General features: G+C 40.8%; 1 protein-coding gene across 1 annotated transcript; it reads right to left on the bottom strand.

Annotated features, from left to right (window-relative positions):
• Positions 1–58,388: 58,388 nt before the first annotated feature.
• On the bottom strand, positions 58,389–115,039 carry LOC150081090 (uncharacterized). Its single transcript, XM_090380913.1, has 2 exons — positions 114,542–115,039; positions 58,389–58,933 (listed from the first exon to the last, which is right to left on the bottom strand). The coding sequence occupies exons 1-2, from the start codon at positions 114,990–114,992 to the stop codon at positions 58,389–58,391; spliced, it is 996 nt and encodes a 331-aa protein (XP_090237039.1). The 5' UTR covers positions 114,993–115,039.
• Between the last annotated feature and the right edge of the window lie 29,140 nt (positions 115,040–144,179).

Below are 144,179 nucleotides of genomic sequence, written 5' to 3'. Positions count from 1 at the left end.
CTCCATTACTACTACTAACACAGAGCAGCAGCACTCCACCAGGCTATAAGGAAGATAGACAAGCGGTATACCCCACTCAACCTAAGCGAGGAGTCCCCTCCCACCCAGACGGCACAAACGAATCTAGAAAAATGCGCAAAGAAGGCACTACAATGACCTTCATCAAGATCATATAGATAAAATTGTTTCCAATACGTGGCTCACGAGCATGATGCTCTTCCCCGAAACTGAAGGATTCATGCGCACAATCCAAGACCAGGTAATCAACACCAGAAATTATAGAAAATACATCGCCAAGGAGCTCGGAGTGTCAGATGACACATGTTGACGATTCCACCTGGCCTCAGAAACGAACCAACACATCACCCCGGGATGCAAGGTGATCACCCAGACTGAGTATACTCATAGACACGACCAGGTAGCCAAGATAATACATCAGAAGCTAGCGAGGAAATACCAGTTGATCAAAGAAAGTGTTCCGTACTACAAGTACGAACCCCAGGCAGTACTAGAGACTCCAACCCACAAGCTGTCCTGGGACCGCGCCATAATAACGGATAAAACAATCTCGCACAACAGACCAGACATAACCCTTGTGGAGAAGAGGAAATGACTACCTATCTAATTGACATAGCAGTGGGAACCTTTAGAAACCATGAAGAAAAAATCAGGAAGTACACAAACCCAAGACAGGAGATCAAAGAAATGTGGCATATGCCACAAGTAATAACCATCCCAATCATCATGTCAACTACCGGCATAGTGCCAAAGACCCTACTACATAACAGCCTAGCGGCAATAGGCCTCCCAGAGAATACCTACAACGGACTACAGAAAGTTTCAATCTTGAACACCAGTAGGACAGACAGTCAGAGAGTTCCTCGATCAACAGTAACACCAGACATAACAACCACACTGTGTACTTTGTAGCAATACCTGTCACGAGGTGGAACCCCCCATCAGGGAAAAATAATACAAGAGAAATAATAATAACCAGAAGTCGGTCATCAAGAGACTGACTATAACCTGTAAAGAAGGAAGGAGGAGATTGACTCACCTCATTGAAGAAGAGAAGGTCGATTAAGAACCTGCACGATTACTTCTAGGAAAATACAGCGCCAATCTTCCAAGCCATAAGAAATATAGGTAAACTGCACACAATAATCAACCTCAAAAAGGAGACCACGCTAACACAGACAGAATAAACAAAAATAGAAAGATGGGTGAAGAAGACACTCCATAGCAAACCCAGAGTGACATATTGCCATCCGAGAGTGAATGACTTCCATCAAGCGTACAGAAGTAAGATGGCTTCCAAAGCTTCACTCACGAACGGAAGGTTCTTCTCCGAGACCGAAGGATTTGTGTTCGCAATTCAAACCAGGTAACCAACCCTAGGAACTACAGGAAATACATTGCTAAAAACCTCCGAATAATAGATGACACATATCGACGATACCACAGGGCCCCAGAAAAAGTTAAGCATCTCACCGTAGGGTCCAGGATGATCACCCAGACGGATTACACTCACAGACACGACCAGGTCACCATGATAATACATCAGAAGCCAGCGAAAAAATACCAGCTAATCAAAGAAAGTTTACCGTATTACAAGTACGAGTCCCAGGCCGTACTAGGACCTCTACTCTCAGACTATACTGGGATCGTGCCATAATGATGTACATGACGATCTCGCACAACAGATCAGACATAACTCTCATAGGCAAGAAGGAAATGGTTACAACCTAATCGACATAGCAGTGCTCAACACCAGCAACAACCTCCAGAAAACATATGAGGAAAATATCAGGAAGTACTCAGATCTAAGACAGGAAGTCAAAGATATGTGGCATATGGAAGAAGTAATGACCATTCCGATCATCGTGTCAACCTCCAGCATGGTGCCAAAGAGTGTCCATAAGAACACAGCAACAATAGGCCTCTCAGAGAACACTTACATGGAACTCCAGAAATCCACGATCCTGAACACCTGTAGGACAGTTCCTCGACCAGCAATAATAGTAATCGGGCACAACCAACGACCCCGTGCACTTGGTAACCGTACCCGTCACTAGGCGGAAAAAATCCCATATAAAGGAAAAAAAGTTAAATAATAATAATGATGTGTATAATAATCCTGTTTTCCACATGACTGAATCGACTTCTTAGCCGATCTGATCATGTGGGAGAAAGACAGGTGATTTTTCCAATTTTCAGAAAGGTTTTATTGTTGGAGTTTGTTTGGCAGAGCTACAATTGAGAAAACAAAAGAAATCCCTAGTGTGTCCAAAGCAATTATCTCAAAAGTAAAAAAAAGTAAAGCGAATTGTGTCCCAGAATAGAAGATGGTCTAGTGTGCAGCAGCAGATGACTGAAAAATTCAATTCAGGCACAGAAAGCCCCATTTCGAAGAGAACTATGTTGCGTGAGTTGAAGAGTTTGCTAGTCGTTGATTATATGAAAGCCACTTATTTCTGTAAAAATTCCGAAAGATCCGACTGGAGGGTGTTGCCAACGCGAAGACTGGACTGTGAAATAGCGAAAAAAGATTATATGTTCTTAAAAGTATCGACTTGTACTCTTTTGTACCAATGGTAGAGTGAAACGGTGGCATGCATCTAGACTGTCTCGTGTCCACCACTCGATGGGCTGGAAGTAGTATCATGGTATGGGGTATATTCTGTTTGTACGGACTGGGTACGTTCCGTTAGGTCGTGCTAACTTCATTGGACGGAGATTCTACGAACTGTGCTACTCACAGGACAAAACACGCGATGTGGATAATAAAAGAGCCGTAGTAATTCCTACTTAAAGGCATTGAGAAGAAACGAAAAGAATCTGTAAAAAAGTATGGGATTGAAGCGACCTTTAAGCTGTTTAATAAGATGGGACGGGGTGGCTCGTTCAAAGATCCGAGGCGAGACCAGATGAAACTTTCAAACACGCAACAAACACGTGTTCAGAGGAAACAATAAAGAATCAGAATGGGCAGAACTTGCGTTGGAATGTATAATTCCGCTGATAGGAGTGGGTGAGAGACTTTGAAAAAATAAATTAAAGCTTTTATATTAAGAAATTTAGCCAGCTGGTTTTAAACTGAAACAAGGGAGAAGTATAAGCGTACAGTGGAACAGGCTTTTCATTAGTAAAATTAAGGACTAATGGAGAATTGAAGGGGGAGGATGTTAGGATATGAGAACGCTGGATGGGAGACGCATCGTACTCTATGAGGTGAGCAGTTAGAGAAAGGCCAAATGTTAATTTTTGTTCCGACTCATTACGCATGTGAAGAGGAACCCTGTATAGGGTTTGTAACGTAATGCTTGTTTATTAAAATTATGTATGGTGGTGTACAAAGGGTGAAATTAGTTTAATTCTGGACAGTCATGAATTTTTCGAAGGTTCCCGGTTACCAGTAATCTTCTACGAAGTGCCTTCTAACAGAGATGCGTTTGCGATCATCTTAAGATGATGAAATTGTTCGAAGTTTAGAACCCCGTAAAGTAAAAATTAAATAAAATTTCTGTTTATACTCCGGAAGGACCACATCACGTGAGAGTGTATACGAGATGATCACTCAAGCGCGTGCACGTCTGTTACCCTTCTCCGTGACTAACCGATGTCTGAGGCAAATTTTTCTCGTATTAGCGACGTGTGCAAAGCTCTAAGTAATCTGATCAAGGAAAGTAAATTTCCAGCTACCATCAAAAAGTATTTTACAAGACCTGCGCATATGCCAGATCAAGCGTTGATAGCAGTGATCTCGTAACGTGCAGGAATATTTCAAAATGGGAGTTTGCTTTGTTTCACCCCCCCACGTCTTCATAACAAACTTTTATGGCTCTGTTCCGTTTTGATTATAAGCTTTATTTGTGGATCCCAGAATAAAACGATATTGTATTTCATTTAGAAATATTTTGAAAATTATTTTTCCGGGTGGAAACTCTAATATGTGCCCAAACGAGTGAAAAGTAGTGAAACGAATGTACTGTCATGTAGGACAGACCCTCCTTTATTTGGCACCTCGACGTGGGCACCTGTACGTGGTGAGGGAATCTCCCAATGGTGCTGCTAGCTTTCCAGATTAGCATCACTGAGATCCAACGCCCATACCTTGGTTCCAGGGTTACATAATCGAAATCCGGTTTGTGCAGCAGTGTGCCGCGACCAGTGGAAACTCGGAGAGGAGGATCCTGGCGGGTGAGGGGCACAGTCCTAATACATCACTTTGGCCCCTGCTTCAACAAGACGATCTCGGACCGGGCCGACAGGGATCAATCGGTCGGTGGTTCTTAGTGCTAAGGTCAGATGCATTCCAATAAATTTCCCTTCTTTTGATTCTAGGACGGGATCAAGGCTTTTTGAAAATGTGGGTATGATGCTCCTAAGTGAACTTGGTGTTCCATTCATGTATGCAATACCTGCTAGTTCCCGAGTGGACGTACCCTCGTAGGCTACCTGATGGGTGAGGACATCTGAAACTTTTATTTTACTGTTATGATTAATTTAAATCTTTCTACTTCTTCTGGGGGCCCCAAAAAAGGCCCTTATCTAATCGATCCCCTCGACGTGCGCATCTGTACGTGGTGAGGGGATCTCCCAGTGATGCTGGTGGACCTGCAGGTTAGCATCACTGAGGTCCACCGCCCACAGTCTAGGTTCCATGCTAACATCATAGGAATCCGGCGTGTTTGCCGTGCCCTACGACCTCGGAAACGTAGATAGGGGGATCCTGGTGGTTGAGGGGGGCCTAGCTTCGACACACCACTTTGGCCTCCGCTTCGACAAGACGGGTGGTCCTGGATAGCTCGACCAGGATCATTTGGTTAGTGAGTTTGCCTGCAAGGGTCAATCGCGTCAATGCCTTGCCGCTACCCTCATAGTACAAGGATCAGGATTCAGGCTGGCAGCGATACGGGTATGGTGTCTGGGTAGCCCTGGCATCCCTCTCCCGAGCGCATTTATTGCTTGCTGAGTAGTGGGTGTCCCATTTGGGTGGCGAACCCGGACACTGAATTATAACAAAATCTACATAAATCCTGCTAAGTAATTTCTTTTGGGGCCAGTTATCATATTATCTGAGTCAAACGTGAACGTTGACTCAGATAATATTATTTCTGCTAAAAGACATTAAACAGAAGTTATATCGGGTTCAACACCTCGTTACCAGGTAATTCGCTCTACTAGTGAGAAACCCTTAGTAAAAATGCCACCCTTCTTTATCCAGAAAGGTTTGGAAGGGTTGACAGACTCCAATTTTAACTGTTGTTTTTTTAATGAATATCCATTATAACCGTAGTTGCTGATGCCCTAATAAACTCAAATCAAACCAAACCTCCTTTTAGGAATCTACACTGAGGACTTTAATTTTTTTTTTCTTTTTATTCCGTGATGTTATAAAGGAAACTGCCGAGTATTAGGGTCCCAACTATGAGCCTCAAAGAACCCTTAAGAGAAATGAAACTGAGAGATGTAGATCGACTACTGCTTTTCGATGATTCTTGGATCTAGGGACTCCAAACTTCTTAAATCAACTGTCGAAATTTTCTTTTAGTATTAATTTCGGTAATTTATAAATCAACAGAGACTTTCCTGTAGTTAATAATTAGCGCCTGTAATTATATTGATGTCTTGCGCACTGGTGTTTTTGGCAGCGATAACGTTTGTTGGTACGTTTGTAAGGATGATCCTTAAAACCTGGAGATTTTGTGCAAACTCATGGGCGGGTGGAAGTAGTTTTTCACCGGAATTAAACGTGAGAAGGACACCATGTGTATTACTACTAAGTAGGTTTAGCAAAGACAGTTTACAACGTGAAGTATTTAATTAATTTATTGGAAGTAAAGGGCAATTATTGCAATAGATCCAAACAGTTCCACCTGCGCCCTTGTGAAATGATGGAAGGTTAAAGCGTAGAACCAGTTCCGTACATTTCCCACTTCTCGTTAATAAACAAGAAGCTCCAACGTCCTGAAAATGCTGATCTCCAGGAAATTCTCCAGTGCAAAGATAACTTAGCTAATTTCAATTCTTGAACATTTAGTCCTGTTTTATATCTCGCAGAAAGTTTGATTCTGTTCCTGTGCTTATCTTGGATGACACTCATCTCTTTGAGAGATTATCCTGACATTGAATCTCTTTTGGCATAAGCACATTACGAATATTGCTCTCTCACCATTTAGAAAATGGCGTTTTCTCTTTCGCTCGCGGCGTTACTTTTTTTGTGAACAGCTCTACCCACTCTGTACAAATCCCAAATCCTCCCTAGCATTGAATATTGTTCCCACATCTGGGGCTTCTAGACTCCATTCAAAACAGGGAAGTTAGGTTAATTAATGAAATCTCTTAAAAAGTCTCTCCACTCTTTTTCTTATAGAGCTTCGGTTTCTCCTGCATGTATTTTCTGTAGATATTTCCACGGGCACTGTTCTTATGAATTGGCTCTGTAATTCTACCCCCTCCTTCACAACTAGTCCGAATACGTGCAGCAACCAGCCAACATCCATTTAATGTCCAACTTCAAACTTCAAACTCACAGAACTGACTTTTCTTCTTCCTCATTTATTTTTCCCCTTCTACTTCACGCATTTCTTGAAAATTACAATCTGCAGAAATTCAAGTTTAATATCAACAAGTATCTTCATTCTTCTCAACCTTAAACTCATACCTTTCACGTAAATAACAAGGAAAAGATTTCGTTGTTTTATTCTGGAAGCAGACTTTTAATTTAAATTTGTACTTTCTCCAGGACGTATGGATTCATCATACTTATCTTGGAAAGATCGAGGTTGGAGTTCTATGATGAATTTGTGAACTTTTTAAGTTCGGGTGGATTAGCCAGATGGTGAAGGCATTTTCACAGTAAAACAGACAAAAGGGCCTTGGAACACAGCACTAATTTAAACAGTCCGAGCCATGGCAGACGATTTCATAATCGTGCTGAAATTTATGGAGTAACAGCGAGAAACAGGTTTGATGAAGGTATTTTCAGGGATTAAGAAATCTAAAATTGACAGAAATAAAATGTTTACAATTTTGTTTAGAAACTTGAAATGCAGCTCCTGTGAAGAATTGATTGCAACAGTACAGTGAATTTGTATTGTGTGTATTTGTTGGCTGGTGTAATAAAGATGTTTACTGTAATAGTCATTATAATATCTCTACCATTAATATCCGGACACCCTTCCGTTCATAGTTGTTTACGTCCTTACCAAGGGCCACGTATCAGACACGTACTCTTTTTGCCATTAAAGTTAACTCCATTACCGAACAACTTCCTCCAACTGTAAACAGTGCACTCTGTGTTAAGGATTTCAGCATTTTCCCCAGTCATGCAACGTGAGAGTTATAGAGAGAGAGAAAGAGACAACTACAAGAAGCCGTTGATCGTCTTTACTCCTGGGAAATTGCCAAAGGTTTCAGATTCTTCTCATCGGAGAAGTCTGTTTGCGTCCATTTTTGCCGCAAGCATAATCTTCACCCCGAACCTGAATTATGGCTTGGACAAACACCATTCCAGTAGTAGCAGAGAAGAAATTCTTGGGATTCATATTTGACAAAAAAGCTGACATTCTTCCATCATATCCACCAGCTATGCACCAAATGCATGAGAGGGCTGAACTGTCTCCGTGCTCTATTTCTTCTACCTGTTGGGGTGCAGACTGGTGCACGTTACTTCGTTTGTATTGTGCACTTTTGCCGTCAAAATTAGATTATGGGTGTCAAGTGTATGGTTTCGCATGGAATATCGTCTTTCAGTGGCTTGATCCCATCCACCACGAGTCTATCCGCATTGCTACTGGTGCGTTCAGAACATCTGCTGTCCAAAGTCTGGATGTCGAAGCAAATGAACCATCCTTGTCGCTTCGTCGAAAACAGTTGTCTCTACTGTATGCTTTTAAGCTGAACATCCTGACAAACCACCCAAAGTGGACATCCATTTTTGCGCCATATGAGAAGATCTTTATAACACGCGCCAGACTTCCAACTCGCCCATTCTGTATACGTGCCCAAGAGCTGAACCTCACAGTAGACAAGGTTTCGCTATCATCAAAGCAGCGCCTTCCACTCTGGCATGCTCAGATACCAGAATGCGACTTCTTCCTTAAGAAGTGGATGAACTCTGATATCCCGTCTATCTTCAGCTCTATTTAGAACACCGAGCCGACCATTTTGACTTCTTGCTAGTCTACCTCTACGGCTTGAGATCAGAATCGTGTGTGGGATTTGCATCTGTCTTTTCTGACTATGGTATATCTGAGCAGATTTCCCCTGAATGCAGCATATACACTGCAGAGCTGCAAGTTAAAGAGTTAGTTTTGGATCACACAAGAACCTGACGACATAATCAGTTTATTATATATACTGATTCTCTGAGCGCAGTACAGGCTCTGTCAATGAATGAGATACACCACTCATCCATCCCTATCCCGGGTTCAGCAGATGATATGCTCTCTCCGTGAAGGCGGATTCACGACAGAAGTGGATTCAATATCCACTTCTGCCGGATTCCCAGTCACGTCGGCATTATCGGAAAGGATTAGCCGAGTGGTTAGGCGCTCGCGTGCATAAGTCCACGTGCCTTGAGTGACCGGGGTTCAAGCCAGTGACTGCTAAATACGGTGCTGTTTCTTGTATTATGTCTATCTTGTAAACTCCTCTGACAGTTTGGTCGTCCCGGAGTATAAACAGAAAAATTTATTTATTTATTTGGCCGAGAATGGAGCCAAATCAGCAGTCTCGACGAATAATTTTGGGCTGTCAGTCCCCTCTACAGACTATTGGCAAATAATCCGTAATAAGATTTATTCGCAGTGGCAAAATACTCGTGGTATGGACAGGACACAAACAAACTATCAGATTAAGCCTGTAACCAAATCATGGCAGCCTACTCTGCGCAGGGGTCATGGGCAGGAAATTGTTCTTGCTCGGCTCCTCATAGAACATAATCATCTGACACATTCTTTTCTGCTGAGGGCCGATGACTCTCCTGTGTGCGTGCAATTGTGACACTGTTTTATCCATTAATCATATTTTAACCGAATGTACCAATTTTAGAAATGCACGTTTTAACGCTTTTAACCATCTGACAGCCTTATACACAGTCAGATTTTAGATAAATGACAGATAAATGATAAATTATATCTAAAATCAGATATATGACAGCAGAATTCTATAAATAATTGTACTCTCGGACTGCAGTCCACGTTGTCGCAGCACGTAAGGCCTTCAGTTAGACGGTTGGGATACACATGTCAGCACCAGTACACTGCTCAGGACGCTGCGTGATGTAGGTTACCACAGTGGTGCAGCCGTCCAAAAGCCAATAATCACTTCGAAAACCGGCTAGCATGGTGTATGAACTGCCGTTCTTTGACTGCAGACCAATGGAAAGCTGTGCTTTGGACTAAAGAATCGGTACATTGTCTACCAGTCTGACGGTTGTGCCTGGGTTTGCCGGAGAAAGCTACATGCTGGACGTATAGTCTGGACAATGAAATTTTGCCCATGTAGTGTGATGGTCTGGTGCTGTTTTTCGTGGTTTGGTTTGGGACTATTGGTGGACTTGGACAAAACCACGAATGCTGTTGTCTCTTCGGACGTCTTGGGCGATAATGCGTTACCCACATTGCATTGTGGCAGCGCATCGAGGAATACACGAGTATAGAAAACTTGGACTGGCGTGCCCAGGGCCGTGAGCTGGATTAAAGGTAGGGCATAGTGTGCATAGTATTAGGGTCAGACGCCCCTTGTGGTTTCCCACATCTGCGCCATATGTACACTGTGAAGAAATACAGAACTACTGTAAATGCCAGAAAAATGTTCTGTGTTGAATACGTAGTTTTGCGTCTGGTTCTGTTGGGTGTCCTGGCATTTGGCCGCAGGGTCCTTGATGGAACCCCACGTTGCCGCACACACCGCTAAGAGGTAGCCAGGCTGCCCATTATTCTCTGGCTAGTCTCTGCAGGGTCGCCTAAGCTTCCTGACAGAGACCAATATAAAAAAAAAAAAAAAAAAGAAGAGAGTTAGATCGGGTTGGCTTTAGAGTCAAGAAAAGGGGGGGACAGGTAGAAATATTGGGGGATGAAGAAGAAGGCATCCCCCAGGTACAATGGAATACATCCATCAGGCGAAAGTAAGGGATGGAAGTGGGACAAAAGTTGCCGTGCAAGAGAACACAAGCGTGATCGCCATTTGGCAGAATCTTCTTGCTCTTCTCATTCAGGTCCGGTCGTGATGTCAATTTCAGTGGTGATGTCATCCAGTGATCTGTGTCTGAGTCAGTAGGGATATAGATAGGAATGCAGCTGTGGTTGTCCTATACTGGATCTTCTCAGATTTGGTGGTGGTGTAGTCTCATTTGCTGGTCTGCATTGATTCCCAAAATATAGGTGGTTGTCTTCTCTTGGTTTTTACGATGATTGTAATAGTGACTATATCCATGGTAGGGTCTTCCGTCGTGCGAATAAGTCTTGTGCGTAGCGCGTAAAGGCGACATAATCTTCTTCTCTTTCGAGGATGTGCTTTTAGGAAGGTAATGTATCCTGGTCAGGAGGAGGCATCTCAAATCTTCATATATTTCGCACTCGTACATCAGGTGGTCGCAACTTTCGAGGGATCCACACAGGCATTGTGGGTTTTCGGTGATCCTGAGTGCAGCGAGCTTTCCTCTGATAGATCTATGGCCAGTTAGCAAAAAAGTGACGTATAGGCCAGGGGAAGAACCACGTGGGAGATTTTGGGTATAGTGTTGCTATTGTAGGAATGAATTTTCTGGTGACTTCTCCTTTTGTAGACTGTGTCCACCTAGACTGCCAGACCTGCTGCAAGTATGCAGTGATGCGCTTCTTCTCAGCCTTGATGTTATTTGAGAGGTCGGTGGTAAAATCCAGACAGGAGATGGCTTTACCTTTGGAAAGCATGTTAAGCAGACCACATTTGATGATTTCTAGATCCAGAGGTAGCACGCCGGCCAACACTTGCAAGGCATGTGTGCTGACTGTGCAGCAGGCCCGGGTGATGGTGAGCAGGATGACACGCTGAATCGAGTCAAGCTTCCTCTTGTTAACTGCTGTGGTGGCCTTTGAAAACTAGATACCAGATGCATAAGTGATTATGGGAGTGAACATAGCCTTATAGAAGAGGGTGAGCGCGCGTCGCTTCAATCCCCAGTCCCGACGTGCGATTCTTGCCACTAGCGCAGTATATTTTCGAATCTTGGTATGTAGATATTTCAGGTGTGGTGTGAAAGATATAGGTTCCTATCCAAGATCACTCCAAGGTATCTCATCTCAGTTGTTAACCGGATAGTTCTCCCTTGGATTTTGATTTGCGGTGGCCTCGCTACGTTCAGAGAGCCTTTAAACAGGATGGAGTTTGTCTTTACTGGTGAGATTTCCAGGTGGTTGTGCCAGGCCCAGTCCTGTACAGTTCCGAGTGCTCTATTTGCTGCGGCTTCCAGTTGGGATCTAGTATCAGCGGCAAGGGTAAGGACTAAGTCGTCTATGCTTGAGATTGGACATTCTGCAGTTCTATGTTCAGGAACTCATCAAGTACGATGTTCCATAGTAGGGGACCCAAGACAGAGCCCTGGGGATATCCTCTGTAGATTTGGCGCGTAGCTTTGCTATATGGTGTCCAGACGGTTATGCTCCGCTGTGATAGATAATTTTTTATGCATTGGTACAGGTTGCTAGGGAGATTTACTGTACGCAGTCTGCCAAGGACGCTTGGCCACTAGAGTGCGTCAAACGCCCCGGCAAAGTTCACTGAGATGGCTAAGAAATATTTTCTGTCCGTACTCTTTGCGCCTTCAATCATGTTCTCCAGTGCATCAACAATGGAACGACCCTTTCTGAATCCATATTGATTTGGGGACAGTAAGTTGGCATTGTTGTAATATGTTTCTATCTTCTTTGTCTTAGAAGATGCTCAAACAACTTGCTTATTACTGACAATTGAGCGATGGGTCTATAGGAATCTGGTTGGTCATGGGGTTTGCTGGAATTTTTCAAAATTAGCCTGATGTTTGCCATTTTCCAGTCTGTTGGGAGCCATCCACGCTGGAGACAATGGTTAAATAGATTAAGGAGAAGCTCTGGATTGTACTCCGCCACCTTTTTTACAATTTCCGGTTCTAGCAAGTCTAGTGCCCGGTGATTTTCTGTCTCTCAGTTTTGATGCTGCGATATTGAGTTCTTCGGCTGTGAATGGAGGCTCCTGCTGTTGCGTGGTGTAACTTTTGTTGTCTTCACACAGTTGTATTTGCTGTGGCGTGGATGGAGCAGCTGGCTGTTTGAATATTACATCAAGTATATTATTTATCGATGCGTGCCAACTCATGGTTATAGTTCCAAGAGGGGTCTTTGTGGATGGAATTACTTGAACTCTGGGGAGCTTGTTGGTAGTTACCTTGAAGACTATCCCCCAGGGATCCGAGTTGCCAATAGTAAAAACAAGGTCTTCCCACGATTTTCGTTTGCGATTCCTAATTAATGCGACTTCCCTGTACTGCTGCCTGAGGGCTTCTACCTCAGCCTCTGGCCAATGTCTGCGAGCGCGCTGGAAAGTTTTTCGTCTGTGATTTACTTCGCGTCTTAGGTAGGGCAGTGTATGTTCGAACATGCTTTCGTTTTACTAAGTTGCTGTTTGTATTCGATTGTAAGATACGCATTGCAGCTTTGACAAAGTCCCCCGCATGTTCATTTATTCTTGGTGTGTTGCGACTTTCGATAATTGAGTTGGGCAAATACCAAATCACCTTTTAGTTTTTTGTGAGATTTTTGTTCATAAAGTTTTTATTGGCACATCTACTTGTTCTCATATCGAGCACTAATGAAAGGAAATCCGTGTTCAAATATTTCTGGAATTCTCGTAATAAACGGGCCCTTAACGAACGGGCGTCTGGAACATTTCGACGAAGATTGAAGACCCTTCGAGACAGACAGACCTCACGTGAGGGAGTAAAAGTAGACGTTAAAAGGAGTGGACACCCCCCCCTGCGCCTTCCGCATTTCTAATGATATTCCACTCGGGACTTAATGACCTCAAGCGATGGCCTGCGCACTTTTTTTAAACAATCTGAGCTGAATCACTTCTCTTGTAATGACCGCGCATATTTGCATATCATTTACATCAGACAGGGTAGATGGCGCCACCGTAGTCCCAAGAACATTGTTAAAAATGACGAATCATTGACGACAAAGTAGCGTGTCGGATCGGGCAAACGGCGAATCTGCGTTACGACGAACGGACTTGTATGTCACGCCAACTCGCGTTAGGCCTAGCTAAGTACAAGGAAGGGTCGGTCGCAAGGAGGAGGGTGGAGGGGGCGGAATAAGCCGCACCGCTTCCGTTCAAGTGGTGCCGTAACAAATTAATTCCTTTTGATGTCGCCTTATCAGTAGTCCGTCGCCAGCGGAGGCGAAAGAGACATAAAAGACGGGAGGAAACGCGCTAGTCGTGCGCACCAACGACCTATCCTTCCGTGGCGACCGCATCACTTGTGTCTGTCGGATTATCTTCGGTTCGTGCGAGACACGCAGTCCGGGGCTGCTCCCGAACTCATCCATATTAACGGGATCCCGGGGAGGGGAGGCTTATCGAGTTATCAGCGGTTATGAATAAAAAGGATCGCCGTCGATGGATGCGCGGCGAAGATATGATGTATCAGTATCGTGGGAAGGATGCAGCTTGGCAGCGGAAGAGCCGTTGTAATTCCGAGCCTGCCCTGATTACTGCTGCAAATGAAAAACGTGATTGGGAAAATTGAAACCCACGACAAGTGTTTCGCTCAGATGAGAATTGTTTCAGCGAGTGCGTCGAGTCTTGTACGTTCTCACTTCTTCGTTTGCCCCAGATTAACTGGATCTGCCCTCTTTTCCACCGAGGAACTTTTTAAGTTCGATCTCCTCCCCTCCTTTTCTCATGTCACTTTGAATTATTCTCAGTTGCCCCAGCGGTACTTGGCAAAACACCAACGAAAGCGCGATGAACTGCACCTGAAATCCAAGCTGAGTTCAGTGGGAACAGAGAAACTTCCGTGTCTATATCCACTCTAAAATTCTGTCTTAAACAAGCGCGACTGCATGGTCATATAGTCCGAAAACCCTTTTTAAAAGGAGAAAATCGAAAGAAGCGGTTGGCTGTAAGAGCCATCAACATTGAACAACTGAGCAGTGGGAAAACGTACTGTGGACGGATGAATATAAATTTGAAGTTTTTGAATCCAAGCACAGAGTTTGTGTAACACGATGAACGGAATCAAAAAATGGTACCATAGCTTGTTTAGTACCTAAGATCACCCCTGCTGTGGTTCCATCATGAGCTCGTGGTTGCTTCTGTTTTTCGGGGGTGAATGAAATCGTTAGAATTGAAGGAATTTTAAGAAAAGAAGACTATAAAAACATTCTTACATATAATGCAGTATCCTCTGGACTCCGACTTCTTGGAAGAAAAATAAATTTTTGATTAGAACAGGACAATAACCCGAAGCACAGCTTCGGGTTATTGTCTTGTTATAGCTGTTAAGGAACATTTTAGCAATTAAACATCCTTGAGGCTGTCACAGACATTCTTTCAGTTATGTCAAGCTGAGCTTGCTACCTGGGAGTCTAAAACGCTGATGGAACTGATATTCAGGTGAACACAAGTCAAGTGGACCTAATTTCGGCAAAGTCCGGTCGGCCTGTGACAGGCAGATCCCCTGCTCGTACCTTCACGATGGTGGGTCTATTAGTAACCCTGGGTGTAACCCCCATCTGTAAGTTCTGAAATACGGCACCTAGTATACTGGCGATGACTACCCAGGTGCGAATCAACGTAATCAGGGATCTAGGTGCCCACATCACACCTCGATCCGCTCTTCTTTGTTACCAGGCGATACTAGGTGGTAGGTGACTCTCATGAACCGGTCAGTACTACCACTTTGCTTATTGGAGACTTGAAGTAGTATAACTCATGTTTAGTCTCCATAGCAAGATCCGGCAACCCCCCCCCCCATCTCATCTATAGCCTTTTGAGGTTATGATGGACATCCTGGCGAGATTCAATCTTCCTTACATTTCAAGGGAACAGCTCTAAAACGGTGATTGCAGGTTGGCCGCTAGACAGTCCCTCGGACCAAACCTATTGGTAACTCTCTAGGAGGCTTCTGGATCAGCTAACGTATAATCTTGCTGCCTCTACTCTCACAGACAGCCACTAGAGGGAGTCAGAGTAGTGTGCATTGCAGGGGGCATTGTCGAGGCCAAGTTATGTCAAGAAGCTGAGTACATTCTTGCCATTGTGTACACCATATCCAAAAATTACATAACTTCATATAGCTGTCCTCCCCCACCATTTTTTAACTTCTGAATACTAATAGAACAACCTTATACGCGAAAAGAACTAAATCTCCCAAATGCGTCCTCGTTCATTTCACAAACATAGGTGGTCTCAGTTCCAATCTCAGTGATGGCCATTTCCACTTACAGTCTGCCAAACCCCATGTACTCTTTCTGACAGAGTCCCAATTATCAGTTAATTGGGCCACTGCCCATTTAACTGATAATTGGAACTTAGTAACTTGGAATCTCCTCTTTTCGATCTTCTTTGGATAAAAATCTCTCTCCACCACATTCTGTCAAAATTCATTCTCACAACTCCATTAATCACTTGGAACTCTTTGACATCCTCTCTTTGAAATTTGACATTCTCCAGTCCAACTTTCCTTACAGTGAAGTGAAATAATTTTCCTTGGTGATTTTAATGCTCACAACTGCAGCTGACCTCCGATTTTTAGTCACACGGATCCAGTTAATAGAGATGCTGAGGCTTTTGAAATTACTAATGACTTTGCACAGATTTGTAGGTTGCACGATCCTAAGAATGGAGTCAACACGCTTCACCTTTTTCTCACAAACAACCAATGTAAGTACACAGGCGAGGTGGGTGGTCCTCTAGGTATTTCAGATCACATCATGGTGATGGCCTCTTCTGCAATGGAGCCCTTCTCTCGTGGCCATTCTCAACCTTGTATTGTTTGTAATTTCAAGAATGCAAAACGTGATGATCTTTTGGTGTCAACTTTTGCACACCTTAAAATCTCGTCCTTTATCTAAACCTTGATTTTCCAATAAATATGCTAAGATGTTAAAGATAAAAATTTTGCTTATCGCAATTGGTTTGTATCTAAATCTCTATGTTCATTTTCTGCATACATACACAAAAGCTCGCAACAACTGTAAAGCAGTTATTAATGAGTCCAAAACTAGATTTCAAATAGATTAAAGATAGAAAACTTGCTTCTTGTCCAAATGGTCCTCGAGCATTTTGGGCTCTTGCCAAAGCTATTGGACATTTTTCCGATCTTTTGTCAAAACCAGATGGTTCTCTTGCCACTTCAGCCAATGATAAAGCTGACCTGCTAGCATCCTACCGTTCTTCTAACTCATGTATTGATGATCTTGGTAAACTGTCACCTACCATTCTCCTTGCACTCCATTCAATGCCTCCTATAGTCTTCCGTAAAAAAAAAAGATGTCAAAAGGATTTTGAACAATCTTGATGCTAAGAAAGCTTCAGGTCCTGATGGTATTTCTCCACTTTTGTCAAAATCTGTTCTCCTCAGCTTACTCTTCATCCGCGTTGCCTTTTTTTTAATTTTCTTATTTCAAAGGTGTTTTTCTGTCTGCTTGGAAATTTGCCCATATCCATCCAATTGCTTAAAAGGGTGACAAATCCCCCCACCCAATTATCGTCCCATTGTACTTACTTCTAATGTGTAATTGTACTGTCCTTTCTAAAGCAATGGAGAAATAAATTAACCGCCCCTCTGAAACTTTCCATCTGATCGATGATCGCCAGTATTTATTTCCGTCAGTGTTGATACACTGTGATTTTCTGGCTTGTATTACCCATCTACGGACAAATTCAGTGGATAAGTTTAGTGAAACTCAAGCAGTTGTTCTTGACATTTCAAAGGCTATGGATCTTGTTTGGCATCAAGATATTCTAAATAAGCTTCCATCTTATGGTTTGCCAATTGTTTCTTTTTGTAATCGGATATCCAATTTTATCTCTGACCTCTCACTGAAAGTAGTAATAGATGGTTTTCCGTCTTCTAACTTCTTCACTAATGCTGGTGTTCCCTGAGGTTCGATTCTTTCTCCCACTCTTTTCCCGTTGTATATTAATGACTTTCCTCTATTGATCAGAAATGCTATCCTCCTTCCAGTTTGAGAAACCCTGCCATCCACTAACAGCTTCAACTTCTCGAATATCTACTACCAATTCCAAGTGGGGAAAAGATAACTTAGTTGATTTCAATCCTTCTAAAACCGAGTCCTGTCATATCTCCCCAAAAGGATTCTGCTACTTCTACTCTTATCTTCGATGACACTGATTTCTAGGCAAGATATATCTTTATATCTTGTAGATATAGAGATGTATCTTGGTATATATCTCCAATAGAGATACAATATATCTCTCTTGGGGATTACTCTGACTTCTAATCTCTCTTGGCACAAGCACATTAGAAATATTGCTTCTTCTGCATCTAAAAAACTTGGTTTTCTCTTTCGCTCTCGGCGTTACTTTTCTTCCAAACAGCTGCTCACTCTGTACAAATCGCAAATCCGCCCTGCCATGGAATATTGTTCCCACATCTGGAGTGGTGCCCCCAAAACCTTTCTCAGGCGTCTTGATTCCATTCAGAAGAGGGCAGTTAGGTTAATTAATGATTCATCTCTAACAAAGTCTCTCCACTCGCTGTCTCATAGACGTACTGTTTCTGCTGCATGCCTCTTCTACAGATATTTCCATGGGCACTGTTCTTCTGAATTGGCTTCTATAATTCCCGCTCTCTCTCTTTCCAAACAGTCCGAACACGTGCCGGAACCAGCCAACATCCATTTACTGGCTAACTTAAAACTCACAGAACCGACTTTTCATCTTCCTTGTTTATTCATTCAACTTTCATTTTCTGGGACAACCTTCCTTCATACGTATTTCCCGAAAATTACAATCTACAGTAATTCAAGTCTAATGGCAACAATTGTCTTCTTTCATCTTCTCACTCTTCAACCCATGCACGGTACTGGGTACTACTGGTTCTAATACCTGTTGTGCTTGGGTTTCTAATAAACAACAACAACAACAACAACAGGAGTGGGTATTGCAATTTATGGTGTGGACACCACGTGAAGTCTGTCCATTTTTGCAAGGTTATGGTAAACCGTATAAATCGCTTGGAATAATGTTAGTGAAGCCACTGTTAAAAAATATATCGCCAGAACATAAGGCAGTGATGAAATCTCGTGGAGATATTTTGACGAAAAATCAGTATAGTTGTTAATATTAATCATTTCAATGTGTTTTGCTGTAAATTTTTTGCTTATTAAAAAAATCTTAAAATACTTTGTAGCGTGTTGGTTTTTAATATTTAAACCTCGCATTATCATTTTTAATTTCAAAAATATTAACGAATAAAATGTCATTTGCTGGAATTCCAAACTTTTAGGCTGGAGAGAAAGTGAAAAGTTTTATTTTATTAATTTCGAAATCAGAGATCCAGGAAGAACGGACGCCTACTGTTATTATTTCCATAAGCCTTCGAAAGTTTTGTTTAACGTTATTAATACGGGTCCTCTTGCTCTTTAGATTCTGATTAATATCTCTCTCTCTTCCCCCTACTTCCGCTCCCCACTCGTTATTTTATTTTTAATTGGTTTTTATTGTACTTACTATTTTTCTTTTTGAATAGTTTGTTAAATATTTTATTCTCCATGAGTAAACACAAAATGGATGCGAGAACATTTTACTGCTCGTAAGCTGTGTTTAACACAGTCTTCCCTACACTCCATGCATGCCATCTTGACCTGACAGTGTGTTCCCGGCACGCGGAAAGACGAACGTGGCCACTTTATTAGATTACACCCATCTAATGGTGAGTAGGTCCCCGTTATTCCCTCAGAACAGCGTGAGAGCGAGCTGTTGAAATCGTGCCACAGCGATGCACGTCTATGTTGATTCAATTGCTTCCCACAGTTGGTAGAAATTGGATGGATGCGGATTTCTACTCCGAAGAGCTCCTTCCATCTAATTCCACTCTACAATTGGATTGAGTTTTGGTGTTAGGGAGGACACCACGGTGGAATGAATTCACTCTTATGTTCCTGAAATCAGTTCTGCATAATTTTGGCCTTATGTCTCGGCGCATTATTCTGTTGGAAGAATGAATTCGAACCATCTCCAAATAGCCTGTAGCATCCAAATGTTGCTCCACTGGCTCCTAGATGCGTACATCTTCACATACCCTTTACATCGCGTGGTATGAACACCTGATGCTTTTACTGAAGGAATGCTCCATTTCACAAAATGGTAAGTGAACCCAATGAACTGGCCCCTGAATGTACATGCTTATAAAATATACTACTTTCTACAAATCGCCCAGGCATTACTGATCGGTATAATAACGGGAAGTCTAGTTGTGTGCGGTTAGTTTTATTCTGGTGGATCAAGATCGTACATTTGGCATGAGTGAGGGTCTTCTTCGATGAACGGCGTCCTTCACTTATACCATATTATGATTCATCTGTTCTCCAGAGCTGAAAAGTAAACAAAGCACTATTTGTGGTGCATATAAAGGAAGAGAAACCAAACTTGTTGCTAGTTTGGTTTTTGTTTCTTATCTTGGACTTACTCTCTTAAAAAGTAGGAGGTTGTTAAAGAAACTATTCATCATAAGCAATGTCAATAATGGTTGATCTTCCCTCTGTTCTTGGAGATTGCAGAAGAAAGACTGATGATGATATCTGTATGTTGATTGCGATTTTAAGTTGATTGTAGCGAGATGGTGATAATGAGTAGCCGTTTGCGATGATTCCAGTTGACCATTTTGGAGTCTCCTGACTAGTAATGTTTCCATTTGTTTGATTAAAAGTTCCCCTTGCGCTTTGAAAGGCCGAAGTCCCGGACAGAAATAGAGAGCATTTCGAAGTGTTGATTAAGCTGATTGGAGGGGAAATTTCCGTAAGATAAATCAGCAATTGCTGATGCGGTTTTTGAAAAACTACATTCGCTCCACGCTAGTTTTCCCGTCTCTGAATTATGACCACTGCTCCAGCGTTTTATCGCTTATTTCGTCATCTCCGACTAACTGCTCCAGTCTCATTGTGAGCGAAGTCGCGTTTTTTTTCTCTCCGAAAGAAGAAAAAAATTAACGCATTTATCGATGGGAAGCAGATGAAAAAACGCTTGGATGCATTTGAGTATAAACGCGAGACGATGAAAAGCCTGCCAATGGGAAGGGGAAGACAAGGGTGGGGGATATTTAATGGGGTCGCATTACTGTGCAGGGAACGCTTGATTGGCACCTAAACCATGTTAATGGCCCTGTGCATTTACTGGGAATCAATGGTGAAAGTTGGCGTTCAGTTTTTCATAATGATTTTTAAGATTACTTGCAAACCCATTTATAAAGAGCTTAAAGAACACCGGAAAGATAAAAGAATCTGCCAAAAGACAAGATTAGGAGGAGGCTCTTGAAATGGTTCGATACTACCAAGATAACACCCACAAGGGGAAGCGACTAAAGTGGGAGGAGATCGAAGTATCGGAGGGTATCTCTATTTTCCGATGTTTAACGAGCCTTCGAAACAATAGACGACATTGGTTGTCAGCAGCATAAAACATTAGAGGGAGCGGGGTGACATTTTATCGCCCGATGCCCTCCTCCTAGTCCTCCGTACTGTTAAGGGTCTCTTTGAAGCAAACGCTGAGACAATGTTAGGATCGCAGCTGTACATCGCGAATTTATGCGGCTATTTCCCCGAAGAAGGCTGAAGAGTAAAGCAAAGATGGCTACGCATCGTGACTTTTTGAAACTGGTGGAGTTGATCAAGTTATCCAGCAGCAGGTTTAGCTAAAGAACTATTGCGGTTTAGAAAGTATTGTATACGAAACTGTAATTATGATTCAAAATAACTTCTTTTGGTTCTTCCAAGATCTGGAGGTAACCATTGGAGTTGATCAAAGGCGCCAATGTCTGGAGTTCATTAAAAACTCTGCAAATACCGAAGACTCTGGAGTTTTTTTCTGGTGAGGCTCCAGTGGGGAACCAAGAAATTAATGGGGGGGTTTTTCGCGGTGACACCGCATTCGCCACTCAGAAAATTTTCTTAAAATATCGGACGACTGTTAGAAGTGAAAAACGAGCGGTCTGACACTCTTGAAGGGGGGGGGGGTTCGGAGGGTGGGGGGATAAGGACATCCCGAAGAGGACGGATATACTCATCGTCAAGTCGCGTGCCTTCTCTTCTGATGGCATAATGCTGTGTCAGAAGTAATGTGGCTTCTCCAACCACAGCGTCATCTCGACAGTTCGCGTTTGTTCTCATTACTTACTCTTTCTCCGCGTGCCCTGCAGTCATCTGGAAAGCAATCTCGAGAGCTTGTCAGGAGCGTTTCCCAAGTAACGAGACACTTGGGACTTGTTGTGCGGAGAAGCGAACAAGCCCGGGGCAAGTACCGGCTGGATAACACAAGTGATTGCGGCTAAGTGGTGGTTGCCTTACTTGTTAGGAAAATTTCAGTTCCCCAGAGGGCTCTGATGCTCGATTGCGTGAAATTACTATTTTCTTTGCCAAATGTGACTATAAAAGGTTTTATGGCTTCTGTGAAGACGGACTCCTCAACCTCCTGATGAGTATTGGGTTTTAACGATCCGACTTTGTTTGTGACTTAAAAAATATAAATTAAAACGCTTTCTTTTCCCCCAATTAAGCTCCAAATAACCAAAATCTGTCGATTAGTTTAGGGTGAAGAACCTCGCAGCTAAAGGTAGCCCGGATGGCAATAAAAACGACAGATGGCCCGGCAGACGACACCTAACAATTGTGCACGCAGTCACTTGCACGGGCTAAATTCAACGGCACGCTTCCGCGCGTGTCATACGCAAACAACAATGACTTCGAAGCGCCTGGTGCTCCCTCTGGCTTAGTCCGACGCTACTCACGCGAGACGCTGCATTTACTTGAATAAACAATAATGGGGAGATTTAAGTTGAAAAGTCGCGCTTTAAGTGGGCATCTGTTCGGATGTGTTTGGGCACCGCAAGAAATAGGGTTACACCAGCGATGATGATGATGCATTTACTTGATAAGCGTATTAAAAGAGGTTTTAATTAGTGCAGCGAAGAAACACTCAACGTGTAATCTTATGTATGCAGTTCGGCTCAAAGTGGAATGGAGCTCTCACACGAATCGGTCCCCCGTACGGTGGTGATGATTCAAATGCGATTTGAATAGAATAAAAGTACGTCACAATACAGTAAGTGACCTGCCTTCATTGTAAAGTCAGTTCACTGTAAATTGCTTACCCATGTTTTCACTTTTGATTCATCTCTGTTAAAAATATCCCCTTTACCCCAGAAGCTTAGTGATGGAGACCAAAAGACTTATAATACACTCAGTGGCCAAAAAATTTGAAACCTTTATTCAGTTATAGTCCGTACGTATTGTGTATCTTGTCAAGCGGAACCCGGGGTATACCCCCCCTCCCGAATTCTGCAGTACAAACTCTGTAAAGGCCAGCGATATTGTAAAGTTTGTATGTAGTCACGTTGGTGTTGATTTATGTTGGTCTGTTGTTCCTCCGGCCGTTTAGCCATGGGTCCCCTAGTAGGACCCCTAAGTTGCCCGTCTACACCTCGGAGATGTAGGCCGGGAGGAGGGTGTGGATATAAATTCTGGCTGAGGCGAACCCAGGGCGTTACCTGAGCTTGCCAAGGAGGGCCCCTTGAAAAAAAATAATACAATTCTGGAAATTTTTATTGGAAAAGGACCGCAGAGTTGATAGTTAAGTATTGGGGAAGAGGGGTAAAGACAAGGGAGGTGGACGATTAGAAGGCTTTCCATCTGGAAGCAAGGAATGAAAGGTATAGAGGGGCACACCTGTGGAGGGAGCCCACCCTCCGAGGGGGAAAAGTCAATATTTATACGCATTTATCTTACTCAGTACAGTACCCCTAATAGGACAGTACCCACTCATATGCATATGGATCGACACTTTCATACTCAAACACGCTTTCACATTTTTGATATACTGAATCTCCTTTTGCGGCAACAGACACTCATCATGAATCTATGATTACAACAGACACTCATCATGAATCTATGATTACAAATAAATATACAACACGCAGAAGAAACCATAATATAATATAGTAGCACACTTAATATAAACTCCTGTTGGTTAGGAAACGCATTCTGACAGGCCATTCTCATTCGGGTTTGTAATTGATGATTGTCACAGCCGGGGTAGTAGTCTAAGTAGGGCTGTCACAGTCAGTTGGTCACAACATGGTTTCTTCGTATAGTCTCAAAAAAACTTTCTGAGCAAACTGAAAGAAGGGCATGTAGTGTGTCTCGTCAGAGATGATTATTTGCTCATCTCCCCGGTTTATAGGACCAATCTTAGTCATAAGTGTATATCTGTGGGGATGGTAATTGGTGCAGTCGTAAATGACATGGGCCCAGCCTTCATTGGCTCCTCATGTACATTTAGGATCTTGGGTCAGTTCCAGTTGGCATAACTTTACAATCAGGGAACCGTGCCCTGTAAGCAGGAATGTGGCATACGGTCCTAGGGCAAACCAAGGGGGTGGTTTAGGGGAGACTAGGGTTAATGGAGGCAGGAACCTCCTAATGACCTCCCATTTGGGTGTTTGTCCGCCTGTCTTGCCAGTGTTGGTAGAGGCAGGTTAATATCCCTTTCCTCACCCATCTCAGATTAGCTCTTAAAGATTAATTGTGATCCCTAAGATTTCATTTGGGATCTGTCTCTGAAGTCTATAATTAAGTCCTTTTAGGATTACTTCCAATTCAAGTGGAAGTGCACCAGCCAGGATCTGACAATACACTGACAATAATAATGGGCGTGCTGCATGGTCAGGTTTACTGACCATGCAGCACGCCCATTATTATTGTCAGTGTAAAAGTGCTGAGCGCCTAGCCGCACTAGGGGTTCCCCTCATCTCTGCGTTTATGTCACTGTTTGTGTGTCACAGACTCTGCGAAGGCTAGAAGTTTTTAAAAAGCGTAATATGTGTGTTTGCGTGGTGTGTTGTTCCTCTGGTCGTTTAGCCGTTGGGCCCCTAGTGGGACTGCCCGTTGTCCACCCAGCGCTACACGAAGGCAGGCCAGGCAGTAGAGAGGGATCGGCGTACACTGGCACGGCCTGGCACCTAGTTTCCTAAGATTTCAGTGCCATTAAATTAAAAAAAAAAAAAAAATGTAAGGTAGGAGTGGTTCGGGAATTGAGATTGAAGAATTGGGGGGGAAGGTAGAAGAATGGAGACGATTATTCTCCCCCCCCCTTCTTCAATCTCAATTCCTGAACCACTCAGTGCTGACATTAATGGAAAGGGATGTGTCATAGAGGAATATGCTATCTGGTAATGAGCCCCTCGTGGGTAGTACAGTGGTAGAATCGCGTCTTCCCTGCACCTGGTAGAAAAGACCTGAGTTGAGTACCGTCGATGATGTGAGGAATTTTTATGGGCCTTTTTCACAACGTGGTGAGTTAGTCTGTCTCAGGCGAGGGTAACATGGTTTTTTCTCCCGGAAAACTCGAGTTTTCATTCTAGCAAACAGAAAATCGAACACAGAAATTTACAGACATTTTTTACGGAGCAATATGGTCTTTGTTGCTGATGCTTCTAAAATCTTACTACTACTACTGGAGACGATCTTTCCCTTCTAAATGTGGAACTAACACCTTCTTCCACATGCCTACCCGTAAGTTTTCTGCCATTGATCTACCGATCTGCTCGCCGCAGTTTTTCCAAACATCACATTAGCTTATCAGTTATCACCTGAGTTCGGTATATTTTCCACCGAACTAATAGCAATTCAGGTTGCACTGAATCATATCGAGTCCTCTGATATTAACAACAGTATAATTTTCACAGATTCTTTAAGTGCACTTCAAGCACTAAAAAACACCATGAACATCACCCACCCAGTCGTGAAAAGAATAGTCAGCTCTTTACATAGCTTATCAGAACTTGGAAAAAACATACATTTCTGCTGGGTCCCAGGACATATGGGAATTCCTGGAAACGAACTAGCGGACAATGCTGCCAAATCAGCTCACCTACCGCCCGAGAACAAGTGAAAAGTGCCTCATCAAGACTATCGACCAATAATCCAGGAAAAATGCATGTGCCAATGGCAGTTATTATGGGAAAATCAACCTAATAATAAACTTCGAAGTATTAAGCCAAACCTTGAGCGATGGCCTTCCAGCTTTAATTCAATCCGACACCAGGAGGTAATATTGGCTCGACTGCGAATAGGGCACACAAATATCACTCATGGTTATCTTTTAAGAGGAGAAATACCCCCTCAATGTCATCACTGTAATACACTGCTCTCAGAGAAACACATTCTGATTGAATGCACAAAATATACAAGAGAACGCCAGATTCTTTGCACTTCAGCCACAACAAAAGATCCTACAATTACCTCACTTTTAAACAATGAAACAAATGTCTCAAGCATATATAACTTTCTGAAGATGATTAAAGTATATCACCTCCTTTAGTTAAGGAAAAAAAAAAAAAATTATTTTCTGGTTTCTTTTTCCATTTTCTGTAATTGAGAAGAAATAGCATGCATAATTATCATATGTATGGCGCACTATGGTCATAGTTGCCGATGCGCCCAATAAATCCCGAAACAAACAAAACAAAACAAACAACCGATCTGCTCCCATTTTCTTCTCCCTTCACTTACCTGGGAGGTGGAGAAGAACTCGAATGGAATTGATCACTTCCCTGTGATAACCACCTTATTTAGTGAGATCTTTTAGGCTATCACAGTGGAAGATTGATCAGGCTGACTGGAGTGCCTTTCGAAATCTGGAAGACTTTGACATCACTGAAGTCAGTCAGAAATATATCAATAATTCAGTGACGCACATCGCAGAAAATATTGTTCATGTAGCTGTAATTGCAGTTCAACAAACTTCCATCCAATTTCATACTTTTCCCAAACCATGATAGAATGCATAGCAGGTGATCCATGGATTTCATTAACATCTATGGACCAACTGCTCTTTCTGTATAATAGAATTTTTCTTGAAGAGCAGTTTTCGGATGCCTGGTGGTGTTCGGCGTCTGGAAATTGCTGATTCTTGCTTTTGCTATGCTAAGAAAGGATCCTAAAATTCCTACCGACTGTTAACCTATTGCTCTGACTAGCTATTTGTGCAAACTCCTGGAGAGAATGGTTACTGCTGGTATAATATGGTAGTTAGAATCCAATGACCTTCTCTCCAGCATGCAGCCCGGTTTCTAAAAAAACAGGCTAACCCAGAAATATTTAATTAGAGTGGGAGTATCGATCCGGGATGTTTTCCTAAAATGAGAAAATCTGATGTCTCTGTTCTTTGATGTGGAGAAAACGTATGATACAACTTGGAGATCTGGCATTTTAAGAGACATATTGTCTCGGTCTTAGAGGGCACTTCCCCGTTTTTATTAAAATCTTCCAATCGATATATTTCCGAGTTCGTTTAGGATCCACAATCTCTCGCTCCTTTCTCCAAGATGAGGGTTGGTTTAAATTTTTTATGGTGCATTGGCATCTTAGAATCAAGAGGATGGAGTACTTCACAGACGAGGCTAAAATGTTACGCTTTTTGCCATCAAAGTGAATCCTATCCTTTAACAGTAAATAGTGCCCTCTATTTGGATGATTTTAGCAAATTTTTTCTGAGTCATGCAATAACTATATGAGGGTTATTGAAAGATTATGCAACATGCCATTGATCGGCTTAACTCCTGGGTATTGGCAAATGGATTCAGGTTCTTTCCGCAAAGACTGTTCTTGCAGTAAGCGTAATCTTCATCCTGAACTTGAATTGAGGCTTGGACAAATTGCTGTTCCAGCAGTGATAGACACAAAATTCTTGGGATTCGTATTTGATAAAAAGTTTACCTTTCTCGATCACATCCATTAAGTCCGTATAAAGTGCATGAAAGGTTTGAACATTTTTCGTGCTCTCTCTCTCTCCCCCCTCTATATCTTGGGGTGCGCACCGATGCACTTTATTAGGCATTTACAGTGCACTTGTGTGATGTGATCTAGATTACGGGTCTCAGGTATACGCATCAGAGAGACTGTGTACTTCGATGGATGAATGGGCATCATTCATCATTAGGCAATCCGCCTTGCTGCTGAAGAATTTTGACGTAAGCAGTTGTTTCTAAAGTATGCTTTAAAACTGCAATCCCTGATAGACCATCCTAAATGGACATGCGTTTTTGAGCCATGATAGCAAAACTATTACAACGCCCGTTCAGACCGGGTCCAAGCGCTACTCCAAAATTTACATATTGAGGTGGACAAGGTTGCTCAAACACCAAAACAAAGCTCTCCACCCTGGCATGCTCGTGTTCCAGTATGCATGCGACCTTTCCTTTAAGAAATGGGTAAAGTCAGATACTCTATCATCTGTCTACCTTCATTTCTGTTCAGCATTCCGAGCAGAACATTCGGACTTTTTGCCAGTTTGCACAGACGGCTCGAAGTGAGAATCATGTGTAGCATTTGCTGCTGTCTTTCCAGACACCACTATATCCGAGCAAATTCTCCCCGAGTTCAACATATTCACTGCAGAGCTGCGTACTATAGAGTTAGTCTTGGATCACATCAGCACTTGCCACTACCAATGGTTCATTTTATATTTCGGTTCTTTGTGTGCATTACGAGCTTTAATAGCTTTAGGATTTAATTTTCATCCAGTTCTGGCTCGGGTTCAGCAGATGATATATTCTTACGATGAACGCGTATTTGAAGTGCGCGTCTTCTGGATCCGTAGCCACATTGAGATTAGGGGAAATGATTTGTCTGATACTGCAACCAAATCAGCAATACCCACGAATAATCATGCTCTGTCTGTTCATACAGACTACAGGCAAATAATACACAAATAAGCTTTGACATGGAGAAAGCGTATGACACAACTTGGATATTTCACATCTTGAAAGATTTGCATAGCCTTGGTCTTACAGGGCATCTCCCCATTTTCATTAAAATCTTTTTAGCCAATCGATCTTTCCAAGTTCGTGTGGGATACCCACTCTCTCGTCCCTTCTGCCAAGAGGAGGGAGTACCACAAGGATCAGTATTAAGTGTCACGCTTTTCGCCATCAAAGTAAATTCCATCACAGAACAACTTCCTCCAACTGTAAACAGTGCCCTCTATGTTGATGACTTTAGCATATTTTGTCAGTCATGCAACAAGAGGGTTATTGAAAGACAACTGCAAAAAGCCATTGATCGCCTGGGCACTGTCTAATCTACCGTTATCGCTTCGACGTAAGCAGTTGTCTCTAAAGTACGCTTTAAAACTGAAATCCCTGCCAGCCCATCCTACGTGGCCATTCGTTTTTGAGCCAAGATGGGAAAATTTGTACAACACCCGTAAGACTGCCAATCGTCCTTTTGGTATTCGTCTCCAAGAGCTACTCAAAGAACTTAAGATCAAGGTAGACAAGGTTGCCCAAATACCAAAGCAACCCCTTCCACCCTGGCATGCTCATGTTAGAAATTGGGGAAAGTTGGACACTCCATCATCTGTCTACCTGCAGCTTTATTCAACACACCGCGAGCTGAACATTCTGACTTCGTGCCAGTTTACATAGACGGTTCGAAGGCAGAATCATATGTGGGATCTGCTGCTGTCTTTACAGACACTACATCGCAGCAGATTCTCCCCGAATGCAGCATTTTTACTGCAGAGCTGCACGCTATAGAGTTGGCCTTGAATCACATTAGTGAATGCCAATACCAACGGTTCATTTTTATTTCCGACTCTCTCTCAGTGTGTTACAGGGTTTAATAACTGCGAGGTATAATCCTCATCCAGTTCTGTCTTACATTCAGCAGAAGATTCACTTTCTCCATGAACGTGAATATGACATCCGCTTCTGCTGGATTCCCAGCCACATTGGGATTAGGGGAAATGATTTGGCTGACGCCGCAGCCAAATCAGCAATTCCCAATAATAATCGCTGCCTGTTAGTCCCCTACACAGACTACAGGCAAATAGTAGATCAAAAGATACATTCCCAATGGCAGGATTCGTGGAATAGACAGACTGCGAATAAATTATATCGTATAAAGCCTGTAATTGAACCGTGGTAGTCTAGTCTGCGCAGGAATCGTAAGGAGGAAGTTGTTCTTGCCCGGACCCGCATAGGACACAGTCATTTAACTCATTCGTTTTTGCTGAGGGCTGATGACCCTCCTGTGTGTGAGTCCTGTGGCACAATTTTATTCATCAGGCACATTTTAGTTGACTGTCCAGATTTTAGTAATATCTGTTTTACCGCTTTTAATCATCTGACTGAGTCGTATATACTCAGTCAGATTTTATCCGACAATGACAATGTGTCTGCTGTGTTTAAATTTTTACATCATGTTAATTTCTATAAATGTATATATATAACTTCCTGAAATATATATATATATATATATATATATATATATATAATGCTTACTAGGTGGCTTCGCTCCCTGCTCGCTTTGATCGCCAACCTCCGCACGCTTTTCTACATAAAATGTAAAGGTACATCAAATGATGCTGGGCATAGTCATGTTTTAGACAGTGAAGCACGAGGTTGGTGAACGTTATGGAGGCAGCTGTCTTGCTATGCGACGAATGTTGGCATGTTTCCCACGTACATGCTCTACATTGTCAACAGCAAGTGTCTGATTGTGGCCAGTAACTCATTTGTGTTCCTTCCATTTAACATTTTTTGTATATTAATGTAAGCTGATGGTGGGACCCGTTGTCCCGATATAGCAGAGGTATGGTTGTAAATTGTTTAGTATTTTGTAAATATTGTAGTTTTATGTTATTAGTTGTATAATAATAACAACATAATATTAACATTACAGCGCACTGATCGAAATCTAATCAGGAAATTACCTAAGTAATTATTTACCTGCGGATTTATAGTGACTTAATTTACCCGCGCTCTTTCTTCTTCCATTGGCTCGAATAAGTGACGTAATTGCCCCGTTCTCTTCTCCCATTGGCCCGAATAAATATCACTAGGAGAGAAAGCTTTTTTAATGTATAGATAGATGCTGCTATTTGTATGATTTGGGACGAGGTAATCTTTTTTCAAAGGTTACCAAAACTTATTTATTTATCTATTTTTAAACTGATATAATTATCTCCTGGCGCATAATAGCCTTAGATACTAATGGGCCAATAAATCTTGATCATTTCAAATCAACACAAATAAGATTCTCCCCCCCCCCCCCCCCAGTGTCAGGATTCGTAGAATAGGCAGACTAATAAACATTACAAATGAATTATATCAGATGAAGCCTGCAATTGAACCATATCAGTCTAGTCTGCGCAAGAATTATAGGGAGGAAGTTGTTCTTGATCGATTCCGCATTGGACACATTCGTCTTACACACTCTTTCCTGCTGAGGGCAGATGACCCTCCTATGTGTGAGTCGTGTGACAGTTTTTTAACTGTAAAACTTTTTAAATTAATTGTGATAATTTTACCGGTGCGCGAAATGTAGCCTTTGTGGGTAGAACAGATGGTTTAATGTCCTTCCTCCCATTCGTTATCTGCCATTCGCTTCGAGCCTTACATGAATTACGAACTGCTCTTCTGGATGACTTGAGATCAGAGGTAACGACTCGAGATTTGATTCCTCAGACCGTCTCATTCATACTTCTCCAATGGAGACTCTGTCTCATGGCTATTCCCCACCTCGTGTTGTTTGATTTCAAGAATGCAAAATGTGATGATCTGCGGGATTTCTTTTCTTCTTTTCCTTGGTCGGATTACTGTTTCAAAACTTCTGATGTCAGCGTTTGCTCTGATCTTGTCAGTGAAATTATTCTTGTAGGAATGGAATTCTTTATTCTACATTCCACCCTAAAATCTCGTAAATTATCTAAACCATGGTTTTCCAATAAATGTGCTAAGGCTGTTCAAGAGAAGAACGTTGCATATCGTAATTGGTTTGTTTCCAATTCTTTAGTTTCATATTCTGCTCATACCAGAGTTCGCAACAATTGTAAAGCCGTTATTAATCAGTCCAAACTTGATTTTTTATTAATCAGTCCAAACAGGCTACGAGTCGAAAACTTGCTTCTTGCCGCCAGGAAAAGATCCAAAATTTCCGAGTAATTACCGTCCAATTGCTCTGACAAACTGCTTGTGCAAGATCCTGGAAAGGATGGTGAATGCCTGTCTCATGTGGTATTTAGAAGCGAATGACCTCCTTTCCAAAGTTCAATGTGGTTTCCGAAGGAACAAGTCAACACTTGACCATCCTATAAGACTGGAAACATCTATCCGAGATGCTTTCCTTAAACGCAAACACCTGGTGTCAAATTTCTTTGATATCGAAAAAGCGTATGACACGGCTTGGAGATTTGGAATCTTAAAGGATATTTATGATCTGGGTCTGAGGGGCCATCTAGCCCTCTTCATTAAAAAATTGTTATTGAACCGATCATTCCAAGTTCGTGTCGGCTCTGTTTTCTCTCAATCTTTTTGTCAAGAGGAAGGAGTCCCCCAAGGGTCAGTGTTAAGTGTTACGCTTTTCGCTATCAAAGTTAATTCTATTACGGAACAACTTCCTCCAACTGTAAACAGCACCCTCTTTGTTGATGATTTTACCATCTTCTGTCAGTCATGCAACATGAGGGTTATTGAACGACAATTGCAGCATGCCATTGACCATGTCAAAACTTGGGCAATGGCTAATGGTTTCAGGCTGTCACCTCAGAAGACCATCTGCGTATACTTTTGTCGCAAACGGAACATTCATCCTGAACCAGAACTCCAACTCGGACAACACATCATTCCAGTAGTACCTGAGACAAAATTCTTGGGTCTCACATTCGATAAGAAGTTGACATTTTTACCACATATCCGTGAACTGTGAACAAAGTGCACGAGGGGATTGAATCTCCTTCGTGCCATCTCCTCAAATAAATGGGGGGGCAGACCGATGCACTTTACTCCGTCTTTATCGTGCGCTTGTTCGTTCAAAATTAGACTATGGGTCCCAAGCGTACGCATCGGCTAGAAATAGCGTACTACGGTGGCTAGACCCACTCCACCACCAAGCCATCCGTATTGCTACTGGAGCATTTAGAACATCCCCTGTCCAGAGTTTATACGTCGAAGCAGGTGAACCACCATTATTGCTCCGACGAAAGCAGTTGTCGCTAAAATATACCTTTAAATTAAAATCCCTGCCAGACAGCCCAAAGTGGACTTGCGTTTTTGAGCCACGATGGGAAACGCTTTATAAAACCCGCCAGACTGCTCACCGATCCTTTGGCATCCGTGTCCAAGAGCTGCTCAGAGAGCTCAGTATCACGGTAGACAATGTTGCCCAGTCACCAAGGCATCTACTTCCACCCTGGCATGCTCGCTTACCATCATGTGACTTCTCCATTAAAAGTTGGGGTAAGGTTATAACTCCATCCTCTGTCTACCAACAACTCTATGCTGCCCACCGATCCGATTACTCTGATTTTTTTGCTGTGTTTACCGATGGCTCGAAGTCAGAGTTGTCTGTAGGATCTCCTGCTGTCTTTCCAGATAGTACTATATCTGGGAAGATTCCCCAAGAATGCAGCATATATACAGCTGAGTTTTATGTTACAGAGTTAGCCTTGGACCACATTAAAACCCGTAAGCACCAAAGATGTAGGTGTACACTGACTCTTCAAGTACACTGCAGATTTTATCGGGGTAGAGGTATAATCCTCATCCGTTTGTGATCCGGATTCAGCAGACATTACATTCCTTGTTTCAGTGTTTATTCGACATCCGTTTCTGCTGGATCCCAAGCCACATTGGGATCGGGAGGGGGGGGGAATGAACTGGCAGATGCTGCGGCCAGATCACTAGAAGACCACAACACTTATTGCCTGTTAGTCTCCTATACAGACTACAGGCAGCTAATACAAGCTAAATTACTGTCCCAATGGCAACAATCTTGGCATGAGCAAATCACAAACAAGCTGTATCAGATAAAGCCTGTAATCCAACACTGGCAGTCTAGTCTGCGCAGGAACCGCAAAGAGGAAGTTGTTCTAGTTCGTCTCCGCATAGGACACAGTCATCTTACACATGCATTTCTGCTGCGGGCAGATGACTGTCCTATGTGTGAGAACTGTGACACCTATTTAAGTATACATCATATTTTAACCGAGTGTCCACGTTTTAGACACAAACATGATTTATATTTTACCGTTTTTAGTCATCCGGCTGAGCCTTATACACTCAGTCAGGTTTTATCCGACAATGACAATGTGTCTGCTGTTTTTAGCTTTTTAAAATCAATAAACGTATTTGCTCGTATATAAAATCTACATTTTATTGTGATTTTTTATTGATTTATCTTTTATACATTTGTTATTATATATTTTGACATGGTGACGTAACTAATTAGGTCACTGAAAGTTAAAAAAATTTTATATATGACCTGGTCTTGGCGCATTATAGCCTTAGTTGCTAATGCGCCAATAAAATCTAAACCAACCAACCAACTAACTTGTTTTTTGCCCTAATGGTAGCCGACAATTCTGGTCTCCTTCCAAAGCTATTGGCCCCAACTTTTGCCCATCTCTGCTCCCACCTCTGTCAAAACCACATGATTCTATTGTCACTTTAGCCAAAGATAAAGCTGACCTGCTAGCATCCCATTTTTCTTCCAACTCATGTATTAATGATCTTAGTAAAACACCTCCTACCATTCCCAGCACACCCCATTCAATGCATCCTGCCCCTTCCGGTCAAAAGAATATCAGAAGGATTTTGACGAATCTTAATGCTAAGAAAGCTCCAGTCCTGATTTATTTCTCCACTTGTTCTCAAAATCTGCGCTACAGAACTTACTCCTATTCTTTGCCGCCTTTTTTACTTTCTTACTTCAAAGGTGATTTTTCTTCTGCTTGGGAACTTGCTCATATCCAGCTAGTTCCTAAAAAGGGTGACAAATCCCTTCCATCCCTTTACAATTACTGTCGTCCCTTTACAATTACTTCTACTCTTTCTAAAGTAATGGAGAAATCAATTAACCGCCAACTCTTAAACCCCCTAGGAACCTTCCGTCTGATCAACGATCGCCAGTATGGATTCCGTCAATGTCGGTCCACTGGTGATATTCTGGCTTTTGTTACCCATTTATGGATAACTACAATGGAAAAGTTTGGTGAAACACAAGCAGTTGCTATTAACATCTCAAAGGCTTTCGATCGTGTTTATCATAAAGGTCTTCTAAACAAGCTTCGATCTTATGATTTGCCAAGTGTTTTTTGTAATTGGTTATCCAGTTTTCTCTCTGACTGCTCACTGAGGGTGATGGTAGATGAATCTCTATCTTCTAACTTCTCCACTAATTCACAAATACATATACAGGGTGTTTCAGTTAAACGTTTCAGAACTTCTAAGAGGGGTAGGGTACATCCTGACAACTCGAAATCATATAGCAATGTGGGGTCGGAAATGCTTTCCTGAAGCGCTGTTGTACACAGAAGCACCATAAAGAAAAGAGACCGTAAGTGAGAAATCGTTTTAATAATACATGAAAAGAAGCAAAAGGTACATGGATTAAAGTAAGTGCTCGAAGTTTCTTCCACGGGCTACACGCCTCACATCTCCAACGCATGGACATCCGGACATTCTGGAATACTCCAGGCGAATTTCGAATTTCTTCGGCAGCTACTGCGATTCTTGCAACCAGCTCCTCAGCATTGTCAACAGGGATGTCATAAACTAGCGATTTCATATGACCCCAGAAATAAAAATCAAGACATGATAGGTCGGGTGACCGAGCAGGCCAACGCACGGGACCACCACGTCCGATCCACTGTTGACCAAATGTGACATCCAGGTAGTTACGAACATCTCCGCTATAATGGGCAGGGGCTCCATCGTGTTGGAACCACATTGTCTGTTGCGTCGATGCAGAAATCTGTTCATCTCTCAAAAGTTGTGGCAATACTTGCTGCAGAAAGATCAAGTAGATAGGTCCGGTTAGACGACACGGTAACAGGTAAGGTCCGATGAGGTGATCTCCCATAATACCGGCCCATACATTGACCGAAAATCGAATCTGTGCTGCACGACGTCGTATTGCATGCGGGTTCTCGACCGCCCAGATATGGTCGTTATGCGTGTTGAAAATTCCTTCCCTTGTGAAGGATGCCTCATCGGAAAACAACACTTCAGCAGGAAAAAGGGGATTTGTAGCACATTTTCCAAGGTACCACTGTGCGAAAGCAATACGAGGTGCATAATCCTCCGGTTGCTGTGTCTGGACACGCTGCACGTGAAACGGATGCATGTCTTGTTCTCGGAGAATCCTCCAGACGCTGCAATGGGAAACCCCGACTGCGTTTGCTAGACTTCGTGTACTCGTTCTTGGATTCCCCTGTACATGCTGCAGCACATTCTGTTCGACGGCTGGAGTCCGTGCTGTTCTTACCCTGTCCCTGTCAGCTCTTTCAAATGAACCTCTCTCAGCTAACCTCTGGTGCAGTCTTGCAAAGAAATTATGACTGGGAATACGCCTCGTCGGATATCGTTCGGCGTACAAACGCTGTGCGGCTGGCCCACTACAATTTGTAACCCCGTACGCCAAATGCATATCGGCTAACTCTGCGTTCGTGTAATCATCCATCCTACTAACTTGGCGTTCTTGTTCAAGAAATTCGAAATTCGCCTGGAGTATTCCAGAATGTTCGGATGTCCATGCGTCGGAGATGTGAGGCGTGCATTGTAGCCCGTGGAAGAAACTTCGAACACTTACTTTAATCCATGTACCTTTTGCTTCTTTTCATGTATTATTAAAACGATTTCTCACTTACGGTCTCTTTTCTTTATGGTGCTTCTGTGTACAACAGCGCTTCAGGAAAGCATTTCCGACCCCACATTGCTATATGATTTCGAGTTGTCAGGATGTACCCTACCCCTCTTAGAAGTTCTGAAACGTTTAACTGAAACACCCTGTATAGTTATAGTTATTACCCAGTTTATTAACAAAACAAATTATAATAAAAATATAATAAGATAAAACCAGTAGCTTTCGGGACGCGTATCCCTTTGTCAACTGACAAGTTAATACAAATTTTTGAATACAATACAACGAGCAAAGTGGCACGTTAATCATGCGTCATTGTTGTTGCACGGACGTGTGCTGCTTCTACGTCACTGATCATCCAGCAATAAAACGGTAGTTTCCAGGATGGGATGTAGACGCATGCCTTTCTGGCGATTTAATGTCTTAGAATTGTTTATTATGTTGAGTGACTCTAGCCATAGGCGGTGGCGAATGTTGGTGTCCAGAAGGTTCAGTTCTTTACCACTTGTATATTAATGACCTCCTTCCATTGACCACAAATCCTATCCATAGGTTTGCTGATGATAGCACATTGCATTCCACTTTCTAGTTTGAGAAATCTCGCCATACTCAATCAGCTTCAACTTCTCGAATATCATTTATCAATTCCTTAAATGCCGATTTCCAAGTAATTCTCCAGTGGGGCGAATACAATTTAGTTGATTTCAATCATTCTAAAACTCAGAATTTGTCTTAAATCTCGCAAAAAGAATTCTTCCGCTCCGATTTCTAGGCAAGATGATATATCTATTTTGGGGATTACCCTGACTTCTAATGTCTCTTGGGACAAGCACATTACAAATATTGCTTCTTCTGCATCTAAAAAACTTGGTTTTCTCTTTCGCTGTCGGCGTTACTTTTCTTCTAAACAGCTGCTCACTCTGTATAAATCGCAAATCCGCCCTACCATGGAATATTGTTCCCACATCTGGGGTGGTGCCCCCAAAACCTCTCACAGATTTCTAGATTCCATTCAGAACAGGTAGTTAGGTTAATTAATAACTCATCTCTAACAGAGTCTCTTTAATTTCTATTTTAAAGACGTTCTGCTGCATGCGTTTTCTGAAGATACTTCTTCTGGCATTGTTCTTCTAAATGCTTCTACAATTTCCTCCTGCCTCTCTTTTCCAAAGCGGTCCGAACACGTGCCATCACCAGCCACCATCCATTTACTGTCCAACTTCTAACTCAGAGAACCAACATTTCATATTCCCCATTTATTCATTCAACTGCCATTTTCTGGAACAACTTCCTTCATACGTATTTCCTGAAAATTACAGTCTGTAGAGTTTCAAATCTAATGTCAACAAATATCTTCTTTCGTCTTCTCAACCTCCTACCCATGCACGGTACTAAGTACTATAGGTTCTGATACCTCTCGTGTTTGGGGTGTTCATAAAAAAAAAAATAATGTAATTCAGGTTTGAGAAACCCGGGAACCAATTAAAAAGGAAAATATCCTCAATCTGATCAAACCTTTTCACTAATAGCTGGACTCTTTCCTCTCGTTTATAAGGAACTGGGAACTTACTGTACAGCTCAGAAGTTTGTCATGAGGTTCAAAGATTTTTCTGCTTACCTTGCAGCAATTATATTTCCTCCTTGGAAGTTGTGGATCGCGTGTATGCATTATGTCTGCCCAGATAACAGCCAGAGAGATCCTTTTTCTTGGAATTCGTGACAGTGTACTGGTTTAGCCCTTGTTACTCACTATGAGAGGCCTAGGATCGTATCATGTACCTGGAGAAGGGAAGAATTCGAAAAGGGCTCTTCAGTCGGCTGTAATTAGCCAGAGCGGGTTGGGTTTTTCAGCACCCACAACCTGCAAATAGGCTTGTTAATACACACTTATAGAGACTTCAGACATTAGAACGACATGGCCTAAGAAGTCAGCAACAAGTTACTGGACGGGTGTTTTCTTCAGAATATGGATATATTATGGATAAAGTGATGGTTAAGTGGGAGAAGACATAGTGGTAATCAATGGACACTGCTCTTCGTGGACTAATGTTATTAGGGGAGGCCCCCAGGGTTCAGTGTTGGGTCCATTGTTGTTTTCTGTATTTATTAATGATATCGATGGAGATATAGTCAGGCTTCACGTTTGCAGACGATACAAAGATTGAAAAGGTTGTTAATGATACTAATGACAGTACACTACTGCAATAGGATCTAGAAAAGTTTAGCAGATGGGCTGAGAGGTGGCAACTGAAGTTTAACAAATGTAAAGTACTGCATATGGATAGCAGTAACCCCAGAGTGCCGTATCAACTGTGTGGTACTACACTGACAGTGGTTGAGAATGAAAAGGACCTGGGGGTAATTGTGTAGTCAGATATGAAGTTTTCTGAGCGGTGCAGGAGTAGCTCATGGTGTCTTGTCAATGACATACAGGAATTCTTCTAGCAGAGATAAGGTGATTATCCCCTTGTATAAGGCAATGGTCAGGACACACCTTGAGTACTGTATTCAGGTCTGGGGGCTTCATTTTAGGAAGGATGTAGAGCTGTTGGAACGATTATAGAGAAGGGCAACGAGATTAGTGAATGGAACAAAGGGTTGCTCTTACGAAGAAAGGTTTAAGTTTTGCAAATTACATTGTCTGGATACTAGGCACCTGCGAGGTGTATAAGGCCTTGAATGGTGTGAGGAAGCTCAATGCTGATGGGATTCGTCCTCTTGTCCAGACTAATCGCTTGAGGGGGGGCCATAGATTCAAACTGAGTGAAGACAGTTGTAGAATAGATGTGCGGAAGTTTGCCTTCAGCCAGTGGGTGGTTGATTGCTGGAACAAACTTCCGTCTGTCGTTGTAGAAGTGGACAGTTTAAATAAATTCAAGGCAGAACTAAACAAACATTTGGAACAAACTCGTGTAAGGGAAGGTGAAATGGGCGGGTTTATTATTTTTTTTTTTTTTTTGTGGCTTATGCTGTCTTAGCTTGCTTTCTTGCATCATGTGCCTCTACTAATGCTGTTGCTAATGCTAATTTTCCAAATGGAATGACTATTGTTAACCTTCAGAAATTAATCTCACTGAACATTTAAGTCGTAATTCAACCCAAAAACCTTACACAAGTTCCGATCTGCTGTTCTGGCAGATCAAGACTGTTATTAGGTAGGTGAATATAATTAGCGGCATATGATGTAAGACAGCAAGCTTGCATCATATGCAAGCATCAGCCAAAAAAAAAACACCATCACAAAAGTTTTTTTTTAGTTCTTCCTTGAATTTTAGGCTATCAACTTCCACACCGACATGGGATTTTGTTCCAGTAATCAACCACTCGTTGGCTAAAGGCAAAATTTCCACACATCTATTTTGCAACCGTGTTTACTCAGTTTGAATTTATGCCCACTCAAGTGTTTAATCTGAGCAAGAGGAAAAATTCCATCAGCATTGATCTTGCTCAATTCATTCAAAGCCTTAAACAACTCAATCAGGTCACGTCACAGTCTTTAGAGACCACGAGCCTAGTCTCCAGACTCTGCAATTCAGTTCCCCTTCACCATTCTCTGTACTCTTTCCAGCAGCTCCACATCCTTTCTAAACTGAGGCCTCTAGATTTGTATGCAGTACTCAAAGGATGGCTTAACCATTTTCTTATAAAAAGCGATAACCACCTCTTTAACCTTTCTAGCAAAATTCCTGTATATTACTGAAAAAACCGGCCCCGAGTGCCAAGCGAAGTGATCTAGCGATTTTCCAAATCGATTTGAAAGCGTCCTTTCTATAAACGAGTAGTTTAAGAGATTTCTACTCTTTTCTTTCAAAGTTATTTATTTTTGGCTCGTTCTAAATAAAGAGGGAAGCTTTTTACCAAGAAAGGAAATACACCTTTCTTTTGTATTTATATAACTAACTTCTCTAACACGGTAACTACTAACTTCTTGTCGCTTGGTCACTGTTGGCACCGCTCCTGCCTCCACGTGGCGGGGCTGGTAACCTGAGTATAAATTGAATACTCAGGGCGAAAAGGAGCAAACATGGATCCCTTGATATCACCGACTGTAGAGACTACATGCTCACGTGAACATGAGTCATCTCAAGCAAGAAGAATCAAAAAAGATGATTCTTTTTTGATTCTTTGATCTGCCTGCTTTCCTAATTTTACATTCCTTGTCTACAAAACCTATAAGCAGCTTATTTCCATTTTTGGTGGAGAAAAGCATAGAGGCTGTAGCAGGCACTTCAAAAATAGTCAAACGACTTCGCTCAGGAGATCTCATAGAAACGTCTACTCTTACTCATTCTAGGCAGCTCCTGAAGCAAACGACCTTTGGAGGCCTTCCCATTTCTGTAACCCCAGATAGAACATTAAACACCTCAAAAGGAGTCATTTCAGAATGGGACCTCCTTAATGTTACCGAGGATGAAATTGCTGAAGAACTTAGTGCACAACGTGTCATCTGTGCTAAAATAATTATGACTAAACAAGATGGTATCCTCACATCCACAAGAAATGTAATCCTTACCTTTAACACTCCAAATCTTCCTGCATCAGTTAATGTTCTCTACCTTTCCTGTAAGATCCGACCATACATTCCGAATCCACTTAGATGCTTTAAATGCCAGAACTATGGTCATTCTCAAACAGCATGTCAAGGAAAGGCCATTTGCCCCTCATATGGCTCTCCGGACCACTCCCAAACTGAATGCACAGCAGCAACACTAAAGTGTCACTAAAGTGTCCCACTAAAGTGCGAGGATGCTCACACTGCATGTTCAAGAACTTGCAGTGTGAATCGTGGAAGATGGTTAAGAAAATGTTGAAGTACAAGGTAGAGAAAAATGTCTCATACCAAGAAGCAAGAAAACAGATATTAAAGGCGATACTTTCCAAATCATACTCTAATGCAGTTAAAAACACTGAAGAGGTTTCACCACAGACTTATATTACAATTCCTCCTAAATTATCTCTTCTCCAATGGGCCAGATCCATCCTGATGGATGGTGAGACACTGACAGCAACAAAGACAATAAGTACATCAAATTCTACTAATACGAAGCCATCCAAACCACAACAAGACAATGCCCTCAAGTCAGGAACGATAACAAAGGAGAAAGATGCCCTCCTTACTCAGAATAAACCTACTGATTGAACTATGGAAATTGATGAGAAGTCAGATAATGAAGATGCAGTTCTCCAGCTACATGCTGATGACGAGATGGATATCACTCGTCCAAAACGTGAAAAACATAAACAGGATCGAGGGAAAACAAAACGATCTGACCAATACACCTAACCTAAACCCAATTAATGCAGAAAATCATTCAATGGAATTGTAGAGGCCTAAGAAGCAATTTTGATGAATTAAAATATTTAATACACCAGCACGATCCTGCAAGCATTTGTCTACAGGAAACGTACTTATCATAAAGTTATACTACCCACTTCTCAAGATATACACTATACAGATGTGACAGATGTTCTGAATCTCCAGCAAGAGGAGGAGTAGCAATTTTAGTTCGTAGAAACATACCATACAAATCTATTGAGCTTTGCATCACTCTAGAAGCAGTAGCCGTTCGCATTCTTCTTGGCATTACATTCACTATTGTCTCTATTTATATTCCACCAAACGTTTCATGTTCCACTGCAGAACTTGATGATTTACTAAACCAACTGCCCCAACCTGTATGCCTTTTAGGCGATCTAAATGCTCATCGTCCTTTGTGGGGTTCCGCGAACATGGATCGGAGAGGGCAGGTGATTGAAACTGTACTCGATAATCATCACTTAACCCTGATGAATACTGGTATACACACATATATCCACCTGCCCCCAGGATCAAGCTCCACCCTTGGCCTGTCCATATGCTCCTCATCCATTTAACTAACCTTCACAACGGTGATCACTTTCCCATAATTTGCAAAATACAGACAAATACAAACTATGCCTCCAACAAACGAATTACGTGGACTTTTTCCACCGAGCAAACTGGGAATAGTTTTCTAGTACCATCCAATTTGATAGCCATTTGATACTTACTACATCTATTAATAATGACGCTAAGCATATAGCAGAAGAACTACTTGGAGCTGCTGCCACTGCATTACCGAAATCAAATATTACCAAACAAAGATATAATGGATGGTGGACAAGAGATTGCTTTCTTGCCAAAAGAAAACAAAATAAAGCTTTGAATATTTTTCGCCGAAATGCTACAATAGAAAACCTTATAAATTATAAACGTCTTAAAGCTGAAGCAAGCTGAATTCGTAGGAAAGCAAAACAGGATGCATTTATTCGATTCGCTTCTACCATCTGCAGAAACACTGGCCCTAGAAAAATCTGGAGAAAGATCCGTATCCTCAGCGGAAAGTTCCAACAAACTTCGGCCGCAATTCTCTCTTGGAAAGGAATGGATATTTCTTCTGCAACTGATGTTGCAGAGGCACTAGCAGAAACATTCGCTGCCATTTCATCCTCTCAGTCTTACGAAGCCTCATTTAGACGCACAAAAATGACTGTAGAAAAATATAAAATTAACTTTAATACAAACCAGTCACATTCCTATAACCTTCCGTTCACTATTACTGAACTCAATGAAGCTCTCCAGAGTTCTCGAAATAGTTCTGCTGGGCCAGATGGCATTTATCCCATAATGCTTCGCCACCTCAACTCAAAATATACGCTATTAAAATTTTACAACAGAATCTTTGAAGAAAATGTTTACCCTGATACATGGCATCAGTCAATAGTGGGTAGCCATAGCAAAACCAGGGAAAGATTCTTCCTCACCCAACAGTTATCGTCCTATATCATTGACCAGCTGTTTAGCAAAGATACTAGAAAAGATGGTTCACAGGAGGCTTGTCTGGATTATTGAAGATCAAGATGCTATAACACACCAGCAATTTGGTTTCCGACGTAACAGGTCTACAACTGATGTCCACGTCAAAGCTCGCATTCGAAACGCTTTTGTCAAACAACAGAACATGGTAATGATAACTTTTGATATTACCAAAGTATTTTAAACAACCTGGAGATATGGAATCCTCCAAGACTTATACAACCTTGGATTGAGAGGTAACCCGCCTAGAGTCATTCAGAATTTTCTTCACCTTACGACCTTTCAAGTAAGATACCAGAATGAGCTGTTCAAAATTCACACGCAAGAAGGAGTACCTCAGGGATCGATTTTAAATGCCGCACCTTTTGCATTACGTACCAGTAGTATTACTCGAGACATCCCAGCTACGGTGGAAACTTATATGTATGCAGACGATCTTGCTATCTCCTGTAAATCACCGAGCATGGCTACCATTGAAAGACAACTACAGTTAGCAATAACCAAAATTGAAACTTGGACAAAATGTAATGGCTATCAATTAACCAAAGAGAAAACAGCAGCAGTACACTTCTGTTAATTGCGATCGCTTCATCCGGAACCTGTATTAAAACTGAAAGGCAGAGAAATACCGATGACCGACTCCATAAGACTATTGGGTTAGACTTTAGATTTCCTTAATTTCCAAACTTAATAACCTACCTGCGAACTACATGCCTTCATAAATTAAACATCATTCCTGCAGTATCCTCAACTTCTTGGGGTTCTGACAGGCAGTCAATGCTGAATTTATATCGTGCTCTAATCCTGTCACGATTAGATTATGGAGCTATAGTATATGCATCAGCTAAAAACAGCATCTTACGGTCTCTGAACACCATTCAACACAGTGCCCTGCGATCTGCACTAGGTGCCTACAGAACCTCGCCAGTTCAGAGCTTGTACCTAGAAGCACATGACCCTCCACTTTATCTTAGAAGACAACGCCTACGCTGCCAATACGCTGCCAAAATAAGAAGGCTTCCAACTCACCCCTGTTGAGTATACCGCAATGATCGGGCGCCTCCCTAGCCAGGTGGGAAGGAGCAGCAGTGCGTAGCACACGCTTCTTGATTAGACCGGGGTTCGAGCCCGTCACCACCAAATACGGAGGATGCGGAAAGGTCAGGGAATGACCACCGTATATCATGGAGCAATATGGCCTTAGTTGCTAATGCTCCTGAAAACCAAATAACAACCTCAATGATCCTCTTTGGCCAACACTATGAATCCAAGCCTAATGAACGTAGGCCTGCTGGAATACGTCTTCAAGAAGTAATACAGAAGTGGAATATCAACCTCAATAAAATTGTGGAAAGTAAAAATATGCCTTTGCCTCCATGGGATAAACATGATATAGACATTGACCTATACTTCGCTCAGTGGTCAAAAAATTCCATTCCACTACTTAATATCCGACAGTTACATACTAATTATACTTCGGAACACACTGGGAAACTCATAGTCTATTCGGATGGGTCTAAGTCCCAATCACATGTAGGTGCAGCAGCTGTATTCTCTTCGCGTGTAATCTCAAAATCCCTTCCAATTGAGTGCAGGATACTTTCTGCATAACTATATGCTATCCAGCTTGCATTACATGAAATATATCCACAGTCATCACTGTCTGTCCTAATATATTCGAATTCACTCAGTGCTATCTCAGCCATACAGGGTAAACGACATTCTCGTCATCCTCTCCTACAAGAAATTGGCTTTCTAATCAACTTCTGTCAAAAGAAACACTCTGAAATAACTCTTTGGTGGATCCCAGGACACTCTGGAATAGAAGGCAATGAAAAAGCAGACATTGCGGCTAACGCAGCATCAGAACTGCCAAACAGAACAATGATAGTCCCACACACTGATTTTAGTCCAATTATTATTAGTGAAAATGAATGGGTTCAGAGATGGAAAAATGAAGTCAACAATAAACTACAGGAAATAAAACCTAATCCACAAATATGGAACTCCATCATCAGAGAGAGTCGCAGAGAAGAAGTAATGCTTGCTAGACTGCGAATTGGCCATACTCATCTTACGCATTTTCATCTATTAGCAAATAAAAATCTCCCACTCTGTGTTCAATGTCAAGTTCAGCTTTCAGTAAAACACATTCTTTTGGTATGCCCTCTGTTCAGAAATTCCAGATTCCTTTGTTTTCAGAGTTCATGCAATAACCAGAATCCACTTACCCTTCAACAGATCTTAGACAATTCTGCGAATCTAGATGAATTGTTTAATTTTATTCGGCAAATCAGATTTGATAAACAAATTTAAAAAATGTTTCATTTACATTAAAAACTTGGAAAGACACAACTTGGCCATTGATACCCTTGTGTCTTAAAACCCTTAAACAACAACAACTGACAAAACCTCATGAGCTGTTCTGGCATACTGTCTGCATTGCTAAGAGAACTTCATATCTGACCGCACTATCACCTCAGTTCATTTCATTCTCCACTACCCTGTGTATAGAATTACATAGGTGGTACATTACTCTGGTATCACTGATATCCATATGCAGTACTTTGCATTTTTCAATGTTAAACTTCATTTGTTACCTCAGCCCACTGCCTAACTTTTCTAGATCCTGTTGCAGTAACATACTGTCATTACTGACATTAACAACCCTGCCAACCTTTGTGTCATCTGCGAACTTGGACGTCAATTCTGATATGCCTTCATCAATATCATTAATAAATTCAGAAAACAACAATAGGCCCAGCACCGAACCCTGGAGGACTCCACTAATAACATTAGTCCACGAAGAGCAGAGCAGTGTCTATGGATTACCACCTTCTGTCTTCCCTCACTCAACCGTCCCTTTCTTTATCCATAGCAGCAACTTGCCATTAGTGCCACATTGCTCCAATTTGTACAGCAGTCTTTTATGTGCAACACTATCAATAGCTTTCCTGAAATCCAAGTATATGATATCAAAATTATTTTTTGCATCCAGTTGCTTTGTGATCACATCATGGTATCAAATGAAATTGGTCAGACAAGACTTCCCTTTAACAAACCCATGCTGTATCTGAACTATAACTGCGGTCTTGTCTAGATGATCCTTTAACCAGTGACTCCATTATTTTACCCGGAACAGAAGTTGAACTAACAGCTCTGTAATTATTCTTGTCGCCCTTTGATCTCCTTTTGTGAATTGCGGGTACATTTTCACATTTCAAATTCGTGGGGACCTCCTCCGAGTCCAAGGAAGCTTTCCTAATGATGGCTGACGGTTTGCTTACTTCCTTTGCTGCCTCCTTTAATATAACGGGATAGTTTCCATCCACCCCAGGTGCCACTCTTATGTTTAACTTCAATAATTTCTTCTCCACTTTGCTCTCAGTTATTAAAAAATCATTTGGCTCCCTGGCAGAGTATCATAAACTTCTGCATTTCCCTCCCTGAATAACTCCTCATGCGTGAATGTAGATGAAAAATATTCATTTAGTCTGTCAGCTACCTGAGCAGGATCAGCAACAGTCGACCCATCGACGTCAAGTGGACCAATATGGTTCATCTCCTTCCTTCTAGAGTTTACGTTCATAATTAAAGAAGTCTTTACTGTTTTTCTTTATATTCTTTGCCAAAGATTTCTCGTAATCTGCCTTCGCCTGCTAACCTCCTTTGTGACTTGATTACAGACTAGCTTATATCTACTATAGTCTTCTTTGTCATCTGATAATTTATATGCATCCGACCCATTTTTCTTCTCTGCCACGAGCCTCATTAGTTCATCTGACCTCCATTTAGGTCCAAGTCTTGAACAGCATTTCTTAGTTGGTATGAAGCGTCTAGTAGCTTCCAAGATTAATTCCTTGAATGCTTCCCATTTAGAATTTGCTGTTGGTAACATCATCAGTTGGCCCCACTGTATAGAATTTAAAAACTGTCCGAGACCACTGTACTCACCTTTACGTAAGCTAAAATCCTTCCCTTTACCCTTGATGGTAGTATATCTTTAATTAAATCCGAAATTAGCACACTGTGATCACTGCCACCTAGTGGTTCCTTTATTTGAAATTCTTAATGTATGAATAATCACTTGTCGATTTTATTGGAGAATAGACTTCCAATTTTTAAAATATAAATAGCGGAGAATGAGCGATCTCACGGTCCTATATTTGAGGGTCGTGTGCTTCTTGGGTGTTTTTGAAGGCAGATGACCAGGATGAGACAATACTTTGGAACATGCAGCATCTCAACCTTCGGAAACTAGGTGGCAGGTTCTGCCAGAGTACTTATAAAATTTACTGGGTACCTGACCTGTCCCCCGCCCGTGGCAAAGTGTGGTAACGGCGGGTCGGAGAGAAGATAAATTAAAATTTTCTGTGGATATCAGACGACATCTGGACAAAAAAAATTATATTATTCAAGGATTCATTTATTAAAGAAGTTGGATTTACGTGCATTCATTAATTTGAAAAATTACCACGCAAACACAGATAAACTCTTGCTAAATGGAACCTACCTTTTGTTTTGATGGTGGTGCATATGGCATTGTATTTCTTCTTGCAGGCGAATCCTAGCACTGTTTGAATCCAATTATACTGGCCTTTGTGCTTTGCTACTTTGATGCGATATTATGGTTTGCAGGTTCGGAAAGATTTCATTGACAATGTCCGTTTGTGAAACTCACCCTGAGGCTCTTAATTTGAAATTCAGTTTTAGTCCGGTGTCTGCAGGTCATTTATTTTCGATGCATTAGTGTGCTCGCTGAATGAATGTTCCACGGGGAGGCTTTGCAGAACGGTAGAAGAAGATTCCGTGATGTAATCACCAGAATCTCTTTTCTAATTAAGCGGTCTTCATTTCTTAATGGACGGATTGTTCAACAACAAGTAGCATCAGATAGTTACGCATAATGACACAGCTTGAGTTTACGTTTATAATCAGCAAAATCTCTTAAGCAAAAAAAAAAAAGATCTTTTCGTAATATAAGTCGCTGGCAATATCTTTATTCTGTTTTATGTTGCCATTTGATTATTTTAACAACGCACAAGAAGCGATATTCCTCAGGACATTAAGGGGAACTGTTGAAATGATTAAAATTACGCAGTGCATCGTACCATCTATTTGTCCATCCGATTGACTGAGGAGTCTACCACACTTACTCCATTCTGAAGCAGTTTGCGTCATTGGCAAGCAGGCGGAAGTGTTTCATTTCTTTGGCATCGAGGTTCTTCCAACGGGAGAATTTCTTACAATCTGCATGTCTTGACTTCGAAAGAAACTTTTTTATTTGTAAGCGTGTAAACACGCTTACAAATAAAAGCTAGTGTTAGGTCAGATAAAAGTGTCTGACTGGTGTCCGTTTCTTGTTTATTTTGTTCGAATTGACGTCAACGAGTTTCCCCGCCTCGTGCGACTCGCCTTTCCCCGTGATCCTATACGTAAATTTGTGCCGTTAAGCCTCTTTCCCCGCGAATTGATTTCATAGACTGCAGGCCGAAATGAGGCTGCAAAAAGAGTAGAGATTGCTGGTGGATGTAAGGGACGAGGGGGGGAGGGGAATTTGGGGTATTGAGGTTGAACAGGACGGGAAGTAAACAGCGGCGACACGAAGCTCCTCGTGAAGACTCTAATCTCGTCCACTTGTCAGTTTGCGCCCGCGTTCATCGATGCAATTTCGCTAAGCAGCCTTTCTCGTTGGGGAAGGGGGGGCCGTAACCGAATTAGCCGCCCTGGCGACGCGCTAAGGCGACGGGAGAAGCAGCGGTCTCAGGCTCGACTGAACACGACAAATAGCGGTGATCCACTCTGGCTGGCTTGGTGGTAGACTCCGCAGATACCCGGCAGTCAATCAGCTTTCCGTGAGGTGGTAGCTCAGCTCCAACAAGAGGTTTAACCTTAGTAGCAAGAGGGTAGTTCGAGGGGGTTTAGTGGGAAGGATGGGGCAGGGGGGGAGATTGAATGACTGGACATTTGGACATTGATGGATATGTGGTGTTCTAAGAGGGGGAAACGAAGATATCTCATCTTTGGAAAAGCATTTTAAATCTGAAGACGTGTATTTAAAATAATTTGTAGCCTTTTCAGCTTAAATTGGCGCTAGAAACGATGTACTTATTAGCGATACGGAAATTATATCGTTGACATTGGTTAGAGGAAGATTGTCAGACACGTGATGAGAACGATGATGTAATCTACAGTCCAGCTCTAGCAGTAGGTAAACATTAGTTTATTCTCCCCAGTTCACTTTAGAGAAGCCTCCCAAATAAGCGATTATATAAGTAGGGGTCCGAAAAAAGACCACTGTTACAGCTACGCATAAAAATACCCCGGATAATATCCGGTAAAAGGCATAAAACTAATTAATCTTTGTTTATTTGCCCTACCAAACATAAATATAGTGTTCTTTTGATATGGGATAAATTCCCTTCTTGGCAGTAAATGGATTGTAAGAACTAGACCCTCGATGCCGTGATGTGGTCTCTCTCTCAGAAGCCGTGATGTGGTGAGACTAATTTAAAATTTGACTATACTCTAATGATGCCAGGCACCGAGTTCATAGGAGGAGAGGAGCTATGAGGCATTTCATCAAGATTGGGTGGAAGTTGTCGCATAAACTCGTCGTGAGTCATTGATGCTTTTGAGAAGTTTTTAGTATCATGAAGTGCGTCCCATGCTTGAAATGCGAACCAGGATGAACCAAGCTAACTATACAAACATTCTGGGTGATCAGATTATGCCTTTTACAGAACATTTGATGGACATTCACGATTGGCCCCGAGTGACAAGCGATTTTCTCCCTGCGAAAATGTGAGACCTTTTCTTTTGTTTGTTTACATCAAGTGGTTCTGTACTTGTAAGGTCTAAAGAAAGAACCTAGAAAGGAAATCCACTCTTCTTTTTTTAATCTTTATATTTATTACTAACCAGCTCTACTAACTTCAGCAACCGCTTGGTCACTGGCGGCACCACTCCTGCCTCTATGTGGCGGGGCCAGTAACGTGAGGGAAACCAATCCTCAGGGCTAAAAGGAGCAGAAATGGAAACCAAAATTTCCAAGAGCTCTCAACAAATTGAAAACCTTGAAAAGGATCATGATTTCTCTTTCTCGAAGAGAATGAAAAAATACACTGGCAAACAGAACCACCAGCATTCCTTATAATACATTCTCTGTGAACACAACCTGTGGGCAAGCTCTCACTCTTCATCATTCAGAGATGCCTCTTGAATGCCACAGATTCAACAAAATTATGAAACGTCTCCAATCTGGAGATTTACTGATAGAGACCAGTCATTCACGAAGCTTAGAACTATTATTACGGCTCACATTCTTGAGTGGAATTCCAGTTCAAATTACATCACATACCACACTCAATTCTTCCACAGTGATCACTAAATGGGATTTGATGAACGTACCTGAAGATGAAATAGTTCAGGAACTTAAAGATCAAAAAGTCACTCAAGCAGAAAGAATCATAATCCGAAAAGACGGCAGTTTAGTCCCTTCAAGGAGTATAACTTTATCTTTCAGTTCTCCAAACCTGCCAGCTTCAGTCAGTGCAGGTTATTTAAATTTCCGCATTAGGTCATATAGCCCGAATTCCTAAAATATTTTAAATGCCAGAAATTTGTCCATTTCCAGACAGTGTGCTGTGGAGATGAACCACGTGCAAACTGTGTGTGTGTAAAACTCATACACAAACAGAATGCAAGGCCAAAATCTGCAGTGTCATAATTGCCAGGGCAACCATCCGGCATGCAACAAAGATTGCGAACTCGGGAAGTTGGAGAAAATAATTCCAAAATATAAAGTTCAAAATTAAGTTTCCTACCAAGAAGCAAGAAAACAGATAAAATTAAGTATGCCAAAATGCACTTATGCTTCTGCTACTTATAGTTATCAATCAGTAGCATGTCGGACAGAAGTGTCCATCCCTCCAGACACATCGATCTCAGACTGGGCTCGATCAGTCCTCTTAGTCCAGCATCTATCTCCATCAAACGTAGTGGAATAAACCAATAATACACCATTGACAGTTCCGTCCCAAGTCCTTCCCCATTGTCAACCAGTGGAGAATTTACAAATATCAGATCCTGTTGAGGTGATGCAATCTTACTTATTATGGATACAGATGATACAACCAACCAAGAAGATCTGCTTGAAATACATGCAGATGATGATATGGAAGAAAAAATGACTCAGGACTTCCTACTTTTTCAAGAAAAGAAAATTCAATACTCGACTGATATAAACAACCCATTCACAAAAAGCAGAAAGACTCACAATCATTCGATTCCTCACAACTATAAACCAATTTCTCTAACCAGCTGCTTGAGTAAGACGTAGGAAAAAATGGTTCATCATCGACTCCCCTGGTACCTTGAATCACGAAAAATAATCAGTAATAATCAGTTTGGCCTTCGAAGAATATCTCATTCCTGGACCTTATGGCAAAAGCTGAATCAAACAAGGAGTGCATTCATTAGAATTCAACATCTCGTCGTGACCTGCCTCGATATTGAGAGCGCTTTCGATACCACATGGCGCTACGCCATTCCATTCATATAATAGGCCATTTTATTCAAAGTTTCCTTCGCCATAGGTCCTTTCAAGTTAGATACCGGCAAGTTTTAATTGAAACACACATAAAAGGAGGAGTCCCACAAGGCTCCGTTCTCAGCGCCACTCTGTTTGCAATACGAATAAACAGCATTCCAAATACTGTAATTCGTATCTCTATGCAGATGATCTTACCATATCCTGCAATTTCCAGAATATGAACTGTATCGAGAGGCATTGACAAATATCCATAAATAACATTGAATTATGGATGGAACAAAATGGATACAAAATGTCAAGCCACAAATCTACAACCAAAATGCATCCTGAACCCGAGTTACACCTGGCCGATTATCCTCTACCAATTGTGAACATTATTCGTCTCCTAGCGTTAATTTTTGATAAAAAGTTAAACTTCCAGGAGCACATCAAATATCTAAGAACCACTTGCACAAGAAAATGATTTGGCCTCAGTTGCCCTTGTGTCTTTAAACCCAATAACAACAACAACAACAAGAAAATGTTGGAGTTTTCCAGTACATCTTGTGGTGTAGATCATTACTCTGCTCCACTTATATAGGTCCCTAATTAGATCTCAGCTAGATTACGGAGCACCTGTTTATGACTGAGCCTGCCTGAGGGAGACTGCCTTAGCCCGTCTTGCAAGCATCCATCGTTCCTCTCTTAGGATAGCCTAGGTGCACACAGGACATCAGGAGTTCAAAGTCTTTATGTTGAGGCTCACAAACCTCCATTCAGTATCAGAAGAAAGATGTTGCTGATGAACTACACTGGTGTGCAGATCGTAAGGACCAACACTATTTCTAAAGGTTACAACCACAAAATCTTTACTTTATGCATTCTTTACTGATGACAGTAAATTCAGTCTCAGCAGCGATTCTGGACGTCAGCTAATCTGGCGAGATGTTTGCACACGGTATCACCCCGCAAACATCACTGAAAGGGATCGATATGGCGGTCCAGGTGTTCTCGTCTGGGGAGGCGTTATCTTGGATGGACGTACACAACTCCAGATACTGGAAGGCGGTACTGAAACCGGTGCACGCTACTGTACTGAGGTAATCCTTCCCCATGTGCGTCTGTTTGGAGGTGCCCCGAGTTCCTGTTTATGGATGATAATGCCACACCCCATCGCACTGCAGCTGATGATATGCTTTTGGAAAGTGAGGACATTGTTCATATGAATTGGCCTGCCCGTTCCCGTCGATCTAAATTCCATAGAACACACATGGGACGCTCTGGAGGGATGCCTAGCGGCACGTTCACACCCACCAGAAAATGTTCACCAGCTGAAGATGGCGCTGACAGAGGAATGGAAGATGTTCCCACAATAACTTATCAACAACATTGTTCTAAGTATGGACGAGCAGTGCAACGCCTGCATCGACATTAGGGGTGGCCATATCTTCTACTGAGGACCACCTCTTCTCTTTGTTCCATCTTTGGCAGTGATGCATCTGTATCATGGCAGCTAGTGCTATGTTACTATTTTTGAATAAAGTCCCTCTGTACCGTTTTGTTTCCGTTGTGTCGGTGTTGTTTCCTTCATCATTTCTGTACTTCACGAGGTTCCTTTGGTATGCTTTTCCCGTATCTAGAGCACTCCTTTGAGAAGCTACAGGTGTAAACCTCACTGGCCCTTAAATTTTGCCCACCTGTGTACTCAATTAAAATTAAAAGCATTCCCACTCGTTCTATTTGGCCACTACTATATGATCCTCAGGGGGACAACCCACTATGCAAATAAACCCAGAACAATTCGGCCTAATGGTATCAAACTGCAGAACCTAATAGAATGTTGGAACATTCAGCTTGAGAATATCCTCAGAGATTTGAAAGTTTCGGATTCTCCGTGGACTACTTTTACAATTTCTTTTGATGAATACTTGGATTATATAGCAAATATTAACATCCAACAACTACATTTTGCTCACACACAAAAGTACCTACATTTTACTAAGATCTATACTGATGGTTCTAAGTCTAATAATCAAGCGGGTGCAGCTGCTGCCTGCTCTAATGCAACTGTTTGAATGTCACTTTCTGCCGAATGCAGCAGTTATACTGCTGAGATTCGTGCCATTAAGCTTGCCATAAATCAGTGCCATAAAAGCATAATATATACTGACTCACAGAGTGCTTTGAAAAACACTTCCACACCTTGAAATCCTTTATTTAAGCCCAGAACACATGAGCTGATACGTCTTCGTGAGCATCAACAAACTTATCTTCTCTTGGATCCGAGGCGACAGCGGTAGTCCAGGAAATGAATGCGCAGATGATGCTGCAAAGCATCCCTCTGGCATAGCCTCAACAATTGTTCTAGTCTCATATCCTGACTATAGACAATATCTGGAGAAGGTGCATGGAACAATGGGCACTTCTGTGGAAAATGCAAACAAGTAACAATATTTCAACTAAAATTTGAACCACAAGTAAAAATAAAAAAGAAGTAATCTTAGCGAGAACCCCCAATAGGTCACACTCACCTCGTACATCTCTATCTGCTTACAGGAAATGATCCTCCACAGCGTGCACACTGCTCGTAACCACTTACAGTAAAACGTATACTTCTTGAATTCAACTTATTCAACAATGCCCGACGCACTTCTTTCAGTTTCAATTCAAATCTGCAAGAACCTTTGTCTAGCAGCATCATAGGTAAAGAAGCAAATCTCTCTGAATTCTTTCTCTATTAACATGAATATTCAAATGTATGACCGTTTCTAACTGCTCCCCAGGCAGTTCTCATGCGTAAAGTTAATTGACCTGGGAGTCTCAATAAGGTCGAAGTAGCCCTTGCGCCAGAAACTATCACGACGACAACAACAACAACAAAACTCATGATTTTGATACTGTTATATTCCAGGATGACAACAGTCCTGTTCACTGGGCGTATACTGTTTTAAAACTGGCAGGAGGAATGCGAGAGAATGGTAGGGCCTCTTCCACAAAGTGGTTCCTTACGAAAACGAAGGGATCTGAAAAACCACTTCGTAGAAGTGTTTTTTCAGATCACTAAGGAACTTTTAAATTGAAGTGAGCAGAGGACCATCTAATCAAGAAGTGAGCAGAGGGACATCTAAACAAGAATGGGATGCTAATTGGAATGAACGAAAGCACTAGGAAAAACTGGGAAATCGTTATTGCGAGTAGGGGGAGGAATTGTACTGAAGGGTTGTAATTTTATTGTAAAATAAATAGTATCTACGTAGCAGCTTACCGTGCATTATTTTTTGGATAACCCTCGTATTTCTGTGACTGTTCGCTTATCTTATTTCTCTCCTTTTCCCCTCATCCTGTTTGTACCCAACTGCATCTCGACAGTCAGCATCTCTCACTTCAAACATCTGACAGGCCAGTAAACTTCTCACATTCGTAATGCGAAATATGGGTTGTTTCCCCGCAATTAATAACAGGAAATAAATCTTCCAAACGACTTCTCCACTTCCGGTTTATTCTCACAAACCCCGCCGCGCGTGCTGCCCGTGATAGCGGGTCGTTATCTAACCCACTACACTTTTAGTTCATTTTATAGACACCCACAATCAACTTCCTGGTATTCATCCGTTTTGTAAACTCGTCCGTTCTGACTACACCTCATCTGTACAAATAGCCCTGAGGGAGTTGCGCGTGAAAAATCCTCCTACTTACATCGTTCGTGTCACGTCGCCAGTTTATCGCAGGCCTCCGCAATCAAATAAGCTGTCCTACCAATCATCCACACAACTATCTATTTCCTCTGGGTCTTGTAGCAGGCAGGCAGCGAGGGCTCGCTCAGATTCAAACAACTTTCCCCTCCACTGCTCCGTCTATTGTGGGGCTACACCGAAGTTGCAGCTACATTTCGATCGCTGGTTGGGTCTGTACGATAAGTAATGCACGTGGTGATTTAGCCGGTGGAATCAATGGTTATATCAATATTGGAACTTATTCGACTCGAAGTGATTGAGAGAAATCTTTGTAATTTTGTGGCCTTTGTGCAAGCATGTTTTATTAGCGTGATCCATTTTGTTATTCAAACTGTCAGCCAGTCAAAAAAGAAGTGCCTTCTTCGGCTAAGGGTTGTGCTGAATAATGGTGAATACTTCCTTTCCTCTTCTTTTCTAGATATATGCATGTCTTCCTGTATTTGTACGTAGAACGCGATGTTTGGTCACTCCAGATTTATCAAAGCTATTTCAAAAGTCACGTTGTGGATTAAAATAATCAAAGCCCAATGTGTAGTCCCTTTTGCGCATGGCAAGACAACATCCTTTTTAATAATTCTGTTTGTTGTTTTAGAGTTAGTTTTTGTACGTGCACACTTTTTAGCTGCCAAGTCGTGAGAGGTGAACGAAGAAAGTGGAGTGAAAACAATTCTTATAATTGGTTGAGAAAGTTTCTGTGAGCAAGACTTGCACAATTATTTTCTGGGTAAATTTTTAGATGGCTGAAGGTGTCTAGCGTGTCTGTTGGGAATGGGAAAGAATCTCGCTAGACCTCCAGTTGGTTGAGGAGCGGATTTTTGGTGTATCTGGATTTGGTCCGTGGTTGGGAACTGAACGCCTCTATATCTAGTGCATCAAATCTTCCAGTGAGTAGTCTGAGAAGTGTATGTACATTTTTTTGTGAGGATGAGTTGTTTTCAGGATTGGTTGTTTAGGTTTGTATAATATGGCCTCCACATGGTTAATGGACGATGTTTACAGGATGTCGGATGCTCGGTTTATCCACCTCTGAAAGAAGCATTAGATGGTTAATCGGATTTCTGTCGATATCAGATGTAAGCATTAATATTATAAATGTGTACCAAACGCACTTGGTTGACGATTAGTACTCTTTCTGTTATCTATGGAAAAGCGGCATTGCTGAACCCTCGTTTCGAGAGGGAACAGGTATTTGCCTGGATCAAAAACACATGACCCGAAATCAAAAGAAACGGACCAAGTACACTGCTGCATCAAGAGTGTGCTTTGGAAAATGAAGCAGAGTACTTGCATCCACTTAATAAAGAGAAAGAATGCTAATTAGACAACAAGAAGTACTTTGAGGAAATTCAAAATATGTGCCGGTGCACAGTAAATCTTCAAAGCATCGCAACCTTTCATCTAAGAGGAGAAAAGCAAAATATGCACGAGCTATTCGTAATTGAGGAAAAATTCTTCCTCATTTATGAATTGAATGACTCAACCAGTCGAAAGATACGCGCAGTTACAGACAAGACAGTTAGTAAGACCATAAGGTGTAACACCATGATCCTTATTGCAGAAGCCACCACCAGAAAGCTGACCTTTCTTTATGCTCATATACGAGTAGTTATCGTTTATAAACTTTGTTTTTTGGTAATAACTGGATGAAATCTGGCTTGGGACTTTGAGTTTAAAACTCCCACCCGCTAGCTGTGGTGGATTTATTGAAAGGCACTGTGAAACCTCATGAAATTAAAGATTAGTCATCACTAGTCCTCTTACTGGTCTTCACTGAAGCTGTACTTTTGCTTAAGGGAAACGTTTGGGCTTATAATACACACCTATAATACATACTCGGAACATACTTTTCTGTTCTGTTCAGGGAACCCATCTTCTTGCGTAAGAAGGCAATGAACAACGTAACTGTACATTTGGGTTTTTTCTCTACTTTTTTCTTTAGGCAACTGGAAAGTTTATGTTAATTCACACCGTGGGAAAAGGACTCGGTTCGAGTCTACTCTCGAAGGCCATAAGAGGGGATCACGAATTGACCGAGTCAGTCAGGCGAGGGTACATGGATTATCTTTAGAAAATCTCGGATATTTCATTTAGCAAATGGGTCAAATAGGATCTAGAATTAGTTTTCTGGTCTCGTATTCGATAATAGATTGTACACGTATTTACATAATGAATGGTGGATGGACGCCATCAAAGCAGGACATTAGGAAATTATATATCAGATAAGAAACACCATTATCAGTTTTCCCCAGAAAATGTACTTTTACAAAAATATACCTTTTACAAATCCTGCTGTCCAGAATATGTCTATCGGGCAAATGACGGGATCCCACACCACATGTGCTATAGCAGGGACTGCAAATGGTCGATCTCAAAGCGTATTTTGGTCTATCGTGGTGTACAGAAATAAAAATATAATGCAGTAGTATTTTCTGGAGAACAAAATGTTAGAGACTTCTTATTTCTGGGAAACAGCAATGCCAGAAATCTTTAATTGCCCTTCTAATTTAGTGTTTGCCCGCTTCAAACATTTCACCCACTTCAGTGTTTATTTTTTTATAATAAAAACATTAAAGTGGTTCTACAGTAAGCATACTTCATTTAAGATAGATACACATGTAAAAAAAACCAATTGTGATAGATGGTCTTAAGACCTTGAGGATTTTGCGAAGTTGATTTTGTAAAGTATGACCGGCAACCTTTGTCATATGATGAAAAAGGTTGCCGGTCACTGCTATGAGATCAAATAAGACAAACTTAAATCAAAGTTTTATAAACTTTTAAATAACAGGTTATTTTTAATGATCTGAATTACCAGTTTGTAGAACTTGTTGTAAACAAGTTCTACAAACAATAAATCTCTGAAAACGTGGATGGTGTTACTCATGGAAATGGTGGTGCGCATTTCTTTTTTGCATCGTGTCCAAATTGTGTGTTGGTGTTCATACAGTGATTGACTCATTGAGAAGGTAGACATTTTATTATCCTAACTACGAATATACAGCTTACTTCATGACGAAGCATGGCACAGTTGTTGCGTGACATTTACGACACAAGAGGTGGATTGAAACAGGGATCCACACAGAAAGATGACAACAAGAGAATCGTTTAGCGGGGAAGAATGCATCTCTTACTCCTTGCCTCTTGTCCTTCGTTGTTAAACAAAATCGAAAATAAACGAGTCCCGTGTGCATGTTCAAAGTGGCCACATCGGCGAACTTCAAACAGTTCCACCACTACGCGGAAATAAGGCCTGGAGAAGTCACCGAAAGGTCACACGAAATTAATGACAGCACAGACGCCCGAAGTTCATAACTAAGGAATATACATTTCCGGCTGTAAGAGTAAACAGGTTGTTGCTCACCTTTGTGCACGGGCGGGGTTTAGGCTTTATCGGTGCACTGAGTACAGGGGGCCGTAGGAGGTGGTGCTCCCCCGACGAACACTGCTGGAACTTGCGCCATGGAACTGTTGGTGGGACCCTTTTCAGCGGGCACAGACGTCCGGCCGAAGCCGTAGGCATCACCGAAGCTGGCTTGTGTCAGTGTCGGCAGAGCGGCGGCCGCCGCCGCTGCGGCAGCGGCAGCTGGCGGAAGAGGAACGCCAGCTTGGTTCATGTAGGCGATGATCCGGCGCATCTCCTCGAGAGCGTTCGCCTGCATCAGGATGTAGTTCTTGGCCAGTAGGAGGGTGGCGATCTTCGAGAGCTTGCGGACCGACGGCGAGTGGGCGTACGGGATGACGGATCGCAGTTCGTCGAGGGCGTCGTTCAAATCGTGCATCCTTCGACGCTCTCGGGCGTTGATGCTCAGTCGAACGGATTTGGCGTGGCGGGATTTCTTCACGCACGTGCTGCCGCTTCCGGAGATGGAGCTCTTATCTTGCCTTTTGTCCCCGGGGTCCTTGTTGTTGGTCAATGGGGTGGAAGCTGCGGAAAGAGAGAAAGAAAGAATTGGAAGCAAAAAGGGATGAATACAGCGAAAGAATTTTATTTTTAGTGTAGTTTGATAAAAGCAGCGATTTCGCTCGTGTAAGACTCATTGATTGACGGGGATCCGACGAAGAAGAATGACGGGTGATAAATGGACGGGTGATAAATCAATGTTTGTGTTCCGTTTCTTCTTCGCCGATGGATGCGATGAAGAAGAAACGCCCACCACAATGAGAGCTCTCGGATTTTAGAAAAATATTTCCTTTGCCGCCCACAGGAGAAACTCAAATAAATCCGCACCCCCACCCCATTCCTAATCTCTCCGATTGCGAGAAAACAGAATTGTCCCACTTGTCATTTCTTAATGATACGACACAGTCATCGCTAAATGCATTACGGATAATCCCCCCCCCCGTGGAGTGGATGAAATAAAACTGTTTATCTGTTCGCTCAGATACGATGCCACACCACGCATTCCAACGAAAGATTCCACGCAGTGTCGAAGCATCATTTCAAGTGTAGCTTGCATTTTGATGTATTTGATTTATGTTTTTGGAAATGACTGTTTCTGCTCTTGAGGTGTTCAGGCCCGAAAAATATATTTAATTTTTTTCTCACTCACGGTCAGCACTTCCTGTTAACTTATGGAGTATTTCTCAGAAGAATTAAGAATATCATTTAATCTTCGAATAACAGTTGCATTATTTTATTATATTGCAGGAATTTGGAATATTTGAAATAAATGCATAATATCATGAAACTACATCACGAAATATATTTCAGAATTTTGAAAAGAGATTATTTCGTATTATTTTAACTGCTGAGAGGCACCACTTACATAACCCTTTTATCAATATTAATAACATCCGTAATCAGCAGAAGTAGTGCCACTGTTTCGGCCACATTGTTTGTGGCGGCGCTGGAACCTTTCTTGTCCCCCCATCTCCAGACTTCATATCTTATGCAGACGACACGAACCTTAAAAATTATTTAACCCCAATTGGACTGGAGCTTAACCCAATCAAAGCTGTCCAAATAATAATTATGGAAAAAATTAAGCAAAATTACATAGATATCCTAATAGGTGGCACACTAATCAAGAAGGTTTCCTCCCACACGGACCATGGCCTTACTTGAGATGAAGGCTTCCCTCTCTTCTGGACGACACTTTGACAGTATGAAGACCAAGCCCTACGCTGGTATGTGGATGATTACGCTGGAACTAGTGAGGATACAAGACCCCATACTGATACGGTACACCCAGAGATGCTCTCAGCCATCCCGCCATTCTCTGCTCTGTAAGCACAGCTTAGCGGATACCATTGGCTCAAATATTGGATCCCGAGTGGCTCTACTGATTTGTCTGTTTTACTGGGCGAAAAACCCCAGTTTCTGAGGTAAAAACCTTGCTATTTACGCCTGAGACCGACTAACTCAGCCACGGAGTGAAAGAAGCCTATTAAAGTTCCTTGCATCATCTACGGGATTCGAACCTTGGCCTTTTCCACACGGTGTGGGGAGGACAATGACGATACCACTGTACTACCAGCGCAGACTAGTGTGTAGTGGATCTGATGCAACATTCACGTATTTCCTGGATGACATTCAACCTTCCACTGGTATCAACGGACTCAATCCGTGCCAACGAAACATTTGCCATACCATGATACCAACTCCAATTCCTTGGGTTGTTTTAACAAGGCAAGCAGGTTACGTTGCATGTTGAGATTCTCGCCACACTCTCTACAGTGCAAAACAAAGTGTATCGTGATTCGTCTGACTACCTCACTTTCTTTCATTGTTCCACTGTGCAATCACGACGTTCTCGGCACCACTGCAAGATGGTTTTTCTTTTTTTTCTCCGAAACAAGTGCCTTCCGAATAGGCAGGCGACTGTCAATACCCAATTTCTTCAATTCCCTGCGCATGGTACGGGTTGAAATAGGGCAGTTCAGGGCTTGGTTGAATTCAGATGTTATTTGCTACACACTGAATGCCCTATTTTTCCGTACAGTCCTTCTCAGAGCATGATGCTGTCACTCTTGAAGTATTGCTTTTAGTCTTTGAGATATGCTTCGTTTCCAATCATTAAAAACATTTGAGATGGATGTTTTTGAGAAACCTGTTATGTCTTTCGTTTCTTGAATCGTGGCTCCTGTTAAACGTGACCTCAAGATAAGAGACCTTTTTCAAAGTCTGATAGATCACGCGTTTTCGCCATTATGACTTAAAATAACTTCAGTCGAGCAGCCTGTGCTGTCTTTATACTCAACGAGGCAACACAGCATCACCGTACGTCACAATTTTCTTACCATTTATTTGCTTTTCTTCTGCCTATGACTATCTTAATACAAAGTGTGTGTGTGTGTCACTTACAACTCCTACCATATGAAAACTTGGAAAACTCATTTGAAAGAACTCTCATTTCTTGCAGATGTATACTAGTGAATTAAAATCGGACACCACAGAAGGTGTAGCATCTTGCTACAGATTCTGTTTGAAATGCAGTAACTACACTGCTCACCTGTACACAGTAAAGTTACCAATAGAAAACTTAAACATGCTATCCTTCCAATCATAATGTCATAAGTCAAAGTGCAATATCTGCTTTACAGAACAGCACAACTTTTATCCATCTTATCTTGAAAAAAATGCATCGAACAGTTACCTTTCGTTGGATTTCAGTTCACTGGAGCAGTCCAGGAAAGGACCATGCAGACCAAGCTGTAAAACAGCCAAAAGACACCGAAATGGCTCAAACTAAAGTTCCTTCTGTGATAGACCCATAATTGGTTCCACCATATATGGGAGATCCAAATGGCAGATAAATAGGAGTGTGCTTATATGAAAGCTGCTAGATGCACATACTGCATATTCCTGTCACGGAAACTCCTAGCACTGCAACTTGTAAAGGACAAGCTACGAATCTGTCTGTTATAAATTTTTTCGAACTCGAACACAAGTACCAACTAAGAAACAATGCAAGGTACAAGATTATCATATTAATCAGCTGCTCTTCACTAATAACCCAAGAACAACAACAACATTCAACTTAACAGAAACGTAATTTGTATTTGTAATATTAAAGATATACTATTTTTTTTAGTTGCATATTTATGCATTTAACGTGTATTTTGCATTTTGTTATGCAGGAAAGACGGCTGCTCGTTGCGTGTAACTTTAAAAATTATCCATTGGCTGCAGTATTCGGCGAGATAGGTCCACAATGTCACTACCGTGCGTGTTTCTCACCAGTGGCCATTTTGGAACTCCTTTCTTTCGAGTTGTGCTTTTACAATGCGGTGGCAGAAAGTGAACTTTGGCTTTGAACTTATCTCATCTCAGCTAGCCTATGCTAAAGGTAAGTTATTCATTTTTTTATGTATGTACGCCTTTTTATTTGATGGGGACCTGGAGTATTTCAGCGATATTTGCACAACATTGAGCGGAAAAACCTATTCAAATGGCATCTGTAAATAAAGAGTATTTATTTGTTAATCCTGAGACTTTCCGGGTGGGATACTGTCCACCCGATTAACTTTCTTATAAGTAAACCACGTTTATAGAAATATTAGATCGCCATTAACTCCAGGGGTGTGATGTCATAGTTCGTGTCTACATTTTTCAGCCGTGCTTCCCAATAAACATTGGTAAGGATATCGTTTTTAGCTTTCTAGGTTCTGTTCTTACCATTATTTTAATTTCCTTCTTTATTAGAATATTTACAACAGGAAACGTGAACTATTTGGATTTTATGATAAAACAAGTTTCCATTTTCTTCACCCAATCTCCAGTAGATGCAACTGAGCCGTATTGCCTGCTGTTCTTTCTTTGCTTATTAATTTCGAACAAGTGTTTCAAGTAGATTATTGGACCGAATTGGCCCCAGGTGCCAAGCGATTTTGTGATCAAGTGTCTTTGCCAGTGAATTTGCGCTCTCTTGAATAAATAAAATCGTCTTCTTTATTTACAGCGTTACACTAACAATCAATTAAATAAGCTTCAGTAAAGAAATCACTTTACTTGAACAGGAGGAAAAGTAACCTTCTTTCTTTTTTTTCTTTTATTTTTGCATTACTACTAACCCACTACCGCTTGGTCACAAAGGTGGCACTGCTCCTGCCTCCACGTGGCGGGGCCGGTAACCTGGAGGGGAAAAGGTCTCCCTTCCAGGGCGAAATGGAGCAAGAAGTCCGTAAAACCCAGAAAAACACTGGGTGCATAGAAGAAACCTTGACAAGGCAAGAACAAGAGGAGTCTGGTTCTGTCGCAGCAAAACGTCAAAAGACTGACGTAGGCAGAATCCGAACTCCAACATTCTTGATTATTCATTCAACTGAAGAACAACCAGTTGGAAAGCTCTCTCCATTTCTAGTGCAGAAATGCCTAGAAAGCACAATAGGAACTCCAAAGACAGTCCGTCGTCTAAGATCAGGTGACCTACTAGTTGAAGTTGCCACTGCTCGACAGGCTGAGCAACTACAAAAACTGAAAACTTTTGGTGGAACTTCTATCACCGTTTCACCCCACATTTCCCTGAACACGTCAAGAGGTGTCATCACCGAATGGGACCTCATGAACGTGTCGGACGAAGAACTAAAACAAGAATTACACGACCAAGGAATCATTAATGTCAGACGAATTATGACAAAGAAAGATGGCATACTAGTTCCTACACGGAACATAATACTTACTTTTGACAATCCCAAGCCACCAACAGTGATAAAAGCAGGCTACCTTAACTGCCGAGTTAAACCGTACATCCCGAACCCATTACGCTGCTATAAATGCCAGAAATTTGGGCACTCACAGACAGTCTGCAGAGGAGTAGCTGCCTGTGCCACGTGTGGATCCACTGAACACATTAGTACTGACTGCACAGCCACAAGACCAATCTGTCTGAACTGTAAAGAGGCACACCCAGCATATTCCAAAGAGTGTTCCCTTTGGCAGCGTGAAAAAAAGATACAGCGGTACAAAACCGAACATAACGTAACCTACCAAGAGGCCAAAAAATCCCTACCGGTTCCAAATACTAATAAGCCCACTTATGCACAAATAACCACAAAACACATATCAATTTCTACCCAAACGGAAGTATCTATACCACCAAGTAAATCACTAGCTGAATGGGCAAGGTCACTGTTGTCCCCAGTACCAACGCCCCAAACGAAAAACAAACAAAGCAAAGCCATAAATACACCAATCTCAGTACAACCTGATGCCATTCAACAGAATACCACAGTATCTTCTACTCCTGACTCAAACCAAACAGAACACATGGACTCAGAAGACAATTTAAATCACGACGAACAGGTTCTAGAACTGTTCTCCAATGAGGATATGGATACAGGGAAACCTTATTTCCCAAAGAAGGGAAAAGTTAAACTTGACCGAGGCAAATCTTCTGTCCCTCGAAAAGAAGTCGAGGGTTCCACTAAACCCAAATAATGCTTACTTTCTTACAGTGGAACTGCAGAGGCTATCGCAGTAACTTGTCCGACATCCAAGATCTTCTTTCACAATATGACCCTATTGCCTTTTGCTTACAGGAAACCAATCTGACACCAAATATAAATGTTTCCCTTCGGAAATACATAATACATCGTCAAGATCGTGTTGCACAAAATTCGAACAATCCTGCCCATGGAGGAGTAGCACTGATTATCAATGCCCAGATACCCTCAAAGCCACTCCCACTAAAAACAAACCTTGAGGCAGTTGCTGCACGAGTCCATATCAACTTTGATTTAACCATAGTCTCACTATACTTGCCACCTAACCAAAATATAAGCTATGCCGATTTAGAAGACTTAGTAATACAACTTCCCAAACCCTACTGTATCTTAGGAGACCTCAACAGTCACCATCCGCTGTGGGGAAACCACAATCTGGACAAGCGTGGACAAATCATTGAAAAATTACTCGATCAACAGAATCTGATAACTCTCAATAATGGGGCTCACACCTATACACATCTTCCGACAGGATCCACATCAGCTATTGATGTCTCTCTGTGCACAGCAACCATATATCCTCTATTTGGATGGACTATTCACAGCAATCCACTGGGCAGTGATCATTATCCTGTGATATGTCGCATTAACACAAGCATTCCCCACCTCTCTTATCGGATCCCCAAATGGAACTTCTCAAAAGCTGAATGGGATGTGTACAAGCAGCTAGCAATACTAGAAGAAAACCAGATTCAACAAAAATCCATAAACCTGGCAGTAGAATACATATCTAATCAAATACTGCAGGCAGCAGACAAAGCAATTCCAAAACAATCCACAAAAATATCGGCCAAATCAAAAGTGTGGTGGAATGATGAATGTAATGCAACTAAAAAACAGAAGAACAAAGCATGGAACATCTTCAGGAAGTTCCCCACAACAGAAAACCTCATCCGCTTTAAACAGGCAAGAGCAAGGGCAAAACGAGTCAGGCAGACTAGTAGAAGGGAAGCATGGAGACGCTTCGCATCCACAATCACAAGCACGACAAAAACTCAAACAATATGGGCAAAAATACAGCGAATGTACGCAAAATACCCACGTGTCAACTGTCCCATGCTCACTGTCAATGGCCACGATATCACAAAACCTGAGGATATCGCAAACACCCTGGGTAAAACTTTCATGAATATATCAGCCGCAACATCATACTCGCAATATTTTCAGGCACACAAAGCACAAGCTGAAAAAAAACGTATCAATTTTGAATCAGCATCAATTTCTGCGTACAATCTCCCCTTCACAATGTCAGAGTTGCATCATGCTCTATCGTCTACTAAACTCAGTGCAGCAGGGCCAGATGGAATCCACTACATCATGATAGCAAAACTCAGCGAACCGGCTCTCAAGACTCTGTTACTCCTCTATAACAGAATATTCAAAGAAAACACGTTCCCCGACAAATGGCACCACGCGTACATTCTGGCTTTTCCAAAACCAGGCAAAGACCCTACAAATCCGCAAAATTATCGACCTATTGCACTCACTAGCTGTATGAGCAAGGTCATGGAAAAAATGGTTAACGCCCGCCTAACCTGGTTTCTAGCTGAAAATGATCTCCTAAATCCTGTGCAATGCGGTTTCCGGGAAGGCAGATCCACTCTTGACCTTTTGATCAAGACAGAAATAAACATCCGGGATGCCTTCGTCCGAAAAGAACATCTTGCAATGGTCTTCTTTGACATCGAAAAAGCATTTGACACTTCTTGGAGATATGGTATTATGCGAACCCTATACGATCTGGGATTTCGCGGACACCTACCACAGTTTATCAGAAACTTCCTGCATTGCCGCTCTTTTCAAGTTAGAGTTCACAACCAGTTATCTTCAAAATTCATCCAGGAAGAAGGAGTACCACAAGGGTCAGTGCTAAGTGCTACTCTCTTTAGTATAATAATGAATTCAATAACACACGACCTACCACAAACGATATCCACTACCCTGTACGCTGATGACTTCAGTATCGCCTGCCATTCGCCTAACATGCGAATGATAGAAAGGCAGTTGCAATGTGCTATCAATAAAATAGCCAAATGGTCCCAAAACAATGGTTTTCGTCTCTCACACCAAAAAACAGTTGGGATACATTTCTGTAGAAAGCGTAACCTACACCAACATCCGGAACTTAGACTAGAAAATCAGGTCATACCAGTGGTCCCTAGTGTTCGCTTTCTGGGTGTGATATTCGACCAAAAACTCACTTTCCTTGATCATATAAAAACGCTCCGGACTAACTGTCTTAAAAAGCTTAACATTCTAAGAGTTCTATCGGGCACAACGTGGGGAGCTGACCGTTACACGCTGCTAAATCTCTACCGTGCACTAATTCGGTCACGTCTGGATTATGGTTCTGTCGTATATAGCTCTGCTAGACCAAGCGCTTTACGTTGGCTTGATCCTGTACACCACAGCGCCCTTCGTCTTGCACTGGGGGCGTACCGTACATCACCGGTACAGAGCCTATATACCGAAGCGCATGAAACACCCTTACAGCTACGGAGACAAATGCTTTTATTAAATTATGCTGCAAAACTCAAAGGGCATCCAAACCACCCTACTTGGAATGGTGTTTTTTATCCTAAATGGGAAAACCTTTATAGAGCTTACCCATCAATAAACCCACCAACTGGGATACGTCTTCGCTCACTACAAGTTGACTGGCAAATTGACCTGAGTAAGATACAGCCTACTACCTCTCATGCAGTCCCACCATGGATGTATCATATACCGCCGTGTGACTTTTCATTCACAGCCTGGGGAAAACACACCATGTCCCAACAGAACGTGCTACAAATACATGCCGCACTGAGAACCCAGCACGGCCAGTACACACCGATCTACACAGATGGATCTAAAACTGAAAAGCATGTCGGTGCAGCAGCAGTATTTCCTAACATCACTTTGTCCAAAAAACTCCCCACCGAATGTAGCAGCTATACTGCAGAACTCTGTGCTATCCACATAGCCTTAAACTACATACTCTCAAGAACAAGACTCCACAGCGTTATTTATACCGACTCCATTAGTGCTATCCAAGCTATACAACACAATACAAAAAATGATAACCCCTTACTTAGACAGATCTGGAATACTCTGACCAAGTTAAACCAGAAGAAACAACAGGTTCTGTTATGTTGGATCCCTGGTCACGCTGGCATTTCCGGAAACGAACAGGCCGACCTAGCTGCCAAAACTGCTACCGATCCTATAGACCAATCCTTCACTACACCTATATCTGACTATAAATACATTATAAATAAGCGATGCCTTGAACTATGGCAACATATCTGGCAGAATCAAGCCAACAATAAGCTACTTGGCATAAAAAAATATCTAAAACCATGGAGATCTAGTATCCGTGAGAACCGACATGAAGAAGTCGTATTAGCCCGATTAAGGATAGGCCACACACACCTGACACATCTTTATTTGCTGGCAGCCACTGACCCACCACTGTGTACAAACTGCAACACTCAGCTCACTGTCCACCATCTACTTATTGATTGTCCCAAGTACAGTATTCAACGACAGGCTCTGTTTATTTCATTTCCCACGACGAACACCTCTCTCAGCATTTCTGATCTACTAGGAGACACACCACAGGTGTCCAAAATTTTTGATTTCCTCAAACATATAAAACTATACAACACAATATAAATATAAATTTGAACAGCATCTATACGGACGCAATTCAAGATTTAACATCACCATAGTTAGGCGCATTATGGCCTTTGCTGTCCTTGCGCCGTAAAGCCCCCAAACAACAACAACAACATATTGGACCGAATTAAATTTTGGAGTTTTTCATATTTAAGAAAAAATAGTTTGCTTTTGTGTTTTCATGGACTTGGTTAAAAATTTGTAATATTAGGAAGCCCGATTCCAGAACACAAATATATGGGAGAGACCTAACTGAGGTCTGTGAAATCCTGAAGTGAATCAGCGAAATGGGCGTTGGAGGAATATTTCCAGCGATAGGAGAGACGAGAACCGCGGGAGGGGGGGACATAAATATGAAATCTTAGGGAATAAGGGATTGCTAGGTCTCATGGTTGGATCATTCGAGAAAATTATCTGCCAAGGTAGTTCAGGCAGAGAGTATAGTAAAGGTGGAAACAGAATTGGTTAGTCATGTTTTCGCGGATAAGTATAAATGATTTTTTTGGCAGATGCAGAATAAGTACGCCCCCTTGCATCATTTAACCATTCTGTTGCTGACACTAAATGATTAATACTAATACTAAATGAGTTCAATATTTGTTTAAATTTTATTTAGGATTCGGAACTAGTTGTAAGGCTGAACCCAAAAATGAGTTTTGATTCCTTAAATATTATAACTCTACTTCGTTTCTATCTTTTAATTAAGCATCCATTGAATGTATGAATTACTTTTCTGAGTTTTTCACATCATAGCTCACTGCGAGAGTTAACTCCAAATCTGCGTATTTTGTTAAAAAACTTTGTAGCAGACAAAAATTAAATCTGGATTGAAATTTTTAGTGTCCGAAGACAAATAATAATGGCACAGGGCTTACATCAAGATGAAAGAGGAGGAAAAAAAAATGTTGGCTCGTTCTAGCTGCAAAATAGCCTGGGAAATATTTCGAGGGAACCACAGGGCACGACTGGGAAAACTGCGAGTTAAACTGAAAATGCCTAAAGTAATAAATAGAAAAAAAGGGGCCCCAGAAGAATTGGAAAAATACAGAAACGCAATTTTTTATTAGTAGTAGAAATAAAAAAAAATTAGTAATGTATAGTATACATATAAAGTATATAAGCGTTTAACTTAATTCCTAGGGTCTATACACGAGGCTTAACATGCTTTGAGATAATAGGAACGATTTGTTGGTAGAAAGCTCGATGCACAAGTGGTAGACACAGTGGAGTTGATACAATGGAGGTACAGATCGACTTCAGAATTGTGTGAATGAAAGCTGTTTTATCTTTCTAATTTCTTTATCGAATTCTTTAAGATATAATCCAGCAAGTTCGAGAAATTTGGCCGCACAACTTGCCAATCTGCCAGTGAATTCGTAAAGATTTAATACATGAGTCATTATTATTTTTTTAAAGTACTGACGTGTTCTTCCAGGACCTTGTGGTAAAGTGTTTCATCATGGGGATGGGAAATGATCAAACATTCCATCAATTCATATAGTGTGCGCTTAAGTTCCAAAATTTAATGGAAATTTATGTTGTAAATATTTGTTAGTTTATAGTAATTTTGCGCTAAGGGACTGTACCATTCGATCAGTAATGGAATCATTACGGCAGCGTTTCATAAACTGGATTCGACCCAAGATCAATTGAAACGCGTGTAAAGCTGTACTGCCGCTGTGACCACATGACTTCGTAAGACGTATTACAAGTGAATTAGTCATGCATGAGATTTGTTGTCCACTGAGGTGTAACTAATGTATCATCCTTAAACAAGTATTCAAATAACGTGCACAGTTTCTGGTGACTCACGGTAATTGAACTCAGAATCCCTAGGTTTATTCCCGTGGATATTGCAAACATCCTCGCGGAATCTTTTGCTCACCATTCTGCCTCAACCGCATATCATCCAACTTTCCTAAAAGCCAAATCAATAGCTGAAAAATATAAAATATATTTCGGAACGAAGTCAGCCCTCGCTTACAAAGAACCACTAACTATGTATGAATTAGAAAAGTCTTTAAAAATCAGCCAATAGTGCACCTGGTCCAGACGGCATATATTACCTGATGTTAAAGAATCTATATGAGATAACTCTTTACTCTCTCCTAAAACTTTTCAACCGAATATTTATCGCAAATTACCTTCCCCTATCCTGGCGACATTCTGTAGTTCTACCCATTCCAAAACCAGAAAAATACCAATCAAACTCGCATAATTATAGACCAATTTCACTTGCTAGCTGCGTAGGTAAGACTCTGGAAAAAATGGTATCTGGAAACTCAAACTACTATTAACAACGATCAGTTTGGATTTCGTAAAAACAGATCTACCCTATGATAAAACTGAGGAAAATGTGCGAAATGCATTCATAAAGAATGAACATTTGGCAATGGTGAGCTTAGATATAGAGAAATCTTTTGAAACCACGTGTCGTCATTGCATCCTTCGTGACCTACATGCCCTAGAACTAAGAAGACATTTACCGTCATTAATTCAGAGCTTTCTTGAATATCGAACCTTCCAGGTCCTTTATCGAAGTGCACTCTTCAAAATCTCCATACAGGAGGAAGGAGTCCCACAAGGGCCAGTCCTCATTGCCACTCTCTTCGCGGTTGGAATACACACTTTAACAACAACCATCACGAATTCAGTAGAAACTTATCTTTATGCCGATGACCTCACTATATCCAGTCAGTCACAAAATATATACTCCATTGAAAGGATTGAAAAGCATTTGACACCACCTGGCGCTATGACATTCTACAAGACCTCTATGCTATAGGACTCAGAGGTCTGCTCCCAATAATCATAGAGCGTTATCTTAAAAATAGAACTTTTCAATTGAGTTACCGTAATACTGTTTCACAATGTTTTGTCAAGGAGAAGGTGTACTACAGGGATCGGTACTCAGTGCTACACTCTTTGCTCTCAGGATAAACAATTTAGTGCACAACAGTTTGAGTAACGAAGACAAATATGCTGATGACCTTGCAATATCTTGCCATTCATAGAATATGCGTTCCATTGAACGACAACTGCAACTTGAAAAAACAAAATAGTGTCATGAACTTCACATAATGGTTATCGTCTATCAGCAACCCATGCACAGTACTAAGTACTATAGGTTTTGATACCTTTCGTGTTTGGGGTTTTCATAAAAAAAAAAACAAAACAAAACTACAACCATTCACTTTTGTGAAAACCGTCAGTTGCATCCAGAACCCGAATTATCATTGAGAAATAAATTGATACCAATCACTAGCAATATCCGATTCTTGGGCATGATATTTGACACCAAACTGACATTCCAGAAGCATATACTACAAACACGAACTATCTGTATGAAAAAGCTGAATATACTTAGTCATCTCATCCATGACATGGGGAGCTGATCGCTATACTCTGCTTCATCGATACCGAACTTTAATAAGATCGCGATTAGATTATGCTGCTCCAGTTTATGATTCCGCTCGAAAGACTCTCTTGACATGGCTTAACAAAGTACAACATAGTGCGCTCAGGATTGCCCTTGGGGGCATTCAGGACTTCGCCTATATATAGAATCCAGTGAACCTCAACTATGCAGTTAAAATAAATAGTTTTCCATCTCATCCTATCTGTTCACACCTCTATGATCCTCAATGGGTAAACCTTTTTAGAAATAAACCTCATGAAAACAAAACTACAGGAATCCGCCTACAAGAACTAATTCAGCAGTGGAATATGCATTTGACCAATTTTCATCAAGACAGAGAAATCGTGCAACCTTCATGTGATGATTAGGTCCGACTTTGGGGGAAACAATTCCTGAATAATGAAACTTTTCAGAAACTACATACAGCCCACTCCTTGGCAAATGCACAAACTCTGCAAATTTATACTGACTGCTCCAAAAGTGACACAGCTGTGGGAGCTGCTGTAGTTCTACTAACATTAACAGTCTCTGTCTCGTTACCTCAGGAATGCAGTGTTTTCACTGCAGAACTCTATGCTATTAAGATGGGTTTGACTTTCATTGCTAGTAACTCCACTCCAAAGACTATAATCTATACAGACTCTTTGAGTGCAGTGGCAACCCTCCAAGGCAATTCTCGCTCTTTACATCGATTTATAAACCAAATAACAACTCAACTATCGGATCTTCATAAAAATAAGCAGAGTGTAACTTTTTGTTGGCTCCCAGGGCACACTGGAATACCAGGAAATGAACATGCAGATAAAGCAGCAAGAAATCCCATTGACAATGACAATATCCAGATTCCTTACACAGACTATAAATTAATCATACACTGAATATGCAATGAAAAATAGAGAGAAATTTGGCATAATCAGTTAAATAACAAGTTACGAAATATAAAACAGAATCCACAGCTATGGAAATCTAGTTTCTGCTCAAACAGACATGAAGAGGTTATTCTTGCCAGAGCACGCATTGGACATACCCACCTTACGCATCTTTATTTATTGCAAGGAAATAATCCCCCACCATGCTTGCATTGTGATTCACCACTAACTGTAAAACATTCTTTATAGAGTGCGATCATTATTAGTCTGCCAGATTCACATCATTCCGATCCCTCCGTAACTTGAATGAGTCTCTTCAACTAAGACATATTCTTGGAGACAACTCTAATTTATCTGAATTTTTTTCACTTCCTGAAACAGATTAATATATATATATATGCTCTTATAAACTCGCTGTACTGATCTGTACAATGTCTCTCCACAGAAATAGGCGCAATTTGGTCATAGTAACCCTTGCGCCAAAAAAAAAAAAACAAAAAAAAAAAAAAAAAAAACAACAACATTGAAAGGAAACTCCAACTATCAATAAATAAAACACAATCGTTGTTTCAGAATGGTTACCGACTATCTCCACAGAAAACGTTTTCTATACACTTCTGCAAGAAGCGAAAATTGCACTCTAATCCTGAATTGCGCCTGGGAAATCATATTCCAGTCAATGACAACATTAGTGCTTTCTGCGATGTCATGAAGAGCTGAACGATACTCCCTTCTTTGTATAAATCCAGAATCCGAACCAGACTAGACTATTGTGCACCCGTATATGACAGCTAGAAAATCAGCATTACAGGCCCTCAATATTATTCAACACAATGCACTTAGAATAACTCTAGATGCCTTCCGAACGTCTCCAGTCCATAATCTATATATTGATGCACATGAACCTCCGTTATCTTTTTGGAGACAGATGCTGCTGCTTACGTACGCAGCCAAACATCCCATCTGGCCTTACATGTTTACTCCGTCTTTCCAAAATTTCTACAACAGTAAACCAAATGAAAATAAACCTGCTGGAATCAGATTGAAGGATGTTGCACAGAACTCTTGTGTCCCACTAGACAATATCCACCCAGACACCGGAGAAATGGAGTCATCATGGTTCACATTCAAACATTTGTGATGACTTTTTTCGGAAGTGCGATAAACAGGCGATGGACAATCAAAATATTCAGCGGCTACATTCAGCCCATGCATCAGCAAACACACACTCTCTGCAAATATATATTAATGGATCCAAATCTGATATAGATGTAGGTGCTGCAATGGTTCTTCCTACTTGTTCTATCTCTGAAAAACTTTTCACTAGTTTCAGTATTTACACCGCTGAACTCCATGCAATAAAAATGGCTATGGAACAGTTCTAATGAAGAGATAATCTATATCGATTCCTTGAGTGCAGTAACTTCTTTACAACATAAATTTCGGAACGCTCATCCTATTTTGAAAGAATCACAGCACAGTTAATTAATCTCATAGAATACAACACAGCGATAAGGTTCTGCTGGAATCCAGGGAAATGAGAAAGCAGATCAAGCAGCAAAAAATCAAGTCAACCCGGTGTCTTCACTTGCGCCGATTCCTTATATGGACTGCAACTGCAAACTCATCATAAAACAGTTATGTATTAATAAAACAGTTATGTATTAACCAATGGGCATCAGTATGGCAGCAACAGACCCATAATAAACCCTTCCAAATAAAGAAAAAGCCACAATACTGAAATCTAGTTCACGATTAAACAGACGAGAAGAGGTTGTCTTTACAAAGACACGTATTGGGCACACCCATCTCACCCACCTTCACTTGTTGACAGGTAATGAACCTACTCACTGTTGTCATTGTCCCGTCCTACTAACAGTGAAACATATCCTCCTCGAGTGTCCTCACAATCATGCTGCTCGATTAACAAATTTTAAAGCAGCTTTAACTCAAAAAATTCATTAGAGATGAACCATATTCTCAGTAATGATGCAAATCTGTTCGACTTATTTAATTTTTTAAAACAAATTCATTTATATGAACTTATCCGACACGTGACGGAAAAAAAAGGGGAAAAAAAATATTTCATTTGCAGAATAACTGTGACAGGCACAATTTGGCCTTAGTTGCCCTTGTGCTAATAAACTCCCATTTAAACCAACCAGGTTTATTCACTACTCAATGGCAGGTAACTTTTCAACTTCCTTATTACCAATTGCATTCCTCCTCGGTAAGAAATATTTTGGCAAAGTGATTTTAGAGATTTTTGTAGAGATTCTGACGTTTTGCCCAACTCTTGAAACGAAAGGATGGGAAAAATGCTTCTTCCCAATGCTTTGTAATCTTAAAATTTTTGTTTAATTTTTTACACAAGTGCCTTATCTTGTGTAAGTTTGGATCCATGCCTTACAATAAAACTCATTTTGTATGCTGAGTTGGTAATGGCATATATTTTTCTGCAATAGCCCATTCCAAGGTAACTCAAAGGTCCTTGATAAGGAACAACAAATTATGCACATCCCTCATTATAGTGGCAACTATCCAGCTGACCTTTGAATTACTTCAAACAGTCAGTCCCAACTACCTGCGGGGGTAACTTGTTCCAATAATCATTGACTCGCTGGCTAAAAGAAAACTTCCTACAATCTAATCTAAGCCTCTTCCTCTGTTACTTGAATGCATGGCCCCTAGTTCAGGAATTCTTTATAACTCTGAAAATTCCGCCTTCATCCGTTTTGCTAATCCCTTTCAGAGCCTTATAAACCTCAATCAGGTCCCCTCTAATGTGCCTGGTTTTCAAGCTGTGTAGTCCACATAATCGGAGTGTTTCCTCTTACGGTCTCCCCTTTGCCTTTCTCACCATGCGAGTTGCCGTCTTTGGACCCTTTCAAGAAGCTTAATGTCTTTTTTCAGATGAAGTCTCCATACTTGGATAGACACAGTATTCCAAATATTACAATTGACTTATACAGTGGGAACAATATCTCTACAGGATGTTATTCGATATATCATGATTAAGATGGCATACCATGGGCTTTCTTGGAAGCTTGTTTACACTGCTCACAAAACTTCATATCTGCCGGTATCGTAACTCCCAGATCCTTTTTTCCCCTCTAGTATTTTTAATTCAACCTCATCAAGCGTTTCATTTCTTTTGGGATTGCTATTTCTCAAGTGTAAGACTGCATTTTTCTGCATTAAAACATAGCTGCCATTTTTCTGACCACTCTTGAAACCTATTCAAGTCATCTGAGGAGTCATTTGCTTGACACTATTCATTAACGACTCAACTAATCTGTAGGTCGTCTTTAAGTTTTGAAATCAAGCCATTTATCCCTTCGTCGATGTAATTTATGAAAATTCTTTGGGGCCCCCACTTCAGACGTTACACCAATATGAAGCATAACCATTAATCATAACCTTCTGCCCTGCAGCCACCCAACAAAAACCATCTTAGAATCTTTCCAATAATTCAGACATGTTCCAGCTTAAAAAGTAACTCTCATAAAGAACTGAGACAAATTATATATTTGCTAAAATCCAAATAAATTATGTCGAAATTGTTCCGTACATCCAGCTCGTGAGTAACTGTATCAAAATAGCTTCATTATGTTTATTAAACCTGATTTTCCCCTTAACAAAACCATGTTATGTGCTTTTCAGATTGCCATTTCTATCTGAGTATCCCTGAATTGCACTCTTAATCATTGTCTCTATGATTTTCCCTATCACTGAAGCCAGATAAACCAGCCTGTAGTTACCAACTTCACACTTAGAACCGCCTTTATGTAGTGGAGATACGCTGCCATTTCTCCAGTCCAAAGATGCCTCCATAATTACCTCAGTGGTTCAATACACTCTTTGGCGGCCTTCCTCAAAATTACTGGGTATATGCCATCAAATTCGGGATGGTTACTTGCCTTTATGCTCGAAAGTTGGCTAATGAACAGTCATCTGCAGATATGTAAATAAGAATGATTGCATTGATTTTTCTAAAGCTGTCGAAATAAACATTCAAATTACCATGATATTATTTGTAAGAGAGCAACCAGAAATGCTTCTCAGTGCAAATGAGTGCTCTAAAATGGCTGTGTAATTTGTCGTGTAATAATCTTTAAAATATTTTACCACTCAAACCGAAATTGATTTAGTTATGAGGGTTGGTAGAATCACCTTTTGGAAGACAATATAATCTTCTTTCGTTCTTTGAAAGGATCGGATAATTTTCCAGATTCTGGCGACTTGTACAACAAATGAAGAAATTGGAAGAGTTCATGCTGATATTCCTTGATAAATCAAAGGAGTGATGTTATCAAGGTCAGGAGAAGAGTAGGCTTTCATGTTTTTGATTGCCTTTTTTCCTTCTTGCTCTGAGATGCGGAGTTAATATATTCACTGAGTATGTAATGGCCGTCATTCATTTTTGAATGATATCATTTGAACAGACGAAGTTAGTTTTAATAAAGTCTGCGGTTAAATCAGGTTGGCTCTTCGCATCATCTGCTGTTTTAAAGTAGTTCGATAGAACAGAAGGTATTTGGAGAATAGCTTTCATATTATTAACATAATTCAAGAAAGGGTTTATATTGTTCCTATTTGTTTAGTGAACAAATGGGAATGGGCAGGACAAGCTTATCCCTCTGGAGATACACTTGCACAAATCCTCTTGTAATACGTTAGTAGCAACTACATGTGATCCAGTTTTGAATGGATGGTAAAACTTCAGCGTGTCCATTCAGTTGTAACCAACTAAATGGTCACTTAGATTCTCTCCTGATATCAACAAAGCAATTTCACAAACTGCAAGTTGAGTGCCCTTTAGTACTCATAGAAATTAAATTCATTGTGTTTTTTTTTTTGCTTTTCGCCGGATGTCACCAATTTTTAGGTGCGTTAGCTAGCGCAAATTGAAAAGCGCCTATTGCCTTCATCTGTTCTCTGTCCGATTGTAATAACTCGACTTCTGGTGGATGGATTTTCATAAAGTTTTATATTTGGCATTGACAAATATAAAACTCCATTGCCCTGATATTCTGGTAATGTCTTTTCCTAGTTTTTTGTTAATACTGTCAAAATTATACTGAGAGTAGTCCAAATAGTAAAAAAGTGAACTTTGAAGCCCTTATTGCAATCCAATTCAGTCAGCATGGGTTCAAAATATTTTGAAAATTTATCCACTCTGGTGTTCCACTTGCCCAAAAAATCATTGCCAATTTCGTGCAACCGAACTACTGAACAAGTAACATTTTTCTTCCAAGTGAACAGAATGGACTATAAGAAGTTCAGTGAATAAGTCTGTTTGTACTTTGTATGGCCACCGTGGCAGGAGGAGTTCATTGTAACCGCTTTATTGTCATGAAGGGTCAATAAACAACTTAACTCATTTCGCCGATGGACAACTTCTGAGATACATATTTCAGAAATGAGGGAAGTACTCAGTTCACGGCATATATAACGATGGATGTGTGAGGGCATGAGAGCGGCGGGAACAAAAGTTAGACCCAATTCTCGAAAGTATATTTTGTATCTGCTATGTAGTGGATGTTTTTGAATATATATATCTTCCTCGATGGGAAGCACCTAAAATTCCATTTGGCGACAGCAATGGAACTCAGGCTACTTCCATTCGGCGTGTGAGAGCAGCGATGCTATCCACTGAGCTACATGAGAGGACCTCGATGCACACATGGTGTTTCTAAAAAGTCTTCAGACTTTGGGAGCTTATTCTACTGAGCATAGGATGTCGTCTGCATGTTCTCCGTCCGTCCTTCCCCATGTAATAACTCAAATCTCTACGGAATTGATTTTCATAAAGTTTCATATGTGGGTGTGTCAGAAATATTTATCCAGAAAACCCAAATCTGATTAAAATGAGACCAATAGAAATCCGGCAGTTGTTACTTCTTCGTCCTTCCGTCCGTCCGCATGCAGTAACTTCACTTACAGTGAATGGATTTTCGTATTATTTTATACATGGCTCATTTAGAACAATTGGTCGAGTTTTCCGAAATTTCATTAAAATTGGACCAATGAATTCTGTCTCAGTTTCTCTACCAGAAAATGGTGTCCCTAAATAAAGCTCGTCTTCATGTAGCACTGATTACGTTGCTGTTTTTACAAGTGGCAAATTTAGGTAACGACACTTAATTTGCCACCGGTATATCATTTTCGACATCCTTCACCCCATATGCTATTTTTAAAATCTTATGTTTACTTGATTAATTTATTAGTTTCCCTTCAACTGATTCTTTTAAAATGGGTCCAAAACCTCCAGAAAGGAAGAAGCAGCTTAAGATATCAAATATGATTGCACCTTTCAGAAATTATGGACGGTTATCGAAAATTACCTTTGATTGGCAGGGTCAGTGCAAGATATACGGAGAAACATGGTGGAAATTGAAAAGAAGGTTGGTTTAGATAACGTTAGAGTGGTTGATGTGTCGATTTAATTGTGGTGGACATCCAACGGAGTAGCAGAATTAACAAGGGACATCAAAAAACAAGAATTTTACCAGCTATTTTACAAACAGAAGAAAAATAATACGTAGATTCAACGGGCTCATATTTAAAGTGACTTCAATCAACTACACGAACCATAGACGAAGTTGCGTTATCTCTGATGGAAAAATTGATATTTTTTTATTTCGAAATTGTCCTATTGGAAAAAAAAATCTTGGTGGTGTAGACAGCCCAGTCATTGCAGAAGTCCGTTGATTTGTTTTGCAAAGAGTGTTTCCTCTCTCAAAATTCCATTACAGGAGACGATTTTTCTTTCTTGACCACGTAAAATTTGTTAATTGGACATTCCTTGCTATGCATCATCCATTTCAGTGCAAATGAACTGGATTCTGATTAGTGAACTTCCTCGCACTTTAGGCTTTCTTAAAAAGCCAAAGACCAATAGTAGGATGTCACGCTTGACTTTTTTTTTTTTAGCAATGTGTGCTGACTCCAGTGTGGGAAGACTTTTTTGTGATTGAATTTTATGTTATCAGTTAACTTTACTGATAACATGAAAATGTCATGATTCATTTTCGTTATTTCTAATATCAGAATAGAGAATCTTTAAATATTCATATTAGAGGACTAGCAGAGTTTCTTATAGGACAGTAAAATTCGCTAGCTCAAGTAAATTGGGCGCATCAGTGACTACCCATAACTAACATATTTTAAACCTGTAAGCTGCCTTTTTATTCTTCAATGGTGTCAATTTAAAATATGAACATTAACAGTCATCGTTCGTGTCTATAAATGAGAAGTCGTGTGAGTAAGGCGTATGAGAAGATCTATGAATGAGTAGACGAAGGCGGGTCAATAAGTAACGCACTGTAAGCAGTACCATCTCTGTTATCGGAGTTATTGTAATCATACTTCACAAACATAAAATACGCTCTTTCACTTTGTGAAAATATCACTCAATGTAAGAACCACCACACTGCTGTATTTCAGTAATTTTTACCCTTTGGTAAAAATCACGGGGTTGACGTTTATACTAATTTTTAATGTGAGAAATGAGTTTCATATCACTCTCAAATTTAATGGGGTAAGGTGAGAGTTGTAGCTTGGGTAAAGCACTATGCTCCATCCCAGCTGAGCGTTCTTTGATAGTTTCTTCTTTGCTGTGTGAAGCCTTGCGATCTTCTAATGAAACTTGATGGCCTGTTGAGTCAGTTTAGGTTTTGTGGTTTTCAGAGATGGTTGAAACTTTTCCAAGAAAAGGCAGTATCTTTCTTTGTTGACGGTTGTTCCACTTTCCAAGAAATCATAAAAAAATGATGCCATTTTTATTCCAGAAGAAGGTGGCAATAAGTTTTGTCGATGATGATGATTTGAAAAGCGTATTTTTTTTTTGTTTACAGGTAATGTTGGGTGTGCCTATTTCATGGATTGTCTTTTGGTTTGTGGGTCACAATGGAAGAGCAATGTTTCATCGCATGTGACGACCGCTTTAAAGCACTCAGAACCGCTCGAACTAAACGCTCCCCAGAGGATCTTCATAGATATCTTCCTCGCGACCAACATCTCTTGTGCGAGCAGCTTAAACACCCAACAAGAACAAATTTTTCTGTACTCCAGTCTGTTTATTCCATTTGACACTTCCATTTGACATTTTCGCAGAGTCTATCACTTGTTTGGTGGTTATGCGCCAGTCAACGAGTTCTTCGTGGAGGAAAAGGCCGGGTTCGAATCCCGTCGATGACACGAGGAACTTTAATGGGCTTTTTTCACTCCGTGGCTGAGTTAATCGGTCTCAGGCATATTGTGGTATGGTTGTTTATTGGCGCATTAGCTGCTATGGCTATAGTGCGCCTAACTCAGGCTTAGATAGCAAGGTTCCCCCTTCAGAAACTGGGGATTTTCGTCCAGCAAAACAGACAAATCAACCATACGCAATTAACAGACATAAGACGCCCAGCACAGTAGATGAATTTAATTATTCGGGTGGCCTAAAAATAAGTTTTTTTTTTTTTTGTCTGTTCTTGATGTCGAAATCATCTTCCTGAAACCGTTGGAGCCACCTTCGGATATTACTTCGATCAATTGTCTGGTCCGCATAGATTGCCAGGAGTTTTCGATGGATAGATGTTGCCGACCGATCACCTGATGTGAACAGGAACTCCATCACACGCCTTTGCAAGAAACGGTTGTCATTTTGTCCATCCGTATTTTCAGATCTGAAAACCCCAGAAAAATGGGTAATTGGTAGTACAACAAGTGTACTGTCTAATTCCCCCCCCCGCCCATTTTACTTATGCTTGTGTGTGAATAATTGTGCATGGCTTATGATCCGCCCTTGTACATAATGCTCAGATTGTTTGTGACGTTAAATTCAGCGATATTTCTTAATGCTATATAGCAAAATTTAATACCACATTTGATACGGGTGTAGTAAGAGGAGAAGTTCCTCAGGGATAACTTTTGGGACCACTTCTTTCTTATTATCCTTAATGACATTGATGAGGGAGTGCAGTGAAAGTTATAAAAGGTTGCTGATAATCTAAAGATAAAGGTTTACTACCAGAACCAGACTATTTTGCTTCAAATAACTCAGATCGGCTGCAAAATAATCTGAAATATGGAAACTGAACTATAATGTTTCTAAATGTAAGCTTTTGCACCTACGAAAGAGAAATCCAGGAGTGAGTTACATGCTAGAGGGATTGTAATTAAAAGTGGCGTATGACGAACAAAGATTTAGATTTTATAATTTAGTCAGGCATGAAATTTTCCACTGTGTGTAACCAGGAGGTTAGTTGGACACATGGTGTCCTATCTGTGATATATAGACCTTATGGATAGCAAGATGGTATAATCACCATCCTCTCACACAACTGATGGAAGAGTCCTAAGTTGGAATCCTGTCAATGACGGTAGGAATTTTTATGGGTGTTTTTGATGGTGTGGGTCTCTGTCGGTTTCAGTATGGTTTTCCTACTGGAAACTGTGGTTTTTCGTCTGGAAAATAGCAAACTGACCGCAGAACATACGCAATTTACAGCCATAATACATACGGTGCAATATGGCCTAATTTTCTGATGCATCTAAAATGTTACAACAACTAATCAAGCGATAAAATTTAAGACATGACTTCCAGAAAGGGTTCAGAAAAGAGTAACTAGATTGGTGAGGGGTTACTAAACGATATCCATTTAATGAACAGCTTAGCATGTGTAGCGTACAAAGATTGGCAACTAGACTTCTTAAGGGAAGTGGAGGGGGGGGAGGGGAGGAGTATATATTGTCCTGAAGGGAATCAGTGAAATTAACGAGTCAGGTATATTTTCATTGACAAAATAGAGAAGAACCAGGGAGCACAAATGCAAAATTTTGGGGAGTAACAGAAGGTTGGATCTCATTAAGTTTACCTTCGGGCGGCTTGTCGTAGATCATTCCAATGAATTGCCTGCAACAGATGATCGAGATCATGATAGAGTTCAAAGCGAAATTGGACACTTTTTTTCAGTGGGAAAAGTATGAATGGTGAATGTTTTTCAGTTGCAGAAAACACTCGCGTAATATTAGTGTTATAAATGAAAGTGGGCATTACATATTCTACTTTAAAAGAAACACTATTATTGAAGCAAAGTACTTTATCTAGTACACAAATAAAATTGTGTACTATGTATGTAGGGTGAGTTAAAAGTTATATTTAACTTTTATTTTCCCCTAAGTGCTCTCCAAGGACTTTTGCTACAGATTTTTTCCTTCGGATTTTTTTCATGGAAAGGGTGGAAATCCCTCAATCATCTTATTTTTCAACATATAATGCTATAAAATATTTGTTTGGTAACAATTTTTATTTGTTTTCTCAATGAAATAATGTAGTTTCCATCCTTTTCGTTGAGATGACTTAATGACTCAACCTGTATAATTTTTAAAGTACAGCAAAACTGTCCATTACCTCTTTCATTCAAGGGGTAATGAAGGGCTAGTTTATAGATTCTGAATTTTGAGTACTCTGGTACCACGCATAACAGGAACAGTATAATAGTTTGTGTTACGGTGGTCTTCTATTTAATCCGGGTAAAGGTCGAGAGCTAATATTGTAATTCCTGAGCACTCATGAAATTTTAGTGCGGATAGCCTGAACCTATGAAAAATTCAAACTGACATTGTTTAGTGCAATCTATCATTTCACCTACTTCGGTTAAAAAGGCTTCATTGCGATTTCAATTTTTTTACATTTACGATTTCCAATGTCTTATTACAGGTACTTCGGTTTTACGTAGTTGTAATCTACCAACTCGAATCTGCAAACTTCGGTTAAACTTCAATCTGGTTGTAACCGATTTAAGCATTCTCTTTGGTTACAACTACGTAGTTGTAACTGAAGATGTAACTTAAATCTCTTATACTTCGAGTAAGTAACACTTACACATTAGAGAATTCTGCTGGTGCTTATTCTCAGTTGAATATTTGCCACCCTGGACGGCACCGTTTCGAAGCTAGCTAGCCTTTCACCAGTGGCAGATAGGTTCGTTAAAGTGAACTACACCCTAAAGGGGTTGTGGCTCTACAATGTGGCATTAAATGTATCCCATAGGAGTGATTCTATGATGCTAGCATTGTTGATTAACTCGAGGAGTGAGGGACTGTACAAAGTTTTTTTTTTTTTTTTTTTCAAGAGGGCGATTTTTATCAGCCTGGCGCTCACTGGGAGGCAGACAGAATTTAAATTACGAGGTGGCAACCATCTGAACAGAAGAGGCTCAAGATCGACTGAAAGCAATTTAATTTCTCGATGGTAGCTCAGTGGTTGTAATCACCGTCCTCCCAACGCTGGAAAAGGCGCTGGTTCGACTCCCGTCGGTAAAATTAGGGACTTCATGGGCTTTTTTGATTCTGTTTTTTTTTTTTTTTTTTTTTTTTTTTTTTTTTTTTTTGAGCCAGTTCGCTTGGGGAGAGGATGAATATCCCCCCCTCCCCCCGAAAGTAGTGTTTTCGACGACTTTCGGGGGAGGGTATACAACAGCAGATCCACCAGAGAACACACGTAATTTATGGTCATATTACACTTCGGCGGATGAGTTTGTTCTCAATTGATCCTAATATTACAGTTTTAAATTGACTAAGGGAGAAATGCAAAAAAGTATGGCCACTCTAAGACGATATGTAGAAGAAATCGGTTTATCCCATTTTTGTGGGTCCTCTAACCACATTCAAAGTGATTGTTTGGCAACAAAAATGACCTACTCCAACTGCAAAGACAACCATGCTGCGTACTATAAGACATGCGATAGATGAAAAACTGAGAAAAAAAATTGTAAATTACAAAGTAGTAAACAAAGTTATCAAGAAGCAAGGAAACTAATTTCACTGAGTGCCAACATTGCACAAAAACATCATATAGTGGCCACTCAAAAGATGGTTCAGCCCTTCCAAACATCAATCTCCAACTGGCTAAGTTTCTCGCTTCCAGCAACAGTCCAATGTTCCTAAGCGCTCGGACCAGGCAAGTAACACTCCTCTTTCAATACCAGTGACAATTCTTCCTCTTTCAGTAATAGCTACTTTATCTAATAATCCAAGTTTGAATTCAACAAAGAATATTCAAGACAAATCCATGAATACAGGTATCTCATCTAAACTGGAAGATCCGATTCTATAAATACATGTACAAGATGGTATGGATACCTGTCTGGCTTTCTTCCCAAAAAATGAGGTAAACCAAGGCCTGAACGCCATAAGCCAGAGAGGTTAAACACGCAGCCAAATACAGCTCTTTCTATTAAATTCAATTGATGCCTTTTATTTTGCAATGGAATTGCAGAAGCTTTCGTCGCAACATTGATAATAAACAAGACTTAATTAATCGCTACTCTTCAGTTGGTTTCTTCTTAAATTTCCTCTCCATATGGAAGAATAAATAGAACTTAAGAGACACACTCCACAGTTCCCCACTTCACTCCTTCAAAATAGAATAATCCGGCTTAGTGTCCACGGCCAAACATACGAGCGATGTATCTCTTCAGGCGTGCCACAGGGTGGTGTCTTGTCTGGGCTCTTGTTTACAGCGCTTATCTCCCCGCTTGTTGAGTCCGGGCATGATACTCTGTTATGCTGACGATATGAAACTCCTCACACTGATTTCTCCACATGATGATCTTCTTATGATAACAGCATCAATTAACAATATTCTCCTGGAGTTTGCAAACTCCCTCAGCCAGTTAGGATTAAAAATAAATCCAGAAAAGTCTGAATTTATGATATTCTCATTAAAGAAAACGCCTTCTTATATTTAGCCGACACGGTGTAACTCTCCTAACCCCATCGTCAATAAGCATACTGATCTCGGGGTTGTTTTTGATCCTAAGCTCTGCTTTATTAACCACATGGAAAAGCTGCTCACCCAGGCAGCTCGACTCTGATGGAGGGCTAAACATCATTTACATTATATTGATGAGGTCACAACTACCAGAAGATATATAAATACCACAATATACTCTCCGCCTTTATATGCTACAGAGGTATGGGAATCTGCTGCCCCTAGCATAATTCGACCACTTTTTTTTTTTACTGAATTTTGGCTCTTAAATGGGCCATAAACAAACATAAACCTGTTTGTTTATGGCCCACAGCCACAGCTAAAGACATGAATGGCCAGTTTGATAAAAAAAATTATAGGCTCACGGCGCTGATTAGTATGAAACGCCCTACTACGACTGTCAAAATCATCACTGGCAAGGTTTTCACACCATCATTCTGGGACTTGTACTCTTGGAGAACCCCTCAACCTTCCCTCAGAGCGACTCCAACTATATGCCTACATTTCAGCCGTCTCCATCTATTCGACAGGTTTCTGCCTTTTCAGCTACTCTCATGTGCCCAGTTTTTAGATGTTGACCTTAATAAGTTTGCTTCTGACAGGGAATACAGCCGCTGCATCCTTAAATTTTACTTCCCTGATCCTTCTTCTTGAACCTCGCTTAATGTCGCAAACCAGCAGTACCATATGACATGAAGATGGCTTACTAACTCTTCAGTTTTCCATCTTTATGTTCTTTGTTCATTGTGGTGTATATAAATATATATTATACCTTGAGTTTTGAGTTGTATTCATTTTTTATTCGTCCACATATGTACATAGGTGTGCAAAACTTAAGGACCAACACTATTTCTAAAAGTTACAAAATCTTTACTTAAGGTACTCTTTACTGATGACAGTAGATTCAGTCTCAGCAGCGATTCTGGACGTCAGCTAATCTGAATGGGATCGATACGGCGGTCGAGGTGTTTTCGTCTGGGGAGGCGTTATCTTGGATGGACGTACACAACTCCAGATACTGGAAGGCGGTATGTAACCGGTGCACGCTACTGTACTGAGGTTATTGTTGTTTGGTTTTTAGTAGCATTAGCAACTAAGGCAATATTGCTCCAGGGATATGCGATAGTCATTCCCTGACCTTTCCGCATCCTCCGTATTTGGTGGCTCACGGGCTCGAACCCCGGTCTAATCAAGAAGCGTGTGCTACACACTGGTGCTCCTGCCCACCTGGCTACGGAGGCGCCAGGTGGGCACCTGGGGTACAGGTGTACAGAAGGATTACTGAGGTAATCCTTCCCCACATGCTTCTGTTCCAGGTACCATTGGCCCCGAGTTCGTGTTTATGGATGATAATACCACACCCCATCGCACTGCAGCTGTTGATATGCTTTTGGAAAGTGAGGACATTGTTCGTATGGATTGGCCTGCCCGTTTCAACGATCTAAATCCCATCGAACACAGGGAACGCTCTTGGGAGACGCCTAGCGGCACCTCCACATCCACCAGAAAATCTTCACCAGCTGAAGATGGCGCTGACAGAGGAATGGACGATGTTACCGCAAGAACTTATCAACAACATTGTTCTAATTATGGACAGGCGGTGCAAACCTGCATCGACATTAGGGGTGGCCATATCTCCTACTGAGAACCACCTCTTCCCTTTGTTCCATCTTTGACAGTGATGCTTCTATATCATGGCAGCCAGTGCTATGTTGCCATTTTTGAATAAAGTCCCTCCGTACCATTTTGTTTGCATTTTTATTGTTATTGCAATAAAGATTTCTTCTAAATCTTTATTACAATAAATATTCTATCAAACGACAAGGTCGAATTACATCGGAATCTGCTCGTGGTGGTGGCTACCTTTGTCAATTCACAGATCACGACAAAGCACATCGCTTTCTGAATCCTAAATTGAAGCCGTTGCACCATGTCTAATTACTCAGTTTGCGTTAACGCTAGTTTCAGTTTATCTTCCACCAAATTATACCTACTCTTACAAAGGTCTTGAACTTTTAATACGGCTACATTTCCATCTTTGCCTGTTAGGGGATTCTAATTCAGGATTCGCCATCCCTTATGGCGAACCCTAAATTAGATAGATTGGCCGATTGATTGAAACCTTGCTGGATAAGCAAAACCTTACCAATCTTAATACCGAGGTGCACACTTATAAGCAATTGCTAACTGGACAAACTTTTGCAATTGATTTCTGGATTTGGTCCCCGATACTGTTTCTAGTCATGGAATGGACCGTTATGGAGGATCCCATGTACAGTGATCATTTTCCGATTGTTTGCAGTCTGCTCACTACACAACCACCATCAGTGCAACCTTGCAGAAAATGGAAATTCTCTCAAACCAGTTGGATCAAAATTTCTTTCATCTATCATCCTGGACGAGAAAATTATACGAATACAGCCAATAGATAAAGTTACGGATTATATCACAGCACGTTTCTTATCTGCAGTTAAATATTCAATTTCATTACTGAAATCCCAGTCGATGGAATTTTAATTATTGGTGAAATTAAGAATGCAAAGAAGGAAATTAACTGTGGTTGGGGTTCGAAGAAATATATTTTGTCGAACCCGCATCCACAGTTAGTTTTATTAACTGCAAGAAGATAAGGGTAAAAGAGCACATTTCATTTGAAGATAATTTTGGTGGAGTCCTGGACTCGGTTTACATTTACTGTTAATAGAAACACTGATTCCGGATTAATATGGAGAAAATTTAGGCAGCTTTCCAGCAAGTTTCCAAACATCCCTTCCCGAATTCTATCCTGGAATGGGCAAGAACTAATAGGTGAAATACAAGAAATACTAGATGGTGGATGACTCGCATCAACCGGTGCAATACCACCACTTTGCTTATTGGAAGCTTGAAGTTTGGTCTCCAGAGCAAAGCTCCAGTAAACTCTCCTCATCTCTTTCATCATGCAGTATTGATGTCTTTTGAGGTTATGATGGACATCATGGCAAGATCCAGTCTTCCGTACATTTCGAGGGTACAGCTCTAAAACGGTGTTCGCAGGCCGACACTAGTTAGCACACCGGACTGAACCTATTGGTAACTCTCTAGTAGGCTTCCGGATCAGCTATTGTATAATCTCGCTGCCTCTACTCTGCCAGATAGTGACTGGAGGAAGTCCGAGTAGTGTGTAAGCGCGGGGGGGGGGGGATTTTCGAGGCCACGTTATGTCAAGAAGCAGGGTATATTCTTACCATGTGTACGCCATATCCAAAAATTTTATTATTTCATACAGTATATTCGCCCTGGCCACTTTCTCTTAATATTGAATACACCATGAATAGTCAAAATAATAGCGCAAACTTATCGGCGAAAAGATCTAAACCTCCCAAGAACTGCCTAATTAATTTCACAAATATACGTGGTTTCAGTTGTAATCTCAATGACGTCCATTTCCACTTACAGTCTGCCAAACGTCATGTACGTTTTCTGACAGAATCTCAGCTATCAGTGCTCACCTCAGTCGTCCGAATTATTCGCTGTATGATTCCTTTCGTTTCAAAGGTTGTACTTCTGCATATGTCCGTTCGGATATTTCGTGTCAGAAACATAGTAATTTGGAATCTCCTCTTTTTTAGATCTTCTTCGGTTTAAAATCTCTCTACCACATTCTGTCAAATTCATCTGTTGCCTCTATCGTTCTCCCAACTCCAACTAATCAATTAGAACTCTTTGACTTCCTCTCTTTGAAACTTGACTTCCTCCAGTCCAACATTCCTAACAGTGAGATAATTTTCCTTGGTGATTTTAATGTTCATAACCCCAGCTGGTTTCCGTTTTCTAGTCACACGGATCCAGCTGGTCGAGATGCTGAGGCTTTTGCAATAACTAATGAACTCGCTCAGATTGTTCGTTTACCTACCAGACCAGACAATCCTAACCACACACACAGCCAACACGCTTGATCTTTTTCTCACAAACAATCCTAAGTACACGGTCGAGATGAGTGGTCTTCTAGGCACTTTAGATCACAACTTGGTCTCTTCTCCAACGGAGGCTTTATCTCATGGTGGTTCGCAACCTCGTGTTGTTTGGCATTACAAGAATGCACAATGGGATGATCTGCAAAATTTCTCATTATCCTTGGTCGGATTACAGTTTCAAAACTTCTGATGTCAACGTTTGCTCAGATCGCGTCAGTGAAAGTATTCTTTTAGGGATGGAATCCTTTATTCCACAATCCAAAAAAAAATCTCGTCCTTTATCTAAACCTTGGTTTTCCAATAAATGTGCTAAGGCTGTTCAAGATAAGACGTTACATATCGTACTTGGCTTGTTTCCAAATCTTCAGTTTTATTTTCTGCCTACACCAAAGCTCGCAAAAATTGTAAAAGAGTTATTAATCAGTCTAAACTAGATTTCAAACAGGCTAAGAGTAGAAAAGTTGTTACTTGTTCAAATGATAGCCGAGCTTTCTTGTCTTTTTGCCAGAGATATTGGCCGCAACTTTTGTGAGCCTCTGTCCCCACCTCTGTTAAAACCAGTTGGTTCTATTGCCACTTCTACCAAGGATAAAACCGATCTGCTAGCATCCCATTTTTTTTATTTTGAAACTCGTGTATTAATGATCTTGGTAAACCACCTCTCACCAATTCCCAAAACGCTGTATTCAATGCCTCATATGGTCTTCCGCCATAAGGCTGTCAGAAGGGTTTTGAACAATCTTGATACTAAGAAAGCTGAAGGTCCTAATGCTATTTCTCTTCTTGTAATTTTGATCTTCTTCGAACTTGAATTCGAACACCTTTCATGAAAAGGTGTTCGAATTCAAGAGCTGTTAATTCTCAAAACCTCGTCTACTGAACTTACTCCTGTTCTGTGTTGCCTTTTTTCTATTTATTATTCCAAAGGTGGAAATTTGCTCATGTCCAGCCAGTTCCTAAAAAGGGGAACAAATCCCCTCCATCCAATAAATTGTCTCATTGCAATTACTTCTACTCTTTCCCACAAGCTCTTAAACTTTCCATCTGATCAACGATTGCCAATATGAATTCAGTCATTGTCGATCCACTAGTGATATTCTGGCTTATGTTATCCATCTATGGGAAAAATTCAATAGAAAAGCTTGTGAAACTCAAGCAGCAGTTTCTCTTGACATTTCAAAGGCTTTCGGTCGTGTTTGGCATAAAGATGTTCTAAATAAGAACATCTTTATGCCAAACATTCATGGTTTACGACTGTCTTTTGTAATTCGGTTTCCAGTTTTCTCTCTGACCGCTCACTGCAGGCGATGGTAGATGGGCACTATAACCAGTGTAGCTAATGCGCCATTAAACATCCCCCCCCCCCATGGCAGATGGCTCTCTACCTTCTAACTTCTCCACTAATGCTGGTGTTCCCCAAGGTTCTGTTCTTTCTCCCACTCTTTGTCCTTGTACATTAATGACCTTCTTCCATTGACCTGAAATCCTAACCAAAGTTTTGCTGATGATAGCACATTGCATTCCACTTTCCAGTTTGAGAAACCTTGTCCTGCTCAAACAGCTTCAACTTCTCGAATATCCACTACTAATTCCTTGAATGCTGATCTGCAGGTAATTCTCCAGTGAGGAAAAGACAACTTGGTTGATTTAAATCCTTCTAAAACTTAATCCCACCTTATATATCTCACAAAAAGGATTCTTCTGCTCCTATTCTTATCTTCGATGACACTCAGATTTCTAGTCAAGATCATATATCCCTATTGGGGATTACCCTGCCTTGTAATCTCTGCTGACACAAGCACATTACAAATTTTGATTCCTCTGCATCTAAAAAAACTGGGTTTTCTTTCACTGTCGGCGTTACTTTCCTTTCAAGCAGTTCCACTCTGTACAAATGGTAAATCCCCCCTACAGTGGAACATTGTTTCCACATCTTGGGTGGTGGTCCCAAAACCTCTCTCAGGCTTCTTGATTCTATTCAGAAGAGGGCAGTTAGGTTAATTAATGATTCATCTCTAACAGAGTCTCTCTACTCGCTGTCTCATAGACGTTCTGTTTCTGGTGCATGCGTTTTATACAGATACTTCCATGGGCAATGTTCTTTTGAATTGGTTTCTATAATTCCTCCTCTTTCTTTCAAAGCAGTCCCAACACGTGCCGTTACCACTCAACATCCTTTTACTATCCGACTTCAAACAGAACCAACTTTTTTTCTTTCTTATTTATTCATTCAACTTCCGTTTTCTGGAATAACCTTCCCTCATACGTACGAGGGAAGATTATTCGTATTTCCTGATAATGACAATCTACAGAAGTTGAAGTCTAATGTCAAAAAAGATTTTCTTTCATCTTCTGAACTTTCAACCCATGCAAGGTACCAAACGGCGCCTCCGTAGCCAGGTGGGAAGGAGCAGCAGTGCGTAGCACACGCTTCTTGATTAGACCGGGGTTCGAGCCCGTCACCATCAAATACGGAGGATGCGGAAAGGTCAAGGAATGACCACCGCATATTCCCGGAGTAATATGGCCTTAGTTGCTAATGCTCCTAAAGACCAAATAACAGCAAGGTACCAATATTATAGGTTCTAATACCTCTACAGTTTTGGGTTTTCATGAAAAAAAAAAAAGCAGTGCGTGTACCCTGTACGCAGGAAAGACGCTTTTTCTTCTTTTTTTTTTTGTGAAAACGTCTATGGCGACACTAGAGTAAAACCGTTTAAATTTTTGAACGGTTTAATCTTACGCTGCTTAGAAGGCTGATTTTTATCGAAACCTTGAGAAGCTGATTTTATTAAAGTCTGCATTTTTTTAATTCGCTATGTTTTTGAACTCGTTCCTTTTCGACACGAGAGGCTTCTTTTGTGGCTTTAAAGCTTTTATCCTTGCATAATATTACTACCCGCTGCTTACACTGCAGAATCAACGTTAGTGACTGAGTTAGCATCGTTAGTGCCATTTAGGGAGTGACGCCATTTGCGTCATTTAAAATCTAGCAGCCATCTAATAGGAAGTGGCGTCAATTGCGTCATCTCCGTAAAAATTTCGTTACCAATCAATTCCGTCATTTTCGTAAGAAAATTTCGTTACCAATCAGTTTTACTCCAGTGCCGCCATAGATGTTTTCGATGTTTTCACATAAAAAGAAAAGAACTCTCTGACCTTCTAGATATAGCAAATGCCTTGAGCAAACATTAGTTCAACACTCAGCGACATCAACTTATTTTCGGGAATTCCAGCCCCCTCAAAGTGGACTACTTGGTGAAGGGATCTGTCAGTGCCCAAACTTTGTTTCCATGCGTACATAATTGGAAGCCAGCATGCAGAGCCGTGGAAACTCGGACAGGGGGAGCCTGGTGGGTAAACGGGCCCAGTCCTAAAATATCACTTTTTCCCTTGCTTCAACAAGACAGTCCCGGACTGATGCGATCCACATTTCCAATAAGTCTTGATGGTGTCCCTGGACCAAAGGGAAGGAGATTTTTTGGAATGCGGGTGTGAAGCTCTAAGCGAAGTTGGCGTTCCATTCGTGTGTGTAGTCCTGCTAGTTCACCAGTGGGTATCACCGTGGTGGGTGAGGTACTTAGGGCATCAGAAACTATTTTACTCCTATGTTTTAAATCCTTCTTCTTCTGGGGTCTCAACAAGGCCCCTATCTAATCGATCAGATAATGCGGGCAACACTTCTGTCAAAAGACTGAAGATACACCCCATCAAGCATCACTTTTCCTCATTCTCCAGTCCTACAGGAGTTAAGGAATTTGAAAATGTCACCTTTCTTCATCTATAAAAGATTAGAAGGGTTAGCAGGATCCCCAAAATCTGTGAAAACACTGCGATCTGAAGACATTTTTTTTGAGGCTTCATATCCAAAACATGCCTCGCAAATCCTGAGAGTCACATTGATAAGGGAAATACCTATCATCGTAATCCTCCCACAAAACTCTGATCTCTTCACGCGGTTTCATATCAGATGGGATCTTCATGTCTTAGAAGAAGAGACGTACTCTGAATTTGAGAATCAAGGAGTGAAAAATGTAAAGGTAATATCGATGCGAAAGGATGGAAATCTCGTTTCCACTTGAGTTCTCATTCTTAAATTCAACATCCCATAGCCTCCGAGTTCCATTAAGGCAGACTAATTAAATTACCCAGTAAGGATTTACATTCCAAATCCGCTGAGGTCTTTTCAATGCTCAAATTATTGCCGCTCTCAAAAGTTTGTGCTCAACATGATGCCAAAGAGCACGAGAGCAATGTCCACCGAAGCCATTGTACAAATTGCCAAGGAGATCATCCTGCATACTCTCTAGCATGCTAGCTGTGGAAGGAAGAGAAAGAAATTCAAAAATTGGAAACAGAGCTAAATATTTCTTACCAAGAGGCCAAGAAACCATCCAACCTGTAAATAGCGGCAGGCTCTCATACGCCCAAAAGGTTTCTGCGAAGTGTGCCATAGGGATAAAAACGGATATGACCATATCACAATTATGGTCATTTACTTCCATTGCCCGATTTTTGCTATGCTTGCAAAATCTCTCCCAGGTGGACCAAGCAGCTGCCGCTACAATATCTGTGCTTCTTGATGTTCCACTATAGCAAAAATTGATGAGTGATAAGGTCAAAAAACCTGACTTACCCGGAATTACTCAAGAAAACATGGACATCAAGGTAGAGGAGGCACTGAACGATTCAATCTTGTAAATCGTTCAGAGGAAGAAATGCACCCAGTACAGCGCCCATACCAAAAACATTGAGCCCCTGAGTACTGCGGAAGTCTTCGGACGGATCAACAAAGCTCAGACAATGACGAAATTCATATAATGGAATTGCTGTAGATTCCAGCTGAACGTTGATGACATCTAGGCCCTCGTGCCTAGGCACAAGCCTGTGTGCCTTTGTTTGCAGGTTACATATATAAAGGTAAATGAAGGTCTACCTTACATAATATCAGATAATACGAAAAGACAGTAGGGAATGGACATGCTTATGGTGGAGTTGCCGTCCTAGCGGGCAACCATAACCCTTTCTAAATAATTCGTCTTACAACTACCACAGAGGCAGTTTCCATTTGCCTCTGTATTGTTTGTTCTCACAACATTTTCAGTGTGTTGCCACCTGGGATCAGCGTCTCTCAGACAGACCTCGATGATCTTATTTTGCAACAATCTGCTCCTGTTCTCTTATTAGGAGATCTTACTGTACATAAAACCCTGTGGGGAAGTGTAGACACTAATATGAGGTAGAAGAAAACAAGTGCATACTCGAAAATAACGAGCTCCCTCTCCTAAACGTGGGAACGAACATCTTTCCCATATGCATACCCGTACTTTTATTACCATTGATCTCTTTGTCAGCTCATAAAAGTACCCGTACTTTTATTACCATTGATCTCTTTGTCAGCTCTCCTTCCTATATTCAAATGGGAGGTTGAAGAAAATCCCATGGCAGTGATCGCTTATCCTCTTCAGACTTAACTTAAAACTTGACTTAAAAACAATGTTATCCACCAACGATATCTGAATGGAAGTTTGATAAGGCTCACTTCGGACATCGTGCACAGTTTGACAAGAGTCAGCGAGCAGCCCATCATTGATGCAGATACGCATTTTACAGAGAGCATTTCAATGAGCCTAAAAAGTAACCATTCCCAAACTCTTTGTAGAATTTACAGCAGTTAGAAAATCCCAAAACAAGGAGTGGGGGAGGATATTCCACCGATATTCCATGACAGAGAATTTAAAATGCATATGTGCACGTGCCAAAGCTGGTTACATCCGGCTTCACAGCCAAAGGGAATCTTGGATCCGTTTTCTGCTAGTTTAAAAGTAGTCTGAAATAAGATTCGGAAAATGAACGGTAAAAAAAAAAAAACCACCATACCCTTTAGTAATCCTAGGGCACAATATATTTGTAATTGCAGATCCACCTGCAGTTGGAAATACTGTAGGGGAAAAAATCTGTGCAATAACGTCGTTCCCACCGGAGTTCTTGCCTCTGAAAGCGAAGAGCGAGAAACGTTCATTAAATTTTTCTTCAAAAGGGCTTAAACCATACAACAAGCTCTCACGAGCAAGAGCTCTGGGGTCAGATAGCATTCGCTATGAAAAATGATAAGAACCACCTTTCAAGACAATCTAAGGATCTTCTTCTAGCTTATATAATACAGTCTTCTTGATAAAGAATTTCCGGATTCGTAGAGGAAGGTAATCGTCTTTTCCATCGGAAAACTAGGAAAGGATCCTGGAAATCCAATAACTGTCGTCCCATCATTCTGAAAACCTGTTTGTGCAAGGACACGGAAAGAATGGTTAATACTTGCAATATATTGTATTTGGAAAAATATGGCCTGCTTTCCAGGACACAGTGTCCATTCTGAAAAAACAGATACACTTTGGATCATTGAATCAGACTAGAAACGCATTCTGATGTTTTTATTTATTCTGAGCATCTGATAGCAGTTTTCTCCGATATTAAAAAAAAAAAACTCATGGCACAGCTTAGCGATTATTGCAAGACCTCCATAACTTTGGTGTTAGAGGTAACCTTGCTCTTTTTATTAAAAACTTTCTTGCTAATTACATTTCAAGTTCGTTGTTTTTGTCGTAGGGTAGGGTTTTAGGAGCATCAGTGACTGAGGCCATATTGCTTCGTCTATATTTTCTGTAAATTGCCTGCCCTTGTAAGTAGCACAATTAGCAGAATCGCTGTCCTCCCCACACTGGGTGGAGGAGAACTGAGTTCGAGTCCCGTCGATGCGTGAGGAGTTTTATAGGCCTTTTTCTCAACGTGGTTGAGTTAGTCAGTCTCAGGCGAGGGTAGCATGGTTTTTTCTCCCGGCAACTCGGATGTTTCGTCCAGCCAACAGAAAATCGACCACACACACACAATTTACACATAGTATGTACGGAGCAATATGGTTTTGGTCGATAATTCTCGTAAAACCTTGATAAACAACATGTAAATTGCGTGTGTTTTGAGGTCGATGTTCTGTTTGTTGGACGTAAAACACGAGTTTCTGGGAAAAAACCATGCCACCCTCTCATGAGACCACCTAACTCAGCCACGTTGTGAAAAAGGCCGATAAAAATTCCTCCCGTTATCGACGGGACTCGAACTCAGGTGTTTTCCACCCGGTGTGGGTTGAATGGTTATCCTACAAACTGTGTTACTCTCCAGTAATGGAGAGTAACACAGTTTGTAGGATAACCATTCCTTGGTCAGCTTCGTGGAGTGCAGATTGCTGTACTATACTGAGCTCTTTTCTGTTCTAAACTCGATTATGTTTCCCAGGTTTATGCTTCTGCTACAGATAGTGCACTCTGATGGCTAGATCCAGTCCATCACCAACGTTGATGATTTTACGATATTTTTCAATCATTTAATATGAGAGTCATTGAAAGGCAACTGCAAAACGCAGTTGATCACCTTACATCTTAGTCATTAGCTAATGGGTTCAGATAAATATTGCGTTTGCGTAATCTTCATCCTGATCCAAAATTAAGGCTTGAGCAAACAACATTCCAGTGGTAGGCGAAGTCAATTTCTTGGAATTGATTTTGACAAGAAGCTGACATTTTTACAACACGTTCGTCAGCTAAGGGATAAGGTGTGCCTAAGGTCTTAACATGCATTTTGTCCTTGGTCAGCTTCGTGGAGTGCAGATTGCTGTACTCTACTGAGCTCTTTTCTGTTCTAAACTCGATTATGTTTCCCAGGTTTATGCTTCTGCTACAGATAGTGCACTCTGATGGCTAGATCCAGTCCATCACTACGCTGTCCGCACTGCCACTGGAGCCTTCCTTCCTTCCTTTTGCCGCTAAAGCCTCTACATTGCTAGCCGAGTGGGTAAAGTACCTGCCCGGCAACCCAAAGGTCGCGGGTTCGATTCCCGCCTCGGGCTTGGATCAAAGTACTACAAAAACCTTGGGAGGTGCAATATGGCCACAGACGCCGATGCGCCAACAACTACCAAATCAACCCTCTACATTGCAGGAAATAAGCCATCGCTGTCTCTTCGACGTATGCAGAACGCTTTAAAATTAACGTCCCTTCCCCTTCTCACGTGGAAACCATTCTTTGAGCAACTATGAGAAAATCTCAACATCATACCTCGGACTGCCAATCAACCTTTTGGTGTTCGAATTCAAGAGCTCTTAATTAACTAAACGTAATGGTAGATAACGTAGCCCAGTCACCAAACCAATTTCTTCCACTCTGGCAAGCTCGTCTTCTCTCTGAAGATTATGAGAACAGTCCCACATCACTAACCACCTGCTCCATCGTGGATAGCACAGTTGGTAGAATCGCCGTCCTTCCCACACCGGTTGGAAAAGAACTGAGTTCGATTCCCATCGATGATGTGAGGAATTTTTATCGGCCTTTTTCACAACGTGGCTGAGTTAGTCGATCTCAGGCGAGAGTAGTGTGGTTTTTTTTTTTGTCCAGCAGGGCAGAAAATCGACCTCAGAACGCACGCAATTTACAGACAATATACACGGAGCATCATGGCAAATAGATAGCTACCACCACTACCACCAGCCGTTTACCAGCAACCATTTGCATTACATCGATTGCAGTTCTACTTAGATGGCTCGAAGTCAGAATCATATGTGGGATTAGGTGTTGTTCTTCCACAAAAAACAGTGTCCTACAAGATTCCACAAGAATCTAGATATATACCGCAGAGCTGCTTGAAATATAAATAGCTCTTGATTACATTAAAGATAGCGATTACCAAAGATTATAGCACATACGCTGTTTTGTCAAGCATGTTTCAGGTGAGATTATCGGTGAGACGTAACTCTCATCCAGTTCTATCTCGGATTCGGAAGATACTTTTTTTTTTCATGGAATCAAGCTGCACAAGTTACACCACGTTTTGTAGGTGTTCTGTTAATTTTGTCGCTCGGTGTATTATGTCACATTACTGCACTTTGATGATAAAATTTTTACAACTGCTGTTAGTCTTTTACAATGAATATTTCTGAAAAACATTTTTCCCACTTCTTGGCATCATTCTACAGTTCTGGCTTTCTTGCAAACTGGAAAAGAGCCCACGAGTCCTTATAGTTACAGAACAATCTCTCTTTCTCCAGTTGCCTTGGTAAAATCATTGAGAAATAAAAAATGATTTTTTGCGATCATAGATCGTAACAGCTTATGGTAAAAGTCATAAGATGGCAATTGCGGTCATACATCGCAATGGTAACAGTCAGCAGGATCTCGCCAAAACAGGTTCTCCTTAGATCTCATGATCAAGACTGAGTCTTCAATGCCTTTGTGAAAAACGAAAGCCTTTTTATGGATTCTATAGATACAGAAGAAACATTTGATACTACCTGGCATCACAGCATTCTCAAGCACCCTTCATGCTCTTTGTTTATGAGGAATTCTGTCTATGTTTATTAAACACTTCCTCCAGAATCGTTCTTTTCATGTTCGAGATCAGAACTCCTTTTCTACGATATTCTTGCAGAAAGGAGTACTGCAAGGGTCTGTAATGAGTGCGACCCTTTTTACCCTCAGAATTTAGACCATTACAAAAGAACTCCCAAATACTGTTGGGGCTTACCTTTACGTTGATGAACCTTCTATTTCTTGGCATTCTTAGGACATTACATCTATTGAAGGCAACTACAGGTATCCCTGAATAAAGTATAAAAGTGGGCAATGCTCAATGGTTATCGTCTTTTATGTATGTATGAACATGTATATATGTACGCCTAAAAGTTTGGAATCGCGTTTCATTTTTTTTAATTGTCAAAGTTTTACTAAAGTAGGATCAGCCTGTTTACCAATTTTTTAGAAAATATTTTCTTTGTTTAAAAATCAAAGAATCGAAATAATATTTAAGAAATTTCCAGAATATTCTAGAATATTCCACAAAGGTTTCTTAATGCAGTAGAAAATTGTAGATGATTCTAGAACATTCTAGAAAGTGGGAGTATTGTTGAAATATTAAAGAAGATTGTAGATGATTCTAGAGTGTTTTCGTAATACAAATTGAGGAGTAACAGCTGTGACTTATAAAAAAAGAGTATTTGTTGTAAGTGTTGTATGATTCATGATAAACGATGCAAGAAATAATGAACTGAGTATTGAAAAAATAAGTGCTATTATAGCTCTGTATAAGGAAAGTTATTCCATGAGAAGCATTGGCAAAAAACGGGGTGTTTCATTTAAATGAGTGCAAATTACCATTCGATGATTCAAGGAGACTGGCAGTTTAAAGGACAAACCACGATTAAGACCGCCACGCGTAGCAACGGAAGCACAAGATAAGACCATAACACTGATTTCTAAACGCAATCGAAGACTTACTTCGCCTTGAACAGGCAGGACTTCGTGTTCTTGTAGCTGTCCCGAAAACTCATTAAAACAGGAAACTCAAAAGAAACGGTTGGCTCGGTTTAAGAACTATCAACATGGAACAGTTGAGGAGTGGAAAAACATACTGTGAATAGATGAATCAAAAATCCGACGTACTGTGGATAGATGAATCCAAAAATTTCAAATTTGAATTTGAATCCATATTTGAAATTTTTGGATCAAAGCGTAAACTTTCTGTAAATCGATGAACTGAAGAAAAGATAGCGCCACATTGTTTAGTGCCTACAGTGAAGCACGTGTGGTTGCATCATGATCTGGGATTGCTTGTGCTTTTCTGGAGTGGGTGACATCGTCAGAATTGAAGGAACTTGAGGAAAAGAAGACTATAAAAACGCAATGTGGCCTAAGTAGCCTTTTCAACAGAAAACTCCAAACAACAACTATAAAAACGTTCTTGAAAATGTAATATCCAGAGTTCATCCTCTGGACAATGACCCGGAGCACAGCTTTAAGCTGTGCGTGGATTTTCTAACAACTAAATAACAGGAAGGGGGTACTACAAATTATTGTGTGGTCACCACAATCGCATCACTTATACCTACTACAGAGTTTGTGATCATCTAGACCGTGATAAGAAACGATTATATATATGGGCCACCTAGAAAGTCACGTCAACTACTCAAGTGTGCTGTCTGTAAATTGCGTGTGTTCTATGGTCGATTTGCCTGGTATACTGGACGAAAAATCTCAGTTTTTCCGGGGGCAAAAAGCTTGCTGTCCACGCTTGAGACCGACTAACACAGCCACGGAGTGAAAAAAGCCTATAAAAGTTCCTCGCGTCATCGATGGGATTTGAACCAGAGCCTTTTCCACCCGGTGTGGGGAGGACGGTGACGATACCGCTGTGCTACCGTGTAGACGTCTTGATCGTGAAGTCTGCCCATCTTCACAAATTTATGGTTAACCTTGCAGATCACTTGGAATCATGTTAGTTAAGACACTGTTATAAAATTAATCTCTGGAATGTCTGGAGTCCTGTTAAGGCTAGTCCAAGTCCAAACATGTGCCAAGCAAAGTTCAAACGCAAGTCCATCTTCTCTAGTATGATCTGTTTTCGAGATCTGCAATAAGCAGATTTAGGAAATTATTGTTAATAATTGCTTTCTTCTATTTAAGATATTTGAAAAGAACTGTTCCAATAATCGAAAATTTGTCACATTTTGAAGTAGGATATTTTCATGTTCATCACACAGGGATGGATAGAATTAAAAAGATTTCTTTGAGTATCCTAAAATGGACATTGAACGAGTATGCATGGCCAAGATTCTTTAGAGCCACATTGATATAAAGGACTATTCTAAAAGCCAATAATTTGGCCCTTAATGACGAAAACCAGTCAGGATATACAACGTTGTCGTAGATGGGAAGAACCATTTAATAGTTGAAACTGATGTGGCAAATAAAACACTAGGAATGAATTTTCTTCGAACGATTCCGTTGTCAGATGCGTTCCAGCGAGATTGCCAGATATTTTGTAGTTCAGTCCAAGTTTTACCTTTTTTATATTTTAAGTTATCAACTGGGTTACTTTCAGTTACCAATATTGAAGTTGAAAGTCCTTTTTTCCGTCTGTTGACTATGCTAAGAAGGCTATATAGAGATCGAAAGGAAATGCTCCAGCAATAACTGGTAAGGCATTCTTGGAATCTATGTGGCACACTGTGTACATTGTTAGAATCACAATTCTTTGTAACGAAGGTATTTTTGCTTGAATTTTAACATTAGCGATTCATTAGTACCAGACACCAGAAGCATGCGATAATATTGAAAGGAACATTGCCTTGTAATATAATATGAAGTTTTCTTATTTAAGCTCCGATCGGAGCCTAGGATTCGAATTAAGGATGTAAAATTCGTGGTCTTGGCCAGATTGTCAATGCGTTTGGAAGCTAAGTCTGTCATCTAACATTGTACACAGGTCTTAGACAAAAAGTGTGTGTTTTCCATTGACGTGGATTTCAGGTGGTCGCTTATACAGTAGTTTGGTTGCCATTGAACACCATCATGGCTGTTTCAGAAGGAGAGATTTTTAACTTATTGATATTAGTTCAAAAGATTAAATCATTGAGGATAACTTCAGCAAGAACGTTTTTAGACCTGCCAGAAATGCAAATAACAAGATCATCGGTATAAACTCTGTTGAGATATTTTCAGAACTACGGGATAGCCATTGGTGTATTACACTGTTGCAGAAGAGAGGTCCCGGGGACTGATCCTTTGTGGGGCCTTCTTCTGTTTCCAGAGGAAACTCCCTTTGTACTTCCGCAGGAAAACTCTACTACTTATTGACGGGATTCGAACCCTGGCCTTTTCCACCCGGTATGGGGGAGGACGATGGCGACACCACTGTGCTACGCGCGCAGATTGTCTGTCAGAACAGAAAACTGTTGGGATCCACTTTTGTAGACAACACAAATTGCATACAGATCCTCCAATATCATATTTTTGGAATCAATCTTTGACAGTAAGTTAAGCCTCCTTGAACACATTAAATTTTTACGTCACTATACTACCTATTTTTTTGAAATACTTCTAATTTCAAAAAATTTAACATACTAAGAGTTTTAACTCCCCCTGTCTTGGGGCGCAGATTGTACCTACTTTCTGCTCTTATGTAGAGCACTGATTAGATCCCGTTTGGATTATAGTGCTTCAATTTATGATTCTGTCCGGAGGAGTTAAGATCGATCCTGTACAGCAGATTACATTGCGGACTGCACTTGGTGCTTTCAGGTCATCTGGTACTCATAGTCTATATATTTAAGCTCACGCGCTCCCTCTGTACTTCCGCAACCAAAATGCAAAGTTCCTGTCTACATCCTGTTGAGCCATATCTGCTCATTCCACTGCTGTCAAAACACTATAGAAACAAAGCTAGAAAAATAAGATGAGCAAGCCCACGCTCGTTGTTCTTATTATCCATATCCAGAACATCCCTAGCACACACATACACACACACTTTAAGGTTCAAGGAAATTATTACTAGTTGCGGGCAGAGAAAGACAACCGTTAGCTAATTACGTGGATCTGAATCATACACTTTTCTTCTTTGGTTAATTATGTACAAAATGTATGTTGTTAATAAAGTATAAGAATTCGAGCTAGAGATAGATTAAGTAAACGAATGCTGAATAATTGAGACTTTTCATCATTCTTATACAACGAGTTTTCTCGTTCTCTGTATAATGGACAGAGAAAGAAGGGGACTGTGCTTCTGATTGAAGCTGTTTTGAGGCAGTAAATATGTAAAGAGCGGCGAATGACCATAGTGTCTTAACGTGGACAACGATGAATCCGGTTTTGGTAGTTAAGGGCAGCAAATTTGTAATTTCGTTGTTTGTAAAGTTATTGTGGAACTAAAGCAGTTTAACTTATTGGACTCTATCAATTGGAGAAAAACGCTCGAGTTATGCAATTGCTTTAAAGACACTCATCATCGAAAATATGAGTGAATTTGTTCAATTTAGGACGTATGACATAAGATGAATGAAACGGGATTTAAGAGGCAAGACAGAACAAAGCGGCATTTGAGAATTATTATTAGCAGAAAGAAACTGAGATTGGTGTGATAAAATTATTAAGGTGATTTATAACGAAACCATAGAAAACTTAGGGACGGCGAAATCGGAGTATCAAAATTATGCAAGAAATCAAGTTTGGAGATAAGGACATGTTTTCGTCCATGAAAACGAAGAAGGTAAAGAGTAGGCCAAGGAGGACATTTGCCCAATGGAAACGGTACAATCCAGCTGATGTGACTGGCGAACCTAACAAATAAATAGCATCGATGTGACGTTCTTAGACTTGCAATTAGGCAACTGAAGGAAGAGGAAAACTTGATTGACGTGCATAAAAGCTCAAAATAAAATGTGTAAAATTAAGGAGAGCTATATGTTTTCACTGGAGGGGGGATGAATTTTATCTGAATTTGACACCACCGTGATTTGTTATTTTACTTTCTGAGAGTGGAACTAGAACAGCTCTTTTTCCTCTCCAAACATTTGCGAATAGTACCATGGTTGCGATTCCTGTGAATTTAAATGGCCTGGGTTTGAATCTTCTCTTAACAGGAGGAATTTCGATTAGACTTTTTTTTTTCTTTTAACATGGCCTACTTAGTTTTAGAGTTGCGTGATTTTTTTTTTTTTCCAGAACAGTTTTTATCCAAAGAATAAGCAAATCCCCTCAAAGAATGCATTCTATTGCAAATAATGTTATGACACCACAGTCTTAGTTGCTCTGGCGCTTAACACCTACATAAAGCCGGAGGAAGGCAGAGGACTCCAGTATTGATGTAATGACTTAAGGAGTTAACTGCACTGTTCCACAAAATTATCAGTACATGTACAAAACGAGGTATAACTCGTGCAGCTTGCGATGAAGCAGGACAAAATTGGGTATGGTGGTGTATCATGGAATAACGATGAAATGAGGAAACAGCGATAAAGTTCGGACAGGTACAAGGGTCATTTTAGGAGTTGTATAAGAATTATCAAAGATGTCGATTCAAGATGCTCAAAAATATGGTAACATGACATCAGTACGGCGTATGAACCCTCCAACAGTTAAACAGGCCTAACAGCGGTGAACCATGTTCAATATAAGGGTGCCTATAAGGTTCCGTGGCAACAAATCGCATTCTCATCACCAAGTGATGAGGAACTGGCTGTCGGCTTACAATGCGACGTCAAAGGGCGTCTCGCACATGTTCGATCGGATTTAAGTATGGTGATCGTGCTGGCCACAGCAGTCGTTGGATACCTTCATTTCAAGTTATTCCAGCACCACTTGAACTCTATGTGCAGTAGCGTTGTTGTGCATGAAAAGAAAATCTGGGTCAACCGCACCCACCTGTCGGTACCATTGCGGAGTTATGGACCTTTATCAAAATCATGAAGAGGGGCGCAGTCGTTGATCATTATTCCCCCACACAAGATAAAATTATCTTGTGTGGGGGAATAATGATCACTTATGGTGCAGGCACCGCCTGCACCATAAGTGTTCCTTTCCCTGATGTTAGAGCGATGGTACTACATTCCTCTTTGTCTCCAAATGAATTAACGTCTAGAACAGGCCTGGGCAAACTTTTTGGCTGAAGGGCCACATTAGGAATTCGAAAAGGTGGGCCGCACGTAAAATACTATTTTTAGATATATATTATTTGTTATCATGAAGAAGAAATATAACATAAAAAAAATTATCTAACAACCAAGAATTTAATGAGATGAATGGAACTGTTTTACATATTTTAACATTTTTTTAATTTCGGGTGTTAATTTTGTAGTTGAGATTCTTAAAATTGCTTGTAAATGTTCATCGGTGACGCTTGATCGTAAAGAATTTTTATTTAGATTCATGATCGAAAATGTTTGTTCACATATGTAGGTTGATCCAAAAATAACCAACATTTTTCGGGCAAAATCTTTAAGTTCGTCGAATTTGTCCGAATTGTAAAATTTACAGATTTCCTCACGACGGTGCAATTCCCTTAAATCGGTGTCACACTGCAGATCTATAATCTGAAGCTGTAAGTTCACTCGGTGCACTATCAATTTCTATTGAAAATGGGTCGCGCACTATTGCCAAACTTGTCTCAAATTTTCGGAAGTCGCCAAATCTTCGTGAAAAGTCGTCATTTCACAATATTTTGCGTTGATAATTTCACAATATTTTTCAAATTTATTTTCTGGAATCTTCAGCAACTTCCTGGTTGGAAAGTGGTCTACCTTGCTAATTAATAAATGTCGAAGGAACAACTGGAGTTTTAATCGAAATCCATTCAAACTTTTTACCATATCCTTAAGGCGTATAAATTTTTCCCTTGTAACACGGTTTTGAAATTATTTAAGTGTGTCACGATGTCCAGGGTAAACGCAAAATCACAAATCCAGTTATTATCGGTTAATTCGGGAAAGTCAATAATATTTTTCAGTTTTAACAATAGAATGATGTCATCTTTAAGATCCCATACTCGCCTAAGAACTTTTCCTAAGCTAAGCCATCGAATTTGACAATTTTAAGGAATAGCCGACCGGGCTAGCCGGGTGGGTAAAGTGCCTGCCTGGTAACCCAAAGGTCGCGGGTTCGAATCCCGCCTCGAGCTTGGATCAAAGTACTGAAAAAACTTTGGGAGGTGCATTATGGCCACAGAAGCCGATGCGCCAATAACTAACAAAAAAAAAAAAAAAAAAGATAAGGAATGTCTGTGTACTCGGATTCAATATCTTGAAGAAAATTAACGAATTGTCTGTGTTTCAGCCCCCTCGATCGTATTAAATTTACTGGTTTAATAATACATGTGACATGTTCAACTTTTAACACATTTTTATATAATACTTGTCGATATATAATACAATGAATTGTAAATTATAATCGGGATAATTTTCACAAATTTTATCCCGAATTTTCTTTAACGCTCCCACATTTTTACCTGTCAAACTTGCTGCTCCGTCAGTTGTTACGCTTACCATTTTGTTCCATTGTAAATTATAACTTGTTAAGCATTTTTCAACTTTTCCAAATATATCAGCTCCCGTTGTTTGGTCTTTAAGAGATTCCATTGAAAGAAGCTCTTCAATCATTTCAAAATTAGAGGTACAACCACGTATGAAAATTAATAACTGCGCAGTATTCTTTTGGTCGTTACTTTCGTCGAGAGCTATCGAGTACCATGTTATGGATTCTAATACTGATAATAATTACTCATTCAAATTTGTATCGATACATTCAATTCTTCTTACTACGATTCACCGAGATAAACTTATATTCTCAAATTTGTGTTTAATGTCAGGACATATAATTCCACAAGCTTCAGTCATACATTCTTTAATATAGTCTCCATCAGAAAAAGGCTCGTTGCTTTTTGCAATTATATGAGAAATAACAAAACTTGCCTCTACAGTAGCTTCTTGTTCCTTAGTTAGCCGCGTACACATTTTCTTGTCTAGATAAATTTTGAATCAATCCATCAGCAGTTTTCTTTCTCGCTTCCGGAGTTAAATTGGCACCATATTCGGAATGTTTAGTAGTGAAATGTCTTTTAATATTGTACTCTTTCAACACTGAGACACTCTCCCGGAAGATGAGACAAATAGGCTCGTTATTTATGTTAGCAAAAAAATATTTTGTTTTCCACTCTTCATTGAAGACACGATGCTCTTGTTGAATTTTTCGTTTTTTATTCATTTTTAAAAGGGCGTAAATATTATTTTTATCGCTACTGGCACCAAGATGATAACCGAAGATAGCGCAAAAAAACAACTGCGGGATGACCGTCAGAGAAAACAGATTGGAACTGCGGCCGGTCAGCAGTCCTATCCTATTACTCCGCCACTCTGTTGTTGTCATAACCGGTTGTCTGTTACCGTAGTTTCTCGCGGTTAGTTTATAATCGCAAATTATACCGTTATAAAAGCGCCCATTGCCTGGCTCCGGTTCGCGCACAATTTCAAATTCTATCTCAATTTGAAGTATCAGAGATGATAAAACAATTTACAAGTCGGCAAATTCTATAATATATTACATATACAAATTTATTTTTCAAAAAGGCGTCGCAAAAGGCATAAAATAAGTAAACTTTTTTCGAAAATGCAATTAAAGCTCGCGGGCCACACAAAAATGTGCGTCGGGCAGCATGCGGCCCGCGGGCCATAGTTTGCCCTTGCCTGGTCTAGAATCTGCTTGTAGGCTAAAATGGGACTCATCAGAGAACAAAACTGTACCCCATTTGTCAGGGCTCCATGTCACATGTTCATGGCACAGTTTCGACGAACTCTGCGATGGTTTGGGGTTACCGGGCTGCAAACCTCACTTCCTTGCTTAGAACCAACTTGAATTGAGCCTTCTTAACACAGTCAAGTTGGAAATGTTTTCCAATATGGTCACGGCAACCTCAAGAGACGGTTGATGACAGGACATCGTAGGGTTCCATCTTGTTAGAGCCAGATAGCGGTCTGTTCTGGTTGATGTTAACCCTCGGGCAACCTTGGCCAGCTCTTCTTGTAATCGTTCCTGTCTCTTGAAACTGATTCCAAGTGCTGAGATGACACTGCGTGACACATTAAACCAAAGTGCCACCTCCGCCTGCGACTGCCCGGTTTGAAATCGTTCAACGGCCCACCATCTCAGAAAATCATCTAAATGACGACTTGCCATCCTGAGTAGTGGAGATGTGGCTGTCCCACTGAGCAAGCCAAAAAAAAAAAAAAAAAAAAAAAAAAATGGCCATGAATTGATGTGGTCACAACCCGTGTTTTTATAGGCATGAATAATTACATAATATGTGGCTCTGTTAGATTGTAGATCGATTTCTATTGAATAATCGGCATTTCCATGCCAGAATGCATATAGTATCAAATATTCGCATTCGCTGATACTGTTCACAAAAAAAATTCATGAAAATCATTTTGTTCTGTTAATTTTGTCGAGCAGTGTAGTGATATTGTTAGCTTAGGTAGCTAATAGTGTTACTGCTGCTGCTGCACCATCACTAGAATCATATTAGCTTCTACAATTTCATATAGCACCATTATCTATCTGGATATGATATTGTTTTTCTAATTTTACTTATCCTTCTTTGCCATTTCTTTTAATTTGGATACAAATACATCCAGACAATATGTAATTTAGGTGGCCGGACGTGCAAGTTTGCGGTATTGATTCGATTTGGGAATAATCTCCTGGTGTCTTATGGAAAAAAGCTGGAAGCTGTTTTCTTCGGTTTTCATGTAAAACTATTTTTTAAAATTAAATTTACGTAGTTTGGGCTGAAGTTGGGTAGCGTCATAGCTTTGTGCTTCAACGACGTCAGTCCTCACCACACCACTATGTTGTGTTGTGTGGACTGGCGTCGTTAGCCGTAATACTTAATAGCACTTGGTGACGTGCTATATTCGCATGTAGGACAATTCCATGCCATCTACCAACAAGATCCCATGCTACAAATCCAGTGCTGCAAACATTTTTCAGGAGAACGTAAAAACACGTGAAATCATTGGTACATCACTCCATTTCGAGTGACTCGTCTAAATCCGATATCGTGTCAACGGGCCCTCACAAGTATCAGGTAGATAGAATTACGGTCTTTCCAACACTGGCTTAGGGTTGAATACTGTCAACAACATTAGGAAATTTTATCAGCGTCTTTCAAAACGTGGTTCAGTTAGTTGGCCTCAAACGGGTTGCATGGCTTTGTCTTCCTTGTTTAACTCCAAAAAACAAGGTAATTGAAAAGAGAATACACTCAGTTACAGGCAAAAATATGTGGATGACTCATAGCTTTAATTGGTTTGGAGATAAATACACACATTCTTAGCAATGGCACTACTCAAGTGGAACGAAACCATTTAAGAATGTACACTGGTGTGCAAAACTTAAGGACAGTCGGGTTTTCACCTGTAGCTTCTAATGGGAGTGGCCTGGATATGGGAAAAGCATGCCAAAGGAACCTCGTGAGGTACAGAAATTATGACGGAAACAACACCAACACAACAACGGAAACAAAACGGTACAGAGGGACTTTATTCAAAAATGGCAACATATCACTGGCTGTCATGATACAGATGCATCACTGCCAAAGATAGAACAAAGGAAAGAGGTGGTCTTCAGTATCAGATATAGCCACCCTTAATGTCGATGCAGGCTTGCACTGCTTGTCCATACTTAGAACAATGTTGATAAGTTCTTGCGGTAGCATCGTCCATCCCTCTGTCAGCGCCATCTTCAGCTGGTGAACATTTTCTGATGGGTGTGGACGTGCCGCTAGGCGCCTCCCCAGAGTGTCCCATTTGTGTTCGATGGGATTTAGATCGGAGGGGAACGGGCAGGCCAACCAATACGAACAATGTCCTCACTTTCCAAAAGAATATCAACAGCTGCAGAACGATGGGGTGTGGCGTTATGCTCCATAAACACGAACTCGGGGCCAATGGCACCTCGGAACAGACACACATGGTGAAGGATTATCTCAGTACAGTAGCGTGCACCGGTTACAGTACCTCCTTCCAGTATCTGGAATTGTGTACGTCCATCCAAGACAACGCCTCCCCAGGCGAGAACACCTCGACCGCCATATCGATCCCTTTCAGTGATATTTGTGGGGTGATATCGTGTGCCAACCTCTCGCCAAATTAGCTGACGTCCAGAATCGCTGCTGAGACTAAATCTACTCTCACAATACCTTACCCCATTGCGCTGCTGTCCAGTCATTGTGTTCGATGCACCAATGTAAACGGTGTCTCCGATGGGCATGTGTTAAAAGGACACAGCGTACTGGCCGTCGGGCAAACAGTCCACCTTTGTAGAGTCGCCTGGCAACAGCAAACCGCGTTATCCTGCGTCCTTTGCACTGGTTTGCAATGGATCCCGCTGTTTGGTGTCGGTCCCTCTTGGCCTGTAGGAGTATATAGAGGTCATCATTGGGCGTTGTTTTTCGTGGACGACCACGGTCCTTCGAACAGCTGTACCTCTCGTTCTGAAGGCCGACCACGCACGTGAGACGATGCTATGGGCGATACCGAACTCTGCAGCCACACTCCTCGCACTTCGACCTTCCTCGAGCTTCCCAATTATTCGACTCCTGGTAAAGTCATCGAGATATTGTCCACTGGCCATTTTGTTGTCCGTAGCACTCTATGAAACCAATCGAACATCTGTAACAATCGTGCTCGCCATTCGGTAATTCGCACTTAACTGCTGAACTGCTGCTTTTATCTGTTTATGTGAGCCCTCTCATCACGATTCAAATGTTTGCACGTGCACCAGCTTTCTGCTGAACGGCCACAGTTATGCAAATCGCCACAGTCTGTTTCGTTTGATTTTGTGGTTGAAACCTTTAGAAATAGTGTTGATCCTTAAGTTTTGCACACCACTGTATTTTTAGAATTACTTAATGAATGAACGTTCGAATATAATTTTTGGATAGATGGAGACACAATCGACTGCAGAGCATGAGCCAGCGATGTGTTTACAGTAGCCATTTTAATAATTTAATTAATAAAGAAATGAACTTTGCAAACTTATACACTTCGATTTGGAGGGAGAAAACGACCCCATATCGGTAAAACCACAGAAAAATGAATATTGATTAATTTCACGATTGTTTTCTGTCTGTTTTTGAAGTCGAACACGAGGAACCATGAAAAAAAGTTTTTTTTTTTTTTAGTTAATGCCGGAATGTGATGCTTAAATTTAGTTTGTCTTTGAAGAACATTCCAAGAAATTTTAAGGATGTCATGTGCAGTTAATTTGAAGCACTTCCACGTTGATATCCACAGGGAAGAGTTTGTTTGCTAAAAATTTGTTTAGAGGGGATTCAGCTTGGGATTAAAGAAATTCAGAAAGTTATTGAATTCAGAAGTTCGCAAGATTCTCATGTAAGAGAATTGAAACTCTAACTTGCGTTGTACTGGTCAGAGAAGAGGAGGACTTCGTGGATTACATAGGATAGGAAGTTCTATTCCAAAAACAGAAAATGAAGATTAAGGTGAAAAGTAAAGCGGATAAGGGAAAAAAAGGGATAAGATAAGGGGGGGAAGCGGAAGAAAAGATAAGTTTCATTTGTTTTATGAAAGCTAAAGAAAAGTCTTTTATTAAGTAGAAGTGTTGAATCAAAAGGAGAAATGGTCAAGGTTTGTAGAATCGAAAGTAGTAGTGATTTCAAGGGTAATTTCAGATAAATTTGATTTTAGGTTTAGATTTTAGAAATCAACAAGAACCGTGAAATTTTTTTTAGTAGTGAGGGCGCCATGAACTCTTATGGACAATCTGAATGGATAGTTATTGGAAGATGAAATGGGTTCTACTCTGACAGAGTGGGGAGACGCTGTTTTGGTACTGGTAGTCTTCTACTGAAGTTCATGTGGAGGGGGGGGGGGTGTTCACCTTTCAGAGAAGATGTTATTGATTACTTATACTAAAGATAAATGCAATACCGGGTAGTTCTCAAGGCGTATTCTTGACAAGAGTTAACTCCTATGTTGCCAGTAGTTAGAAGGTAATTGATTAGGGCGGTAAGATGATTCATTCAGGAGCAAAGCGCTAGCTGAGTCCCTGCCCTTGGCAACAGAGTGAGAAACGATCTAGTCGCAAATTGTGTCAGAATAAGTCGCAGTGACTTAGAATGTGGTTGGTTCAATGTTCCACAATGAGAGGGCAGGAAGTTTCTGAACAAAAAAAGCACGTGAGAAAGTTGATAGGGCCTTGCCACAAGCGGTACTGGTCACATACTTTCAAAATCTTCGGTCGGTTTGCTGGACGATAAAACTATGTAACCTTCGCCCGAGGCCAACTAACTCAGCCACCTTACGAAAAAGGCTCATAAAACTTTCTCAGTGTCATTGACGGGATTCGAATTCAGGTGTTTTGTACCCCACGAGGGAGAATGGTAATTATAACCGCCGTGCAACCCGCGAGGGCATGTAAAGCAGTAAAGTATCTTATAGCTTAATGATTGACAATTGCTTTCATATTTCATCGTTGTATTATCATGTCAGTTTGCCTTAGGATCGTTTTATTTTTTACAGGCATAAGAAAAGGCAGTTCATACACCCCCCCGCGCACTATATTAGAACAGTGGAGATTTGGGATATCTGCAACAGTCCATGCCAAAATGTGTAAATCGACGAGGTCACTTGGGATGTTACGCTAGTTCATGGTCCTCAATGTCTGTGAAATGAGTTCCTCTGGAACCTCATCTCACAGACACCGTGAAATGGGAATTGCGAATTATGGCCATCCCAGTAGTAATGAGCTATGCTCACATACTGTGAGCATAGGTAATTACTACTGGGATGGCCATAATTCAGTGATCACTGAATGTATATGTATATGTTTCTATTGTCTTTTACATGTCCATCTGTCTGTTCAACCGCATTTAACCGAGGTACTCCCAGCTTACGGATATTCGTGAAATTTTAAATTTGTATCTTTTAAAAATATTTGTGGAGCAATTCCAAATTTCATTAAAGTTGGACAAATAGAAATCCGGTAATTATTATTTCTTTTTTCCATAGAGTTTGCATGTAGTTATAATCTTAATATTTAATTGAAAAGTGGATAAATATATTTATTTTTCAATCACCGGAAATGAAAAAAAAAAAAAAAAAATTCGAACGCGCCTGAAATATAACGCACTGAAATATAGTAACCAACTTGTTTTTTCTCTGTAGAACCGAGACAGTAAACGTTACAATAAATATTTGTGTAATCCATAAAAATTAGTTGAAAGTTTTGACAAGTTAGAATATATTGAACATAACGTGCCACAGACATTAAAAATGTCTATAGCTATACTTAAAAAGTATTCCTCAAAATTTTATTTGGTTAACCGTGAGGTTTGTAGCTGATCTTTTAAAGTTGAGAAAGGTGCAGGGAAAATAGCACGTTGTATCAAACCCAACGGCTCCTGAGAATATTGAAAAGAAGTCCTGAAATCTTAAAGTGGATCGGAGTGGTGTCCAGAATTTATAGCAGTGTTTTTGAAGAGGGAACTTCAGGCCGGGAGATGATGGAACCGGAATTGGACCAAAATCGAACATCTGAAACAGTTTCATTTTTAAATATAAGCTCCAGACATCTGTAAAAGAATTACCAGTTTCTATTAGTCTGATTTTAGAAAGAACCAAATATGAAATTTCATGAAACTTTTCACTACGAGTGGAGTCGTTATACGTGGACGGAGGGACATGGTGAAGACAATAGGAGCTTTACGCATTTGCGCTTAAAAATGACAACAAAAAAGGAATTGCAGATTCTGAAATTTAAATTTCCTGTGGCTGGACATCGTCATTAATTTTGTTTAGATTGTAAGCCGCCATTAAGCTATAGCTCTCTGTAATCCACAAATTCCTAGTTGGTGGGAAAGGCCAGGTAGAAAGGCAGTTACTTAATCTGCATTGATCGGGTTGAATGGCAGTTAGATTCTGGCAAGTTTCCAATAACAAATACCCTCTTGGATAGCACAGTTGGTAGATTCTCCATCTTTCCCACACCGGGTGGGGAAAACATGAGTCCGAGTCCCGTTGATGGCGTGAGGAATTTTTATGGGCCTTTATCACAACTGAGTTAGTCAGTCTCAGACGAGGGCTGCACGGTTCCCCCCGGAAAACTCGTGTTTTCCGTTCAACAGGTTCCGTTTCGGATGCTACTTGGATTTCTATAATTCAGAAATTTCTTATTAAACGTATTTTATATTAAGCTCAACGTCGCATAAGCAGGGCCACATTTTTCCGGGGGTGTAGTGTTTATTTTAGGGCTTTTAAAAATTCGTGCGCCAGGTCACAGACTACATAAATCCCTCATTTCTTAGTAGTGTCAAAATTTTTGATTGTATATATATACTGTATTATAATTGGTCATGCGGAAGAATGAATGCATAGAAAATCAATAAACATTGCCAATCTAAATATAATTGCTCGCCATATTACAGTTTCAGTGCTTTTCAGCATCTTTATGGCTTTCGATTTTATTTGCTTGTATTTTATTTCGGCCATAAATATCCTAATCCACTTTTGGTTTGAGTGGGGGAGGGGGACCGTGACAGCATCTTCCGAAATTAAAGAAAAAAGGATTAATGATATGAAACATTTCAAAAAGTTCAGTAAGGCTAATTGATGGTTTGGTAGAGAGTTCGGCCAGTAGAAAATATAAGAGAGAGAGAGAGAGAGAATAATAGCAGCACGCAGAACTTCTCACTCCTTCCTCTGCCTCTTTCTCTCTCTCTCTCTCACACCTATTTCCTCAGATAGAGAGAAAGAATTCAGAGTTAAAAATAGAGGAAAGTAGAAGACTGAAAATAAATCAACTTGAGGTTCACTCAATTAGGAATGTTGTTTTGCATTTGTATTTCAAACAAAAACTGTTGTAATTGTCGCAAGACAATTACAATAGTTTTTACTTTAACGATAGTTAAAGTAAATGTCAGAAAGTAATAATGAATTCGAAGTTGGAGAGATGAAACACAAGTAGTGTATGATTACATAAAGGAGGAAAGAACTAAGAATGCGCGGGGGTCAAACGAAAGAAGCAAACTTACCAACTTCGATTTCAATGTCCCGAGGGGAGAACTCGTCATCCGTGCTGGCGGTTTGGTGCTCGTCCGCAGTGTCTGCTCCGTCAGTGTTGCCTGCATCGCTAGCTGACGATAGTGCTCCGTGCAGTCCTATGGGTCGTGGGGTTGGGGTTCCATCCCTGGCGGGAGACGGCGACCGACAGTGTTGTGATGGCGGAGAAGGCACGCGGATTTCAGCAGCATCAGCTGTCGACGTTGGAAACAAGAGGGGTCTGTCCGAGAGAAAGGTCCCCGTGATGTTGTATTCCGTGGTGGTGGGGGCCATCATCTGCGGCATGGGCAGAGGACACGTGCGAGTGGGCTCGCCCACAGACAACACAGGAGGCGGAAAAATGTGTCCATGGAGTCCGTAACCGAAAGTCGTGGTCGGAGCAACGATAGGTCGAAAGGATGCTGAGGTACAATGCGCTTCCATCTTCTCTCGATCTTTCCGCTACACTTAGCTACCGTAAACGGCCATTCGCGCAGTCTAAAAGCCGACTGGTTTTTACGGAAGGAACGCTATTTCTCTATATTGCGATCCCCCCTTCCATCCTCTCTCCTCTCGCTCTCCCTTTCGCCTTCCGTCTCCTTCGCCAACTGCTGTTAATCGCTCCACCCACTGCTCGCGCCTTAATGCCACCGGCTGGCCAATAGGAGGGAGAGGCATCGCGCTGCGGGAGGAAAGAGGAAGAGTGATGCGAGGCGATAGGAGGTGAGTGCGTCTTCGTAGATCTCCGTTTCCATTTGGCAATGTCGTGGAAGGCAGTACCAATTAGGACATCCCTTACTTGGGTTCATCTTAAACGCTTTTACTAAGAAATACAACTCTGGAGAATGCCGGCTCATTTAAGTTCTCTTTCTGAAGAATAATCGAAGAAATGGAGTAAAAAGTTTTTGCATTTTTTCTGGAAATAATTTCTGTCATCTTTATATTTCAGAAACCTGCCGTACAGAAAGTTATGGTGAGAGAGAAACGAAGATTCATTTACAAGAAGTTTATGAACAGTCTTAAGGCTGGATTATTTCTTGAATATACGCATTAGCTTAGTAAAGTGCGAACGGTGTACACTACGTAAAAATTTAAGAGTTTAGGATTGATGAATTGAACTTGATTGGGATTGATCAGGTTCAGAGGGTTGAGGTGGCTGTAGATCACTTCAAAGTCAATTCATTTGGATAATTTCGAAGTCTTATTAGGCGCTAGTGTTTCTGTGTTCTTCTGTCCAGTTTATGAGACAGATTAACTCAGTTCAGCGCAGAAAGGCCAATTAAGTTTCTCGACTCAATTTCTGGATTTGAACCGGAACCTTTCCAGTAAGGTAGTATGGGACATACTGCCACTCAGGATTAATTTCCAAATCCACACGGTTTAGTTAGTAATCGTAAGTAAAAACCCCCATCAACCCAAGAGGACAACTTTTGTAAAAGATTTTGTGTCATTACTAAATATTCGATAAAATGGAAATCTTCTATGTCCGATTTGCCCGTTTGCGGGACGAAAACCCCAAGTCTCTGGGACGACAAATTTTGGACTAATTCAGCCACGTTGTGAAAAAGGTCATTAAAAATTCCTTATGTCTTTGGCGGGATTCGAGCTCTGGTCTTTTCCACCCGATGTGAGAAGAACTGTGATTTTGCTTTCCTCAGGGAGATTATAATCCTGCCACAGTTCTTCATGTCATGTATTGACGGACACTATTGTTTATAGGCCTCATACAAGAAGAAGTCCACTCAACCTTCACTTGTTTCAAAGTTTTATTACTCATAAAGCAAACTTTTCCTGTTTTTAGACTTAATTGTACAGTATTTCTCAGGTGGAGCTGAATTTTCCGGGTGGACTCAAATAGTGATGCACACTATTTGAGTTCCCAAAAATATCTTTCCCCCGTGGGGAAGCACAGTTGGTAGGAGTCGCCATCCTCCCCAAACCGGATGGAAAAGGCCCGAGTTTGAGTCCTGTCAATGAGAGGAGGAATTTGTCTTTCTCACAACGTGGCCGAGTTAGTCGGTCTCAGGCGGGCGTATCATGGTTTTCTATCCCGGAAATTCGGGGTTTTCGTACAGTAAACAGAAAATCAACGACAGACACGCAATTTACAGACAGTATACTTCTTACGGAGTAGTTCTGTTTATTTGCGATGTTAGACTGAGGCAATTAAAATTTAGATATTGAAGTGATCTGTTTTGTTTAAAGGAAGACTGCTTTAAGCCACACCCGTGATGTAAGGTGTTATCGCCACCAGCTCCCACAACATATGTTTCTGTACGTTCCCCATAAAAAGTAATGACCATCATTAGCCTCCAGTGTAGCGCCACCTGTCGCTGCATATTGAACTGTAGAACAGGTGGTCGTCAAGTGACATAACCTTAACAATTTCCACACCACCGCAGAAAGAAATACTTAATTCACTGGGTCGCCGCTGTCCGCCATATGTCCTGACGTATGACGAGACAGTAGCTGGCCAGCCTTTCCCCACCTTTCTCCCTCCCTCATTCATTGCATTTTGACTATTGTTATGGAAATAATACACGCGCATGGTAGCGGCAGGGACTCGCCCGTTGAATAGCCCCTCCGAGATGTACATCTGTCCGTGTTACAGTGTCGTTAATATATCGTGAAAATGTGGTCCCCGGGATATGTAACTAGGGTTTACGAGGGGTTGTCGTTCCTGTCTGGGACGGTGCGCAGCCCGAGGGATTTGACTGGACTTCGATAACACCACTTTGGTAGCTGTCGTCCATTAAGGCAACCCCATTTAATTTTATATAACACGATTCTTTCTAACTTCTCTCACAAGTGAACGAGGACTTGCTGATTAATTCTACAAGACTTTCTTCAAGTCTCTTATCACCCTTTATTAAACTGTTCTGGAAGGAGTTGTCTCATTGGATTTGTTGCGAAGATGCTTTCTTGAAATTCCATCGTCTGTTTGAAGTAGAATCACGTAAAGTGTTAAAACCAGTTTTCTCAAAATTAATAGAATGAGAGGCACGTGTTTTGAAGTGTCTTAGATACAAATTAGACAATTTCGCTCCAGTAGGAACCCTCAGGGTCCTTCGTACATATTTCCGAACCACATCGAACCCAACAATTTTTACTTCAACGGAGTATCCGTTCAACAGCGTATCGATATTAGCAGTCTCATAAAGAAGCGTAAATGGAAGAGATGGGAAGAACACCATCTTCTTTTTCAATTAAGATTTTCCAAATACAAAAACAACATGAGACCATTACGAAAGACTTTGTGTTTATCAGGAGTATAACAGAAAATCGACCACAGAACAGACGCAATTTATAGACTATATATGGAGCAATATGGCCTTAGTTGCTGATGTTCCTAAAAACCTACTACTACTAATTCTACACTGTCTGGAAAACTCCAAGGGACGGACAACCTTCGCTCACAGCAGATGTACTTTACAGGCGGTAATAGGTACAGAATATAGCACTCATCTAGTTCTATACTGGATCCGTAAAATGCTCTCCTCCATTCCGCAATCTGGTTGAAACATTCGGTTCTCTTGAATTCTGAGTCATATTAGAATCGAAGGAAACGAGGTGGGCAGATCAATTAATTCGGTAGTTGAGTAAATATGAATATTCAGTCCCGTATACAGACTACGTGGCCTATCAACAGTCGTACCTGCCTTGAACAGTGACAAAGATTATACACTGCTCGAAAAAATTAACAGAACACGTAGAAAACGTGGTGTAATCTCGTGCAGCTTGCGATGAAGCGGGACAGAAATTTGGTATGGTAGTGTACCATGCAATAACGATGACACGAAGAGACAGCAAGAAACTTCTGACAGGTATAAGGGACATTATAAGGGTTTATAAGAATTACCGAAGTCGATACAGGATGCTGGAAAACATCGTCAAATGACATTAGTACGGCGTATGATCTCTTCCAACGTCTAAACAGGCCTGACAGCGTTGAACCATACTCGATATAAGGATGTCTATAAGATTCTGTGGCGACAAATCCCATTCTTCCACGAGTGCGGACCTTAGTTCACCAAGTGACTCAGGAGTTGGCTGTCGGATTGCAATGCGACCCTCAAAGGTGTCCCGCACGTTCGATCGGATTTAAGTCTGTTGATCGTGCTGGCCACGGCAGTCAAAGTGCAAAGTGTATTAGTTGTCTGACGGCACCAAGGGTTTCCCCCATCTGCGTTTCCCCCTTTTTAACGTCATTTGGTTTTGGCTCTTTCTAAATAAAGAAGTAAGCTTCGTACCAAGAAAGGAAAGACACCTTTCTTTTGTACATATATATAATCAAATTTTCTAATATACTAACCACTAACCTCTCATCGCTTGGTCACTGGTGGCACCGTTCCTACCTCCACGTGGCGGGGCTGGTAACCTGAGTATAAATTCAATACTCAGAGCGAAAAGGAATAATTATAGATCCATTAATATCACCAACTGTAGAGCCTACGTGCTCGCATGAACTTGAGTCATCCCAAGCAAAAAGAATCAAAAAAGATGATTCTTCACATGACCTGCCTGCTTTTTTGATTTTACACTCTTTATCAACGAAGCCGCTTAGTAGCTTATCTATATTTCTTGTACAGAAAAGCATAAAGGCAGTAGCAGGTACTCCAAAAATTGTAAAACGACTTCGCTCAGGAGTGATCTTATAGAAAGTTCCAATCCCAGTCATTCTAGACAGCTCCAAAAGCAAACGACCTTTGGAGGGCTTCCCATTTCTGTAACCCCACACAGAACATTAAACACCTCAAAAGGGGTCATTTCAGAATGGGATCTCCTTAATGTTCCTGATGAAAAACTTAAGGCAAAATGCGTCATCAGTGCCAAAAGAATAATGACCGAAAAAGGTGATGTGCTTACACCTACACGAAACGTTATCCTTACCTTCAATACTCCGGATCTCCCAGCAACAGTTAAAACTGGCTACCTTTCCTGTAAGATCCGACCATCATTCCAAATCCACATAGATGCCTTAAATGCTAGAAGTATGGTCATTCTCAAGCAGCATGTCAAGTTAAGGATACTTGTCCCCTGTGTGGCTTACCTGACCACTCCCAAACTGAATGTACAGCAGAAACACAAAAATATCCCAACTACTAGGGTGCGCACCCTGCATATTCTAGAACTTGTGAAACATGGAAAATTGGAGAAAAATACTGAAGTACAAGGTAGAGAAAAATGTAGCATATCAAGAAGCGCGTAACGCAGATATTAAAAAAACCCAACAAATCATATTCCAATGCAGTGAAAAACACTAAAGAGTTTTCAACGCAGACTTGCATTACAATTCCCCCTAAATTATCTCTTGCTCAATGGGCCAGATCCATCCTGACGGATGGCGAAGCACTAACAGCAACAGAGACCAAGAGTACATCAAATTGTAATACAAATTGTCATCCAAGCCACAAAAAGACAACGCCGCCAAATCAGGAATGCTAACAAAGGAGAAAGATGATCCACACCTTACGCAGAATAAACGAACTGATCAAACTATGGAATTGATGAGAAGTCAGATAAAGAAGATGTTGGTTGGTTAGTTGGTTTTAATTGGGGTTTATTGGCACAAGGGCTACTAAGGCCAAAATGTGCCTGTCGCAGTAGTTCTGCAAACGAAATCTTTTTTTTTTCTGTCATGTCTCAAATCAGTTCATATTTGCTTTAAAAAAATTTGGTTTAAAATAATTAAATAGGTCTGACGGATTTGAATAATCACTGAGAATTTGATTCAAGGCTTTATACACCTCAGTCAGATCACTGTATTTGCAGACAGTGTGTGTTTGCTGATGCATGAGCTGCATGCAGCTGCTGTATATTTTGATTGTCCAGCGCTTGCTTTCCCCACTTCCGAAAAAAGTCATCACATACAGGTTTGAAAGTTGACCAAGGTGCCTCCATTTTTTCGTTGTTTGGTTGGATGTTGTCTAGTGGTACACTCTAAATTCTTGATTACATTCTTCAATCCGATTCCAGCAAGTTTATTTTCATTTGGTTTATTCCTGTATAAATTTACGAAAGACGGGTTAAAAAGGTTAGGCCAGATAGGATATTCCGGAAGACTCCGAAGTTTGGCTGCGTACGTTAGCAAAGGTATCTGTCTCCGAATGGATAATGGAGGTTCGTGCGCATCGATATATAGACTATGGACTGGCGATGTTCGGTAGGCATCTAGAGCTATTCTTAGGGCATTGTGTTGAACAGTATTTAGAGAATGCAATGCTGATTTTCTAGCTGAGTCATATACAGGTGCACCCATAGTCTAGTCTCGATCGAATTATGGTTTTATACAGATTCAGAAGGGAGTATCGGTTAGCACCCCATGACATCGCAGAGAGCACTCTGAGAATATTCATTTTCTTCTGGCAAACAGTTCTTTCATTCTGCATGTGTTTTAGGAATTTAATATTTTTTATCCAATATTAAACCTAGAAATCTAACGTTGTCATTGACTGCTATAACGTGCTTACCCAAATGCAAATCAGGATCCGGGTGCATTTTTCGCTTCTTGCAGAATTGTAAAGATAGGTTTCTACTGAATTCGGGATGGCTGTTGTTAGAGTGGGTATTCTAACTGCGAAGAGTGTGGCACTGAGGACTGACCCTTGTGGGACTCCTTCCACTTGTGTGGAGATTTTAGAGAGTGCAGTTCGATAACAGACCTGGAAGGTTCGATATTCGAGAAAGCTCTGAATTAATGATTGTAAAAGTCCACGTAGTCCTAGGGCATGTAGGTCACGAAGGATGCCATGACGCCCTGTGGTTTCAAAAGATTTCTCTATATCTAAGCTCACCATGACCAAATTTTCGTTCTTTATGCATTTCGCACATTTGTCTCGGCCTTTATCATAGGGTAGATCTGTTTTTACGAAATCCAAACTGATCTTTGCTCATAGTAGTTTGAGTTTCCAGATACCAGGTGAGGCGACAGTGTACCATTTTTTTCCAGGGTCTTACCTAAGCAGCTAGTAAGTGAGATTGGTCTATAATTATGCCGGTCTGATTGGTCTTTTTCTAGCTTTGGAATGGGTAGAACTACAGAATGTCGCCAGGAAAGTAATTTGCAACAAATATTCGGTTGAAATGTTCAATGACAGAGTAAAAAGTTCTCCCATTTAGATTCTTTAACATTAAGTAGTATATACCGTCTGAACCAGGTGCACTATTGGCTGATTTTTTTAACGATTCTTCTAATTCATACATGGTCAGTGGTTTATTGTAAGAGAGGGCTGACTTCGTTCCGGAATTTATTTTATATTTTTCAGTTATTGTTTTGGCTTTTAGGAAAGTTGGATGACATGCGGTTGAGGCAGAATGGTGAGCAAAAGATTCCGCGAGGATGCTTGAAATATCCTCTGGAAGGGTTATCTCTTGTCCTTTATAGACAATGATTGGGGAAAGAATTGATGGAAACTTACCATTAAGGCGTCTTATTTTCCGCCAGATTAGTCCTGCACTTGTATCATCTTTAGTGACAGATGAAGCAAAACGAATCAAAGATTCCTTTTTATCTTTTCGCCGGGTGTAACGGGCTTGGGCTTTAAGTTTCTTGTATATAATGAGATTGGCAGTGGTTGGATTCTTTCGAAACTGATTCCGCGCGTTGTTCTTTTTTCTGTTAGCAGTGTTACATGCTGAATTCCACCAGTAGTTTTTGTGCTTGGATCCTTTATTTGTAGTTTGAGGAATAGCAATAGCAGCAGCTGCCAACATCTGGTCTGTAATGTGTTTAACAGTGTCATCTATGGGGTGATGCTGAATAATATCTTCATCTAGTGTAATGCTGGATGCATATTTATACCAGTCAGCTTTTGAAAATTTCCATTTAGTTGGACTGCTTTCTGGTAAGTTTCTCCTTGCGCAGAGCTTACAGATTATAGGAAAATGGTCACTATTTAATGGGTTGTCTAAAACTATCCAATCGATATCAGGGAATAATATAGGTGAGCATATTGACAGATCTATAGCAGGGGTTGAGCCTGTCGGAAAATGGAAATAGGTGTGACAGCCTGTGTTAAGCAGTGTGAGATTATGTTTCAGAAGAAAATCCTCCATTATGCGTCCCCGGTTGTCTGTCTGTAACGATCCGCATAACTGATGATGGGCATTAAAATCACCCAACACACAGAAAGGAGAGGGTAGTTGTATGATGAGATCGTTTAGATCAGTTATTGAGTAGACCCGATTTGGTGAGATATATTGATACAAGAGTAAGCACTATTCCAAGAGCAAGGCGTACTGCAACTACTTCTAAAGAGGTTTGTAGAGGAATATATCTGAAACGAATTTTATTGTCAATCAATATAGCCACACCACCATGGGAACTATGGGTAGTGATCCTGTCGTGTCTGTACAGGTGTAAGTTTGTTTGTTAGTTTTAAGGAAAGAAAAAAGGAAGGTGGTTTTCCTTTCTGTAACTTACTTACAATTCGTAAGAATAAGTTAATAATAAATTAATTTAAACTTAAGAAAAACTTTCCAAATTAACAAGAACTTTCGCAGTAAAAATGCTCTATAAATAGCTCAAAGAATCGCACGATCACAATAACGCTTGCCAAATGAAGATGCAGTTCTCCTGCTACATGCTGATGACGAGATGGATATGACTCGTCCAGCTTTTCCAAAACGAGAAAAATATAAACAGGATCGAGGGAAAAACAAACTATCAGACCAGTCTACCTAACCTAAACCCATGTAATGCAGAAAATCATTCAATGGAATTGTAGAGGCCTAAGAAGCAACCTTGATGAATTAAAATATTTAATGCACCAGCACGATACTGCAAGCATTTGTCTACAGGAATCATCATCAGCCATTTTCAATCCACTGCAGGATTAAGGCCTCTCCAGCAACTTTTCAGTTCCTTCTGTTTTGAGCAATGGCTATCCATTTACTACCCACAAACTCATGAATTTCATCTGTCCATCTCCGTTGTTATCTTGCAGGTTTTCTTCTAGTTCCTCTTGGGTACCATTTTGTTATTTTTTTAGTCCATCTGTCATCATGTCTTCGAGCTATACATCCTGCCCAAGACCATTTTAGTTCTTTAGTTTTGATAAGAATGTCCTTTACTTCAGTTTGCTGCCTAATCCATGCGGTTCTTATCTAACAGTCTGATTCCCAGTATAATTCGTTCCATTCTTCGCTGTGTAGTTCTCAGCTTCTCTTCCATTCTTTTGGTGAGTGCCCACGTTTCTATAAGTCATGGTGGGGAGTATACATTGGTTGATTATTTTACGTTTCAGACAAATTCGGACATTGCTCTTCAGTATGTGACTATATTTCCTGAATGCTACCCATCCAAAATTTATTCTTCTCTTGACTTCCAGCCATTTATCATTATTACAGCTAATAACTTGTCCCAGATAAGTATATATGACTCCACCTTTTCAATTCCTGCTCCTTCAATCATTATATCTCTTTCTATGGCATACTTGTTCATCATTACTTTTGTTTTAGCCATATTCATCTTTAGTCCAAAATCCTTACTAACTCTGATTAACTGATTAAGATTTTCCTCTAATTCTTTGGGATCGTGGCTTATGACCACAATGTCATCTGCAAATCGTAAATGGTTTAGGTACTGTCCATTCACATTGACTCCTTTCTGTGACCAGTCTAATCTTCTGAAAGCTTCCTCAAGGGCAGCAATAAACAAATTCGGAGATATTGTGTCTCCTTGTCGAACTCCTTTCTCGATTTTAAATTTCCTACTGTATTTGTCTAGTCTAATAAAGGAGGTAGCATTCTCATATATTTTCTTCAAAATCATAATATGCGGGGTATCTATGCATTGTCTTTCCAGTGCCCGAAACATTGCCTTATGCCGTATGGAGTCAAATACCTCTCCATAATCCACAAATGCTAGGCATAATGGTGTTTTATATTCATTTGCTTTCTCCATTAGCTGTGATATTACGTGAAGGTGATCCATAGTTGAGAATCCTGTCCTAAAGCCAGCTTGCTCTTTTGGTTGATTCTCATCCAGTATTCTTTCTAATCTGTTAGTAATGACCCTTGTGACCAACTTGTAGATGTGGGATAACAAGCTAATAGGCCTATAATTTCCAATTTCTGATTTATCTCCTTTCTTATGCAGCAAAACTATGATTGCATTATTCCACTCCTTAGGTGTCACTCATTTCCTAATGTATTTTGTGAAGAGTTTTGCCAGTTTTTGTGTCATGTCCCTTCCTCCCAATTTTAACAACTCTGCAGTAACTTCATCTTCCCCCGGGGCTTACTAAATCTTCATTTTCTTCTACGCATGTTCTACCTCATCAGGAAAGATATCAGGTATGTTGTATGTGTTACTAATTTGCGATCCATCTTCCCCTCTGCTGACATCATTCCCTCGCTCCTTGTATAATTCTCTATAGTAGTCTTCTGCTGTTTGAATTATGCCTTCTCTGCTGTTTATAAGTACACCATCGCTATTCTTCAGTTTCAGTATCATTTGTCTTTCTGTATTACTGCTCATGGCTGCTGATTTAAATCCTTTGTTTTTCCTTAATGCTTGTCCTACTTTTCTTGTGTTAAATCTTCTTATGTCCTCTCTGAGTCTTTTTATAATACTTTTCATAACTCAGTATACTCAGTTTTCTCCCTGTCAGTGTTCTTAAGTTCCGGTACATACTGCTTTTTCTCCTCTTCTGTTATCTCAAAGACCTTTGTATTATTTACTCGAGTCAGTTTTTTCCTTTCCTTTCCTACATCTGTATCAAGTGTGCATCTTACCATTTTGTGATCACTTTCAACATTTACCTTATTCAGGACGGTAACATCATTCACAATATATCTTCTGTTAGTGAGGATGAAGTCGATTTCATTAGATGTTAATCCATTTGGGCTCTTCCATGTCCACTTTCTGTTCACCCTTTTCTTGAAAAAAAGTGTTCATTACTGACAATCCTCGAGATTCTGCAAATTCCACAAGTCTTTCACCTCTTTCATTTCTTTCACAATTCCAAAATTTCCTATACTTCCTCTTTCTGCACTGTTTTATCTCTTTCCAACTTTAGCATTGAAGTCCCCCATAATGATAGTGTAGTGGGTTTCCTGATTGTCTAGAACACCCAATTTCTGTGTACATTTCTTCAACCTCTTCATCATCATGGCATGATGTTGGTGCATAAATCATTATAACCTTTAGTTTGTACTTTTTAGAAATCCTGAGTAGTAGTCTTGCCACCCCTGCTGATGTACTTTTGAATTCCAAAATGTTGTTTTTTATATCCTTTGCCCGGTCGTGCTCAGAGATTCTTAGCATCCTCTGCTTCCACTCTGATCCTCTCACTGCCGTAAGAGGGGGAATGAAAGCCCCTGGGAACTGAGGGCCATTTGTTTCGTCTCACTGTCATGTGCTGGAGGGTTTGGTCTTTTCCTCTTCACGCTGACCAGGCGTCTTGAAGAGAACCATTACACGTTCGTTGCCACCTAAGTGACATAACAGGGCTTACCATCGAGAAGGTGTGCATGAGTGGATTTTAGGGAGGCAGGCCAACCGGACTTCTAAATCTTCTGAAATAGAAAGATATTGGATCCATCAGTGTTTTAGACTGAGTGTCTGATAACACACAGCATGTCTGTTCCCCTCTAAGCCCCTCTACAGGAAACATATCTATCATCAAATAATACTCCACACTTCTCAGGATACACACTATATATACGTGACAGATGTTGTGAATCTCCGGTAAGAGGAGTAGCCATTTTAATTCGCAATAATGTACCATCCAAATCTATCTAGCTTTGCACTACTCTGGAAGCAGGGTTCGTATTCTTGTAGGCCCTACTCTGGAAGCAGCGTTCATATTCTTGTTGGCATTACTCTCACTATTGTCTCTATTTATATTCCACCAAACGCTTTATGTTCCACTGCAGAACTTGACAATGTACTAAACCAACTGCCCCATCCTCTGTGCTTTCTAGGTGATTTAAATGCTGATCATTCTTTGTGGGGGTCCCCGAACATAAATCGTAGAGGGAGAATGATCGAAACTGTACTTGATAACCATCATTTAACATTGCTGAACACCGGTGCACATACGTATATCCACCTGCCTACAGGATCAAGCTCTGCTCTGGGTTTGTTTATTTGTTCCTCGTCCATTTATCCTAGCCTTGATTGGATGGTACTAAATGACCTTCACAGCAGTGATCACTTTCCTATAATTTGCAAAAAAACAGATGGATACAAAAAATGCCTCCAACCAACAAATTTCGCGGAATTTTCACCGAGAAACTGGCAAAATTTTTCTAATGCAATTCAGTTTGATAGCCACTTGATCCTTACTGTATCTATTAATAATGCCACTAGGCATACAATAGCAGAACTACTTAGAGCTGTTGCCAGTGTAATACTGAAATAAAATATTACCAAACGAAGATGTATTATTTGGTGGACATGGGATTGCTTTCTTGCCAAACAAAAACAAAATAAAGCTTGGAACACTTTTCGCCGAAATGCTACAATGGATAACCTAATAAACTATAAACGTCTGAAAGCTGAAGCACGCCGAATTCGTAGGAAAGCAAAACAGGATGCGTGGATTCGATTTACTTCTACTATCTGCAGAAGCACTGACCCCAGAATAATCTGGAGAAAGATCCGTATCCTCAGTGTAATGTATCAACAAACATCTGCCCCAATACTGTCTTGGAAAGGAAAGGATATATCTTCTCAATTGATATTGCGGAGTCACTAGCTTAAACATTTGCTGCTACTTCATCCTCCCAGTCTTACGAAGAATCATTTAGATGCAGAAAAGCGTCTCTCGAAAAATATAAAATTAATTTCAATACAAACCAATCTTATACATATAACCTTCCGTTCACTATTACCGAACTTAACGAAGCTCTCCAGAATTCTCGAAATAGTTCTGCTGGACCAGATGGCATTTACTACATAACGCTTCGCCCTCTCAACTCCAGCTCAAAATTTGTTCTATTAAAATTTTACAACAGAATATTTGAAGATAATGTTTACCCTGATGCTCAGTCAATAGTGGTAGACATAGAAAAACCTGGAAAAGATGTTTCCTCTCCCAACAGTTATCGCCCTATATCTTTGACCAGCTGTTTAGGAAAAATACTAGGAAAGATGGTTCATAGGAGACTTGTCTGGATTATAGAAGATCAAGACGCTATAACGCCGCAGCAATTTGGCTTCCGTCGTAACGGGTCTACACCTGATGTCCACATCAAAGTTGAAGCTCACACTCGAAATGCTTTTGTTAAAAAACAACACATGGTAATGATAATTTTCGATATTACCAAAGCATTCGACACAACCTGGAGATATGGCAAGATTTAAACAATCTCAACAATCTCGGACTGAGAGGTAACCTGCCTCGATTCTTTAAGAATTTTCTCCATCTGAGAACCTTTCAAGTACGATTCCAGAATGAGCTGTCCATAATTCACACTCAAGAAGGAGTACCACAAGGATCGATCTTAAGTGCCACACTTTCTGCATTACGTACCAGCGGCCTCACTCGAGACATGCCAATTATAGTGGAAACCTATATGTATGCAGACGACCTTCTATCTCCTTTCAATCATCGAGCATGGCTACTATTGAAAGACAACTACAGTTAGCAATAAATAAAATTGAAACTTGGACAAAATACAAAAATTATCAGTTAACTGAGGGGAAAACAGCAGCAATACACTTCTGTAAATTGCGATCTCTTCATCCGGAACCTGTATTAAAACTGACAGGAAGAGAAATACCGATGACAGACTCCATAAGACTATTTGGTTTGATTTTTGATACCAAATTAAAGTTTCGTAAACATGTAAACTGTCTACGAAATACGCGTCTCCAGAAATTAAACATCCTTCGTGCAGTATCCTCAACATCTTGGGGTGTTGACAGACAGCCATTGCTGAATTTATATCGTGCTGTAATCCGATCACGATTAGATTATGGAGCTATAGTATATGCTTCAACTAAAAACAGCATCTTACGGTCTCTGAACACCATTCAACACAGTGGCCTTCGATCCGCACTGGCACCTACAGAACCGCCATTTGAGAGCTTGTACGTGGAAGCACATGACCCCCCCCCCCCCTGTGTATATTAGAAGAAAAACCCTACACTGCCATTTTGCTACCAGAATAAGAAGCTCCCCATCTCATCCTTGTTAGGTATACCTCAACCAACCTCTTTGGACAACACTGTATGAATCCAAACCCAATGAACCCAGGCCTGCTGGGATACGTCTTCAAGAAATAACAGAGAAGTGGAAAATTGATCTTAATAAAATTAAAGAAAGTGCAAATATGCCTTTACCTCCATGAGTTAAAGATGATATAGACACTGATCTATACTTCACTCAGTGATCAAAAAACACCATTCCATCGTTTAACCTCCAACAGTTTACATGCCAACCATACTTTGGAACACACTGGAAAACTTAATCTATACATATGGCTCTAAATCGCATTCACATGTAGATGCAGCAGCTGTTTTCCCTTCACGTGTAGTTTCAAAGTGTCTTCCATTTGAGTACCGCATACTTTCTGCAGAATTATATGCCATCCTGCTTGCATTAAGTAAAATATGTCAGCAATCATCAATTTCTGTCCCAATATATTCTGATTCGCTCTGTGCTATTTCAGCCATACAGGGTAAACATCATTCTCGTCATCCCATTCGACAAGAAATTGGCTTTCTACTCAAACTATCAAAAAAAAAAAAAAAAAAACCGAAATAACTCTTTGGTGGATTCCAGGACACTCTCGAATAGAAGGCAATGACAAAGCAATTAACGCAGCAAAGTCGGCATCAGAACTACCAGACAAAACAATGATAGTACCATACACTGATTTCAGACCAATTATTATTAGAACTAGTGAAGCCGAATGGGCCCAGATATGGAAAAATGAAGTCAACAATAAACTACAGGAAATAAAACCTAATCCACAAATGTGGAACTCTATCATCAGAGAGAGTCGCAGAGAAGAAGTAATGCTTGCCAGACTGAGAATTGGCCATACTCACCTCAGGCATTGTCTTATCTATTAGCTAATGAAAATCCCCCTCTCTGTTTTCAATGCTAAGTTCTGCTTATAGTCAAACACATCCTATTGTATGCACGCGCTTCAGAAATTCCAGATTCCTTTGCTTCCAGAATTTTTTATTATCAGAATCCACTTACTCTTCAACAGATATTAGACAACTCTGCAAATCTAGATGAACTGTTCAATTTTATTTGGCAAATCCAATTTGATAAACAAATCTGAAAAAAAATTGATTTACTTTAAAATAAAACATGGAAAGACACATCTTGGCCTTTTATGCCCTTGTGTCTTAAAACCCTTAAACAACAACCATCTGTCTGGGCACCGCATTCTAGTCTGCTGTTCAAGCCCTCGCGTGTCTTATGTACCAGGACGACTTCATCGGCATAAAGTAGGGTCCATGGGTGGAGAGTCTGGATGTCCGCTGTCACTGTGTCCATACAAAGAATGAACAGTGGCGGTGATAGGGCATATGATGCACGCCCACACGAAGGGCTAATGGTAGCGAGTTACCAGCAGCACAGCAGCTGAGCTGGTGACATTTTGGTACAGCAGTTGGGTCCAGTGGATGTAGATTTCGGGCACTCCATGGGATCGTAGTGTGTGCCATATGAGCTCATGTGGCACCCTGTCAAAGACTTTTTCTAGGTCTGAAAACGCTTTTCTCTTTTTCTCTTTTCATGGTGTCTTTCCATCATCAAACGGACAGCATGAACGGCGTCTGTTGTTCCGCTTCCCCCTTTACGAAGCCACACAGGTTTTTTGAGATTGTGATGATATCGCGGATGCGTATGTCGAATATGCGCCCAATGATCTTCATTGTGTGGCACAGCAGATCGGCCTGTAGTTCGAGCAGTCGCTGACGTCGCCTTTTCCTTTCCAGATTGGAATCATGTTGCTTGTCTGCCATCTTGGAGGGACTTCATTCTTCTCAGTGATCTTATTTAAGGGCTCTACTCTTAAATAGCCTAATAGCTTCCAGACATCCGCTGGTATGCCGTCTGAGCCTATCGCTTTCCATTCTTCATTTTACTAATTGCAGCTGTTACCTCGTCAGCTGTTGATAGAGAGCCAGGGTCCTGGAATTGCCGCAGTACTTGGGATTGGTGAATGCGGATATTCCTCATTACATATTTTCATATAATATCCGTTCCAGCGGAACAGGATATCAGATGGATTTCGCAGCAGCTGCTGGTTCTCATTCTTGATGTTTACAATGTGTCCGATGTCCTGGGTTGAGCGGTGGCGTGATGCAGCTAGTCGGTAAATCTTATTCGTGCCTCCAGGAGTGTCTAATTCATCATACAATTCCTTGTAGTTGCAGCTTTGGCGCTTGCAACTTCTCATTTTGCTGCAGCTTTCAGTTCCTTATAGCATTTAAAGTCATTACCACTTCTTGTCTTTAGCCATGCTTTGTATGCACACATTTCTTCGCTTTAATCGCTTGCTGTACATGAGCATTCCACCACCAAACTTGTTTGTCAATGTAGCCTCGGCCGGGTTTTGTAGTTCTTAGGACAGTTGCAGCACAAGTGCTGATATGTGCAGCCACGTTGCTTCATATGATCGCGGTCGTTTTTCCTGGGTCCATTTGCAATATTCTCAACTGGGCTTGGCGCTCGGGTAGTATGCACCACTTAATTCGTTCTGTCTCAGTTGTGTACGTTTGAGGATTAAGCGGAGTTGTAGCTGGAAGTCGAGGACCAGTAGCCGGTTTTAGGTGGAAATTTGCTTCATGGTATGACTTTTCATTGGTCATCAGCTTTAGATCTCTCCATCGCAAGGGACAGTACTCAATTTGTGTGGTACGGCCACCGCAGCTGTAGATGATGAGATGTGAGAGCCTCTTCTTAAAAAATTATTTATCAGGGTCATCCGTAATTCATTACATCTACCCGTGTCTTTTGTGTCTGTAAATTGCGTGTATTCTGTGGTCGATTTGCCTGTTTTGCTGGGGGGGGAACCCCCGCTATCTACCTGAGACCGACTAACTCAGCCACGGAGTGAAAAAAGTCCATTGATGTTCCTCGCGTCATCGACAGTATTCGAACTCGGGCCTTTTCCACTCAGCGTGGGGTCTTCTTAAAAAAATGTATTTGTAATTAGCACTACAGGCACATAATGCAGGAAAGTAACTTTTAGAGCATCAGCCAAAAAAAAAAAAGTTTCCATTTCACCCATACATTCACTCCAAATGTTTGTCTAGTTCTGCCTTGAACTTATTTAAGTTTTTGACCTCCACTACAACAGTTGATAGCTTGTTCCAACTATCAACCACCCGCTGGCTAAAGGCAAATTTCCACACATATATTCTACAATTGACTTTCCTCAGTTTGAATTTATGTCCCCTCAGGTGAGTAATCTGACCAAGAGAAGAATCCCATCAGCATTGAGCATGCTCAAACCATTCAAGGCCTTACACACTTCAATTAGATCACATCGCAGGTGCCTAGTCTCCAGAAGCTGCAACTTGCAAAACTTAAGCCTTTCTTGGTAAGTGCACCCCTTGTTCCACTCACCAATCTCGTTGCCCATCTCCATGCTTATTCCAGTAAGTCAACATCTTTTCGAAAATGAGTCCTCCAGACCTGTATGCAGTACTCAAGGTGTGGCCTGACCATTGTCTTATACAAGAGGACAATCACCTCCTTATTCCTGCTACCAAAATTCCTGTATATCATTGACAAGACATCATGAGCTATTCTTGCTGCCTGTCTACACTGCTCAGAAAACTTCATATCAGTCGCACAATTACCCCCAGGCCTTTTTCATTCTCGATTATCCTGATTGTAGTACCACCCAGTTGATACGTTACTCTGGGGTTACTGCTGCCCATAAGTTCTTTGCATTTGTAAATATTAAACTTCAGTTGCCATTTCTCAAGCCATCTGCTCAACTTTTCCAGATCCTGTGGCAGTAGCATACTATCATTAATGTCATTAACAACCCTGCCAACCTTTGTATCCTCTGCAAACTTCGACATTAAGCCTGATATGCCTTCATCAATATCATTGATAAATACAGAAAACAATGGGCCCAACACCGAACCCTGGGCGACTCCAGTAATTACATTAGTCCACGAAGTGCAGTATCCGTTGATTCCCACTCAACCATCCTTTTATCCATGGTAGCAGTTTTACCTTAATGCCATACTGCTCCAGTTTTTACGGTAGTCTTCCATGTGTCACAGTACCAAAAGCTTTCCTATAATCCAAGTACATGAATCAATTATTTTTGCATCCAATTGTCAGATCGTTGGATTCTGCACACACTCTTAAATGCAGATACCATCATCTTTGCGCACACCGTACCCTTGTTCTCCATGGGCTCGCTGGAAGCCTTGTCTAGTGTGGCCTAAATGGCCATTTAGGTCTCCAACTATGAGGAGGATCTCGTCGTTGTCAAATGTTTGGAGGTATGTCTCAAAGTTGTTCTAAACTTTGTCTTTTTCCTCGTCTGAGCACCCAGTTTGTGCCGCATAGCACTAGATGATTTATAGGGTGCTGGATCCAACGTCGATCCTGACATTATGAAAAATGCTTCTGAATGATTGTGCCAAAATACTGCAATGTGAGATATTTTTGAAAGCTGGGTAATATCACTAAAGGTTAGACCAGAATACTTCGGTTGTAAACAAATACATTTTATTTTTATACTCCTGGACAACCACACGTCGGAGGAGTTCACAAGATAGAGAAAACATACACGAACGTCATCGTATTTGGCAGTCAGATAAGCTAATCAATAAGACCACTGGTAGAAATTTGTACTTTCAGCCTATTTAAATTATAATATTAATTGCGCTGGACTCATTGTAGTGCAGGACTTCGATGCCAAGTTCACCGTGGTCCCGTTGACAATTTTTTTTGAAATCAGAGTTCACTAAAACATACCCTTTTTTATTTTTCTGAAGTTTCGTACAATGAGGCACACACTTTGAACTGGAAGAAGTGAACACTCCGTATTTACTTCTTCGTCTTCAGATAGCTGAAGTAGGGATGTTATTACGACTTTCTCTTAAATTCAGCTCCTTCCTTTTCTTCACACCCTTTTTCTCCGAATTTAATAAATCTTTTTTTAAGAAGTATACCTTAAATTTGGTATCGATGTGACTTTCTCAACTAATATCCCTCAACATCTGGTGTCTGATTTAAGCTTACATAAACGTGGTAAACGGCTGCTTAAGTTTCAGAATGAGAGGTTTTAGAGTTTATTTTTTTTGGAAGTGCGGGTTAGGGCATCTCTAACCAACACACAACATACTGAAAATCTGATGCATGTCGATCTGGATAAACGCCAATCACCCGAAACATAATTTCATAGATACTCAATATACTCACGAACAAAACAAGTGGTGAAAACACTGAGCCTAAGATCGGTTAACTACATCCCTCATTGAATTGTTCCTCTCATATCTGACGAGATTTGAAGTCAGGCATCTCCAAATGGTGTGGGGGGGGGAGGATTTGGCAACCCATTATTATGTAACGAGTCGCCACATGTGGCAAACAGAATGGATGTAATATTACGCTACTAAGAACATCCACGTGTATCACAGGTTGATAGTTACTGCTCGTTAACGCATGCTGTCGATTTGGCATTGGTCTTCTATGGAAACTCCCGTTTCTAAATGGAAATAATCTCCTCGATACACTCTTCAGAGCGAAAAAAGCCCTGAATGAGAGAACTCAACTGGATATAATCTTTTTCGATATCAAATCTGCTTTTGATTCTGTCTCCATTCCTGCTCTTATAGGCATCCTAAAAGAATATTTTAAAGTATCTAACTAAATTTTCAGCATTCTGGACTTCTTACTACAGCGGAGACACTTAATCATAGTCAACGGAACTCACCGGAAAACCACCTATGCAACGAGGGGTGTACGTCAAGGTGGGGTAATGTCGACAACCCTCTTTGCAATCCTACTTGAACCATTCCTCGCAAAAAAATGAAAATTTTAGCTCCTTCGCTGACGATATAAAATTCTTTATCGTTTCAAAAGACCCAAACAGATACAAGAAATTAATAATGAAACCTCCAAGCAAATTCAACAGTTAATGGACTTCCTACAGCGAGCTGAACTCCAACTAAACAATGCCAAGTCAGCCCACATGACAATCACGAAGAGGAAGGTCAAGAATGACATCGAGTTGCAGGTAACGGTGAGACAATCCCCAAAGTTTCATCTCATACTGACCATGGGTTAACGTAGGATGAAGACTTAAATTTCAAGGATTACATCCTAAAGGCAAAGAAGAAGATCTATGCTGCTTTCTGGGCTATCCGCCGGGAGCTCACAGGCTGTCACAACATCAAACTGATTGGACAATACATTAATAGATGTCTCACACCTATACCCCTATATGCCTCCGAAATCTGGTCCTCTGCAGTCCTCTACCCCCCAATGTAACAAATATCTGACAATGGAGTATAGGCCCCGGGTGCCAAGCGATTGTGACTAAGCGATTTCTCTGTGCTTTCACTGCGATTCTCAAAAGGTGAATTCTAATTCTCTTTTACGTTCTTCTCCTTAATAAATCCTTTTATTTAATAGCAGCTCTTTTTTCAAAAGTACTGATCGAGAGCAAGAAAGGAAAGTAACCTTTCTCTTTTCATATTTAATAGACTAATCACTACTAACTTCGCTTGGTCACACCAGGCACTGCTCCTGCCTCCCCGTGGCGTGGCCGGTAACCTTGGCAGAAAAGTCCATCTGCCAGGGGCTAAGAGGAGCCAACATGGAAAAAAATATGTTTCCAACTATAGAGTCGACAAGCTGTCGACCAGATACCGAAAATAAACATGACTCGTCACAAGCAAAGAGGTTGAAAACAAATCCCTCGGTGACAGACTTACCAGCATTTTTAATAATGCACTCACTATCAGAACAGCCTCTCAGTAAGCTATCCCCTTTTCTAATCCAAAAACATCTGGAAAGTATTGCAGGGTCTCCCAAGACGGTTAAGAGACTGCAATCAGGGGACTTACTTGTTGAAACTCTAAACCACAGGCATTCTGAAAAACTACTAAAAATGACAACTTTTGCTGGTATTCCAGTTAACGTAACTCCACATGCAACCCTAAATACATCAAAGGGTGTAATATCTAGTTGGGACCTGATGAATGTGACGGAGGAAGAAATTAAAGAAGAACTTAAGGAACAAAATGTCATCGCTGTAAAGAGAATTATGGTCAAAAGAGACAATATACTGATACCTACCAGAAATATAATTCTCACCTTTAACAGTCCAAATCTGCCCTCATCAATAAAAGCAGGATATCTTCTTTGCCGCACTCGTCCTTTTATACCAAATCCGTTGAGATGTTATAAATGCCAAAAGTATGGCCACTCTCAAACGACTGGGTTGCAGAAGCAACCCAGTTTGTCCCAACTGTGGATCCTCTGATCACATTCAAAGTGATTGTTCAGTGAAAGAAATGATCTGTCCCAACTGCAAAGGCAACCATCCGGCCTACTCTAAGACATGTGAGAGATGGAAAACAGAGAAAAAAATTATGCAATATAAAGTCGAAAATAAAGTTAGTTATCAGGAAGCAAGAAAATTAGTTGCACCCATTATACATAACCGTACCTATGCCAGTATCGCAAAAAAATATCAGACAATAGCCACGCAAACTGATGTTACCATTCCACATAACATATCAATCTCCGACTGGGCTCGAGCTGTCCTCTCTCAGCAAGAGTCCAATACCCTGAAGCACTCAGACCAAGCCAGTAATACGCCTCTTAAAATTCCAGCTAAATCTCCTCCTCCACCAGTGATTGCTACTACTTCAAATAATCTTAATTCATCTACAAAAAAGGTTATTCAGGACACATCGATGCATTCAGAGTATTCTCCCAAACAGGAAGATCCGGTTCTGGAAATATTTGCAGAAGAAGAAGATATGGACACAGGTCGCCCTACATTTCCAAAAAGAGACAAACCAAAGCCAGAACGCCATAAGACATCCACGTCAGGTACAGCTTCTTCTTCTAAATTCAAGTAATGCCTAACATCTTGCAATGGAATTGCAGAGGCTTTCGTGGCAACATTGACGACATTCATTACTTAATTAACCGCTACTCTCCAGTTGGTTTCTGCCTGCAAGAAACCTATTTAACTCCTCAAATTTCCATTTCCATAAAAAACTACTCAATCTATCGACTAGATCGGAATACATCCAATTCTGCTCGAGGTGGTGTAGCTATCTTAATTAACACAAGGATTCCAGCTAGGCAAATCACTCTCCAAACCCAAATCGAAGCTGTCGCTGTGCGTCTGATTAGTCAGACTGCTTTAACTCTAGTCTCAGTTTATCTCCCACCAAATCATACTTACTTTTATAATGATCTTAAAGAACTTTTATTACAGCTCCCCGCCCCTATCTGCCTGCTAGGGGATTTCAATGGCCACCACCCTTTATGGGGATCAACTAAATTAGACCGACGCGGCCGACTGATCGAAACTTTACTGGATAAAGAAAACCTCACTCTTCTTAACAGTGGTTCGCACACCCATATACAGTTACCTAATGGACAGACTTCTGCCATTGACCTATCGATTTGCTCCCCAATACTGTTTTCAGTCATGCAATGGTCCGTTCTGGATAATCCCATGGGCAGCGACCATTTTCCAATTGTTTGTAATCTGATGACTACACAACCACCATTAGACGAACCCTGCAGGAAATGGAAATTTTCTAAAGCTAATTGGGACAAATTTCAATCAGCAATCACATTGGATAAAAAAATTATACAACTACATCCCATAGATGAAGTTACCGACTATATCACTTCCTGCCTTTTATTTGCAGCTAAAAGCTCAATTCCAATATCAAATTCAAAGACTCGACGCCATTTCAACTGTTGGTGGAATGAGGAATGCACAAAAGCGAAGAAAGAACAAAATAAAGCATGGAATTTATTTCGGCGAACTCCAACTACAGTTAATCTTATTCAATACAAGAAACTAAAGGCAAAAGCTCGTCTCATTCAAAGACAAGCCAAGAAAGATTCTTGGACTCGGTTTGCATCCACTATCAATAGAAACACGAACCCACGATTAATATGGAAGAAAATTAGGCAGCTTTCCGGGAAGTTTCCAACTGTACCTTCTCCAATTCTCTCCTGCAATGGTCTAAACGTTTCTGCTCCTCTGGATATAGCAAATGCCTTAGGCAAAACTTTTGCTGACGTCTCAGCTGCTTCCACCTACTCTCCGGAATTTCAGAAAACTAAGAACACCGCAGAACAGAGACACATCAACTTTCGAACTTCACTGCTACTTCCATATAACCAGCCACTCCAAAAATGTGAACTTATGCAAGCCATCAGAACAACGCGCAACAGTGCCGCTGGGCCAGATGGGATATATTATGTTATGTTACAGCACCTTGATGAGGAAAACTTACAAATGCTGCTAGCCTTTTTTAACCGAATCTTCCTGGGAAATGTTTATCCCACTTCTTGGCACCATGCTACAGTTTTGGCCTTCTTGAAACCTGGAAAAGACCCCTCCAATCCTAATAGTTACAGACCAATATCTCTGTCCAGTTGCCTTGGTAAAATTCTTGAAAAAATGATCCACAGTCGACTCGCTTGGATCATTGAAAGCGAACATCTACTAAGTAATAGTCAGCATGGCTTTCGCCAAAACAGGTCCTCCTTTGATCTGATGATCAAGGCTGAATCCGAAATTCGCAATGCCTTTGTTAAAAACGAACACCTAGTTATGGTCTCCATAGATATAGAGAAGGCATTCGATACCACCTGGCGTTATGGAATTCTCCGTGACCTCCATAACCATGGTCTCCGTGGCAACCTGCCTATATTTATTAAGAACTTCCTCAAGAGCAGATCTTTCCAGGTGCGATATCAAAATTCCCTTTCTACTACATTCTTGCAAGAAGAAGGAGTACCACAAGGGTCAGTTTTGAGTGCGACCCTCTTTGCCCTCAGAATTGATTCTATCACAAAAGAACTTCCAAATACTGTAAAGGCGTACCTTTACGCTGACGATCTCTCTCTTTCTTGCCATTCACAGAATATGAGATCTATTGAAAGGCAATTGCAGATATCTCTCAATAAAGTACAAAAGTGGGCTGAGTGCAATGGATATCGTCTTTCCCAACAAAAAACAGTTGCGATCCACTTTTGCAATCAACGCAAACTGCATACGGATCCTGAACTTCGGATATCAAATACCACCATTCCGATCGCCAGCAATATCAGATTCTTGGGACTAATCCTGGACATAAGCTGAATTTCTTTGAGCATGTTAAATTGTTACGTACTACCTGTCTCAAAAAGATCAACATGCTAAGAGCTTTATCTGCCCATTCTTGGGGAGCAGACCGTACAACTTTGCTGCTCTTATATAGAGCATTGATCAGATCCCGTTTAGATTATGGTGCTCCAGTTTATGATTCTGCCCGAAAGAGTGTACTACGCTGGCTAGATCCTATTCAACATAATGCACTGCGGATTGCAATTGGTGCGTATAGGACATCTCCAACTCATAGTCTATACATTGAAGCTCATGAGCCCCCTCTGCATCTCCGCAGAAAAATGCTGTTACTTAAATATGCAGCCAAAATACAGACTTGCTCTTTGCATCCTATTCAGCCCTACCTTTTTAATCAACCACTAATTAATCTCTATAGAAATAAACCAGGTAAAATCCGACCAGCTGGCCTACGGCTTCTTGAAATATCACAGAACTGGAATGTTCCTCTCCACAATAGGCAACAGATAGAGAATTACTGTCATCCTCCGTGGACATCGTTTCCTCAACTAACTTGTGATACTTATTTTCTACAATGGGGAAAGAATCGCCTACAGACACTGAATGTGCAACAACTCCATGCTAGCCATCTTCAAAGCTGTGCTGACTTCTTGCCGGTATATACGGATGGTTCCAAATCTCTTTCAACTGTTGGCGCAGCAGCAGTGTTTCCCTCTGCTATCATATCAGCTTCTCTTCCACCTGAGTATACCAACTTTTCAGCAGAACTGTATGCAATACAATTAGCCCTAGAAAATTTGACTCTACATCCATCTGAAAAATATATAGTTTACACTGACTCTCTCAGCTCAATTAGAGCAATGCAGAATCCCTCTCAACAGAATCACCATATTTTAATTAAAATCAGGAGTTTACTATTGCAAATTGACAACCGTCAACAACTAGTGAAGTTTTGCTGGATTCCGGCACATTCAGGCATAAAAGGAAATGAACTAGCTGATATATCTGCTAAAAATCCATCAACCTTAGACTTAACCTCTGCCTTCATTCCAGCATCTGATTATAATATCATAATTCAAACAGCATACCATGCACAGTGGACAGCGCTATGGCATAAAGAAACAAATAACAAACTTTTTCAATTGAAACAGGACCCAAAATTATGGCACTCATGCACTCAGACAGTTCGGCGAGAAGAAGTGGTACTCGCACGGATAAGAATAGGGCATACCCATCTGACTCACCTCCATTTACTTACCGGCAATGATCCTCCACAGTGTTCACACTGCTCTGAACATCTAACAGTCAAACATATTTTGATTGACTGTCCACACTATCAACCACATCGTACTTCAACACTTCAAAATCTGGCTAATCTTCAAGAACCGCTGACACTACATCATATCATAGGAGAGGAGGCAAATATTAAGGAACCTTTCTGCTTTCTGAAACAAATTAGAGTGTATAATCTTTTATGAATAGCTCTCAGAACTGAAATGAATTTGAATTGTTACGTTCTTTATTATTTTCTGATATAACTACGAATAGGCGCACTATAGCCATAGCAGCTAATGCGCCAATAAACAACCATACCACACACACACACACACAATGGAGTATAATATTTGATTCTGCGGTGGCTGAACCGTTTGGGAGGGAACCCGTTCACCATCTCGAAATCCGTTCTCCTAGTCAACTTAGGCATGACCTCCTGGAAGCTCACTGTCCTTAAAAAGAATCTGTCAACACTCGCCAAGCTGCTAATTCGCCACATTGATGCCCCATCGATAGACGATATTATCGCACTCATAAAAGCAAGAAATAGAAACCATCCCCAACTTAGGATGAAGCTATCTAACCTGAACTCCTTAAAAGGAATGTTTCCATGTAACATCATCGAATATTTCAACACCACCTCCATTGATCCAGTAAAGTTCGAAGACAATAAAACGCACAGAAGCCAAATTATGGACTAAATCACCAGGACTACCCTGAAAATTTGAGCTAATTTTTTTTTAATCAGAAATGTATATGATGTAAACAATTAAATGCAATAATATAACTGAAAAATAATTAAATTTGTTATGTCAGTTGCTGAAGAAAAGATATATAAGTCAACCTGTATATTTATCTCTTTAGTTATTAAGATAAATTTTATTTTAAAGTGAATTGTAACTTGCAATTAAATAAATGTGATTATCTATTTAATAATTATGGTAAATATCTTGAAAATTTGTATAAAATTGTATGATGTATATTTCAAAATATCTGTACACCCTCCTAGCCCACTGGCTGTTCAGGGGGCGAACCTTGGGTAAATAAACTGATAATAATAATAATAATTGCAAACTGTATTATGCAGAATTTGATAAGATGGACCGAAGATAATAAATTGAAAACCTCAAAGGCGAAGACCAGAATGATGGTATTCAAATGTTCTTTCTCTTCGACAATACTTACACCTTGATCAGAGTCACTAATACGTCCATCCCGATGGTGGCCACTACTTTGTTTCTCGGCCGAACATTAGACAATCTTCTATCATTCTGTGCGCACCTAACATACCTAATCTTATGTCCTCTTCATCGAACCTCATGAGAATATCTAGGCAAGAGTGGGCTCTCAATCATCGCACCATAAATATCTTGTACAAAAACCGGTGGGGGGATATAATCCCATAGCTTGGCTGTAGGTAATTTTCCTTTAAAATATGTGATATTGTAAATAATAATTACAACCATTTCGTGATATACACGGAAAAATCAATGATTGGACTCTGCATATCTGCTGCAAACCTTGTCTTCACCTTGATTGTATTTTGATATTTTTAACTGTAAATGAGCTGCTGTCTTTATAATGCTATGCAATTAGAGTTGCTTGCATAACTGTGAGATATATGGACGTAACTCCTGGCCTTTTGGGGCCCCAGGTGCCAAGCGATTTATTAGTGACTAATCGATTCCCAGCGATTTATAGAGAGTTAGAAAAAAATATATATCCGTTTCTTTAATTTTCATCGTTAACTTACTTTCATTTTTTTGCGAAACAGCTCTTTGTCTTACAAGCAGTAAGTGAAGACACAGGAAGGAAACTCACCTTTCTTATTTTTTCTCTTAATCTCACTTTACTAACCTAACACAGTAGCCGCTTGGTCACTAAGTGGCACTGCTCTTGCCTCCACGTGGCGGGGCTGGTAACCTGGGAGAGGAAAGTAACACTCCCAGGGCCAAAAGAGCAAACATGAGTAGTAAAATAACTACTGATACTACAGGGCTTCAAGAGAAAGCCCTACCAAGTAGAGATACAGAAAAGGCAAAGAGACAGAGGACTGATATGGACCCACCAAAAATACTGACATACATTGTTATACATGCGACAGGAGATCAGACATTAGGACGTATGTCTCCCTTCGTAATTCAGAAAACGTTAGAGGGTCTAGTAGGATCTCCCAAGTCTGTTCGACGCCTGAGATCCGGGGACATACTAGTAGAAACAGAAAGTCCTAATCACTCCCAGAAGTTGCTAGCTACGACAATCTTGGAGGATTACCAGTAGTTGTAACACGCTGAATTCTTCCAGAGGAGTGATCTCCGAGTGGGACCTCTTAAATGTGTCAGAAGAAGAGCTCATAGAAGAATTAAGAAGCCAAGGGATAACAGCAGTGAAGAGAATCAATATCCGAAGGGATGGAAATATAATTCCAACAAGAACTCTAATCATAACCTTTAATACTCCGAAACCTCCAGCAACAGTAAAAGCAGGATATCTGAACTGCCAAGTAAGACAATACATTCCAAATCCATTGCGATGTTACAATGTCAGAAATTTGGACATTCGCAAATGGCATGCAGAAACTCGGCTACCTGTGCAAAATGTGGTTCTAAAGAACACGAGACTACAGATTGCTCTGCCAACACCTTGATATGTACAAACTGTAAAGGGGAACATCCAGCCTACTCAAAAACATGTGAAAAATGGAAACAAGAGAAACTAATTCAGAAATACAAAACAGAACACAACACAACGTACCAAGAAGCAAGAAGAATAATAAAGCCATGGCCTACAAACAAGTCATCATATTCACAAGCAGTGATCCAATACAAATCAGTAGAAGTGCAAACCGAAATTTCCATGCTGCCAAAAGAATCACTTAATGAAATGAAGGCACAAAAACAGGAGAAAATAGTGAGTACTCCAATTTCTATTCACACAGAACAAATACCAACAAATCAGCACCACAACAAAGACCGAGGTAAACCTACAAACACCAAAACAACCGAACAGATGGATATAGGAAAAATAAACACAACGGAAGAACCAGTATTAGAAATTTTCACAGAAGAAGATATGGACATGAACAGGCCTCAATACCCTAAAAAAGATAAGACAAAATATAAGAATGTTCCATTTCGGAAACAACCCGAAAGCCCTAGAAAAACCAAATAATGGATCAGTTCATCCAGTGGAACTGTAGAGGACTACGAACCAATTACGACGATGTCCAGTATCTAATTACACACCATACGCCAATATGCTTCTGTCTTCAAGAGACATACCTTAGACAACAAGAAACTCTTTCAGTAAAAAATTATACAATGTATAGGAAAGACAGAATAAGAGATGGGCCAACGCATGGAGGAGTAGCCATCTTGGTTCATAATCACATCCCAACTGAACACATTCCTTTAAACAGCAACCTCGAAGCGATAGCTGTAAGAATAACACTAAGATTTAAGTTAACCATCTGTTCAGTGTACCTTCCACCAGGATCAGATATAACTTTTGAAGAAATAGACCAACTAATCTCCGAACTCAAATCACCTTTCTGTATAATGGGAGATATGAATGGGCATAGTCATCTGTGGGGAAACACTGACATCAACAGACGAGGACGAATAATAGAAAGAATAATAGATCACCATAATCTTTCTCTACTTAACAACGGTAAACATACTTATTTTCACTTTCCTAGTCGTACGACCTCAGCAATAGACCTAACCATATGCACCCCTTCACTCCTACCAGAGTTAAAGTGGCAAGTAATAGAAAACCCATACAGCAGTGACCACTACCCAGTAATCACCACACTGATCAGAAATACTCCCTGTCATCCCAGCAGACCACCCCGCTGGAAAATAGAAAAAGGCAACTGGGAAAAATTTAGAGAACTCGCAATATTTAATTCACAAAGCATTCAAGAAAAATCAGTCGATGAAGCTGTGAAACACGTCACAGATACCTTAATACAAGCAGCTGAGCAAACAATACCCAGAACTTCAACTCGTTTCCCGCTACATCCAAAATCCTGGTGGAATGAGGACTGTATGACAAAAAAAAGACAACAAAACAAAGCATGGA

Source organism: Mastigoproctus giganteus, chromosome 9 (genome assembly GCF_048544385.1).
Source record: "Mastigoproctus giganteus isolate SK-2022 chromosome 9, ASM4854438v1, whole genome shotgun sequence".
Classification (NCBI taxonomy): Eukaryota; Metazoa; Arthropoda; class Arachnida; order Uropygi; family Thelyphonidae; genus Mastigoproctus; species Mastigoproctus giganteus.
This window is presented reverse-complemented; position numbering and strand designations above follow the sequence as displayed.

Coding starts and splice junctions, on each gene's coding strand:
- LOC150081090 (XM_090380913.1), bottom strand. CDS start 114,992: ATGGAAGCGCATTGTACCTCAGCATCCTTTCGACCTATCGTTGCTCCG. Junction 58,934..114,541: donor GGACATTGAAATCGAAGTTG/GTAAGTTTGCTT, acceptor CTCTTTCCGCAG/CTTCCACCCCATTGACCAAC.